Source organism: Gymnodraco acuticeps, unplaced genomic scaffold, assembly GCF_902827175.1.
Source record: "Gymnodraco acuticeps unplaced genomic scaffold, fGymAcu1.1, whole genome shotgun sequence".
Lineage (NCBI taxonomy): Eukaryota > Metazoa > Chordata > Actinopteri > Perciformes > Bathydraconidae > Gymnodraco > Gymnodraco acuticeps.
Window position 1 is genome coordinate 254,149 of NW_022990191.1, and position 116,696 is coordinate 370,844.

A 116,696-nucleotide genomic window follows, 5' to 3' on the forward strand; every position below is an offset into this window, starting at 1 on the left:
TTGATTGGCTACGGCTTGAGCTGTCAGATTTTCCGAAACGGGATTTGATTGGCTGGCGCTGGCTACTCTGGCGGAGACGGACCGCTATGCTACCCACAATTCAGTTCGGCGAAAAAAAGCGGCAACGTGACGTCACCCCATTCAAAGTGAATGAGCAGATTGAAGCTGTCGACGCTGTAGTGTGGACGGGCCGTTACGGCCCCTACACACGGCGGCGTGCGTTGCCACTTCAACGCTTCTGCCCATTCACTTTGAATGGGGTGACGTCACGATTCGCCGAACTGCATTGTGGGAGCAAAGCGTAGCTTCTCTCGCGGTGCTCGCTGCAAAAGTAGAGCAATGTTCTACTTTTGCCGCCTCGACGGAGGCGTCAGCCAATCAAATCCCGCGTATACAAATCTGACAGTACAAGCGCTAGCCAATCAAACCGTGTGTATGTTGGGAGAGCCAGACCGCAGTTATTTCCCATATGTCAAAAAATGGAGGAGAAAATTATCGTGGCGATAGGGAATCACCCGGTACTATATGACCAGTCCCTCTTTACATACAGCAGGGGTGGGGAACCTTTTTCCTCTCAAGGGCCATTTCAATTTGTTCAACATCCTCCGAAGGCCGTACAAAATATTGACCTCTGCTTAAAAATCACAGCACATTCATTTGGCCTTTCTTTCATGCTGTGCAAAGAAAAAGCAACCTCTTAATCCAGATATCTTGCCATGACTCGCGCATGCATGCACGTGCACGGTTGTGGCATGACCACCAAAACAGAAAGATATGGACACAAGATGTGTGCAAATGTATTTAGTTTCCTATCCATGAAAATGATTTAAGTGGGGTGGACCTAACCTCCTCTAGGGGGGTCCGGGGGCTTGCTCCCCCGGGAAGATTTTTTTTAAATATTGAAGTTGAAAGCATCAATCTGGTGCACTTTGGGAGCAAAATGAAGAGATCTATGGAAACATCTCTCAACACCCATATGAAACAGAACTGTAAGCAGATTACTCTTTTTCTTTATGGATATTTTACAAATCACTCTCCTTTTAAACTGTATTCTTGTTATTTTAAAAAACGTTTTTGTTATTGTCAAAGTATTTTATACCTGTATACCAAAACTACAACTCTTCGCTTCTCCACGAATTACACAAGTCACCCAAATCAGCGTCAAGGTTAGCCTGTTTTTAACGCAAAAAACAATGCTGTGTTTTGAATATCGGGGCCTTAACACCAGGTACCTCCTACTCAAAATTCCCAGCATCCGTTGAGCAAAAATGGCTGCAGAACCCAGGGTGAGGATGCTCAGAGTACATAGCCCGAATGACACCTCTTTTCCCATGTCCTACGTATCCTGCACAACACAAAAGTGAAAAATCTGATCTACAGAAGGCTGTAAATGTAATAATACATTTGATTTCGATCATTTGTATGTATAATGTTATGAATGATCTGCTATCTTCAATACTATGGTTAAGTGATATTTAAATTAAACTTAAAAAAATCTATATACAGGCTGTCACCATATTTTGGAATTGTGAAAAGACTGGCAAGCCACTTCCCTTATAAGCTTTACAGTTACCATCCATCCATCCATCCATCTTCTTCCGCTTATCCGTGGTCGGGTCGCGGGGGTAGCAGTTCCAGCAGAGAGCCCCAAACTTTCTTTTCCCTGGCGACATCAACCAGCTCTGACTGGGGGATCCCAAGGCGCTCCCAGGCCAGCGAAGAGATATAATCCCTCCACCTGGTCCTAGGTCTACCCCTTGGTCTCTTCCCAGCTGGACGTGCCTGGAACACCTCCCTAGGGAGGCGCCCAGGTGGCATCCTAACTAGGTGCCCGAACCACCTCAACTGGCTCCTTTCGACGCGAAGGAGGAGCGGCTCAACTCAGAGTCCCTCCCTGATGACCGAACTTCTCACCTTATCCCTAAGGGAGACACCAGCCACCCTGCGGAGAAAACCCATCTCGGCCGCTTGTATCCGCTTTACAGTTACCTGGATTTTATTCCACCAGCCCTGCAGATATTACACTAGCCTACAAACCTCAATAGGCATGACTCCTAAAATCCCTAAATCTGTTGATTTTTTTTCACACATCTTAGTCCTTCTTCTTAAAGTCCTTAAAGTTTTAGTTTAAAATAGAGATACTTTTTAAATATTGTTCTATAATGATTAAATGTCAGTGAATAACAAAATGTTTAATTATATAACTTTTACATCTCATTTAAAAAAGGTGGTTGCTAACTTGATCAGTGGCATACTGTGACAATAACTGGGACTTCAGCTCAGCCACACTTAGCAGACAGACCAAAAAAGTGTCAACACGGCAAAATATTTAGCTATGGATAAACGGCATACTGTGACAACAGCAGCTGGCTATGGAGTGCAACTGTTGCATGAAATGACGGCAACCACCACACAATTACATTACAATTATAAATATATTAATTTAGAGTTTGTCTTTAACTGTGTGAGACTACTACTGATACTCTCATGGAGCACTAGATAATTGTCTGTTTGGAAGCTGCTTTAATATATTAATGTGAGTCAAAAGTACATTTTACACATATATTCCTGCTTACATGATGTAGTGGGACATCCTGATATTTTTAAGTTGAAAGTGCAATATCCAAATTGCAAGAAGCTGCAATTATTATTTTTCAGCTAAATTTGAGAATACAAAATTATTTCCTTTTTCTTCAGTAAAATCTGGACTTTCACTCACTCTAGATCTAATCAATTACAGGTGGCAGCCATCTGTAATTTAGGTTACTTTGAAAAAAACAAATGGTGACAGCACTTAATTGTCTAAAGCTAACTGTGAGTGACGTGCACTGATACATTTTTGAGGAAATATAATCTATCTAACAATCTATGTAAGCACTGAAAGCACCTGAAGCAGAAATACAGAACTTATTTATCTATGTCATTGTATGCCAACCTGAACAATCTTTGAATTGCATTCTGCAAAACTGACAAGACGAAATGCAAAACATGGTGGACATTTCCTCGCGATAGGACTCGGAATGGTGAAACCAATTTGTGTCCACACCTGTAATAAGAAAGTATAAAACAATAAGCCTAAGGTTTAATTTAGCAAGCTTATTGAAATTGAATTTGTAAAATACAATATTTCTTACTCAATATCCACAAAAAGTGTGCCTTTTTCCGGAAAGCGTCCTGGCTGACGGTATTTCTTACTTTCCAACAAACCAGAGAAAGCGTCAAATATGCCATGTCTCCAGCGTCAAGAACTACCTCCAAAAGAATGCTCTGCAGCAATTCTTGCGGTAGCTATGGACATATTTTTTCAAGAACCAGGTTAACAACAGAACTGAATTTCAAAACAAATATTTGTGTATATTTATATATTGATATGCTCCTTCTTCATAACCAACCAAGAGAAGTGGTTACCTTAAGAATCCAGCAACATGTCTTTCTTGTGTCCACCATATTTTTTGGGCGCTCAGCTCTTTTATTGAATCCAACCACTTAAAAACACAAAAACAACCAGAAGATGATGCAGGGCTGGCTAAACTTTACTCTAGTTATGGTTGGGCTGATGGACAATGACATCGTGCATCAGCCATGTATGACAGCCATCGCCGTTGGATACCTGACCATCATCACATCATGAGTTAATAAGGCGCCCTCCCCTCCCTGCCCCACAAGAACGGGTAGAGTTTCCGTTTCGGAACAGTTAACTGCGGTACTCACATTACTTTAAACAGCCATAAAGTGGGAGGATAAGCTCAGGTTGATGTATAATAGTTAAACAGCTGACTCCATTATTGTAACACGTATTACAGCAGAAATAAACAAAAAAGCATTGGTAAATGAAGCGCAGAGTTTAGTTTGAGCCGTGGTCCCGGAGCTGATCAAGCACCGCCGCAGAGGACATCGTCTATGTCCAGTTGGGTACACATCGCCCAATTGTAACTTGAACATTTGTTGAAATTAAAGACTTAATGCATACTAAAAGTATTTATTGAGCTGTAAAATACATTGTACGACTGTACTTCAACACCAGACTGCATTCGTTCCCTTAATGATCCCCTTGATGATAACACGCTAAGGCATGTAGCGACACTCCCTCACTAATTAAGTTTAATGTACTTTAAGTGCATGAGCAAATCCGTTTGAGTTTAGTGTTTTCAGTATGAACACAAACAGTCTGACAGCACCTGCTAATGCAGGTTAGCCCTGTTCACTAGCTGTTCCTTCTCTACACTGAGCAATGGTCAATCTGTCACATAATTCACTGTAATCCTACCTCCTTACTTGCAAAGTCAGACACTGTGTAGGTGGCCAACGTACCTCTCTTTGCAGTCTTTCCTTTTGTCTTCTTCGCTTTTTTTCCTCTTTTTTTCTTGCCGTATTTGTTTTTCTTGTACTTCTTCTTCTTACTCTTCCTCTTCTTCCCTCTGTCTGACGAAGAGGAGGAGGAGGAGGAGGAACTGGAGGAATTGGAGGAGGTGGAGGATGAAGAGGAGTTGCCTGCCCCTATTTGGTCACCTTCAGAAGTAACTGGCGCCTTAACTGATGCCATTTTTAGAAGGGCCAAAGCTGAAACAAACAAGAGGATTAGAACATAACTATTGTTACCACTAAGGGTCAGAACATTTACAATAATCTTTAAACCTTATATTGTGTGTTCAGAGTTTCACGCAGATCGGTGAAAATTCATATAGTGTTTTTCACTACATTTGAAATAGTGAAAAATATCGTGACCTGAAATGTTAGGTAAGTGAAACAATTTGTTCTTTAGGATTTATGGAATATGTGAGATCATTTTCATGACTCTAGTTCAAACGGAGCATGTGATATGCCTGTTCCAAGTTTCCCCCGAACAAACGGACTCAACATATTTTAACAAGTGACTGTTCTTTCCCTCTCAATCCAACCCTCCACTGTCGGTTGATAAGTGAGAGAAGTGAGCTGGAGCCTGATCTGTCAAGCTCCACCCCACCATTTGGTGCTGTCCGTCCTATATGCTTGTCATGATATGTTTGCAGTGAAATGACTGAATTGCTGATGCAACTAGTCATCTGCAAGCATGTATGGCCTCATGGACTGTGATGAGAAATGTTGTAGGGCTTGGTGTATGTGCCTGTTTTTTTTGTTTTTTTTCTCAAAAGCTATCAGATGCCAATAAGTAATTATTTAATCATTATTGATTTGCTTACCCTCAGCCAGCTGTATCCTCAGATAGTCCCTTTCGCTTTCAACAGTTAATAATTTGTCCTTTGAAGCATCTAGCCTTATTTTCAAGGCATTATTATCTCTGTTTCTGTGCTTCAGAGCTGCTATGGCTGTGGGAGCTGCAGAAACATCTGTAATGACAAAAACGGCAAAAAAAACAACATTATCTTTTCTGTAGTTATTACACAAACAGTATGTATAGGCAGATTGTGGTTCCATGCCTTTGTTTAGCGTTTTCAAAAAATGTACAATAAAATGTCAAAATTATAGATCTAGGACCGCCTGTATTGTCGTGAAGTTGCAGACATGTCATTGATCACATTTAATAGAGACTGTTGAATTCTATATTGGGACTTGCAACTGCATTTAAACACTGCAAAACCTATGATAATACATTACAAAACATTACTATATTCACTTCAAGGCAACTGTAAGATCATTGATTCTGACAGGGGCTTCACAAGTAATTGCAAAAAATAACTTCAACTTTTAATATGCACTCAACCACACAGAAGTAAAATGGGCTCTAGTACATTTGCACAAGCGTTTACATTTTCGTTATGTAATATTTTCTTGTTCTAGTGTATTGTGCGATATTATATATATATATATATATAAAGATAACACAATCAAAAAACAGTAACCGTAGATAAAATGTAAATGTAATGCAGTTTCAATCATGAGAGACGTGATGTATGAAATACATGTTTAATACCGGACACGTGGTATAGAAAATTATGATTGACAGATTACAACAATGAATCAACTGATGTTTGGAGATTAGGCCCCAGTTTGTAGGATATCATTCAGGAGGGGAAAACCGCTCCGATGAACCCCCCGGGGTCTAGACACTGGTGGTGGTGATAATGGTTCGGTCTGGTCTGGAGGAAGAAGGATTAGCTTGGCCCTGAATTAGGAGACAGGAGGCGAAGGGGTGGAGGCGGGTTGTGCGTTGACACCTGAAATGACAACTGACAGAGAGGGAAGAGCAGATTTAAAGGGTTTAGCAGGTGCAATGATTGCTAGCTGGGGAGTACCGCCCCTGATTACTTAATGGGAGAAGAGCTTGCAGTGAAGTGTAACACCAGGGGGTATGGTCTTCCTTCTTGAACTTGCGCTAAGCTTCATTTCAATCATGAGAGACGTGATGTATGAAATACATGTTTAATACCGGACACGTGGTATCGAAAATTATGATTGACAGATTACAACAATGAATCAACTGATGTTTGGAGATTAGGCCCCAGTTTGTAGGATATCATTCAGGAGGGGAAAACCGCTCCGATGAACCCCCAAGAAGAGAAGTAAGAAGTGCTGAGATGTGAAGCATTTCTTACCTTGCTGGCTGATTGAGGAGATCTGTGGATGAAATGAGATAACACAGGGACATGATGAGATTGTCGGAATAACTGTAGGGTTAATGTGAACGCCAACCATGCTTAGCGCCTGCATGTTGGATTAGACGATGCTGACCCACTGGCCGCAACCTGCACGCGCAGGGTTAAACATGACGCTGACCCACCGGCCGCAACCTGCACGCGCAGGGTTAAACATGACGCTGACCCGCTGGCCGCAACCTGTACACACAGGGTTAAACAAAAGCTGACCCATAGGCCGCAACCTGTACACACAGGGTTAAACAAAATGCTGACCCATAGGCCGCAACCTGTACACACAGGGTTAAACAAATGCTGACCCATAGGCCGCAACCTGCACACGCAGGGTTAAACAAATGCTGACCCATAGGCCGCAACCTGTACACACAGGGTTAAACAAATGCTGACCCATAGGCCGCAACCTGCACACACAGGGTTAAACAAATGCTGACCCATAGGCCGCAACCTGTACACACAGGGTTAAACATGACACTGACCTACTCGCCCTGCACGTGCAGGGTTTAAACATAATGCGGACCCACTGGCCGCAACCTGCGCGGCAGGATTCAATACGAGCGAACCTGAAGGTCACGACGATATGAAGTGTTTAAACATGAACACGGTGACACGTACATGTGCTGACTTGCTAAGACCACCACCAGTTGTATGTATAAATACCGTTTAGTGTTCGGACCTTGGATGGCCAGCACGCACGGATGTCCGGGCGAATGTGGGATATGAAGGCGGAGGAGGACCACCGTCCGAGTTGGCAGGGAGGAGGGAGATATGCCTTGAATGGCTGCACCTGTCTGAACGAAAGCCCTGATATGCTATTAGACGCCACCACCAGTTATATGCATATTTACCATAGGTAAACTGAAGAGATCTTGATTGGCGGCACGAGCCGATGTCCGGTGAAGAGGGAGATGTAGACGATATAATGCCCGAGAGCTGTTAGCTTGAGTACGGTGATGCATGAATATCGTAACCTGGTTTACCACGAGCCAAGTGAGCATGAACCCGAGAATATGAATGAAGTGCCGGATGCACGCAGAAAAGACGTACACTTAGTTAAATACTGAGACATGACCCATGATATAGTATATCTTAATTAGCGTTAAGTGTGCCGGGATGAGTCATAGATGCTGATGAGCTGATTGAGTGATTAAGACTGTCTTCTATCATCTGAAGTGAGGATGATGGAGGGACGCTAGTGTTAGATCCAGCAAGTGTGATAATAAATGTGTAGAAATAGTGGAAATCTGAATGATCTCATGCAGATATCCCCCCCAAAACGGAGGATGTGCAGTGCACGTCCTTAAGTCGGGGAAAACACGGTCGTCGTGAGGCCGGCGGATGCCACGTCCAGGAAACGGGAGATGATGCGTGCCGAAGAATCCGCATGCAAAGTACGGTTGCCCGGTGAGGAAGAGCAACTGTCGTTGAAGACGTTTATGTGGATGCACGCAGTTGGTTAGAGGAACGATAATACCATGAGCTTGATGTGATGGCTAGGAACTCCGGTGTGAGACTGGGCCTGTAGTTCCTCATGATTAGGAACGCTGTGCTCCTGGAGGAGTCTCTTCTGTTTCTTCTTCTCTTTCCCAGTTGAGCGGAGTTGTAGTTTAGTAATGTTGTATTTGAACGCTAGATGCGTGAAGGCAACGCATTAGGAGATCTCCCTGAGCAGTGGGTGATTTGAACTGGGGAGAGACGCTATTAATATTATTACCCGAATAGCCGGTGCACGCATAGTTTCTCCTACTTGACTTAAGGCTGAAAGAGTTCCGCTGAACGATGATGGGAACATTAAAGCGCGTCGTAATATCTGCTTTGAAGAGCCAGCCTTGGCCTGCACGCTATTAGATTACATTATCTCCGTGCGTAGAAAGGGGGGAACATTGACCTTGTCATCGAGATTGCCCTGAGCATTTACCGAATTGTATTAAGTAATCTGTCGACAGGCTGTAAACAGAAAAGCTGAAATTGAAACTAATAAATACTCAGTTACCTCTAATCATTAACCGAGTTTGTATAATGTAGTTACTCTGTGTGTTGCTGCTAGCATACGTAACATCTGACGTGGGAACGTTACTCGTGAATGGAGCTACGGAGCTGCTAGAAAGACAGTGGAACCCGGTGCATTCCTCCGTCTGGATGTGGAGCACTTTTGCTAAATGTTTAGACAAAGTGCTCGTGTTACGCCCTTACATGATAAACTCTTATTGCACTTTGGCAACGAGCATTCTCCACGTCGAAGCGGGTGAAGTTAACCACGCCTCGGAGCGCGTTCTCTCCGCCACCTCCGCAGTGTGCTCCGCTGCATGTAGCAGCTGTGTGTGTAAACTGCCCCGTCCCCTCGCGATGGGGGAGAGAGATCTCATCTGATCGAAAATACATCATAGGCGCATTTGTTTGTCCTTTGCATATTAGAACGAGTTGTGACACTAGACTGCGATATAATGTTTTTTTTTTAGCAATAAACATGACATATATTTATAAATGTCTCCGGTACTGATAAAAAGACCAATAACGTTGGAGCTTACGCACGTAAACACACTGCTGACGTCACAATGAATCGACGACTGAATTAGTTGCAACTAATTTGGTAATCGATTTGATCGATTAGTCGATTAGTTGTTGCACCCTTAGTCGCTGCAACTCTGACTACTTTTACATCCAGGCTGAAGACTTTTCTTTTGTCGCTGCTTTTAATTGAACTATTCATATCTTAGACTGCACTGTACTTTGATCCATGTACTTTTTCTTTTAATGTTTATTTTATTAGCTTCCTTTTAAATGACTGATTTTAAATGCCATTTCTTAATGTCTTTCATTTTTTAAAGCAATTTGAATTGCCTTGTATTGAAAGTGCTATATAAATAAACTTGCCTTGCTGCCAAGGAGATGTTGTTGTCGCAGATCTAGCCGTTGGTGCACCAAGAAACGGAATATTCTTAGTGGAGAAGAAAAAGAGAAAACCGATCATTTAGTCAATAATCATTAAATTAATATTGGGAGTGAATTCCTAATTTATTTAGTATCTGGTCATAAACAGGATAATGTGCAGCGACTTGTTCATTGAGGAAAAGAAGCCCTACGAAACGCCATTCATTTCAGGAAACGCTGTGTAGAAGCTTGAACCTGCGTTTAGTTACTGAGCATTGTAATGAGTAATTACCCGACTGCATTAGTAATGCAAGTAATACGTTACTGAAACTCCATACTGTAGCACGTTACCCCCAACACTGCCTGAAGCTCACCTTAACCCTGACTAGAGGTAGCAATGCATAGTGTTGAACTTCCTGTCGGCTCCCAGACCGTAGTCGAGGAAACGGGGGGGGGGAGGGGGTGACTCTCTGTCCTCTCCCAGGGCAGAAGCAACACGCTTCTGGTTCAATAACTCATTTTATCGGAAAGACTGGAGAGAGGCGAGCTCTTCTTGGGAGGTCGTTGCATTATTTAGCTCTCCTGTTTCGCAAGATAGATTTCGCAAGATCACAGACCTTCCTTTTTTCTGCTGCCTCGTTTATTTCTAGAAAACATGTATCCCGCTCGCTCATACCATGCCCATGCACGCATGCACACGCCACACCCCTCTCTTAAGGGTAGCGATCTCACTCTGCATGACCCAAATGTCGTAACAATATACGAAACATCTCGTGAATTTGTTGCAACTGCCTTTGCCAACGTTACCCTGACGCCTGTTGAAGTGAGCGCGGGAGGAATAGCTTCAATGGGATAGCTTAAGCCCTGCCTGCCTGCAGGAGGGGTTGTAGTTGAAGCCAGAATGGGTAAAACTCCGCATGTGATGAGGACCCGTTCCGCGTGAAGCCGGAAGCGCCGCATTAGGCGGCCCTGATGCCAGTGATGCCTTCTCAAGAGACGGCATCACTGGCGTCAGTTGTTTGCGTGAAGTAGCCATTCCCATTAGGCCGGAGGAACTTCCATGGAGCCCGATTTCCTTGTCTTTTCCTCCCGCGTCCGGGCTTGCGGGACGGCCGGCTGACCCGCTACCCGACTGGGGAACGCCGCCTGTAGCTTAATCCGCGATACTGCGGAGCTGATGAATAAATGCCTGGAGCTGGAACGAAGCCCTCAGCTGGGCCAAAGCCCTGCTGCTGCTTGGCTTAACCATGAACACCGTGACGCGTACACTTGTGCGTTGACACCTGAAATGACAACTGACAGAGAGGGAAGAGCAGATTTAAAGGGTTTAGCAGGTGCAATGATTGCTAGCTGGGGAGTACCGCCCCTGATTACTTAATGGGAGAAGAGCTTGCAGTGACGTGTAACACCAGGGGGTATGGTCTTCCTTCTTGAACTTGCGCTAAGCTTCATGTCACAACACAACCTAACCTTTAGTTGATGCTTTAATAGTAGACTGCTGTCCTGTGAATGCATCCGAGTCAGACCCATCACTGCAGTGCACTACAGCTTTAAGAGGGGAGACAGAAAGTTCATAAATTAGAAATAGTGTTGACAAAATGGTACATATAGCGATAGGGAATATTTGAAATTGTGTAAAGGTCCAAAATGCCAAATTAGACCAAAAAAACATGGATGTCGTCCAAACCACTATCTGCCCACCCTGACCTCTACCACCAACAAAGGTATGGCAAAGCACAGTGGAAGAATCTCCTCAACACAGGAGATAACAAGGGGCTTCACTTTGTGCATGTGACATCTTTAATCCACTATACGTTTACATATTGTTTTTTTTACTGCTATCTGCTAAGCAACTACTTATTAGTACACCATCTGAGACTGAGTGGATCCTTAAAGTATGCTTAACATTTGAAAGCAAACACTTACCCATTTCCTTTGCCACAGTGTGGGAGCTGCATGGCTCTTCCTCAGACTGACCAGCCAAATATTTATCCGCTGTAAGATTATGGAGCACAGAAAGAGTTGTTGATGTAGAGAGCATTACTATATGGAAGTATGTTTTGTTTTTTCCAGCTATATTATAACTTCATTGGAACTATTTCAAAATTGGATATCTGAAAAGCCACTCTTGAATGAATGTATGAATGTACTGTTTTTAATTATATTTTCATTACATATCGCCCAATGCTGTGTTAAAATCAAAATACTCTCTTTTCTAGCGCCCTAATGTCATTTACTTATTTAAGAGTTAAGATAAAACGTTAAACCTTCGTAATTGAGATATTTCAGTTTATTTGACGATTTAACTCATTTAACCCATAACAACCCAGACCCATTTCTACTTTTGGGGAAATTAAGGGGAACATAATTTAGACTAAATAGACCACATTTCTGACAATGTGACATTGAACTTTAATGGTAAAGTAACTCTTATTTATAACTTAATTAATGAGGAGGATTTTTTGATTTAAATTTGTTTTAACATTCTTTGAATTGAAGAATAAAGAATATATTAACTAAATATAATTGGATCACCTAAATTAACTGAGCAGATCATACTCATATTTCTAATTGTGACATATGTGTTACTCCAGATTTACTGTGAAAGTTTAAGGTTAATGTCCCGATGTGACATCAGTGTCACAGCGATATTTATCTAATTTGTTTCATATCAATTTGATCAATAAATGTTAACAGGTTCAATGTAACAAAGTACATGTTATGTAAGCATTTTAATTCTTAAATGGCTTGATTTGTACCTTTAGCAACCAAAAACAAGCCTCTGAAATGTACCTAGTTCTGTCACATGTCTTAGCCCAACACATGACCCACCAGACTTTTCAGGGTGTGTCACTTAAGGACTTTATGAGATAAAAACAAGTCTAAAGCTGTATAAGGAACTTTACAAAACATTTAAATGTCATGTAAGCGCTTTGAGCTCCAGCAAGGGGCTTTATAAATGTAATGTATTATTATTATTATTATTATTATGTAACACGTGGGTCCTCGTGGTTTAGCTAGCAACCTCAAATCAGATAGCACAGAACAAAAAGTGTAATAACATGTGTCAATTGAGATGATTTCGCGATGCAGTGTTACTGATTTCTGAAATGACAAAAATAAATGTCAATTCATACTTACATTCTGACACTAAACGCTTAGGGGGCCCCATCCTCTTTCGCTTGCTTCTCCTCGAGTCCATTTTCAGTTCTAAGCGTGTAGACTAGAGCATAGACTGTAGTGTACATATAAGATGGAAAGGTTGAGTTTTATCCATATGTATATATAAAGGTTTTATCACTAGCCGAGATGCACGTGACAGGCTCATGGCCAATCGTAGCACTTGAATGCTATGAAGGGGCGTGTCTTGCATAGTGCTCCAGCCGGATCCCGATTTGCAGCGTATTAACACTTTATTACGGTTTTAATATTTTAATTGTATATCAGTGAATATAAAGAAGCTGTGCTTTGTCAATTGAACAAGGAAGATGAAATACCTGATTCAAAATATAAAAACTATTGGTTTGAATCGTGTGAACAAGAAATGAGGATCAGGGTGCTAGGGCGCTAGTGCGCTCAGCGGAGTTCCACTTCCGGTCTGGCCCAGCGGCAGCACATCTTGAACTACGCTGGGTGTTAGGTTTTGTGGACGGGCCGGGGCCGCAGTAACGCAGTAGTAACGCCGCAGTCAGGTTATAGGTTATCATGATGACACTGCACACCAAAGTACTCAGTCTTATTGACGGAAGACAGACTTTTAAAAAAAAGAAAAAATTAATTGAATGGCTAATGAAAAAGGAATTGCTTCAAGGAAAAATGAAATGCAAACTCTGCAAAAAGAGGATGAAACTGGAGAAACACTCAAACGTCGACGGACTGCAGTGGTAGGCTAAGTCGTACATTTTTAGCATGGGTTTTAACGATGACTTCCTCTGTTTACTGATATGTAATGTTACAAAGACAAGTTCTTTATCAGGAAAAAAGGACTAGGAATTTACGATTTGTCTTTTGTAGGAAGTGCCGACGTAAAAAACACCGAGGGAAAACGACGAAGAAGTCAGTGAGGTCTTTGTCCCTGTTTCAGAGGAGCAAATTGTCCTTGTTCAGCTGGATGAAATACATTTACAGGTAATATTAATTCATCAATAATATCAGTCATTTCCTCAAAGCACAGCAAATGAATGCCTGTAAGTATTACGTTTATTTTAAGCATGTTGACTGTTGTTTAACATTACCGATATCTAAATGCTAATTTCAGTTAGCGCGTCAATGACGTTATCCATTATATGTTAGCATTGAGCTAGCGGACCAAGCGCTAGTTATTTGGCAATTCACAACGCAGGCTGCTTGGAGGTGTGGCGGGGCACAATGGCGCCGCTTTCACACCAAGCCCCCAGGAAGTGCGCCGGACTCCGAGGAGAACATTCGAGTGTTATTTCCCTCGGCATTATGAACGCGCATCCAACCCACGGGACCGCGCCGCCCGGCACCTTCATGTTACGTGTTCTGTACTACATGCGTTTTACCCTTAACCATAGACTGTATATATAAAGGTTTTACCTTTACAGGGTTCGAGTTACGTGGGAGCCAATGGGAGCTGAGCTCCCATAAGGAGGGGCCTGAGCTCCCACGGACCCAGTGAAATCAAACATCTGTGGGGGTCCTAATATACATTACCAACAACCATTATTTTGATCACAAATAATGCATTTTTCAATGTAATGAGTATTATTTACGTTAACGAGGTAAATAGGCAAACAAAACAATGTTTTCCAAAAGAACTACGCATCGTATTCTCTCTTGAATGACAATATGCCTGCACTTCACCTCTAAGGTGCGCAATAAAATATTGCGCAATCTATGCCTGTGAGGCTGTGGGACGCGCGCCCGAAGAATGAACCGTTATATCAACACACATTCAAATATATTGACAAGATACACACATACTACGAGTACCGTAGGCTAGCAGACGATTACCATGCCGCCCAAAAAAAGGCCACTGCCGCCGACGGGGTCTACAAGCCTGGCTAGTTTTGGTTTTATCACAAAGAAACAGCTTTTGACAACCAAAATGCACCTGCTAGCGTGGCAGCTAGCACTAACCTTGCTGCTACGGAGGATTCTGTCTTTGCTAGCGGACCTGATGCTGTTGAATGTGGGACCACCTGCACACACATAGAAAGTTCCGAAGCGGAGTGGCATGAGGAGGCAGGAGGTACTGTTACAGAAGGACCACCACTTAACTGGGGACACAATCAGTGGAGATCCTGGAAAGAAAGAAACCCCTGGCTGTTTTCAAAGGAGGGTGGTCTTGGATGCCTCGTCTGTAAGGAAGCCAAGACTCTCTTACTTTCGGAGAAAAAATATGGAACGCATTTGGTGGATGCCTGGCAGGGGCGGTTCTAGGGGGGGGCCAGTGCCCCACTAACACTGACCTCTGACCTCTGTGGCACCCCTAACAATGAAACGTTTTTTTTTTTTTTTTTAAATGTATATTTTCTGGTACTCGGTTTGCCAAAAACCGCAGGATTTTGTTGCTGTAATGTGAAATTGTGCAGACACCCTTATGTAAAGTAGAGATGTAACTGTTCATTGCCTTTATTTTTATATAAATATGGTGTTAGTGCAAACATTGCACTATAACCTAAGCTGAAGCTAACAGTAATAACTATAAGATCTATCTGAAATAAATAAGTGTACTGAAACAAATACCAATAACTATTGCATTGTTTTCTTATGCGCAATTACTTCATACTGTCTAGTTCTCTTTTTCGTCCTGCATTTATTGTGCCCCCCTCAGAAAATAACTGGCCCCCCAGTGGCCCCCCCAGTCAAATTGGTCTAGAACCGCCACTGATGCCTGGACCAATGGTACTGTGTGAGTAGCCCTGTGCAGAAGCATTTGCGGACATCTTTTTACATACACCGCGATTTTTTACATATTGCTCATAAACGAGCTGTTGAAAAAGCGGAGCTCAAACTAAAAGAAGTGCTTCCGAAGAAAGTTGCAGAACTGAGCTCCAGCATGTTTAATGAGACTTGGAGTCTGCACCTCCAAGGTGTGCAATACTGTGACTGTGTGCGCGCCTGCGCGTGCGTGCACCCGCGCATAAGGTGCATGCGTTAGTTTTAAAGACCCCCATAGAGCTCAGTTTATAACTCGAACCCTGCCTTTACCCATGGATGCACAATAAGAACGGACCCGTATCGCCTTGCCGTTCGGGTGTTCAGAGCAGAGCTCCCTGTTGGAGCGGCAGAGCGTGATGTGAACAGAAAAATGTTTCTGTCGCAATATTATTTAAAGAATCGTTGAGCTAGCTGACTAGCATACATTGTCACTATCTGCTAACATTAGCTTTAGCTTTCGTTTTCTAATAGTTTTTCTCATAGGCTATAAACAGAATAGATCTTGTACTTGAGTAAAAGTAGAAATACTCAGATATTGTACTTGAGTAAAACAGAAGTACTCAGATATTGCACTTGACTATAAGTACTCAGATCTTGTATTAGAGTAAAAGTAGAAGTACCAGAGTGTACGAATACTCTGTTACAGTAAAATTCCTGCATTCAAAATGTTCCTCAACCAAAAAATGGGTTCAGAACGTTACAATGTGTGATTATTCTAATAGCTTAAAAATACATGTGTAGATGCTCTGATACAGGGAAACTTGATAGATAAAATTAATTAGCAACATTAAAATATTCTGTTTCATCTTGAGTAATAACAAATGTCTAATGTGAATTATAATTATACATTAGCCACTGGTGCTGAATGCGTTCTTCTTCATATGCTTTTGTTCATATTTAGTAATTCTATATTGATCTTTAACAGATTTTCCCAGGGACTGCAGCTAAGGCAAATTGACTTGCTGCAGGATGGCGTGGCAGGAAGCAGTCGCACGCTGTCAAAAATTAGCCTGAAGTTGAGGAAGGTCTGCAAGAGTGCAATCAAGAGGAGAGAAAGGAGGGGAAAGCAGAGACTTGGAGGACCAAACGAATTTGTCATGCTGGACGAAAGCAACTTCTACCACAAAAGGAAGGTGTGTATAAACTACAGAGCCTTAGCCTTTGGCCTCACTAAAACTAAAACCTTTGTTTTTCAAGGTGAAATAACAACATATATTTTAAGGTCAGAGATTAACAAATGAATGAGCAAAGTAATGTAATTTTATAATTGTGTCATTCACACCCTTGTGACTGGCGAGACAAAGTATACATTAGAGAGAGCCAGCTCCACAGTGTATACACAGTCAAATAACAGAAAAAAAGGATTTAGAAGCTAAGAATTATCTCATCCAATCAGATCATTAAAGATGGGGTGGGTAAGTTTCAGAAACCGGCTCGAGATACACTTTTTGTTATATTCCATGGAATGCTCTTAACATCCCGATAGCAATGAATATCTTAAGTGCTTTGACAATAAATAAATAAAAAATGTCCTCTGTAGAAGCCGTAATACTGTAAAAAGTACAACCACAAACTTATCTCGTGCCCTCATTGGTCATGTGTGCGTTCGTGTGTGTTGGAGGAGGGGCTCTGTAAGGAAGTGGCAGATTTTCTCCGGTTGTGTATTTTCAAATTCTAGCGATCTCGAGCCGGTTTCTCAAACTTACCTACCCCACCTTTAAGGAAATAAATCCTTATTCTTACTTTTTATTACTAACATTTTAAAAGTGCATAATCTTATTTATATATCATCTAATTACAATATCTATCTTACATTTTCATGTTTCTTGCAGCAAAATAAGCAAACTTTAACTTAATAAAATTAAACAGCCTTTTCTGTTTGTACCACTACATTTAAAAAAATGTCTCTTCTTTTTTGAGAAAGGAAGTGAATATTTTTAAATTGTAAAATAAAGCAAATAAACACATTTCACTTTGTTTATCAATTGAAATTCCTGATGTTTATTTTTATATAACTGTGTTGTCCTTTTTCACTGCTTTATTACAGTATGGTAGGGGAAGATTCGGTCCTACGTGGAGGAGGAGAAAATGGGTCTTTGGAATGCTGGGCATCAGAGGAAAAAGGAGAAGACCTATCCTGAGGCTGGTGAAACAAAGATCACGGCGCCACTTAATTCCTCTGGTCACAAAATACGTTCGCCAAGGGACCACGGTGATAACGGACATGTGGAGGGCATACACCACTGCAATCGCAGAAAGTGGCTTTGTCCATTTCTCTGTGAACCACAGCCGGCCCACACCCAAAACATTGAGAGGGCTTGGTCAACGTACAAGTCACAGGTCTGGAGACTGCGAGGAAACCGCACATTGAAGACTCTGAAGAGTCATCTTGCTTTCATCGAGTGGACACATTGGCTGGCAAATGAACACAAAGATGGTCCCTTAGGCAGATTGCTGCATGACATACGCCACTTTTGCAAGTTCTGATGCAACCTTGTTTTCATTATTAGTGTCCTTTGGATTGTTGTTTAAATAAAAATGTAAACTTGAGTGCACAGGGTTTGTTTATTTGTTTACTGCTTAACGAATGGTAAAGTAATCATTAGGTAATGGGTAACTACTGTTTTTGATGCATTACTTTACTTGAGGGGACACACACTGCTTAACGAATGGTTAAGTAGGCATTAGGTAATGGGTAACTACTGTTTTTGATGCATTACTTTACTTGAGGGGACACACAATGCTTAACGAATGGTTAAGTAAGCATTACTTAATGGGTAACTACTGTTTTAGTAACGGTAAGGTAATCATTAGGTAATGGGTAACTACTGTTTTTGATGCATTACTTTACTTGAGGGGACACACACTGCTTAATGAATGGTAAGGTAAGCATTACTCAATGGGTAACTACTGTTTTAGTAACGGTAAGGTAATCATTAGGTAATGGGTAACTACTGTTTTTGTTTGCGTTCCTTGAGTTTACCATACCCAAACGGCCTAAGTAATGGTAAGGTAAATCGGATCCACCTCCACCAGTTGATCCAGGGTGGGACCCAAGCCAGCCGAAGATGGCAGGTTTAAATGTGCCCTGCTGCAGCGGACCATTGCTTCAATCAAAGTCTCCCAGGAACTCCTCATAAAGTAACCATTAACGAATGATTCATTAATACAGTACCCCCCAGTCTGTTTACCAGTAACTAACCATAAGTTCACTGAGGAAATACTCATTAACTAACCATTAACGAATGATTCGTTAATACAGTACCCCCAGTCTGTTTACCAGTAACTAACCATCAGTTCCTCAATCGCAGTCACTGAGGAACTACTCATTAACTAACCATTAACTATCTAGTAGTTCCTCAGTAACTAAACACATGTTGTGTACCTTATTGTAAAGTGTTACCAAAAAGTATGTTATGACTATACTGTGTCTTCACTTGTTCATGTGGTTTGTCAGTTGCAACATACCAGAAGCTTCATGTATGTCGATATATAATGTGCTGTCTTCTGTACAATTGTCCATTTGAAAACCTATTGAAATTATGAGTGGTTTATCAGCAGTGTTGCGACTAACGCGTTACTGTACCGCCATTATGTTTGGCAGTAACGAGTACTCTAACGCGTTACTTTCTCAATCAATTCAGTAACTCAGTTACCGTTACTACATGGTGCGTTACTCCGTTAGTTTTTTTAATATAGTCAACAGCCAGGCGAACAGAGATGAGAACTGTACTTAAGTACAGTACTTGAGTAAATGTACTTAGATACTTCCTGTGTCACATGCGGAGACGCGCTGTGGGCGTGTTTGTGTTGTTTACTAACAAGACTATCATGGCGGCGGCGGAGCTCAAGTCTAGTTTCTCCACCTGGAGATATTCTCACTATTTCACTTTTGTCGAGCACAAAGAAAATAAAGTTTCTGTTAAATGTAAGTTGTGTCTTGGCGGGTCAAAGATCCTATCTACTGCCCAAACCAGTCATTCAAATCTCTTAAAACATCTGCAAAAACAACATGCTGGGACGAAACTAGTAGCTAAGACCACAGAGACTCAGCCGACGCCACTCCACCTCCACCTAAGCAACAGCGGCTGGATTTTAACCAAGGGACTGCTAGCCAGGGAAAAGTCGATTGCATGGTATGTTGTAGAACACATGCAGGCTATTGCTACAGTGGAGTCACCCGCTTTCAGGGAGCTAGTTAGCATGATACCATGTCCGGGCGGCACACGGCATATGGGACGGAAAACGTTTTCCAACTACCTGGAGAAAGAATATACAAAAATGGAAAGCCAGCTAATATCGATGCAATCCAGATTGCATATAATGCATGTCAAGTTGATCAATAGATTGTATTATTCTCCAATGCAATAACAGTACTGAAATGAAGGCTATAAGGGCATTAATGGGAACAAATGGGTTAACTAACTAAAACGTTACTTTTCACAGTAACGCATTACTTTTTGTGTAAGTAACTAGTAAAGTAACTGAGTTACTTTTGAAATGCAGTAACTAGTAATGGTAACTATTACTGGTTTTCAGTAACTAGCACAACACTGTTTATCAGTAAAAACAGGGCTGAAGGAAAAAGGTTGTTAGCAATATCATAATATCAATTCAAGAAACATGTTTATAAGGAATGTTTTATTTTGAAATGGCTCATTTGGAATATTTGCTTTTTAAAGAAAATATGGGTAGCTCTTAAAAGCTACCCATATAGCCACGGTGACCCTACACCACATTCTGCTGCCATGGCACTGCACCCTCCTCATTGAAATAGGAGCAGAAGTTCTCCCGCAGTTGGAGCGATCTGCGTGTGGCATTGTTGGAGCCCATCCTTGGTACATCACACAGGGTTGGAGTATCTGGAGCTTCATCCGTGGAGTCCTCGACTGATTTGCGTGTTTTCCTTCCTATCGTCTTCCTGCGGAGGAAGTTGTGCAACACACAGGCGGCCTTCACACACAACTCTGTTACCTCCGGGCTGGTGGTAATGACACGCCTGAACATTCTCCACCGAGATGAGAGGATGCCAAACGCACATTCAACCACCAACCTAGCCCGGCTGAGGCGGTAGTTGTACATCCTCCTCTCGCGTGTGATCTGGCGTCCAGGGAATGGACGCAGCGGAAAAGCTTCATCTCCAACAAACACATGGGGAAGAAGGCCGAGCCGCTCTGCTCCTGGGATGACGGTGTCAGGTGGTAGCTGCAGACTGCCATCTCTGAGGCTCTCTCCAAAAGCGGAATTCCGCAGGCTCCCACTGTCGCTGCTCCTTCCAAAGCCTCCAACATCCACTACCCTGAAGAGGTACTGGGCATCCACGACAGCCAGTGACTGGACTTATAATTGAAGTAGAGGGACCCAGAATTTGCCGGAGCCTGGATCACCACGTGCTTCCCATCAATGGCACCAATGCAATTTGGAAAGTTCCAGCGCTCCTGGAACTCAGCAGCGATGGCTCTCCAGTCCTCCGTCTGTGGTACCGGCATGGTCTCCTCAACCAGGGCGGTCCAGATGGCACCCGCAACCTCCCTGACGATGACAGCCACTGTTATATAACCAACCCTATAGCTGAATGCTATTGTCCTGTACAAGTCACCGGTTGCCAGGTACCTGAGAAAAAAGTAATATACATGATTGAAAAAATAAAACAATTTCAGACCCCACACACACACACGCACACACAGACCCCACACACACACACAGACCCCACACGCACACACACACCACACACACACCCCACACACACAGACCACACATGCACACAAGACCCCACAAACACACACGCAGGACCCACACACACACACAGACCCCACACACGCACACACACACACAGACCCCACACACACACAGACCACACACGCACACAGACCCCACAAACACACACACAGACCCCACACACCCCACGCACACACACACACAGATCACACACACACACACACAGACCCCACACACACACACACAGACCACACAGACCCCGCACACACAGACCCCACATACACACACAGACCACACACACACACACACACACACACACACACACACACACACACACACACACACACACACAGGGGAGCAATACTGTGTTAGCTATCTTAATTAATGTTATCCATCTGAAATAAATCACAGACTTCATTCGTCAATGGCATGCACTCTCTCTTTCTATACAGAGTCAGATTAAAGAAGTAGAAATACACTAAACATACCGTAGGCAGATGGCGAGTCGCTCGGCGGGTCCGATTGACAAACGCATGTTGGTGTCCGCCTTTGTTATCAGTGGACCCACTTTGCCGAGCAACTCGTCAAAATGGCCTTTGCTCATTCTGAAGTACTGGTGAAACAGTTCGTCATCCAGACGGAGCTCTTGGACCAGAACGTGGTATTCTCCCCGTTGCAGACGTTTTCTGAGTATCGGATGTACCCAACAGCGACGCACACAGTGTCGCCTCCCGAGATACAATGCATATACCAATGCCACCCTTGCTACCAAACTGGCATCCATTTTGGCTAGAGTGGATAGAAGAACCGGGCTTGTTTGCTTTGTATGTCCGGGGCGGGACATTCATGTGATTGGTTGTTGGTTGCGTTGACTTCCCAAGCTCAAGACACGCCCACCGCCAAGCGGCAACGCACGCCGCCGTGTGTAGGGGCCGTTACAGCGGTGTGCGTTGACGCTTCACCATTCACTTTGAATGGGGTGACGTCACTTTTCGCCGAACTGCATTGTGGGAAGCGACACGGAGCATTGCTGGCGTTGCTCGCTGCAAAAGTTGAGCAATGTTCAACTTTTGAAGCCTCGGCAGAAGCGTCAGCCAATCGAATCATATGCCAGTACAAGCTCTAGCCAATCAAACCGCTGCTTGTGTGTCAGGGGCGGGAGATTCATGTGATTGGTTGTTGGTCGAGTTTCAGACACGGCCGCCGGCAAGCTTCAACGCACGTCGCTGTGTGGACGGGCCGAGATGCACGAGTGATGGACCCTACACTCTTCCATAAGTGGGTCTAAAAGGACCCGTATTAGAATAATATGTGTTTTTATGCCATTTTTGTCATTTTGGTTAAGAAAAATCACTTCTGGTTCACATTAGAAATATTTTATATTTAATTTTTCACAATTTAGAACAATGGAGCGTGAGATGGGCGAGCCGGAGAATCTGTGCATAATGACCGCGTCGCTGCACATTATCCCTTACATATGATTATATAGAGTCATTATTCATTTGTTTTAAAGCAGGAGGTGCAAACGCTTGCCTCAGGGAGGGAGAAAAAGAGCCACAGCGGAGAATAAACAGAAGGGCAACCATGACAAGCATGTGCGGGAAGTCTTCTTCGCTGCTTTTGTGGCAGACTACAGCGCCACTTACAGGCCTGGCATATGCCAGGCCTGAAACACAGAAACACCGACACACTGAAACACTGAAACACAGAAACACCGACACACTGAAACACTGAAACACCGACACACTGAAACACTGAAACACTGAAACACCGACACACTGAAACACTGAAACACAGAAACACAGACACACTGAAACACTGACACACCGACACACTGAAACACAGACACACTGAAACACAGAAACACTGAAACACTGAAACACTGAAACACAGACACACTGAAACACAGAAACACAGAAACACAGAAACACAGAAAACACTGAAAACACAAAAAAAAGAGGCTTGTGTGCTAGTATGGTTTTTTAATAAACACATCAGTATTTTAAAAAGTCGATGGGAGACTGATACAATTTGACTTTTTTAAATGAAACACAGATACAGGGGGGCAAAGTACAAACACTCTGTTTCTGACTAAATTAATCCTGGCAGGTTTATGTAAAGTATAAGTGTCTTGTTCAGATAAGAAATCTTTAACTGCAGACACAGTCATTTGTTTACCCTCTTCATTATACACCTCTCTATGTAGTCTACCAGGATGCGAGGGGGTATAATACGCACGTTTCAATACACATTTATCATAGATCTTCCCTGTTACCCTCCCCTTGTTATAATGAAGACAACAGTGCATGTGAAGGACTGTAATACACATGTATCAGACACGCTCCCCTTGCTATAAAGACAACAGTTTTTAAATGTAAAAAACACTTCTTTTTTTTAAATGTCCTATTTACATTTTTTTTTTCACACACAAAATCAATAGTTATACTGATTGTAACATCCCAGGACCATCTCCAGCTTAGAATTCCCCCGATTACGGGAAATATCATGATGGAGTTTTTTCACTTCAGTCAAAATATTCATGTGTATGCTGTTTTTGACACAAAGATGCATTACATCTACATCGTGTTTGTTTCATTTATTTGGTAATTTTACAGAATGTTTCGGAAAATGAAGATTCCAGGACCACTTTAAATGTTTCGTTTACAATCGTAAACCCGGAATAGTACTGCCAGCACGAACGATATCCAACATGTCTTCTAGTTTACAAACTTCAGCCATTCTGTTTACACGGGGATCACTACTCATTCTGTTTTCAATCGTCCTCATCACCACACTTATTAAAAGGGTATTGACTACATTCTGATCAATATATACAGAGCGTTTTGCATAGTAGTTCCACATTTTTATTTTACTTTAAAGAAAAGTCAAAGTATCGGAAACAATAAATCCCTGGCTTCAATCAACCGCTGGTTATTAGTCTTCTTCTTCTCCATCCAACTCGGCATGGATCTTTTCAAGTCTCTCCTTGAGGCGTCTGCAGTTTTTGAGATTGTGCAGAAAAGCCTCCATTCATCCGCGCAAATGTCTTTATCAATAAGACTCTGGTCAATCACAGTAATGAAGTCGGCGAGCCAAAGTCTCTTCATTAACTCGTTGTAATTGTTTCTGAAGAAATATTCTGGCATATCATCATACAGACACCCGTGTTGCCTCTGGTTGGGGTGACTGACTCGGCATCCGTTGCAGTTTTCTTCTCTGTACCGATGCAGCACCCTCTCCAGAATATCAACCAACTCCGATTTCACTGTGTCCAAAAACCGAGACGTCTTGGCCCCCGGAGTAAGATCAGCAGCAGTAGTACTGCAAGATTCGGGTGTCCAAAATGGTGGTGATGATGGTAGTCCAGGAGTTTGTTCCTGGCTGCAACTCACGGGGGGAGACTTTGGTTTTTCTCAGATCCATGGCTAGTTTTCAACGGTCGTCTTAGTGGGGTCCTTCGTTTTAGATGATTTGCTGAGTGGGGGTGGGACTTATTGCGTTGAGTGGGGGGAGTCATCTGTAGAATTGAGAGTTTTAAAAAAGTTCTTTAAGCTTTGTAGCTTTTTCATCTATCATTTCCAACCAAGCAGCAAGAGGTCAAATTTAAGAATAAGTAATAGTTTGTCACGATTTTACGGAAAAAGTCAAAGTATAGTTTGTCAGAAAAAAATATCGAAAAGTCATTGTGTACAATTGTGTATGTTCAAAATCAAAAAAAGAAACTAAATTCATTACAAATTAATAAATATTTTACCAAGTTATAAAGTTTTGCATCCATTAAAGAAAAACCCATTCCTTACAAAGTACTTCATATTATACCCTTTGTTAAGTGTTGCATACATCAAAGTGTATTTAAAAGTATCTTGGTAGCAGAAAATAACTAAAATATGTAAGGTTATCGAAAAAGAACAACCCCCATTGTTTAACTGAACAAGTGTTTAAAAAACAGCCATTAAAAGAAAGCGAATTCCTTACAAAGTACTTCATATTCTACCAGTTGTTAAGTGTTGCATACATCAAAGTGTGTCTAAAAGTATCTTAGTAAACAAGAAAAGAGAAAAAAGCATTGATGTTAACAAAACTGGATTGTTCCACTGAAATAGCGTTAAAATCAAAAGTGCCTTTAAAGAAAATGTATTCAGAAAATGAAAACCAGGGACATTTTTTGTTTTGCGGTCTCATTAAAATATCTAATGTTAGTAACTATTAAAGACAACATGGGTACAATTCTGTTCTAATGTAGTTTGACCATTGTAACTGTTGTGCAGTCCAGACATACTGATAAAAATAGGGCCTCTAACTAATTACCTTAAATAAACTCACTAATTAATGAAACCAGTTCAATACGCATTATTCTTATTCTTATCATTCTTTATGAGCGCAGTAACGGTAAGGTATCTAATTACTTATTTATTTAGTATTCCTTAACTTAATAACGGAGATGGTCAAACTAACGTGGTAGAGACATGGCAGAAATCCTACAATTAAGCGGGACATTGAACTGTTCACCCGTGAAAGGGCAATCAAGAAAAGAGGGCGAGCGGCCCCGTTGAGGGAGTTTACAGATGAAAAGACACAGAAAGACAGAAGCACAATAACAACAAGTAGGCTATATTTAGGTGTTTTTTTGTAAATAACCGCCGGTATCAAGAGGAAGTAAAGTCCCCTGGTTTGTCCCTTATACCCTAACTGCCATGAGCAGGGGCGGACTGGCCATTGGGAATACCGGGAGTTTTCCCGGTGGGCCGGTGCTGTGCGTGGGCCGGAGTGCCAAAAAAATAAAATAAAACAAATATATATATTTTTTTGCCTAAATCCTACCGGCCCACATTTGTAAGTGTTCCGGCCACTCCCTGGAGGGGTGTGGTCCACACCCCACTGGGCTGGGCCGTTTTGATAGGCTACCTATGTTCTATCTATCAGATAGTTTCACTTTCACACATCAGGCCCGTAGCAGCTGTCACTGCGCAGTGAACGATCAGGAGTGAGTGACTGAGAGACCTAGCTGACAGTTGCTTACAGATGGATAAACAAGCTCCAAAGGGTAAAAGCGTTTTTGTATAGAGTGGCAAAGTCACGCCCATCTACTTCCGGTCCATGGGACCCCGGAAGTGGAAAATTATACATTGAAGTCAATGGAGAGAGAAAAGTTATCTTTTGATCCCGTTTGAATTGTGCCACGAATGACACATATGATGTTTGTCAATCTTAAACAATTATTTCCATGTATAAAAAGTCACAGTTTGTCGTAAAACTGTTGAGATATAAGACTATGAAAAATACGCAACTAGAAAGACTAAAGACTACAAATCCCAAATCCCATTCTGGGTCGCGTAAGTGATGTCATAGGCGATAATGCTCCAAGACTGGTTGCGAAGAAGAAGAAGAAGATCTCATAACTGATTTATTCCCTCCAATAAATTCACTTTTATAAGATGCCTGTGTGCTTTGTACCAGGTTGTAATCACAAAAGTGATCATACCACTTGCTCGTTCTATCGCTTCCCGTCTGATGACCTTTCATCAGACGGGAAGTCGTTGGACCAAACATATCAGGTAATATATACATGTTTTGCATGGAACATAGTCAAGTTAGCTACCTAGCTAGTAGCAAGCACGTTAGTTAGCATCACATTACTTAGCCTTAACATGAAGTAAACCAAAATGTTAAACAGTAAGAATAGTCATGATGGTAAGTATTTTGTGAAACATTTGAAGAGTAGCCTATCGCCCCCTCCACCAGGTGCTAAGGGGGCGGGAGGTAGGCTAACGGCACATTAGCATCGGCGATCTTTTCTACTTAATGCTATCTGCACAAATGGTTAACATCGGACATTAAAAGATCAGGCAGTTCAGAGAGAGTCGAAGGAAGGCAGGCAGGCAGCTTTGCATGACATTCTTCTGGACGTGTTTCATTGTGATGACAGTGAGGGTGAGTCAATCTGTTTGTTGGAAAGACAGTAGTTGAGTGATTACTGAGAGAAAATTATTAAAAGAGATAATTATTCAAAGTGTTGTTACTTTAAAGTGTTGTTACTGACCTTTTTCTCTTTTATTTTCTTTACCTCACCTGTAACTGCTGAGACCCTGAGGAACATGCACACTGACCTGCTCTGGCAACCTGATTTCCACTGTACGTAATAGTATTTGGTCATGGTATATTATTTATATACATCAAAGGCACAATGCACCCCCCAGAGACACACATGTATTGAGTGTGATATTTTGTATAGGTCATGTGAAATAATCTTTACACACTAGAAAACTGTAGGAGCGGCAACTTGTTTTGAAATTGAATTTTTAATATCCGATAATAAAGTTGATCTGTTTTCTTTATTCTTCTCTCTTCCCAGCTCCATCCATCACCATTCTCTGTTCCTGCAGGTCCTGCTTGCTAATCAATGCTCATATGTTTTTACACAATTACAAATAAAGTCAATGTATTGTATGACATGAAGTTGTGCTTCATTCTGAGTCAATAATAAATTCATTCTGCCTTCAACTGCACAATGATTGTGGACTGCACCGACATCCATTTAGCTGCCCCCCAGTAAGATGAACCCAGCAAAGAGGGTCACCATCATGCCCAAGGACATCCAGCTGGCCCGCCGCATCCGCGGAGAGAGGGCTTAGACTGACCTGAGACCAGCACACCCAAACACAACAGCTCTTTTAAGAGCCACCTACATTTTCAAAGAGTTGCAATCCTACGTTATTATAATGATTAAACTGTTTCATGTATCACTTAGTTTACTGAACCGTGATGAATGAAAGAAATTAGTGAGGTAGTGGTTTACTGAAGTTACAAAGACATTAATATATGAGTAACAGGTCAGTGTAAACACAAGCTTCTGTCAATTATGGATCATTCAAACTATTTATATAAAAATATGTAATAAAGTTCTAAAACAAGTATTCAGTATATTCCTTGATAGCTTTTGGAGAAGGTTGTTTTTAAGTTTACTAAAATCTATCGTTTCAACTGTTTCACTTGATAAAAAGGGAACAGGTGAGTAGAGCATCATTGAGTTTCTTATTCTGTCAGTAAATTATCCAAATGAAATGTTTTTTATTATTTTAGTCAACCCTAAACAAATTGATTGTACCTTTTAATAATGACCTTACATGGTCGGCAAAGTTAAATTAACTTCAGAAAATCAAATCTGTTCTGAGAAAAAACTAATAAATGTTTAAAGATAGGAACTTGCCATCCCACTGAAAACAGTCCGTAGAGATTTAAAGGCGTAGTTGTAGTTCAGTCCAACGTTTAATTTGGATTCATTTGACAACAGTCAACTATTTTCATAAAGAATATATATATTTTTCAAAGTCAACTTTATTGTCAATCTTACTCAGTTTGTGTTTATAGACAGAGAGATCAAAAGACGTTTAAATAAAATTATACAATTTACAGATATGTATACAAATATATATATCCTATATACACCATCATGTATAATGATGGTGTATGATGTAGAAGGAAGTGTGGTAGATAACAAGTAAATATAGAGTTACATACAGATCCATGTTACAGCAAAAGATGGAATAACTAAGAAGCACGCAGTATAATAATAATTACATGCAACAAAGAAATAACTGCTCAGCATCTCCACCACAATCCCAATCTGCTGTGTCCTGTTTTCCTCCCCTTTGCATAACACCCCATCACACATACGAAACACAACGCAGAGTCCGAGGGTGTTAAGAGTATGTTTATTTAAACGTCCTCCTCTCTACTGGCCAACACAGGGAGCATATGCTGGGTGTAGAATTGTTCCAGGAGAAGGAGATTTCCATGCCATGCAGGGTCTTTGGGGATGGGGATGATGATCGCCTGCTTCGTGGTCCACACAACAAAGTAGCAGAGACTCCGGTCTGTGATGTGTAGCTGCCCTTGGACCTGGTGCCAGTATGGGTGATTCTCCTTGAGAATGTAAGACCCACCCTCCTCACGGAGACAGAAGGATGGTAACTGGACTGCCTCCGCGATGGTCATGTTCCTCTGGCTGTGTGGACACTTCACCTCCAGCAGGGCAGATGGCTGCACAAGTCCATCGGGTGATGCTCCCAAAACACCCGACTCACTCACAAAGAGACCAGACTCGAACACTGTCCCTTGATAGGCCTCCACAAAAGCCTTCACCCCTTCGGCCTCGTTTACAACCCCCCAGTTGACAGCCATGACTCTGTCCAAGTTGTACCCCCCAAGCACCCTCTTCATGAGGGACGCGCATGGAGTGATGAAAGTCCCGACCGCAGCACAGACACCCCCGCCACACATTTACTGACACAAACATTTGTATCATCTGTTGTAGACCCAAATAAATAAAATAAAATAAGAACTCATTCTCAAAAAAGATAAACGCCATTCTTAAAATGTATAAACGAACAATAGTTAGATTAATATTGATTAGAGTGCACAATAGAAATAAAATAATTGAGAAGAAAAGAGATATGTCAAAACCCAGTTAGATTAACATTCATTGGATTGCACACTTTGTTTGTTTGTGTGGATATGTAGCACATTAACATTGTAATAGCACTTAATGACTGACTGAATGGAAATGACAATAAATGAAAATGTAAAACCAAAAAAGCGATCATAAAAATGTTTCCAACAAATGAATAAAATGATTTTTGACCACTTTGTTGTTCAGATATATCACATGTTTGTAACTAAATGAAACATGAATTGAAACAAAACACAGTATAGACTGAGGAGTGACTCTCGTGAGGTTCATGTGTTTTCTTCACTCCGCTGGGAAACTGCTCTAATGTCAAGAAGCATCAGATCAGTGCATGCACTGCCTCGTCCAATCAGTGAGCGATACACAGTAAGGGGGCGGGGCGAGTGTCTGAGGATTTCACCGGAGTTTCACTGGTAGTTCCTCGATTATCGCTCCTCCGTCATCACTCCTCGCTCCTCGATCCTCCGGCACCAATAAGGCCACTGGGACGAAATAAAAAAGAACCGAAGTGAGACGCAGCCACAGGGTGTTTCTCAATGTCGAGGACGCTTGCTTGGTAACACATGTCTTCCGAGTCACTTGCTTCAGAAGCGAGGCAAGAATCCTTCCTAGCCTCTGAAAACAAAGAATTGTGGAACAGGCTAACCCATCGATTCCACCAGGTCCGTCTGCGTCGTGTTACGGCTGTGCCGTGGTTTTGGTCTGGCTTCCTCCGGCGTCATACCCTACCGGAGGCATTTCAGGAACGTTTCAGAAGCATTTCAGAAGCGGAGCGTCTTGCCTGCCGGCTCGCAGTTTTTGTTGATTTGGGCATATTTTCTGGACAGGCTACTTTGTACAGACAAAGTTAATGATAATTGTAATATCCCAGTTATAAACGACATGAATCAAAGTTGTGTTGCTGTATTTTAGTGGTAAAAAAATGCATTCATCATCATAATTATTCTATATATATAATTTACACAGTGCCTGTAAACCGGAGGAGAACGCTGGCGTTTCTCCTCCTACTTGAAGGACTATGGAGGGATAGGGTCTGCAAAATTTGTTTATTTGGGGGATGGGCTGGATGCTCCGACCGGTCCACTTCCTGCCCGGCGCCTCTGCAACGCCTTGCTTCGCGTAAAAAAATAGACTTGAATCCTATTTAGAGCGGAGCACATGGATGTATAATAAGAACTGGATACAGCGTGGGAGGCGGGGCCTCATTAATTCCTATGAGAGTTGCTCATTTGCGCATGATGATAAAATGGCCCAACTTTTGAGAGAGTGAAACGTCACAAATGACCCGGCATGCCTGAGAAGTAGCCGTATGTGCGCTCATAGAGCATGCGCAACTTTAACCAAAATGCTCGTTCACATCAAGCACGTCAATTTGCGTACACGTAACAGCACCGCACGTTCATGACAGCATGGTAATGATTTGTTATTATGATGGATTTGATATTAACGAGGCGGCAGTTAGCAGCTAGCGGCTAGCTAGTAATTATGCTAATGTACACATAAATTGTTATGTACTTATATTACGCTGTAACAGGATCTAGTGATATCCAAGCAACAGAGCTTCATTTAGCATGAAATAATGATTGCACTGTATATATATATATATATATATATATATATATATATATATATATATATATATAATATATATATACTTATAATAATAAGTAATATTAACTTTATTTAATACAACATTTACGGTACAAGATTTAATCATACAGCCCATGTAGTATGCAGCGAGGTGACAATATTGGGTTATCCAGTTATCCTTGGGCTAATCTCGGTTTTCACAAAGCCAAATCCTTTCTTATTGGGGTAGATGGTATTACCATGGTAACATGTAAACATTAACACCTGTCAGCAGGCACACCACTGACCATTAACCCACTGGAAAAATACATTCCTACAGGACCCTTCTATGGCTTTCAAGTCTACAAGAAGGGAAGGCAAGAAAGATTTCCTTTAGGTTTATATCATCTCTTAGCTGTTCAGAGTTTTTCAATCTGGGTTTAACACAGGGATGGTTTCACACACACACACACACACACACACACACACACACACACACACACACACACACACACACACACACACACACACACACACACACACACACACACACACACACACACTTTGTATTGTATTATTGTATGAGAGAGGTTCCAGGTTGAATTGAGGCGAATATTTGTAATGTTCAGAGGTTGTTGTGTTTAATATTCATGAGAATATTTGTCATTGTTCAAATGATAATAAACATTTGCATAAAGCATATTTGTCCACTCATATGTTGATAAGGTACATTTAGAACAGATCAAAAATGTGCGATTAATTTTCGATTAATCGCGATTAACTATGGACAATCATGCGATTAATCGCGATTAAATATTTGAATCGACTGACAGCCCTAGTTTAATTATCTTATATCCAGCGCTGCTGACCCGTATTCATCACATCAGCAACTGCAGATCGCCGAGGTCAAGCTGTAAGCATGAGCAAGAGGAAGGGTGGCAGTGACATTAGACAGTTTTTTGGGCAGCCTCAGAAAGAAAAAAAAGTAAGTTAAGAGCAGTGAGAAAGTGAGTATTGTTACCAGTCAGATAGCTTGTTTACTGATAATATTTTTCTTCCATGTTCACTCTGGTGTGTTTAGAGTAAAGAGAGAGAGGGAGAGAGAGAATGTGAACATGGCGACCAGACAGGGAGAGTGTGCGCTGGTGACATGTAGGTAAGTCAGAAAGGAGCTATATTGATGGTTAAGACAGAATAATGACAACATAGCAGTCATGTTAATGTTAATTTAAGATGAGATCATCCTCATATGTATTTCAGATAATACCATCAAGCAGGGAGAGTGAGTTTGACAATGAGAGAGAGAGCAGCCAGGCAGGCGAAAATGAAGGTAGAGGAAAGGAAGGGGAGGAGCTTGGACTTTGCCCAAATCATCCAAATGTGAAAGTCATTTACAGTCAAACCCTATCAAATAGAATACTCTACTTTCAGGAGAAGTGGTTTGAAGATCATACATGGCTCCATTACAGCCCCTCTGTAAAAGGGGTCCTCTGTTTCTATTGTGCTAAATACTTTGCAGCACAAAAGTCTAAGCTTGCGTCAAAAGCAGATTCAGCGTTTGTCAAGACTGGTTTTAACAATTGGAAGAAGGCACTGGAGAAATATAGTGTGCATAAACACAACCAGTGTCACAAATTAGCTGTGATGACTAGGATTCAGGAGCCAGAGCCTGTTAATGTGCAACTTTCACATGAGCTTGAAAGAGCAGCTTCTAAAGTACAAGGCAACGGGCGATGCAGAGCTGACCTCCTGGCTAAAAGGTCCCCTCGATTTCACCAGTCCGGAATTGCAGAACGAACTGTTGAAGGTGATGGCCAATACAATCATCAAAGAAATGGTGTCGGAAATAACATAAATGCCAGTGGTCCAGTTCGCAATTATCATTGATGGCACCCAAGATATATCAGAAGTTGAGCAGGAGTCAATATGTGTGCTCTCTGTAGATGCAGATCTACAACCAAAGGAATAATTCCTGGCCAAGTGTCATCAACAACAGGGCAAAATATAGCCAAGATGGCATGTGATGTGATGACGCGCCTACAGCTTCCTCTGTCTCAACTCCGAGGACAAACTTATGATGGTGCCGCAAACATGGCTGGACGATTGCAGGGAGTACAAGCCATTTTAAGGAAAGAACAACCGCTGGCTGTGTATTCTCACCGTGGTCCCCACTGCGTGAACTTAATTACGCAGGCTGCCTGTGGAGCCTCTCCACTAGTAAGAGATGCAATGGGTCTGGTCCATGAATTGGGGGGGCTTCTTTAATCAATCTGGCAAGTTCAAGTTGATTTTCCAGAATATCGCAAAATCAGAGCATGGTTCAACTTTCACCTCATTGAAGCCTCTCTGTCCCACCAGGTGGACTGTACGTACCCCTGCCATCCGCTCAGTTCTCAAGCAGTATGAGTCAGTGCTGATGGCCCTTGAAGAAATGGCATCATGCAGCTCACCTGAAACTTCAGCCAAGGCCAATGGTCTTCATGGAACATTTCTTAAAGGGAACACTGTGCTCGGCCTTTTAATGGCTGAAGACCTGATGGGGGATTTGGAGTGCTTGAACAACTCCCTGCAGCTTAGGAAACAGACCGTTTCAGGCATGTTGGAGGCTGTAGACCATGTCAAAACAAGCATGCAGGTCAAACGAACGGAGGAGCATTTTGATGTATTGTTCTCGAAAGCAACTGCTGTGGCAACAAAGTTGGACCTACAACCAATTCAGATCCCTCATGTCCGCAAACCTACAAAGCGTTACACCGGTCAGGCTGCAACCCATATCCATCCCGATGCCCAGTCCTTGTACAGAGTCCAATTCTACAATGCCTTGGACACAGTGAATACTCAATTCATAGAGAGGTTTGAACAAGCTGGATTCCACAAGCTGCAGCAGCTAGAAAATGTGCTGCTACACGGAGACATGGACAAGGTGGTAGAAGAGTATCCTGAATTTGAATTCAAGACTACTGCAGGTGCAGCTGGCCATGTTTGGGGCTAATTACACCTATGAAACAAGCTCAGATGTTGCTAGCATTATTCGGGAAATGGTGCCAGAGGTGAGAGGTCTCTTCGGTCAGGTGGAAACTTTAGTAAGGCTTCTGTTGGTCGTCCCTGCCTCTTCTGCAGAGGCTGAGAGGAGTTTTAGTGCCCTGAGGAGGCTTAACCTGTTAAGCCCGAAGGTCCCTGCCGGCGGGGACCCTGTTTTTTTTTTCTCACGACACTGTGTCTCAGGGCATCTTAATATTTAAAAACCTATTAATGTGTTATACCAGATTAACGAGAAGAATCTCAGCTAACTGACGATACGAACCATTTTTACCGAAACAAAACACAAGTCTCACAAGAAGCGTTAGCATCAGCCCTTAGCTAAAACGGGCAGATGCTACTTCCGGTGCTAACTAGCAAAAACGATCTTTAAAACTTAATATTTTCTGCACAAACTACATATAATCTGAAAACTGATACTCCACAGATTATTTTGTTATAAGTATCATCACTGTAGGACACAAACTCACTGAGCTAGCAGCCAGAACAGAGAAGAAGAAAAAAAACAGTTTTCAAAACCATAACAATAATTATGTCTTACCGTTGCTGTTTTGTGATCAAAGCTCTTGTTCAAGGGAATAAAAACGCTGCTTAAAGTGAATCCAATGTCTCTTAGTCACTTTAGAATTGTTCCTGATAATCTATCATTACATTCATGGCAGCAGAGTAGGTATAAAGTTTCGCAGTCCCGAGCTAATGCTGTCTCACGTGCTGTTTACGCAAACCTCTCTCTACTTGACGTAAGTGTTTAGCGGGACTTACTGTCACTCGATTCTATTGGCTCTAACGGTTCAGAAAAGGTGTCAATCACCCAAATCGACCAATGGGTTCCAAAGATATGATCCTGCGTAGTATAAACTACGCCCGCTCCGGCTCCATTATGCATTACGCAGCCAGAAGGGAGAGCTTCACCACCGAGCAGGTGCTAGAGATGCTAGCTGACGATAGCGGGGCTATGATCATACCAGATGACTCTTCGTCGGATGATGAAGATCTCCTTCAGCCAGACCTGGATCCGGACAGTAGTGACTCGGATGTTGAACTTCCACCACGGGAAAGGTATATAATCTCTCTGTTTTTATATATTACTTATGTGTTTGGTGGAACTGCGTCACAGTGCTAGCTTAGCCAAGAAGCTACAGGAATGATTAGGCAAAATGCTAAATAGTGTTACTTGTCTTTTTGGAGTTACATGTTCTAAATGAATGGCCAGTGAATGAATACATGTGTTTACTTATTTATTTGGTGTAATATTATTCATTTATAGTCCAATATTATCCTTTTTATATATTACTTTGTGTTTGGTGGAACTGCATCACAGTGTTAGATTAGCCAACAGGAATGATTAGCCAAAATTCTAATAGTGTTACTTGTCTTTTTGGAGTTACATTTTCTAATGAATGGCCAGTGAATGAATATACATGTGTTACTTATTTATTTGGTGTAATATTATTCATTTATAGTCCAATATTATCCTATAAGTATAAGCCAGTGAATTCATCTAATCTCTTTGTTTTTCCACATTTGTTAGATGAGGAGTGACCCCAGCAGGACAAAGCCACACACCAGAAGACTTTCAGGGAGCAGCTTGCTGCAGAATTGTTGGAGTTTGCTGAAGGCCCTGCTGAAGGCCCTGCCACCTCCACCACCCCCTCCTCCACCACTCGCATGCATGCCCGAGTATTATGGGGAAGATGCCACCCAAGGTCAGGAAGAACTGCAGGAGGTGCTAGATGCTGGACTCAAAGGGTGAAGACACCTGTGTACTGCAGGAAGTGCCTGGTCCCTCTGTGCTTCACTGTCAAAAGAACTGTTTCAGGGAGTGGCACGACATAAAATACTGCAACATTCAGGTAGGTATAAAGTTCAGGTAGTGTATAACGTATAAGTGTTTATTAAAAAAAACATACTTGTTGTTTTTATATACCTAGTGTGATTTTATTGTATAGTGTGTTGGTAAAATATTTGTTGTTTTTACAAACCTACAGTGTGGTTTTATTGTATAGTACGTTGGTAAATGTTGTTTTTACATGCCTATAGTGTGTTGGTAAAATGTTTGAAATAAATCTGCCCCAGTTGGAGTCAAATGTTACCTATGTTTCTGTTTTTTTTTTTATTGTGCAAGTACACCTACACACAATGACCTACAGTGTAGTTTTATGTATAGTGCGTTGGTACAGTTACATACACACTAGTGCTGGGGGGAAACGATTATTTTGAAAACGATTAATCGGGCGATTATTTGATCGATTAGTCGACCTAATCGAACGATTATTTTTCTGTTGTTCATTTAATAAAAAACGTAATGTAAAAAAACGTAATGTAAAAAAAAATTGTTCACGATACTGTTGTCTCAGGGGATCTTAATATTTAAGAACCTATTAATGTGTTATACCAGATATAACGGAAATAATCTCAGTTAATTGACGATACAAAACCATGTTTACCAAAACAAACACACAAGTTCTCATAAGAAGCATCTAAATGACCCCTGAGCGAAAAATGCTAACGGACATTGGCACAGAACTCAAGATAAAGTACCCTTATTACTATCGTAGCTGCACTTACAATATATCCGATTAAGCTAGAGACTCCACAGATTATGTAGGTATATAGTATCATCACTGAGTGATCCGGACTCCTCGCGACAGGGGAAGCAAATACGTCATCACAACACGTACCTTCACAGAGCTTCTAGGGAGATCGTCTTACCACCGTAGCTGTCAATCTGATCAAAAGACGTGTTCAATGCCATTAAAATGAGATAACACGCGCTGAAATCGGTTAATCCATAGGTTTTTAACGTCTATGTATAAAAAAAATGATTGAATTTATAATCCATAATTCCATTTATGTAAAAAAAATAGAGAGCAAATGCTAGCTGCTAATGGTAGCCACCACAGCTAGCTGTCGCTTCTGCTAGGCCATGCAGCAGTCTCAGTGAGATATAAATATATAATATCTTTGCGTTTTGGACTAATTTTTAAAATATTCCCATGCTTTTGAAGACCTAGGGCGAGATATTTTCGTTTGGGGGCTTCGTGCGCAATCCTGTGAGGAGTGAGGTGGTAGCCGTTTCAGTCTCCATGTGTTTTGAAGTGCGATTGCGAACTGCTTGTTGCTTTGGGTGACCCACGTGTGTGTAGCGACGCGTCGACGCGGAAATATGTCGTCGACGATATTTTGAAGTCGACGCGTCGCTACAGCACTAATACACACACAGCTACACTTACACATACATACCTACACATACCCACACAGCTACACACACACACACACACAAACACACCTACACTTACACACACCTACACTTACACACACCTACACACACACACACACACACACACACACACACACACACCACACACACACACACACACACACACACCACACACACACCCACACACACACAAATATTAATAAAAAATAAATAAAAATATTTTTGTTTTGTTTTTTTGTTGTTGTTGTTGGTTGGAATGAATACCTATAGTGATGATTCAATGTAATACAATGATTTGTATAGTCTAGTACCTGAAAAAGGTCAAATGGCACGGATGGAACCAAATGTGCCCAAATGTGCCCAAAGCTTATTCTGCCTGGACTTTATTTTCATAAACCTCTCTAAAAAGGTCAAATGTCACTTGTTTTGCCTCAATCTTGATACAGGGTACTTATTATATGTTATACTTTGGATTCCTACAGCTTTTAGGCTACTAACCCATCATTCAAGGTTGGTCTTCACTATAAGTAATGGGTTTTCTTTAGGCGGAGACAGGAATTTACATTTTTTTGCTATGTTCCATCTGAATTTACTCTAACACAGAAAAATCTATATTGATTCTGACACTTCTACATCCAACTCACAGATGTAACCTTGCTTTGATAACAACAATTATTCATATAAACCTTTTAGAAGTGAAGTTATAGTAATTTATTCTGGGAATGTCATTTTCGAGCCTGAAACCTGAAAAACAGGCTCGGGGTTTTAACAGGTTAAGGACATGGCTTAGATCATCGATGAGTCAAACGAGGCTGAATAATGTGGCCATATGTCATGTGCACCAGAAGAAACTGGACAGACTGGACCTTGAAGGAATATGCCAGTCTTTTATCAGTGCCAACGATAAGCGCAAAAAGGCTTTTGGGTCCTTTACTTGAGGGTTGGGCTTTTTGGGCGGGTGTCTGGGAGGAAGTTGGGGGTCTTTTTGATTTTGAATGAGCGGCAAGCAGCTAGTGCGAGTCGTGGCTGTAAAACAAAAGGGCAATAAAGTGTTCTGTTTCTACTGAAATTGCGTGGCACAGACCTTTCTATGGATTGAAATGCTTAATGTGATCATGGTTATAGTTGTACTTTATTCATCCCTAATCTCTGCCATTACAAACAACAAAACAAGAAAAGCTAAACTAGATAAAATAGGGCGATGTAATGCAATGCACAATTAGACATTATGGTAAAACATTTTAACCAGTTAAGCCCCAAGCCTGTTTTCAGGGTCTCAGGTTTGAAATGACATTCCCAGAACAATTGACTAAATCTTCACTTTCTAAAAATGATTAAATTAATAATCTTTTTTCTCAAAGCAATGATAAACCTGTGAGTTGGATGGTAGAAAAAGTCAGAATCAATATAGATGTTTTTAAAGGAATGGTATGCTCATGACACTCATTTTTAAATAATTATCATCCGATAAACAGACCAGTCTCTGCCAGTCTTTTTTTTTTTTTTTTAATCCGATGACATTATCAGTGATTTAAACTGATTAATTACCGAAATAACATCAACACTGTGGGCGGCGCCATTTTACCGGACGTGACGTAAACCATGCGTTTGGTTTCGAGGACACGTTGATGTTCATGTTTATTTACTGTAGTTACTCCTCTTCAAATATGCCTCATTGTATCGCAAAACATTGCCACAATTCTGATAGGAACAATCCACGGAATGCTCGGTTCTATCTGTTTGCCAAAAGGTAAGCGTATGAAGTACGTTCGGAGGCAGTGGCTAGCGAAATGTGGGCCAGCCCGAACCGAAAGATCCACAGGCGTATGTATGCAGCGAACATTTCAAGTTTCCGGACGACTACTCTGAGAGTATGATAAAACATAACATGGGATTTATTGAACAACCATTACTTAATGAAGATGCAGTACCATCGGTCTTTCTGGTGTCATCACCGACCAGGACACCAGTTCGGCCAGTTGAGAAATCGCCCTCTGCAAGTGTGAAGCGACGGAGGACCAGAAGTAGTGCTCGGAGTAAGAATAAGGTATGTTATAGCGCATTTCCATTGCAGCGGGTAGCCCCGTTTAAACGTCCTTTATCGTCCAGGCCAGGCCAGTTTTTGGTGGCCTTTCCATATAGCGTAGTACCGGCTAGTGGGTATTTTCCCCCAGTTTTTCCGGCCCCATAAAATCGTGGTTCTACGGCCAGGGACAACGAGGCTGAGTATGCTAAACTAGAGAGGGAATCGCTAGCAAGGGTGGTACTACATGCATACATATCTAGTAATCAAAATCATTGTATCTACTAAGTAGTACTAAGTAGGGCTCGAACCTGTATGGCTGAATTCCCCCATCCAATCTCTTGATATTGCTCAAAACTCTCTTCCTCGGCTGACGAGTCCGACTCAAATATTCCATGTTTTCGTGTGTTTACAAAGTGAACGCATGGATGACGTCACGACCATCACGTGACTACTGAAAATGGGCAAAAATGGCAAGCGGCCTGACGGAATATACAGGTTTTGATAAAAAAGAGCTATAAAATCATTATTTACCGGGGAATATCGCTGATTTCTTCAGGGTATGGTTTAAACATAATGTTTCACTAAATACTGAAGTTTTTGATTAATTATCTAATGAGTGGAGCATTCCTTTAAAGTAAATTCAGATTGAACATAGTAAAAAAATGTAAATGATAGTGTCCGTGCAAAAAATAAACCATTACTTATTGTGAAAATCAGCCTTGAATGATGGGATAGTAGACTAAAAAGCTTTAGGAATCCAAAGTATAACATATAATAAGTACCCTGTATCAACATTGATGCAAAACAGTATTTCCAAGGCACACCTTTATATGATCATAATAGTATATAAAATAGAGAAATAACAGAATAACAGGTATGAAATCATTCCAACTCATACTACAGTTTAAAAAGGGAGTGATTTGTAAAATATGCATAAAGAAAAAGTAAATCTGTTCAGTTCTGTTTCACCCTGGGTGTTGTTGAGATGTATCCATAGATCTCTTCATGTTGCTCTCAAAGTGCACCAGATTGATGCTTTTAACTTCAACATTTAAAAAAAATCTTCCCGGCGGAGCATGCCCTCGGACCCCCCTAGAGGAGGTGAGGTCCCCCCCCCGCCCCCACCCCCCGTCAAATTGTCCCACCCACATTGAGGATGCTTCCTACACCAATGCCTGAGACACAGTTTCGTGACTATTGTTGTGTTTTGCCCCCACGGGCAGGGGCATGGGGTTTAACAGGTTTTCAAGTATCCAATGTGTTAGTGATTTTTTATGTATCTTCCTTTAGAATGGCAGGAAATTAGTATTCAAATTTGTATTGAATTTTTGGTCCCCCCCAATGTTGACTCCCTGGTGTAGTGTCTTCGGAAACTCTGTAGTGTCTAAATTCCGAAAAAACTATTTGTTTCTCCAAATCGAAGGTTACATTTATTTATTTGGAAATGTTATTTTAAATACAATTAAATCAAGTTATTTTGGTAAAACTAATACAAATATAGTTAAAAAAATATTTAAAAGATATATATTAAATATATATTTTCTTTAATGTTTTTAAATATTATTTTGTAGAATATCTTAGGCCTTCAGAGAGGGCCTAGAAGACCCTGACGGCTCGCCACTGATCACTCAGTATAACAGGCCTACATTACTCTCTTTATTTGTATGCTTTAGTTTAGTAGATATCTACAAACAAAGATTCGATATTTTGTGTGTTGTACAGTGTGTAGGTGCGGCGGACAGACAGGTCTAAGTTGATTTGGTGTCCTATGCTTACTTTTAATAGCCTACTAAGTCTTGTAAATAAAACTTTTGGCCCGTAATTTCAATTCCCCATTTCAGCGACCAGAGAGGGGGGGGATCATACTTGTTTGATTCTGTAATTGTATATATGTGTGTGTATTGTCCGCATCTGTAGCCTGTTATTGTCTCATTATACCGCACTGTGAATGAATCAAAGTAAATATATAAGTCGTCATGAACACATCTGTCCATCAGACAGAGTGCTGCTCGGTGCTGCTGTGCCTCCTGTCATCATTAATGGACGTCTCTTTCAAATGACCGCTCAGAGGTGAGGAGTTCTCATTTCTCTAACCGCCTGCTGCCCCTCCTCTCTCCAAGGTTCCCCTCCTCGGTCCTCGGCTCCTCCGCTCACATCTCCTGTGGGCGGGACTAAGACACGAGGATAGGAGTCGAGGAGGGGAAACTAGAGAATTGAGAAGCCTTCCCAGTGTCTCGTGAATGCATATGCTTACCTCGGCAGGTGCATTGAATAATCAAATGTGATTGGTTCTTGGAGCGCCTCTGTCGTTATCGACAGCCAACCAATCTAGCCGCCGTCTGCTGACGTCAGTGTTGCGTCGAACCCCATCTTAACTCAGTTCAAACTTTTCCTCAGATTTGTTTCCATAATGAACAGAAGTACACTGCCACGCAGCGCCTGTGACCAGCCTTAGCAGACGTTGAATTTCGCATGTCGCTGTTAGTGTAGCTCAGCAGCTCGTGTCGGTCCTTTCGGAGCTCTTTCACCGAGCGTCCGGCCCGAAGCAGCGGCAGCAGCCCTGCGGCGGGCAGAGACACCTGACAGCCACCATGTCAGGTCTAACACTACAGGTACATTGACATGACACTGCTTGTTTAAATTGTCAAATGAAGTGGAGTTTTCATGGAGACATTCGGTGCCAACATTACACGAATTATTATTAACCAAGGACGGCTGACAGTTAAATTACCATAGCTATTTTGGCAGATTTGCCGCTCTTGATTTTCCTGTTTGTCTGGTTTGCCTCTCCTCATAGTTCCTCTGTCTTTGTATGATGTTGATGATGTCAGAAAACACTTCTAACTAATGATTAACTGTAGCTTACTATTTGAAAATCTCAGTTTTATTAAAAGAAAACATGGTAAGCATTAGCAGCCCCTCGACATGTCTTCCCCTCCCTCCAGAGGTTTGATATCTGACACCTAACCTGCTTATCTCCAGGCTGGTACACTCTCTGCTTTCACAAGCCTTTTCTGCTTTGTTTATGTTGAAAAAATATGAATTGCTGAATAGGATTTTAACTTATAATTTGACACATTATTAAAATAAGTAGCCTATTATCGGTGATTTTGTATTGGCCTATTTAAAAATAATAATACATAAAGTGTTATGTCCCATAGGGACAGTTACATACAAATAAATACACTTTGAACCATCCATTGGTCACTGTGATGTAAACATGGTTTATTGGTTTTTATTGGGTTATTGACACCACTTCCTAGGACAGAAAAAGGTGAAGTGACTTTGATTGACAGGAGGCGTGTCCTCAGAACATAATAGCTAAAGGTATGAACAGATGATACTAATACCAACAAAGAGCCAGCCTACCTCAACACCTGACTCTTAGCTTGACCAGTCAGTAACACATGAGTGTTGATCTTATACTTAGTGTTAGTTAATTGTTTGTAAAAGTAATTGAGCTTTGTATCAAGTGATATCACTACTGAACTCTCTGCACCATAGTTTCAGTTTCTCCCTCTATAACCATGAACAATTTGCACAACAGCTACCTTGCACATCTGTAATTGATATACTGTCCTGTGTATATATGTTTCTGCTCCAGTAGTACAAGTCTATATTTCTTCTATATTTTAGATATATGTTTATATACTGTTTATTGTTTTTGTTGTATTATGTTTAACCCTTTATTCCACCTTTTTAAAATATTTTAATCCCTCAACACTGCTGCTGTAAAAAAAGAAAATCTCAATTTGAGATCAATAAAGTGTCCGTCTAGCCCCTTTGATGTAACCTTATTCTGGTACTATGATGTTGCAAGTCTTATGAATTCAATTTGTACCAGTTAGATCATTTATTGTTCATTTGATTATTTTCTTGAAAAATTCATATCAAAACATAAACCACTAAAACAAAAGAGCGAAACCTGATTAATAAACGGTCTATTGTAAATATACCTTATTAAGGCGTTTGGGTTAAAAGTGTTTTTTTTTACATAATCATGTTCTACTGTATCATTTATTTGAGAGGAACATACAGAGTAAGTGCTCATGTATTCTTATTTTAACTTTAGCCATCTAAATATGAGGTTCCAGAATCAATCCAAACTTGATCTGTGAATATCTTTAATCGCACATCTCATCAAACTCAATGGCAAGACTTCAGTCACTATCTATTTACACTAGCTCTATCTAGAGTGAAGATAAGTTCAAATAGGTTCAGTTTAAATATTGTTTGAGGAGCTGAAGACCCCATGTCCAATGCATATTGGGATATTTTGGCAACTCAACAAAAACAAGTAGTTCTCATTTAATATTTACAAAGCTGTGCAAATCGGCATTCTATGATTCTGATGGTTAGGCTTTATCCACAACGCAATGCAGCTGAATGGAGTTCTGTTTGGAGGGCTACATGATTGAAAGATTACATTATTGAAAGATGGCGTGTGTCACTCCAGGTCTCTTGTGTCTGACAGTGATTTAACACAAGATTAATGAAATCAAAGTTTGTATTCTGACTAAATATGAAGAAAAATGCAATCTGCAACATTTGTTGTGATCAGTTCACCATTTTAGTTTCAGAATTAAGCTTCAATGACAAATATGCTCTGGTTTGAGCTTTTTAAATAAGAAGATGCATTGCTTTGTGTGTTTTACATGATTTTACATGACATCTCTGTGGGTTTGCATTGTTGGTCGAGCTAATCAAAACATTTGAATATGTTTCTTTGGACTCAGAGCTGGTGATATTTCATGTTAAGCTACATGACAATAGACTTCATGATTTATCAAAACCAGATTTTCAGGTTAATGAATTATGAGAATGATATTAGTTTCAATCCTAATCTTTTCTAGCAGCTGATTTCACAATGCTAGCTTGTTGTTGTAAGTTACAAAGATATGATCCACAAGGGGGGGGGGCATTGTGCCATTTATTGTTGCTGATCCATTGACAGCACTACTTAGAGGACTTTCCACTTAATAATGAATTGTCTCTAGTTTTTTGGTTGCATCAACCAGGGGACACAGCCTGTGTTTAGTTCACACTTTAAACACTTTCTTTATTAGAATCAATGTTCTGTTCACCTGAGACGTGTGTGATAGATGTCCTCTGTACATTTTCATATTTAACATGTTTGACCAAAGCTATTAAATACATGTAGTGGTGTAAAAGTACACCATTGACCTCTTGTGGAGTAGAAGTCAAAGTAGCAAAACATGGAAATACTCAAATGAAGTACAATTATCTCCAAATTTTACTAGAGTAAATAATAATAATAAAGCATTATTTTTACAGCAGTTTTCATACAGCACATGCAGCTCAAAGTGCTTTACAAAATGGCACACATCACAATAAACAACAACATATCATATTTTAACAGGTTAAGAGACGCAAGGAGGTCAAATGTAAAAGGATTAAATTATTAAAAGACCAACGTAAAAGGAAATGAGTTGTTCTCTGATATTTCCTGGTAGGGTGTTCCACAGCTTGAGAGCGTAGTGGATAAAAGCTGCCTCACCCATTTTATTTTGGGGGACTTTAGGGATATTTCAAAAGCTGAAGAGGACCTCAGGGCTCGTCCAGGGAGACTGTGAGATACGTGGGAGCCAAACCATTAAGAGCTTTAAAAACCAGTAAAATAATTTAAAAAAATCAATTCTAAGAGACCCTGGCAGCCAATGTAGTTCAGATAAAACAGGAATCATTTGCTCTATTTTTCCGTTTTTTGTTAAAAGCCTGGCGGCGGAGCTCTGGATAAGTTGCAGCTTTTCTATTGGAATTGTTTGGAAGTCCAGCGAAGAGTGCATTACAGTAGTCCAACCTACTTGATATGAATGCATGTATAAGCTTTTCAGCGTCTGGCAATATGTACTTAGTAACTACACACCCCTGTGAATTACACATCTGTAAGGTTTGTGACAGTATCTTGCACAGTTGTCAATGTATGTATCCGTTTTGCTTATTATAAGCAAAGCAGATACATAATGATACACACAATAAAAACAATATCATGGCCACAGCGGGCAGACATTGTGAAGCAGTTGTGCTGTGTGTTTCAGAGTGGCACCCTGCAGAGCCTGGAGGAGGCGGACATTCTGGACCCAGAGTTCCAGCAGCGCTTGGAAGACGCTCGTACCTTGCTCAGGCAGGAGATCCAGCGGGAGTTGAAGATCAAGGAGGCTGCTGAGAGACTGCGGCGGGCCATCACCAACCGCAAGAGCGCCGCCGATGTGGAGGGCCAACTGAAGGCCTCCAACCGCAAGCTGGAGAGGCTACACCTGGAGCTGCAGGAGCTCAACGCCAGGTGCATGGCCACAGAGAAGGACAGCCCCACAGGTAAGTAAACACATCATGGTGGAGAGTGTAGATGTCACATGATATCCTTGCTTATTTTAGTTTTCTAAGTGTTAAGCAATGTTTACTCAATGTGTGTCTCACTCCCTAAGAATAGTGTGGACATTAGGACAAATAGATAGATAGAAGATAGAAATATACTTTATTGGGAAATTATTTTGTTACAGCAGCAATGTGTTATCAAAATTAAATATATTAAAGCCTTTCACCTAAGTATTGAAATGTGTTGATTCTTTGTACCTCTACTCCACTACCATTCAAAGTTATATTGTGTACTTTTCCTCCACTTCATGTATTGAATACCTTTAGTTACTTCACAGATCTGGATGAATGATGTGAAATATAATCAAGTGTTAAATCAGACTTTAGTTCCACCTGGAGTAAATCCACAAGCTACCCTGCAGTATACAAAGTCATTCAAACTAGCTGCACCTTTACCAGCTTTGAGAACACTTTCATGATCAATCATTATAAAACATATCATATATATTATTCTGAAATGGACCAATCTGCATACTGAGTACTTCGGTTTTTTAAAGGGATAGTGGAAATGGAACCTCAAATAGTTTCGTTTTAACTTATATACAAGCATAATTACGTACCAAAACAATCACACCTGATTAAAAAAATATAATAATTGCCTTACGCATGTTAGAAGCACTTTATTGCAGCTTCCCCGAAGTTTTTTAGAAACGAAATGTTTCTCAGCCAAACCGGAAGTGACGAAAACTCAGGAAGACGATACGATAACAAACTATGGCGTCTATGCAGAATGAACGTGGAAGGGCAAATATACCAGACAAAGAAGAAGGATTGTACGAGGTATCCAGTGATGATAGCGAGTCAGAAACATCCTCTCGGCTTTCCTACGAAAATGTCGTTTTAGGAACTGAATCTGAATCCGGTTCAGTAAGCGACGATGGTGACAATATTGAGCCAGACGATGGACCATTACGTCCTTATTTGTTCGAGCCCGAGCCCGAGGTGATGGTTCACGGCATGGGCAATGGCGAGGATGACCAGGAGCAGGCGCCAGATGATGCACCCCTACGCACAAATAATCTTGACTGGTAGGTCCCTAAGCATAGCTCACGCATCTTAAGATCACCTGTAGCCTTTACAAATATTAATCATTGTTAACCAGTTAAGGCCGAAGGTCCCCCCAGTGGACCCCTCCCACAGTTTTTTTCTCTCACATGTCTCAGGGCTTCTTAACATTTATGAAACTATTAATGTTTCATACTCTTTTAAAGGTAAGAAACTCCGCTAACTGACAATAAGAACAATTGTTAGCTAGAAAAAACACAAGAGTAATACCAAGCCTTTGAATTAGCATTGAGCGAAACAATGCTAACTAATGCTAACGCTTTTTTACACACAACACACGGTAGAAATGCCCTTATTACTATCTTAACTGCACAAACAAGATATACGATTTAAAGCTGAGACTCCACAGATGTAATGTCATCACTGTAAGACCTCGAATTCCTGGAGCTATCAGCCAGAAAAGAGAAAGTAAACAACATCCGGTTCCAAAAATATTACAATAATTACGTCTTACCTTTTTTGATTTGTGATCAAAAGTTGTGTTCAACGGAATAAAAACGCATCTCAAGGTTAATCCAATGTCTTTGTGTCACGTAGAATTTTTTACTGATAATCAATCATCATATTTATGGCAATATACTCGGTATAAAGTATTGCCGTCTTATAGTATTACCTATAGTGAACATTTCTGAACAAATTTCACCCACTGACGACGAATGGCTGGGTTTCTTGGAAACGCATGAGTCGATACGCCATTCTCTGCATTTGCTGTCGCACTACAGCCATACAAACACATCTATTCACCATAATAAAGGTCGGCTATTCACATGCAAATGCTATTGAATGTCCGCCATTGTTTGTGCCCGTCTTCCTTTGCTCTCGTCACCCGAAGATTCCCGACGATTCCCGAAGTATTTCGTTTCATTGAGAGGGCGCAGTAAAATTGAAAATAAAATGAAACTAGGCGCATGAAATTAAAAAAAATTGTTTATTATGCTTATTTTGAATACAAATACATAAGTTAAACCCAAAATTCGCGGATTTCCAATATCCCTTTAAGTATATTATTATGCCAATAATTGTGTACTTTTACTTGAGTAGAATTTGCAATGCAGAACTTTTACTTGTAACAGAGTATTCCTACTCTGGTACTTCTACTTACTTTTTCACCCCTGCCTATTCCTCACCTTGCACTGTATTTGATCCAGGATGGATACATGTGTAATTAAAGGTTTGGTTAGTTTAGGGCACTAGACTAGGTCGATTGGCAGGTGGTAGCTGTGCTGACAGAAAAGCCCCGTGCCATGTCAGTAATGTGTGAGTGTACCATTACTGCACCCTCTGAGTAACTTAAAGATGGTACAATCACAAAAAGTCATTTAACCTTCGCCTAAGATTAGTATTATTATTTTCATGCAGGTTGTTTGGAGGAGGAATACAACCCATCAGCAGACTCCTGTCAGTGGGAGGACGTCAGCTCCCCTGCGGCCAGTCGAGTCAGAACCCTGAAGAAACAGCTCACCATGGAGACCAAAGTCAAACAGGGCGCTGAGAACATGATCCACACTTACACCAACAGCTCTGTCAAGGTAGAGGACAATATTTGTCCAATTTGTTATGGTTTTATGGTGGGGCAGGTCCGACTCGCTGGTGCTCTGAAGATGTCGGGCGGGGCTAAAGTCCTCCCAAAGTCTGCTGCGCCTAATCCAATCACCACCTCCCCTTCTACCATGTTAACGTGAATCTCTGTCATATGCCTTACAGTAAAAAGAAACAGACTGAAAGAGACATAAGGCAGGTTTATTTATATAGCGCCTTTTAACACAAGTCAATTCAAAGTGCTTCACAAAAATGAAAAACATTAAGAGCATTAAGAAATAGTGCAGCGGAAACATATTATAAAATGGCATTTAAAAATAATACATAATAATAATAAACATAAAACAAGCTAATATATAAAATACAAGTGACAGTGTAGTGAGCATATTAACTGAACTTCTCCATGTTTAGTTCTGACTCTGGGGACAAAAGCTGACCAGTCCCTGAAGACCTGAGAGATCTGGATGGTTCATAATTTAGCAGGAGGTCAGAAATGTATTTTGGGCCTAAACCATTCAGTGCTTTATAAACCAGCAGCAGTATTTTGAAATCTATTCTTTGACACACAGGAAGCCAGTGTAAAGACTTCAGAACAGGAGTGATGTGATCCACTTTCTTAGTGTTAGTGAGGACTCGAGCAAGCAGCGTTCTGAATCAGCTGCAGCTTCCTAATAGATTTTTTAGTAGAGACCTGTGAGAGACACCATTACAGTAGTCCAGTCTACTGAAGATAAAAGCATGGACAAGTTTTTTCCAAATCCTGCTGTGACATTAGTCTTTAATCCTAGATATGTTCTTTAGGTGATAGTAGGCTGATTTAGTAACTGTTTTAATGTGACTGTTGAAACTCAGGTCAGAGTCCATGACTACACCTAAGATTTCTAGAGAGGACTATCACTAAATATAGCCAAGTTTATGGAGCTACCAGCCACTGCATCCCATGCCATCTCCGTCATGTACTGGCCTTCAAGCATGGCTGCTACTATACTTCAAGTACTTTGCTAATTTGTACAATGTGTGACCAACTGCAAAAAATGGCTAATCCACAATTCAAAACATTTTAAATTGTCCCACCTCCCTCTGGTCTCTCTCACTGTGTCACGATGTCTCTGTGTTGGACAACATGCATTACGCTGCTGTTATTCTCCAGGACAGGAAGATGGTGAGTACAGCGCAGCAGATGTTACAGGACAAGCCCGCACTAAGATCGAGCTGCTGCGCATGCAGATTGTCAAAGTCAAGCCAAGCCAGAGACGGGGTGGACGGCGCCATCGGTAATCTGACCACACACACTACACTTCCTGTTATTGGCCTCTACCAGCACTCAAGGAAACATACCCGATACTAAAGTTAACAAAAAATACTCATCATTGGTGTACATTGAATGTACTGAAAGATACCACTGTAGGCCTATTACCCTAATTAGACCCTCCAGAAAAAACGCGATTCTGCGATCGCAGAATTTACTGCATAATCAGCAAAATGCGCCAGATTTTTAAAAGGCCGCATATTTATCAAAAAGGGCAAATAATCCCCGCATTTTTTCCACAACAAAGTTGAGCAAAAAAAAAGTTAACTCGTCTTGACGTGAAGTGATGATGATGATGATGATGATAACGCGATGTCATCAGCTTGCGCATCACAGAAGGTAAACAACACCGTAGAGGTGAACGTGTGGAGCTCACACGAGAGAGAAAAACACCAAGATGAACAAATCTAATCCATCTCATTTACCGACGAACATTTCTGCTAAAGACCGGGCAAAGCAGTACCCCGATGTCTTGCACGAAAGTGGGGGGAAACTATTCTGACCCCGTGCAACTGTGTGTTGGAGCATAAGAGAACATCACGGTGACGACCCACTTGATTCATTCAAAGATTCAAAAATGCTTTCTGCTGCTGTGGACAAGAAAGCCAAACAACTCACGTTCACCGAGGCATCGACCTCCAAAAACCCTTTCGAGGGCTACAAGGAAAACGAGGTGAGAAGCCTACAAGATTGAAGCTGGTCAGATAACGAACGAGTAAATGAAAACAGAATGAGGCGGAGAAGTTGTGGTGTGTGTGTTGTGTGTGTGTGTGTTGTGTGTGTGTGTGAATTGTGATGTCAGTGTGTGTGTGTGTGTGTGTGTGTGTGTGTGTGTGTGTGTGTGGTGTGTGTGTGTGTGTGTGTGTGTGTGTGTGTGTGTGTGTGTGTGTGTGTGTGTGGTGTGTGTGTGTGTGTGTGGTGTGTTGTGTGTGTGTGTTGTGTGTGTGTGTGGTTGTGTGTGTGTGTGTGTGTTGTGTGTGTGTTGTGTGTGTGTGTGTGTGTGTGGTGTGTGTGTGTGTGTGTGTGGGTGTGTGTGTGTGTGTGTGTGTGTGTGTGTGTGTGTGTGTGGTGTGTGTGTGTGTGTGTGTGTGTGTGTGTGTGTGTGTGTGTGTGGTGTTGTGGTGTGTAAAATAGCCCAATTGCTTTTACAATAGATAAACATTGAATGTGTTCAATTAAATAGGAAAGGGGTTTAACGTTAGTGGCAGGTTGTGTGTGAGAGAGAATAAATAATATATATAATAATATTTTAAAAAAAATCTATTATTTTTCCCAACTTTCCGCATATTTCGCAACTTCCCGCAATTTCACCGCATAAAATCACATAAAAACCCTGCATGTTTAATCGCATAATCAAGGATTTTGCTCGAGTTTTTCTGGAGGGTCTACCTAATACTGACGCATTGAGTCACCATCAGTATGTTTTAACTGGTATAACAAGACAGTTTTGAACTATATGTTATGTTGATGCTCCGCCCCTCCCCAGGTCAGCCTGAGGAGATGGTTGGTGCTCTGGAGCTGCGGCTGGCTGAACTCCTGCACCACATGAAGATTGAATCGGCCGTAGCAGAAGGAGCCAAGAACGTGGTGAAGCAGCTAAGCGGGCGTAAGGTCCAGGACCGCCGTGTGCTGGCAGAGGTCCGTGACAGCTGGATCCTTCATGTTCTGCTTGTTGCTTAAACCTTTTTTTTGACACACTATGATACAAAGGATAATAATGAAAATGTTACTAGAGTATGTGGTGTTTAATACTGCTAACCTTTTGATTTCAGGGCCAAGTTTAGCAGCAAGATTACGATTTAGATTAAACTTTATGGTCATTAGCACAGAGTACAAGTACTAAGACAACAACATGTCATTTACCATCCAACCAGAAGTGCAAAACAGTAGTAAAGTTGTAGTAGCAACTTAAAGTCAGCTCCTGTCTAGAGAAAATGATGAGTTAGGCAAATGTGCAAAGAAACACATATACGATATGAAGTCTTTTAAGAACTTTGTTTAAGGCTTGCAAGCATGACGACTCCTTCTGAGTGCATCCTGCTCTGTGTGTGACAGACTCTCTTATAGGGAAACATGAAAGATAATTTACATGAAAACACAAACAACATTTGGGCCCAGGTGGTCGCCCTATCACAAGAAGCTCAACTCAAACCCTACAAAGAACAATTGGGTGTCACCGATTTTTGTCCTAGGGCAAATGTCTTCCATTCCCCCTGTCTTTCCTGTATTGTCATAAAACCCTTCATCTTACTCTCGTGAACACAGACCAAATGTTCTTCTAAGACATAAGGATTTAAAACACTTGAAAGGATACCACTTTGTTACAAGTTACATTTCATTAGGATTACATTTTATTAAGCTTTAATACCACAATTGCCATGACAAAGTGCATAGTGATCTTAAGTATAGTATAAATATTTACATCTGACAATTTTTTTACATTATTTGCAGTATAAACATTACAAACAGCAGTTTAGAAAATTAATCCAATATTTCCTCTGAGTTGAGCCAGATGATAGCTGAGGGGAAGAAGCTCTGACTTGAGCCAGGTGATAGCTGAGGGGAAGAAGCTCTGAGTTCAGCTAGGTGATAGCTGAGAGGAAGAAGCTCTGAGTTCAGCTAGGTGATAGCTGAGAGGAAGAAGCTCTGAGTTGAGCTAGGTGATAGCTGAGGGGAAGAAGCTCTGAGTTCAGCTAGGTGATAGCTGAGAGGAAGAAGCTCTGAGTTGAGCTAGGTGATAGCTGAGGGGAAGAAGCTCTGAGTTGAGCTAGGTGATAGCTGAGGGGAAGAAGCTCTGAGTTCAGCTAGGTGATAGCTGAGAGGAAGAAGCTCTGAGTTGAGCTAGGTGATAGCTGTAGGGGGAAGAAGCTCTGAGTTCAGCTAGTGATAGCTGAGAGGAAGAAGCTCTGAGTTGAGCTAGGTGATAGCTGAGGGGAAGAAGCTCTGAGTTGAGCTAGGTGATAGCTGAGGGGAAAAAGCTCTGAGTTCAGCCAGGTGATAGTCTGAGGGGAAGAAGCTCTGACTTGAGCCAGGTGATAGCTGAGGGGAAGAAGCTCTGAGTTCAGCTAGGTGATAGCTGAGGGAACAGAAGCTCTGGTTGAGCTAGGTGATAGCTGAGGGGAAGAAGCTCTGAGTTGAGCTCGGTGATAGCTGAGAGGAAGAAGCTCTGAGTTCAGCTAGGTGATAGCTGAGGGGAAGAAGCTCTGAGTTTAGCTAGGTGATAGCTGAGGGGGGAGAAGCTCTGAGTTGAGCTAGGTGATAGCTGAGGGGAAGAAGCTCTGAGTTCAGCTAGGTGATAGCTGAGGGGAAGAAGCTCTGAGTTCAGCTAGGTGATAGCTGAGGGGAAGAAGCTCTGAGTTCAGCTAGGTGATAGCTGAGGGGAAGAAGCTCTGAGTTCAGCTAGGTGATAGCTGAGGGGAGAAGCTCTGATTTCAGCTAGGTGATAGCTGAGGGGAAGAAGCTCTGAGTTCAGCTAGGTGATAGCTGAGGGGAAGAAGCTCTGAGTTCAGCTAAGGTGATAGCTGAGGTGGAAAGAAGCTCTGAGTTGAGCCAGATGATAGCTGAGGGGAAGAAGCTCTGAGTTCAGCTAGGTGATAGCTGAGGGGAAGAAGCTCTGAGTTGAGCTAGGTGATAGCTGAGGGGAAGAAGCTCTGAGTTCAGCTAGGTGATAGCTGAGGGGGAAGAAGCTCTGAGTTGAGCTAGGTGATAGCTGAGGGGAAGAAGCTCTGAGTTGAGCCAGGTGATAGCTGAGGGGAAGAAGCTCTGAGTTCAGCCAGATGATAGCTGAGGGGAAGAAGCTCTGAGTTCAGCCAGGTGATAGCTGAGGGGAAGAAGCTCTGAGTTCAGCTAGGTGATAGCTGAGGGGAAGAAGCTCTGAGTTCAGCTAGGTGATAGCTGAGGGGAAGAAGCTCTGAGTTCAGCCAGGTGATAGCTAAGGGGAAGAAGCTCTGAGTTCAGCCAGGTGATAGCTGAGGGGAAGAAGCTCTGAGTTCAGCTAGGTGATAGCTGAGGGGGAAGAAGCTCTGAGTTCAGCCAGATGATAGCTGAGGGGAAGAAGCTCTGAGTTCAGCCAGGTGATAGCTGAGTGGAAGAAGCTCTGAGTTCAGCTAGGTGATAGCTGAGGGGAAGAAGCTATGAGTTGAGCTAGGTGATAGCTGAGGGGAAGAAGCTCTGAGTTCAGCCAGGTGATATGATAGCTGAGGGGAAGAAGCTCTGAGTTCAGCTAGGTGATAGCTGAGGGGAAGAAGCTCTGAGTTGAGCTAGGTGATAGCTGAGGGGAAAGAAACTCTGAGTTGTGCTAGGGTGATAGCTGAGGGGAAGAAGCTCTGAGTTGAGCTAGGTGATAGCAGAGGGGAAGAAGCTCTGAGTTGAGCTAGGTGATAGCTGAGGGGAAAAAGCTCTTCCTGAACCTGGTTCCTGTAGCGCCTCCCAGAGGGCAGCAGAGCACACTAAACTTAAAAAGCTCAAAGGCAGAGAAAAGAACTGAGTAAAATGGCATTCTGAGGGGGGTTTCATCAACGTTACTCAGAAACGCAAGGTTTGTTTTTGAAAAGTGTTAAATGAGCCTAACATTGAAACACATAGGCCTATACTGCATCATGTACAAAATTGAAAAGACAAAACTGTGATGTTAGTTACTAAAGAGCAGCACATAATAAATATATGGCTGGAAACAAAGCATAAGAGAGTTTTGGCAGCATGTAGTGAAGCAGCACTGTGCTCAGGGTTTGACACGGTATTATGAGTGATGCTGCTGAACTCTCTATTGCGCAGTTTGTAATCAATGATCATCTCTTTGGTCATTGTGAGTCATTTAAATTCTCTTTATATCATGACTGCATAAAATGTATGCACAAGATGTTACATAGCAATAAGAAAGTGTTGTGTGTCCCTCAGGCCTCGGCACGGATGCAGGAGTCCTCTCAGAAGGTGGATCTGTTGACTCTGTCTCTGGAGAGGCGTCTGAGTGAGCTTCCTGAGGATCATCCCAGGCGTACAGCCATCAGAGAGGAACTGCAGTCCAGAACCTCGCCTTCCTACGAGACACCCAAGAAACTCTCCAAAGCTCCGTCCTCCTCCTCTTCATCCTTCTTCAAACCAGCCAGTCTTACAGGTGGCTACTAATATATTCCAATGTATATTAGTAATAGTGTACTTTTACTCCACTTCATTTATTTAAGAAGTTATGTTTCACATAGATTTTACATAAAAACATAATAAGCTTATGAAATACAATCCATTGTTTATGATTAAAGCAGTAGTCCCTATCAGTTTGGCCTGAGGTCCGAACACAAAGGCTGGGGCTGGGTTCGGCCCCAGCCTCACAGAGACTAAACTAAAATGATTTAAATTCAATAATTGTTTGAAGCCAAAAAGGGTGAGATTAGCCAGAATTTTACCCAACAAATCGGTGAGGAGGAGACAACTGTTGGTGCCATTATTCAGGAATGGAAGAAAGACAAAATGAGCATCAGCCGCCCTCGGTCTGGGGCTCCACACAAGATCTGGCCCAGTGGGGTATTGATGATCAGGAGAAAGGTGAGGGGTCAGCCAGAACTACACAGGAGGAACTTGTGAATGATCTCAAGGCAGCTGGGAGCACAGGCACCAAGAAAACTGTTGGTATCACACTACACCATAATGGATCAAACCCTGCAGCGGCTAAAGCTGATATTCTCTTTCTCATTAGTAAAATAAACCTACCATTAAAATTAAAGACTGTTCATTTATTTTTAAGTGGGCAAACTTTCAAAATCTCCAAGGGGATATATATATATATATAGTATATGTGTATTTGTTTTTCTTCTTTCCCAGCCATCATCTTACTTATTTCAACCAACACAGCAACACCTATGCATTGATGGATAATGGTACTTTTACTTTGATAAGAGTACCACTGAAGAAATTCCCAGAAATTATTTTTAAATGATTTGATAATTGTGACTCTTTCCCACAGGGCGTTTGGAGGTGTGTTTGATGGGCTGCCAGGACCTGTTGGAGTGTGTTCCGGGCCGGGACCGTGGGACCAGCGCCTCCTCCTCCTCCTCCTCCTCTGGGAGTCTCTCGGAGGGGAAGACTGTGAAGGTGAAGGCCGGCCTGTCCGGACGAAGCGCCAACGGCAAGACAACCAAGACTGAGGAGCTGTCCTGTAAGTCAAACTGCAACCAACACTTTTAAGGTCATTTGACCTCCCTTTATGAAAGTCAAGCAGCTTCATGTCATTTGGTCTCCTAGTATTTATGGTTTGTATGAGTTCCTGTAGGTTGAATCTAGACACACACACACACACACACACACACACACCCACACACACACACACACACACACACACACACACACACACACACACATACACCATACACATACACACACACATTATACATATATATATATGTGTATAACAAATATGTATAAAATAAACGGTATTTGCATACATTTATAATAACCTAGAAAATCCATTATAATAATAATACATTTGATTTATGAAGCACTTTATCAGGTGCTCAAAGACGCTTTACAGAGGTAAAAATTAAGATTAAAAGTCAAATGAATATCGATCAATAAAACGATAGTTACGGCTGTAACTACGGTTCTATGAGTCCCGGATGACCGCCAGAGGCTGATTGATTGATTGATTGAAAAGTTTATTACAGCTTGTATATTGGCGGTGCTTTAAGCACTGGATATGTCCATCGCGCGCATGCGCAGCTCGAGTACCAATAACAACAAAGTCACCTGTGACCCACGTGACACCGGCTATATCAGCCGGTGTCGTCAGAGGATCTGTTCCCAGAATCTTCTCGCGAGCACACAAGAATTCTGAGTGACAAGGGAACTCTGGCGTTCATCCGGGACTCATAGAACCGTAGTTACAGCCGTAACTATCGTTCTATTTCGTCCCTACTGACCGCCAGAGGCGGTGCTTTAAGCACTGGATGACTTATACCAAACAATGTCATGAAGAATCCAAGCCCTTGCTCACCACTGGAAACAGCGGAGCTCGGCAAAAGGACCACGCCCAAAGAATGGGGAGTGGCGACATTGACCTGATGACAACTGGAGAATGTGCCAGAAGACGTCCACGAAGCCGCGGCGCAGATGGTCTCTAGGGGCACCACCCTCAGGGCAGCCCAAGATGTTGAGATGCTCCTTGTAGAGTGGCATCTCAGCCTGATGGCAGGGGGCGGCCACTGGCCCCGTAAGCCTGTGAGATGGTATCGACAACCCAGTGGGGCAGCCACTGGTTAGAGGGCATAACCTCCTTTAGTGCCGCCAGGGGCAAAATCAAGAGTTGCTCCTACTGCCGTATACAGGCGGTAGCCTTGATATACGCCCTTTGGGCACCCCCAGGGCACAGCAACTTCGACGTGCCGTACTCCTGAATGTCAAAGCGTGCCAGCTGGGCAGGCTGATTGAAGTGGGTTTTGTGGAAGGACCCCGGGCAGGAATGCCACATTTGCCCAAAGGGCAACGCCTGAGAGTCCCACCTCGGGCATGTATTGTTTATGGAGAGGACATGCAACTCCCCGACTCGCTTCCCTGAGGCTATGGCAAGCAGAAATGCTGCCTTCGTGGGCAGCCACCTAAGCCAGGGGCTCGAAGGGAGGAGATGATCGGGCATCCGGCAGCAGGGGCAGGTCCCAAGCCGGAGCCCTCTGGGTGCTAGGGGGACGCTGCCGTAAAGCCCCTCTCATAAAGAGGGACACCGACCTGTGGCACCCCGCCTTGGCGCCGTCGACCCGAACATGTCGGGCAGAAATCGCAGCCACATAAATTCAGAGTGGAGTGAGAACGTCCACTTTCTAGAAGGGACTGTTGTCTAAGCAACAACGTACATGCTGTCCCCAAGGAACACGCACATTCTTGCCCCCCAGCTGGGGTAGAAAGTGCGTGAGTGCAAGCTGCACAGCCCGAAGCTCTAGCACGTTGACCTGGCGCGCACTCTCCTGGGCAGACCGCTGACCCTGAACGGTCCTGCCCTGCTGCACTGCACCCCACCCTGAGAGAAATGCACGCATGGTGATGGTCTCCTGGCGGGATGGGATGGCGCCCATGGGCACGCCCACTAGGAGATAGGCCCTGCCCCTCCAGTGTGACAGAGAGTGGAGGCAATGCTGCGACACCCTGACTTCCCTGTGCCTGTGCCACTTGGCGTCCAAGTGAAGGCTGTTCAGCCACATCTGCATGGGGCGCAACGACAGCGGGCCTAAGGGCCCAGCGGCCGAGGCAGCTGCCAGTCTGCCCAAGGGCCGGAGGAACTGAATATAAGGCACCATCTTGCCCGGCCCACGTGGAAATAGGCATCCCTCAAGTCCACGGTTGAGAACCACTCCACCTGTGCATATGCAGTGGTCAGCATATAGAATGGCAGCACCTTCGGGAATCTGTTGATTCCTCTGAGGTCCAAGATCGGGCGAAATCCGCCGACTTTCTTGCTCACGAGAAAGTACGCCGAGTAGAACCCCCTGGGCTAAGCAGAGGGTCTTACTGGCTTGATTGCGTCCTTGGACAGAAGGACGGCCAACTCTTGGGCCAGAGCTAGGGCCCCTGCCGGATCGCTGACGACTGTCAATTAGACCCAGCCGAAGGCTAGGGGCCGGAGCTGCGGTCCGTACCCCTGGGTTAAGGTGAAAATCACGCTAGCAGCCCGCTAGCAGCCCCTACACCGGGCCCAGGCTGAAGGGCCAAGAGGCGACTTCATCATGCCCCTATCGGCAGCTAGCCGATCCACTTTAGAGGACAGCCTGTTTCTAGTCCTTCTATTGGGGGGGAGCACACATAGCCATCGCTCCCTCAAGTCGCCGGGAACGGCCGAATTGATCTGGAGGAGGATGTGACAAGGAGAGGTGTCTGTTGGCTGCTGCCAGATGTTCCACCTCAGTGATTCTAGCCACTCTGAGCGCCCGAGGCATGCAGCTACAGCTCATGCAGGCGTTTTACCGTGAGAACCTCCCTCAGATGCTCACATTTCGTCCCTACTGACCGCCAGAGGCGGCCGAGGCAGCGGTTTTGGCCGTCCTCGGGCTCAAAAGAAGCCATACAGGCGCTACATGAATGAGCCATTCTGTAGGTAGCCAGATGCAGCGTAGCCGGGAGCGGGTGCGGGAACAAAGCCTTCACCAGCTACCTGCTTAATCAATCAATCAATCAATCAATGTTTATTTATATAGCCCAATATCACAAATGTTACATTTGTCTCAGTGGACTTTACAGTTTGTACAAAATATCAGTATGACAATATGACACCCTCTGTCCTTAGACCCTCACATCGTACAAGGAAAAACTTCCAAAGAAAACCCACAGTTTAAAGGGAAAAATGGGAGAAACCTCAGGGAGAGCAACAGAGGAGGGATCCCTCTCCCAGGACGGACAGACGTGCAATAGATGCCGTGTGTAAATTGAAAAGATAATACATTTGCAACATAGGTAGTCCAAATGTTTGGAAATGCATGTGTGTATAATAGGAAAATGAATCCACGAGGATATCCATCCAGGACCTATGATCCACAACCACAGCCACGACTCAAGATCCAGGGCTCGCGATCCAGGACAGAGGAGCGCAGGATCATCCATGACTCCGGATCCCGGCGTATATAGACACCAAAAAGAAAGACATTTGGGGAAGCTGGGTTAATCGGAACATGAGAGTACACAGGTATAGACAGAGAGAAGGAAGAAGTAAGATGTCCCCCGACAAACTAAGCCTATATCAGCAAAACTAGGGGCTGAATCTAATCAGCCCTAACTATAAGCTTTATCAAAAAGGAAGGTCTTAAGCGCACTCTTAAAAACGGATAGGGTGTCTGCCGCCCGAACACAAACTGGAAGCTGATTCCACAAATGTGGAGCTTGATAAGAAAAGGCTCTGGCTCCCATTGTACTTTTAGAGACTCTAGGAACAACCAACAACCCTGCATTCTTGGAACGCAATGCCCTAGTAGGACAGTAGGGTATAATGAGTTCTTTGAGGTAAGATGGCGCCTGCCCATTAAGGGCTTTGTAGGCGAGAAGAATAATTTTAAATTCTATCCTGTGTTCTATAGGGAGCCAGTGTAAGGCAGCCAGAACAGGAGTAATGTGGTCCCTTTTCCTAACTCTGGTTAGTACACGAGCTGCAGCATTTTTAATCAGCTGAAGCGACTTGACTGACTTCTTAGTACACCCTGATAATAAGGAGTTACAATAATCCAGCCTTGAAGTAACAAATGCATGGACTAGTTTCTCTGCATCGTTTTGAGGCAAGATATGCCTGATTTTTGCAATGTTACGTAGATGGAAGTAGGCGGTCCTTGAAATTGATTTTATAGTGGGCGTTAAAGGATAAATCCTGATCAAATATAACACCAAGATTCCTTACAGTCTCACTGGAGGCCAAATTAATGCCATCCATAGTTAGTATATCCTTAGATAATTTGTTTCGTAGATTCTTCGGGCCAAGTACAATAACTTCAGTTTTGGTCGTGTTTAACATCAAAAAGTTTAAGGTCATCCACGTTTTTAAGTCCTTAAGGCAGTCTTGAATTTTATTTAGATGATTAATTTCATCAGGCTTGATTGATAAATATAGTTGAGTATCATCCGCATAACAATGAAAGTTTATAGAATGATTCCTTATAATATTGCCTAACGGAAGCATATATAATGTGAACAAAATAGGTCCGAGCACTGAGCCCTGTGGCACTCCATGGCTAACTTTGGTTTGCGTGGAAGATTCATCATTGACACGTACAAACAGAGCGTTCAGATAGATAGGACCTAAACCAGCCTAAAGCAGTTCCCTGTATGCCAACTAAGTGCTCTAGTCTTTGCAATAAGATATCATGGTCGATAGTATCAAATGCAGCACTGAGATCGAGCAAAACAAGAATAGAGACACGTCCCTTGTCAGAGGCTATTAGAATGTCATTTGTGACTTTAACCAGAGCTGTCTCTGTGCTATGATGTGTTCTAAAGCCAGACTGAAAATCTTCAAATAAATCATTGTTTTTTAAGTAATCACACAACTGTTTTGCGACCGCTTTCTCAAGAATTTTTGAGAGGAACGGAAGATTGGAAATAGGTCTATAATTGGCTAAAACCTCTGGATCGAGGTTGTGCTTTTTAAGAAGCGGTTTTATCACTGCTACTTTGAATGATTGTGGAACATAGCCTGATAATAAAGACATATTCATAATATTTAATAAATAAGTGCTAATTAATGGAAAAACTTCCTTCAACAGCTTAGTTTGAATTGGGTCTAAGATACACGTTGATGGTTCAGAAGAGAGAATCATTGAATTTAATTGTTCAAGGTTTATGGCTGAAAAGCATTCTAGTTTACTATCTAGTGTAATATTAGAACTTACGTTTCCGGGAGCTGTTGATAACACTATACTGGTCAAAGGCAAGAGGTCATTAATTTTGTTTCTAAGAGTAACAATTTTATCGTTAAAAAAGCACATAAAATCATTACTACTGAGTGCTATGGGAATAGAAGGCTCAATCGAGCTATGGCTCTCTGTCAGCCTGGCTACAGTGCTGAAAATAAATCTTGCATTATTCTTATTCTCATCTATTAATGAAGAGTAGTAGGCTGCTCTCGCTTTACGCAGTGCTTTCTTATATTCATTGAGAGTAATATGCCAAATTAAACGAGATTCTTCAAGTTTAGTGGAACGCCATATCCTTTCAAGTTGTCTCGACTTTTGCTTTATTTTTGCGGGTTTCGGCATTATGCCATGGAGCTAATCTATGTTGTTTTATTTTCTTCTTTTTCAAAGGAGCAACAGAGTCTAATTTTATTCGCAGCGCATCTGTAGCACTATCAACAACATGATCAATTTGGGGTGGTGTACATTTTGTATAAGTTTCCTCCCTTACATGCAGACATGCTATCGAGTTAAGTATTGGTGGAATCTCTTCCTTAAATTTGGCTATAGCACTAACAGATAGGTTTCTGCTGCAGGAGCTTTTGACTAATGCTTTGTAGTCTCTTAACAGTACTTCAAAAGTTACTAAGAAATGGTCGGATAAAGCAGGATTATGCGGTTCGACTAATAGTTGCTCAATTTCAATTCCATAAGTCAGAACAAGGTCGAGAGTGTGATTATAGCAGTGGGTTGGTTTATTTACACTCTGACAAAAACCAACAGAATCTAATATAGAGTTAAATGCAACAGTAAGGCTATTTTTATCATCGTCAACATGAATATTAAAGTCACCTACGATAATTACTTTATCTGTTTTAAGAACCAAAGTTGATAAAAACTCAGAGAATTCAGATAAGAATTCTGAATAAGGACCTGGTGCACGGTACACTGTAACAAATAAGATTGGCTGCAAAGTTTTCCAGGTCGGATGCGTAAGACTAAAAACGAGACTTTCAAAGGAGGTATAATTTAATTTTGGTTTAGTATTGATAAGTAAACTTGAGTCAAAGATTGCTGCAACTCCACCTCCTCGGCCCGTGCCTCGGGCAATATGAGTATTGATATGGCTGGGTGGAGTGGCCTCATTTATGCTGACATATTCTTCATGTCTCAACCAAGTTTCAGTGAGACAGCATATATCAATATTATAATCTGATATTAAATCATTTACCAATATTGCTTTAGATGCTAGAGATCTTATGTTTAAGAGACCACATTAATATTCCTGTTTTGTTGCACTGTAGTAGTTGTTACATTTACTTTTATTAGGTTATTATGTATGACACCTCTATTAGGTTTTACCTTAACTTGTCCTTGGGCAGACACACACACCGCTAATATTGGGTATTTTATTGGGTTCGGGATTCCTATGGATGACTGCCTAGGAGAGAGCGCAGAGAAGCGTGTAAGACTGCGACTCCGCCTCCTGGTCTCAACTCCAGTTTGTCATGGATTAAGTCCACAAAGCCCTGAAATGTTTGCCGAAATGAGATGTGCACCTTCCAAAGTAATGGAAACAGTAGAGCGTTGCTGCTACTCGCCGAACAGAAAGAGGGATGTAATTACACCCACGTTACCGGCAGAGGGAGCGGGAGCGAGAGCACTGCCTTCACCTGGCTGGATTAATAAACATGGCAGTTCAGCGTCTACCAGGAGCGGGGGCGAGAACACTGCCGGCTGAGTTAGAGACGAATGCCAGATGCAGCATAACCGGGAGCGGGTGCGGGAACACAGCCTTCACCAGCTACCTGCTTAACTGAAAAACAGGGCAGTTCCGCGTCTACCAGGAGCGGTGGCGAGAACACTACCTTCACTGGTTGAGTTAGAGACGAATGCCAGATGCAGCGTAACCGGGAGCGGGTGCGGGAACACAGTCTTCACCAGCTACCTGCTTAACGGAAAGACAAGGCAGTTCAGCGCCTACCAGGAGCGGGGGCGAGAACACTGCCTTCACTGGTTGAGTCAGAGACGAATGCCAGATGCAGCGTAACCGGGAGCGGGTGCGGGAACACAGCCTTCACCAGCTACCTGCTTAACAGAAAAACAAGGCAGTTCAGCATCTACCAGGAGCGGGGGCGAGAACACTACCTTCACTGGTTGAGTTAGAGACGAATGCCAGATGCAGCGTAACCGGGAGCGGGTGCGGGAACACAGCCTTCACCAGCTACCTGCTTAACGGAGAAACAAGGCAGTTCCGCGTCTACCAGGAGCGGTGGCTACTACTCACCAAACAGAAAAATGGATGTACTGTAGCTACATCCGCATTACCGGTAGAGGGAGCGGGAGCGAGAGCACTGCCTTCACCTAGCTGGGTAAAATAAAGAAGCTTAACAGTACACGCAAGACGTTAGCCGAGCAGCTACTGATAACGATCAAGCGAGATCAAGTCAAATAACACACATGTTTAAGACCAGATAACTAGCTTCTAAAGAAGAGAACAGCACAGAGCCGTAGTTACAGCAGTAACCATGGCCAGTGCTCACACGGCATATAACCGTAGTTACAGTAGTAACTATGACCAGTACTTACACAGCATAGAGCCGTTTACGGTATTGACTATGGCCAGTACTTGCACGGCTTGGAACCGTAGTTACAGTAGTAACTATGGCCAGTACTTACGGCTTAAAACCGTAGTTACAGTAGTAACTATGGCCAGTACTTACACAGCATAGAGCCGTAGTTACGGTATTGATTATGGCCAGTACTTACACGGCTTGGAACCGTAGTTACAGTAGTAATTATGGCCAGTACTTACGGCTTAGAACCTTAGTTACAGTAGTAACTGTGGCCGGTGCCTAAAAGTGTCAGCCAAACGGCTGCCCACTAGATAATATAATATTGGGAGGATGAAATCCTCCTTAATGGCCACACATGCAGAGCACACAGCACACAGTGAAGATTGTTCTCTGCATATCGTCCTAGTGCTAGGAGTCTAGTACTAGGAGCAGTAAATACAACGATATAGCGCTACTGCAACCATACCATGCGTTTACCGGGAGCGGGAGCGAGAGCACTGCCCTCACCGGCTGAGTTAAATAATGAAGCTTAACAGTACATGCAAAGTGTTAGCCAAGCGGCTGCTGCTAACAATCAAGCAACCAAGTCAGAACACAATGTTAAGACCAGATAATTAGCTTCTAAGAAAGAGAACAGCCCGCATAGAACCGTAGGCCATGGTTACAGTAGTAACCGCACATGCGGAGCACACAGCACCCGCAGTGAAGATGTTCTCTGCATATCATCCTAGTGCTAGGAATCTAGTACTAGGAGCAGTAATACAACAATCTAGCGCTACTGCAATCAAACCCTATGTTACCGGGAGCGGGAGCACTGCCCTCACCGGCTGAGTTAATAGTTAAGCTTAACAGCAACGTGTTAGCCAAGCGGCTGCTGCTAACAATCAAGCGACCAAGTCAGAACACAAATGTTAAGACCAGATAATAGCTTCTAAGAAATAGAAAGTACTTACCTTACTCTCTGCATCTAAACGAAAAACGGGTTAAATTGAATGAGGGACACAGCCAAAGCTGGGACTCAAATGCTAATGATAGCTCGGGCACAACGCAACAAGCAGAACTTTCAAAAGAGCATAAGGGCAACTTTATGGGAGAGGAAGCGGGAACACTGTCGTCACCAGAAAGTCTAAGCCAAACAAAAAATAAGACAGCAATCAGGACAACTTGGCTGGGAGAGGGTGCGGGGACACAGCCATCACCAGCAACAAGCTGACACCAACCTGTCTGTCGAGGCTCTGCACAGCGCACAGCCGGCCACAGCTCCTGGAGGACGCGTTAACGACCCGTAGCTCTGACTGTCAGTCACGAAGCTGCACGCGGCCAGCTGCTTGCAGAGAAATCCCTCAGATCAAACGTTCAAACCTGAACGCTGTAGGCTACAAAAATGTAGCCACGGTACCCTCGCGCAGCGAGAAGATGAAAGGAACAGATCCTCTGACGACACCGGCTGATATAGCCGGTGTCACGTGGGTCACAGGTGACTTTGTTGTTATTGGTACTCGAGCTGCGCATGCGCACGATGGACATATTCAGTGCTTAAAGCACCGCCTCTGGCGGTCAGTAGGGACGAAATAGAACCACATTTGTCACAATGACACGGCATCAATCACACATTAAAAGCTTGTCTGAAAAGGTGAGTTTTAAACTATCCATTTCATTCAAATGAAATGGATCTTAGTGCCTATAACAAGTCTTACGAATATTTTGACATGTGGCCTAAACTACTCAATGCAGTAAAACTGAAATGATATAAATGTAACTGATAGAGATATACCTAACTACAAACGACAGATATAGATATTGAGGGTCGGGGGCTTTAAAAGCAAAAAATGATACTGCTCACCAAGCTTAATTATGGAAGAATATGGCTGTCACCATGACAACAAACAATGCTGCTCTCTTTCTTATCATACAATATATTTGTTCTGTGTCTGTCAGCGGAGATCAGTGCTGTGCTGAAGGTGGACAACAGGATCGTGGGGCGTTCCCAGTGGAGGCCTCTGGGTAAAGAGGCGTGGGGCCAGAGCTTCAACATCGAACTGGAGCGGGTCAGTGGCTGCACTGCAACAGACCCACAAACTAACTCATACACAACTGCTCTTGTCTAATGCTTACTCCACAATCCTGCTTGAAACCTGAGAACTAACTAAGTTGCTGCTCCTTGACTGTAATACTGCAGTTTTACAAAAAATATATTTATAGTAAAACTGCTGTCTTAGAAAGAGCAGTATTTGAATGTAAAGAAAGTGTGGTTCACATGTTACAGATAGAGGGTAATGATGGTGTTGTCTAGGAAGTACTAAATAACTAAAGGTTAATTTAATAATGTGCTGCTAGCTCAATATATTGTTTAGAAAATCAACTTATGATCCGCCTCCCATGCTTTAAAGAAAAACATACAAATGATAATCATAAAACACATATGAGGCATCAAGTAACATTTTCTGTGAGAAAACAATTACAGTTCTCCAAAAAGAGAAGTCACCTGTACACATGTTTATAAGGCACAGCATGCTTCACTATCCATGCTAACTATAAAGGAACCAGCCGATTCGAATCATCTGCATTATTGGGCCTAATGTGACCTACAACAGTTAACCATGATCAGCCCGCTGTCAAATAGTTCCAGAGACTCTCTTCTTGCTGTCTCCTCCTCATGATAGCTGCTGCAGTTTGTGTTCAACTAACACTCGTTTATTGCAAAATGTCATCTGAATGTTCCCTAATGGTGAACATCTGTCAACAGCAGAACAATAACACAGAGCTGTCAGTGAGTCTCTGCTAATCCTCGGACATTTGATCTAATCTGGCTTTACCCTTACACCCCATCCCTAAGACTCATGTTTAGATATTGCAGTGAACATTCCAGCTCTCATTCTCTGTCTATCACTCAGCCTTCACATTTAAAAGGACAAGTCATGGGGAGTAGGGAGGCGTGTGGCTCAGTGGATAGAGCGTTGGTGTTGGGATCAGGGGAGCACAGGTTCAAACCCCACTGCAGTCAGCATGTCGTTGTGTCCCTGAGACACTTCACCCCAAAGTGCTCCTGTGGGGATTGCCCACAGTATTGAGTATGCAACTCGCTTTGGATAAAAGCGTCTAACAAGTAACATGTAATGTAATGAGTACAAAACAATAATGCTGCTCCACCAAATGTATTCATTCAGTATTTGGCAGGCAACGATGTGATAAAATCCCATTTATAAATGTGTGTGTGTGTGGCCTAGCATTACTATACTTGTGGGGACCTAAATCTGTTTACACAGTCACGTGTGGGGACTCGCCTCCCTTATGGGGACAAATTGGAGGTCCCCATAAGGGGAATCATTAATTTTAGGGTGAAGACTTGGTTAGGGTTAAGGGTAAGGGTTAGGCATGTGTTGGTTATGGTTAGGATAAGTCTCAAGGAAACGTGGTGTGTGTGTGTGTGTGTGTGTGTGTGTGTGTGTGGTGTGTGTGTGTGTGTGTGTGTGTGTGTGTGGTGTGTGTGTGTGGTGTGTGTGTGTGTGTGTGTGGTGGTGTGTGTGGTGTGTGTGTGTGTGTGTGTGTGTGTGTGATGTGTGTGTGTGTGTGTGTGTGTGTGTGTGTGTGTGTGTGTGTGTGTGTGTGTGTGTGTGTGTGTGTGTGTTGTGTGTGTGTGTGTGTGTGTGTGTGTGTGTGTGTGTGTTGTGTGTGTGTGTGTGTGTGTGTAGTCCAGGGAGCTGGAGATCGCTGTGTACAGGAAGGACTGGCGGGCGCTGAGCGGGGTGAAGTTCCTGCGGCTGGAGGACTTCCTGGATAATCAGAGGCATGGCATGTGTCTGCAGCTGGAGCCCCAGGGCCTGCTCTTTATTGAGGTTCATATTGTCATATGTCGCCTTTATCTCCTCCTGCATCTCTATATTCAAACTACACTTAGGCACTGACTCATCACTGGACACTGTGCTTCTCACATATGAATGCGATCAATCTCATTCCAGATAAAAGTTTGGCTTCTAATACACATGACACATTTCACTGTACAGTATTTCATTCTTGTTTATCTTCTTCTATTCATGTATATAGACTCCTGCATTTACTTGGTCACTAAAATCATTCTCTGCATCATTTTGCTTATTGTATTATTTTAGTTTTTTACATGTATATAGTTTAATTCATCTTCATTACTTGCACATTGGTCTTGCAACATAATATTGCACCATTTTATTCCACTCTATTTTACTGTTTCTTTTTGCACTATTTTTATTGTTTTTTTTGTGTTATTGTTTTATGTCTTATATACATTTATGTTGCATTTTTGGAGGGCCTTTCAACTAAAGATTTGTATTGCCTGTACACTGTAGCTACTGTGCATGTGACGATGAAACGCCTTTGAATCTTGAATATTTAAAAATGAAAAGTTTGACTCATATATGTATATTATCATTTGTTTTCTATTATTGAGCAATCAGCTGGGGATTAATAGGTGCGATTAAAATAAATATCACACAGCCACACAAATATCCATGTTACATCCGTCCCAAATAAAAATCACAATTGTGCTCATTTCCAGGTGACGTTTATCAGTCCTGTCATTGAGCGGCGCTCCAAACTCCAGAGGCAGAGGAGAATCTTCCCAAAAGAGAAAGGTAGCAACATGTTCTCATATTGCATCATGTCTTCAAATATTCATTTATTACTTTAGCTTGTTGAAGTCGTGTTTCAGGCTCTCTTTAGTTATAGTTTACTGTTAACAAAATGATAAGACATAAAAATAAATCTGACATCCTTTTGTTAAACATTTGTTATTATGATATATTTTAGATTTCCTTTGAGTATACAGTTCTGATCCATCTCGTTATTGTCTTCAGGGAAGGACTTCCTGCGTGCGGCCCAGATGAACATGAACTTTGCTACGTGGGGCCGTTTGATGATGAGCATCCTGCCCCCCTGCAGCTCCCTGGAGCCCATGAGCCCTCCCTTAGCTGGCCACACTTCCCCGCCACGGTAAGACTCTGTGGGCCAGAAACTTCTCTCTGACACAGCTGTGACAACGCTGTCATAAAAGTGGCCAATTGTTGTCTTTGCTCAGCTTTCCACTTTGGAGGGCTGAGAGTAACTCACTGACCTGCATTCAGAGTTAGGAGAGCAAGACACGCTGGTTTGTCACAAAAAGTGTAGTCGAGCGACATACACAGACTGATTTGGAGGAAAGGGATGACGATTTTTATGAGAAAGGGTTTGTATCCACCAAGCCAGAAACCCAGGGGACTGACTCGTGTCCAAAAGAGACACAGGAGGCTGGAACTGAGACAGATGACACAAACACTCAGACAGGAAAGGAAGCAGAAGGTCAAAATAGAAGCTATCCCCAAAGAGAAAGGAAGAGACCTCAGTATTTAGAGGACTACGAATGTAAAGTAGAGTGTAGTAAACTCTGGACTGATGCTATGCAGGAGGAAATGAATTCTCTTAAGGAAAATGACACATTCACATTGACCACACTACCAGAGGGCAACAATGCAGTTTGATTGATTGATTGAAAAGTGTATTAACAGCTTGTATATTGGGTACAGTACAGTACAGCTCAAAACATACAATTGTTAAGGGGATGCAGACCAGAGAAAGACTTTCGTCTTGTTTACATCAGGGTCCCCCATTTCCAATTCATCATGTCATTTAAGACATATAAGACATATTTGACATACAGATGGCTTATTTACAATTTACATACAGGTGGTTTTTTTACATACAGATTGCTTATTTACAATTTTCATTTTAGATTTCGTTCTAATACATCCTAACCGGACATTTAAGACATACCAAGTCTACAGATATACAGTTAGTAACAGAGTCTAAAATGCGAGTATATACATAGATGGGGGGGGGGGGAAGCTGTCCATTGAACGACAGGTTGAGATTTGTACCATTACCGGGGCCAGTTTTGCAATGCTCTCCCCCGAAGGTGCTCTTTGAGAGAGGTTTTGAAGGTAAGTATAGTTTTACTTTCCTTTACAGTTGTGGGAAGAGCGTTCCACCTTGATGTGGCATAATTGCGAAACGTGTATTCCCCCTTTTTTGTGCCAAATCTGGGTTTCACATGATTTGTGGAGCTCCCTCTGGTGTTATGATCATGGTATTCCTTGACCTTTGGGAAGAATTTTGACATGTACATGGGTACCATAGAGGTGTAGTGGATCTTGTAGACCAGGCCCATTGCAAGTAGCTGTACTCTGTCAGTGGGGGGTAGATGGGTCTATATATACAATCAAAGAAAACACAGAAAAGACTGAGATATATAAAGCCAGATATGTTGCAAAGGGATATAGTCAAGTGGCAGGAATAGACTATCAGGAGACATTTTCCCCGACTGCAAACATGACATCAGTACGAAGCTTGATGCAACTGGCAGCTCAACATGACTTACAGCTACATCAGATAGATGTTCAAACTGCGTATTTACACGCTCCAATTGATTGTGAGCTCTATGTACAGCAACCTGAAGGTTTTGAGGTCAAGTCAGACACAGATGAAAAGCTAGTCTGCGAGCTGAATAAATCACTGTATGGGTTAAAACTATCTGGAAGAAACTGGAATGAAATGTTGCATGATCATCTCTGTGAGAACGGCTGATTACTGTGTCTACAGTAAAGGAATAGAACATGAGAGGACCATTCTGATTATTTGGGTGGATGACTTAGTTATCGCAGCTAATGATATTCACATAATTAATACTGTGAAAGAAATGTTGAGCACAAAATTGAAAATGAAGGATCTTGGGAAACTTAATCTTTTCCTTGACTTTACTCAGGAAAAAGGAGAAATAAAGATGGGTCAAAAGAAGTTCATTACAAAAATACTGGAAAGGTTTGGTATGAATGACTGTAAGCCAAGGTCCAGCCCATCTGAACAGAAACAACACTTTGATGGTGATGGTGAAGCTGTTGATGCAACACAATATCGTGAAGTGGTAGGCAGCTTTAATGACATCTACACGGCCTGATCTCAGTTGGATAGTCAGTCAACTGTCACAGTATTTTTCAGAGCCAAAAGAACAACACTGGTTAACTGCTAAACATGTATTGAGGTACTTAAAGGGCACAATGAATCAGGAGCTATGTTTGAAACAACAAGATGAAAAACTGAAACTTGTTGCATACTGTGATGCGGATTGGGCAACAGACCAAAATGACAGACGGTACTGTTTTAGTCTAACTAGCAATGGGCCTGTTATTTCTTGGAGATCAAAGAAACAGCAAACAGTAGCTTTGTGGACCTGTGAGGCAGAGTACATGGCACTGGCTGCCACAGCACAAGAGCCTTTGTATCTTGTGCAGCTAATAGAGAGCATGGACAGTGAGGGTCGATATACTCCTGTGAACATCTTTGAAGATAACCAGGGTGCAATTGCTCTATCCAAGAACCCAGTATGTCGTCAACGATGTAAACATGTGGATATCAAGTATCATTTTGTGATAACATGATAACCATTGACTATTGCCCTACAGGTTGCTGATATTTTCACTAAGCCTGCAACAAAGGTCAAAAGGGAGACATTTGTAAAGTATTTGTTTGGAATGTAAATAACCCCAGAAGTTTCAAACAGTGTTATTGTGCAAGTGTACAAGGTGTTTACATTTTAATTCATGTTGAGAATGTGTGCAGTATAAGAGTAAGTGGGGGTGTTGAATTGTAAGATATGAATTTGTTTATTTAATACTCTTATACTAATCACTTCCTGTATTCCCGGGACAAAAGGGACATGCACAATAAAACGTGTCTCTTCCGGTTGAAGCAAAGCCGACGGTGTATGTGTGTATTTATTCCTCTGTCACGTTAAACTATGTTCACGGTATTCCTGCCCTAAGATCATGGCATCGTCAACAATAACAATATGTCAACTTTATTCATCATTTCCATGCAATATTCTGTATATTTCATTTATCTTTTTACTTTGTATTATCATTTTTCACAGTGCAAACCAAACATATGTACAAACAAAAAGTATTTATAACCAACCTAAGTACACATAATGAAGAAGAATGAAGATAAATAATGACAATAAAGAAAAGAATACATAACAAAAGTAAAGAAAGGAGTAGGAAAAGGAAAGACAAAAGGAGGATGTTAGATAGGGTATTGTGATATTTGATCAGCTCAAGTTGTTCTGATGTAGTGAGGAGACCCAGCTCTGTGTAGTGAAGGGAGACCCAGCTTCTGGGTGTAGTGAGGAAGGACCGCAGCTCTGGGTGTAAGTGAGGAGGAACCCAGCTCTGGGTGTAGGTTGAGGAGGACCCAGCTCTGGTGTAGTGAGGAGGACCCCAGCTTATGGGTGGTAGTTAAGGAGGACCGGCCCAGCGTCTGGGTGTAGTGAGGAGGACCCAGCCTCTGCGGTGTAGTGGGGAGGACGCAGCTCTGGGTGTAGTGGGTGAGGACCCAAGCTCTGTCTGGGTGTAGTTGAGGAGGACCCAGCTCTGGGTTGTAGTGAGGAGGAACCCAGCTCTTGGGTGTAGTGAGGAGGACCCAGCTCTGGGTGTGAGTGAGGAGGACCCAGCTGCTGGGTGGAGTGTAGGAGGACCCAGCTCTGGTGTAGTGAGGAGGACCCGCTCTGGGTGTAGTGAGGAGGACCCAGCATCGGGTGTAGTGTGGAGGACACAGCATCTGGTGTAAGTGGGAGGACCCAGCTCTGGGTTGTGAGGAGGACCCAGCTCTGGGTGTAGTGAGGAGGACTCTCTGGGTGTAGTGAGGAGGACCCAGCTCTGGGTGTAGTGAGGAGGACCCAGCTCTGGGTGTAGTGAGGAGGACCCAGCTCTGGGTGTAGTGAGGAGGACCCAGCTCTGGGTGTAGTGAGGAGGACCCAGCTCTGGGTGTAGTGAGGAGGACCCAGCTCTGGGTGTAGTGAGGAGGACCCAGTCTGGGTGTAGTGAGGAGGACCCAGCTCTGGGTGTAGTGAGGAGGACCCATCTCTGGGTGTAGTGGGGAGGACCCAGCTCTGGGTGTAGTGAGGAGGACCCAGCTCTGGGTGTAGTGAGGAGGACCCAGCTCTGGGTGTAGTGAGAGGACCCAGCTCTGGGTGTAGTGAGGAGGACCCAGCTCTGGGTGTAGTGAGGAGGACCCAGCTCTGGGTGTAGTGAGGAGGACCCAGCTCTGGGTGTAGTGAGGAGGACCCAGCTCTGGGTGTAGTGAGGAGGACCCAGCTCTGGGTGTAGTGGGGAGGACCCATCTCTGGGTGTAGTGAGGAGGACCCAGCTCTGGGTGTAGTGAGGAGGACCCAGCTCTGGGTGTAGTGAGGAGGACCCAGCTCTGGGTGTAGTGGGAGGACCCAGCTCTGGGTGTAGTGAGGAGGACCCAGCTCTGGGTGTAGTGAGGAGGACCCAGCTCTGGGTGTAGTGAGGAGGACCCAGCTCTGGGTGGGTGTAGTGAGGAGGACCCAGCTCTGGGTGTAGTGAGGAGGACCCAGCTCTGGGTGTAGTGAGGAGGACCCAGCTCTGGGTGTAGTGAGGAGGACCCAGCTCTGGGTGTAGTGAGGAGAGGACAGCAGCTTTGATTGAAGTTGTTTGGATTGTCATCGTTTATTTAGACTCAATCCAATGATGATCAATCCGTTGCTAAAACAACGTCCCCTACAAATGCACCATTCCTGTTGTTTGCTTAAAAATGACTCTTGTTTGTTTCACTGCACTTTATCTGACCCACTCCACTCACCGTCACCCAAAATAGACTTAGACTATACATAACAAATATACATCTGTATATCTATGAAAAAAAGATAAGAGAACATGATTAATGAGTCAAAAGAAGTAAAGAACATGACATTATTTTCAAACTGTAGATCCAAAGTGGATATAGTGGGCACTGTTAGGAGTGCAGTCCCTCATGAGAACAGGAGGTTCTTATATCTTGTGCTTTGAGACTGTAACTTTAGTGTGAGTGCACACTCTGCTCTCAGTGTTGGTTACTTTCACTTGATACATGTCAATGTTTGTTAATATAGTTCATGGTGTTTGATGATAAACAGCATGATAAAGACATACGTTACGCTCTGTGGTTTTTTGTGTGGACGTTTGACAGGCCACATACTGGACTGTAAAAAGATTTGGTTGTTCATTTTTTAACATCACTAATGTTTAAAGAAATGAATCTAAGATAGTCAACTAAACTAAGAGCAGCCACAAGGCAGCACTGAAGTAACCTCTTCCTCTCGTTTCAGAGACCCTGCTTTGCTGGGGCTACATTACCCTGAAGAGCAGAGCAGCCCATCTCCACATCGCACAAGAAAGCACACTAAAGAATCTCCAGTGGTGAACACTCCTACATTATTATGTTATAATTGCCAGTAAAATAAGGGATTAATGGCAGATCATATTTACTTTGTTTAATATAGTGGTGTGTCCTGTTTCTCTCTTGAAATCAATTCCTTTGTTTTTTATTTAGTTTTCATGTGTTTCTTTAATTCTATTCCCTGACAGTGTCCTAGTGAGAACAAGAGCCCGAAGCCCAGGAGAAATCCCTCAATTCACCCACAGTAAGTCCTACTGAGAGGGTATATCAGCTGTAAAGGTCCCCTATTACACTCTTTTTCATCAATATATTCCAGGTCTCAGATATATACAGAACCTGTCTCTGATTGGCTGAAACACCAAACAGATCATTGCAGCATCCCATAATCTACTCCAGGGGTGCCCAACCAGTCGATCGCGATCGACCGGTCGATCGCGGGGAGATTCCCAGTCGATCGCGAGATGTGTCTAAAAATAGAACAACAACATTCTGTTTTATCGTTAATGTCCTATAACATAATCTTCCCGTGCCAGAATAATGCACTTGAACGCATCAAAGCTTTGTGATTGGCCGGCGTGACCCCATGTGTTGGGGCGTGGCTGGTGAGCAGTGGGCACTATTTCGCTGACGTTGTCCGTGTCAACAGGAGTGACAGTCCGCACACACAAGACCGCAATTATGGCAGAAGCAAAAAAGCCCAAAATATATAATATTCACTCCAAGTGGGAGGATGATTATTTGTGTATCTATTCCACTTCAAAGTCCATCTGTCTCATCTGCAATGCGAGCGTGGCTTTATTGAAGAAGGGTAATTTAGGAGCGGCATTTCAAAACAGTGCACAAACGCTACGAGACGGAATTCCCTCCTAATTCTGCCCAACGCTCCCAAAAGGGGAGGGGCCTGAAAGGACAGCTAAATGCACAGCAGTCCATTTCCACTGGTTAAGGATCTGCAGTATTTTATGAAGTATTCATCGTACAAAGGTCAGTTTTATACAAGTAGAAGTGTGTATTTACCTGGTAGTAGGCTGTCGGTAACTACGCCTCTCTATTTGGACTGGTAGATCTCGGCAGACTGGCAACTTTAAAAGTAGCTCTCGGTTAGAAAAAGGTTGGGCACCCCTGATCTACTCTGTTTCAGCCCTGTTTCAAAAGTTCTGACTCTGTGTCTTTAGCTTTAAATGCTAATGAGCTGCTGCTGCTGGCCACGCCCCTCTGTGAAGTGATTGGTTTAAAAAAAAAAAAACATTGGTGCTCTAGGAGGAGATTCAGGTGAAAAGGGGGGTGGGGGGGGGGGGGGTTACCTTGGTTGGTGATTGGCTAATGGTTGCACTACCCAAACAACATTGTGACGTCATAGAGTGGCCAAAATCTGATCAGCTCATTTTCAGACAGGTTTTTATAGAAATGGATTGTGGTGGAAATGAATGTATTTCCTGGTGAGAAATGAAAAGCATTCAGACTTCTCTCAAATCTTGAACATTTATTACAAAAGGAACAAGAGCAATGATTGAACACAAACAGAGCAGTGGTATACTGCTCAGCTGTACAGGGACAGAGTGCCTCTGCCGCGTAGGCCTGGGGAAGTCTGACCCCATCTCCTTCTGTCCAGCTGGCTTTTATGCACCCGAGTTCCATAGGCAGCCACTGCTGTTGAAGGACACATAGCCATAGGCTGGACCCCTATCCTTGGAGTCCCACGTTAGAACAGCTTTACCCCCACCCTTAAGTCTCACGTTAGAACAAACAAACCAAAGGTCGCTGTCCATCTGTACATTACTGGAACACTACACTTACATAATCATGAGTGGTCACGTGCATAGACCTAAAGAAAATGAAGATTAAGGCTCACCAAATGAATTTCCCTTTACATGGATCAGAACAAAAAGAGGGGGTTGTTGTTCCTGAGACTTTCACAGACTATTAACACAGAGGGGACACATATTATTTATGTATGAAAGACATGACAAAGGGACGTTTGCACAACAGGTGACCCTTAATATATTTTCTGTATATTAAGTTTAAACTATAAAATTATACATAATACATTTACCCTAACTTTGGCCTTTCTTCTTTGTTATGCATGATGCCATTAAAGACCCTTTTTTATTTATGATATGATCGCAGAGGACACAGAACTATTAGAAAATGATCAAAATGGGTGAGGAGTTCTTCAATCCGGGCTCTTTTGCACTTTCTTGCAGCATGGACCAAGGACTTCACATGAGAGACTTCAACTGCATTTCAGTCCTGGGGAGAGGTCACTTTGGTAAGGTACGCATCTACTCTCGTTGTTCTACCTGTAGAAGTGTCCAGAGCAGAACCAAAGATCTGAGTCAGGGAGAAATGAAGGTAAAAGGTGTCAATCTCATCTTCCCCAGTCCAAGTCCCTCCAGAAACCCCTCCCTCCCTTCCTCAGCCCCCATCTACTCTGTAATGTTAGAAATGTTTAAGATATGAAGGTTGAGTTGCATTCATATTGCCTCTGTATCTTGTGGCTGATGAAAGGTGCTGCTGGCAGAGTATAAGAAGTCCAGCAAGCTGTGCGCCATCAAAGCCCTGAAGAAAGGAGACATCGTGACACGTGACGAAGTGGACAGGTGAGCATTTCTTCAACATGAAACGTTAAATGTAATTCTAGTGTCAATGCCGCTGGTAACCTTCGTGTTTCTAAAGAACTGTGAGAGGCTGCTTGTGAACTGGCTCTGTTCACTATGCTGTGAGCTATTCATGGGACAGAGACAGGATGGAAATGAGAAGTACTTCATATGATATTAAAGCAACCATCAAAGGATTGTTTATTATAATAATAATAATAATACATTACATTTATAAAGCGCTTTTCCTGGTGCTCAAAGCGCTTACAAGCAAGTAAAACAAAATAACAACAAAAGTAGAAAGTGCTAAGCTAGGAGGAATAAGGGCAAGGGATTGATTAGGAGTTGAAGGCAAGAGTGAAAAGGTGAGTTTTGAGGGATTGTTTGAATGATGTGAGAGTGTTGGCGGATCTGACGTGGCTGGGGAGGGGGTTCCAGAGTGGAGGAGGCTGCTGCGAAGGCCCTGTCACCCCAGGTCCGGAGCTTTGTCCTGATGGACTACAGTAGGTTAGCTTCAGCAGACCTGAGGCGACGGGTGGGGTTGTGTCGTTGGATGAGGTCACAGAGGTAGGGGGGGCAAGGTTGTTGAGGGCTTTGAAAGTGAAAAGTAATATTTTAAAGTCAATGCGGTGTTTTGTTTTTTTTTTAAACTTTTTTTTTAAATTTTTTTATCAACCAACAGCCAGACAGACAACACAATAGCAGTTGGCAAACAAGTTAGGATGACAACAGTGTGATTTGTGTCCGACAGGATAAAAAACAGAGACAAAACAAAAAATAAATGAATAAAACGAAACAAAAAATGGACTGCGACAGGACAAAAACAAAAAACAAACAAAAACAAAGTCAGGATCTAAAGGCTCTGAGTCTAAGTCCATTATTAATACCATAATGCAATTTAGAGATCAAATAGTGTGTATAAATGGAACAAAAACACCAAGTATATCAAATAAAATAAAAACACAGCACTTGTTGGTCAGTCAGCCGCCTGCTAATCACAGTTTAACACAGCAGGTCCATCACCCTATTGTACAGAGACATCCGGCATGTCCAGCTCCCGTATATACTTGTAGAAGGGGTTCCACATCTTGTGGAATTTCCCCAAGGAGCCCCTCACTATGCACCTTATTTTCTCGAGTTTGGCTGAATTTAGGACTTCTTTTAACCACGAGGTGTGTGAAGGGGATGTTGGAGACTTCCACATGAGCAATATCAGGCGTCTGGCTAGTAAGGTAACAAAGGCTATGTAGGCTGTCTCCAGAGAAGAGAGTGGGCATGTGGGTGGGGTTACACCAAACAGTGCAGTCATGGCATTAGGAGTGACCGGTTTTCCAGTAATTTCTGACAGTGATCTAAAGATGTCAGTCCAATAAGAGTGTAAGACCGGACAAGACCAGAACATGTGTGCGTGACTCGCCGGTGCTTGTCTACATCTGTCACAAGTTGGGTCCACTTCCTTATATATTTTAGAGAGCCTAAGCTTAGTGAAGTGTGTGCGATGTACTACTTTGCACTGAATCAGTCCATGTCTAGCACAAATAGAAGATTTGTGTACATTAGCAAGGGCTTTTTCCCAAAGTTCTTCTGAAATGTCCTCCCCAAGATCTGTTTCCCAAAGAGATTTCATGGAGTTCAGGGTAACCAAACGAAGAGAGTAAATCTGAGCGTAAATACACGTCATCATTCCCTTCAGAGTAGGTAACGGCCTAAGGAGTGCGTCTAGCGGCGAATCAACTGGGTGATTAGGAAACTGAGGAAATCTATTATTAACAAAACTGCGAATCTGTAGATACCTGAAGAAATGTTGCCTAGGTAGTGCAAATGTGTCAGATAGCTGTTGGAAAGAGGCAAATGTGTTGTGAATATAAAGGTCTTTGAATGTTTTAACGCCTTGGTTAAACCAAATAGTAAATGCGCCATCTACTAAGGATGGAGGAAACACATGGTTTGCAGTTACAGGGGCTAGTGTAGAGTATGTTTGGAGATCAAAGAAACGTCTGAACTGATTCCAAATGTTCAAGGTTGCTTTGACAATTACATTTTTAGTGTAAGCAGAGGAGGGGGTCTTAATGGGAGAGTGAGCCAATGCTGAAAGAGATACTGGACTACAGGAAGCAGCCTCCATTTCAAGCCAAACAGGCGGAGAATGCTGTGAGTCAGACTGCAGCCAGGACTGTATTATTCTCAGGTTTGTAGCCCAATAATAGAACCTCAAATTCGGCAGAGCAAGTCCACCCCGCGCCTTTGGTCTCTGTAAAAATTGCTTGCGTATCCTTGGGGTTTTCTTGTTCCAAATAAAGTTAGAAATAATAGTGTCAGTTTTACGAAAAAAAGTTTGAGGTAGGAAAATGGGCACACATTGAAATAAATATAGAAATTTGGGGAGTATATTCATCTTTATAGAGTTAATTCGGGCAACCAGAGACAGATTTAACACTGACCAACGGTCGAAGTCTTCCTGTACGCGGGACAAAAGGGGGGGCAAAATTAGCTTTATAAAGATCTTTAAATGTATCGGTCACCTGGATCCCGAGGTAAGTGAAGCTGTGTAGTGCAATTTTAAATGGTAGACTATGTAGAGGGAAATCACGTGCCGCTCTATTTAAAGGGAACAATTCGCTTTTACTTAAATTGAGTTTATAACCGGATACAGCACCAAATGAGCTAAGGATAGAGAGAGCTGCAGGGACAGACACAGATAAATTAGAGACATAAAGAAGAAGGTCATCCGCGTAAAGAGAAGCTCTCTGTTCTACCCCATTTCTGAAAATACCTCTAATGCGGGAGTCACAGCAAAGAGCGATGGAGAGAGGCTCAATAGCTAAGGCAAATAAGAGAGGGCTCAAGGGACAACCCTGCCTGGTGGAGCGGTGGAGAGGGAAATATTCAGAGTGCGTATTATTTGTTCTCACTGAAGCTAGGGGAGAGGAGTACAATAGCTTCACCCATGAGGTAAAGTTCTTTCCAAAGCCAAATTTCTCCAAGGTGTGAAAAAGATACCTCCACTCCACACGATCAAATGCCTTTTCTGCATCTAAAGATATCACAGCTTCAGGTACAGAATTTGCGGAAGGTTGGTAGATTGTGTTAAAAAGTCGTCTTAAGTTAAAAAATGAGTGCCTATTTTTGATGAAGCCGGTTTGATCGGGAGAGATAATGGTTGGTAAGACGGTTTCCAATCGTAAAGCGAGCATTTTAGACAGTAATTTAAAATCCACATTTAACAAGCTAATTGGTCGGTAGGAGGAGCATGCAAGGGGATCCTTATTCCTTTTTAAAATGAGGGAGATCGAGGCCTGATTAAGCGTTGGGGGTAAACTAGTATAATTAAATGATTCACTAAACATATCTATCAAAACAGGGGATAATTTCTGTTGAAACTTCTTGTAAAATTCCAGTGGATAACCGTCCGGCCCCGGAGATTTTCCGCCTTGCATCGATGCAATAGCAACGGAGAGTTCGACAGCAGTTACTGGCTTCTCCAAATCCTCAGTCATATCAGGATGTATCAAAGGGACTTCGAGGGTGGTAAAAAAATTGTCCAAATCCTGCGTGTCTGAGCTGGTTTCAGATGTGTATAACGAAGTATAATAGTCTCTAAACTCATCGTTAATTCTTTGGGGATCGATCGTAATGTCCGAGGATGTTTGGATTCTGGGAATCTGGTAAGAGGCAACATTCTGTCGTAATTGATGCGCCAGTAATCTGCCAGCTTTGTCACCCTGTTCGTAATAATTACTTCTAGCCTTAAGAAGAAGTGCAGCAGCCTGGTCTGCGGTCAGCGTATTAAATTCCGATTGAAGAATGAGGCGTTCCTTATACACATCTGGAGTTGGTGAAACGGAATAGAGGTCATCCAGTTGAGCAATACGCCTCGGAGTCAATGCGGTGTTTGATGGGGAGCCAGTGGAGGTCATGGAGGATAGGGGTGATGTGGTCGGAGCGTCGGGTGGAGGTGAGCAAGCGGGCAGCTGAGTTTTGGACATATTGAAGTTTTTTTAGTGTGAATGCAGGTAATCCAAAAAGTATGCTGTTGCAGTAATCCAGTCGGGATGTTATAAAGGCATGGATCAGAGTTTCAGCAGCGGTCGATGAGAGGGAGGGTCTAATGCGGGCGATGTTCTTTAATAAATGGAAGAATGCGTTTTTTGTGACCTGGTTGACATGAGGGAGGAAAGTGAGGGTGGGGTCGAGGATGATGCCAAGGTTACGGATGTGAGTGGAGGGGTTGACAATGGAGCCATCGATGGTAAGAGAAAAATCTTGGGTTGAGCGGGTAAGTGAGTTTGGGCCAATGATTATAAGTTCCGATTTGTCACAGTTAAGTTTTAGAAAATTGTTTTGCATCCAAATGTTAATGTCAGTGAGGCAGGTGCTGAGCTGGGAGTGTATGGTTGGAGAAATTGATTTTGTTGAGAGGTAGAGCTGCGTGTCATCAGCATAATAGTGGAACTGGAGTTGGTGTTGACGGAGGATTTGTCCAATTGGGAGGATGTAGATGATGAACAGAAGGGGACCAAGTACAGAACCCTGAGGGACGCCATGATTGACGGGGGCTGTGGGGGATTTGGAGTTGTTAATGGAGATGAATTGATGTCTGTCAGAGAGATAGGATTTAAACCAGGAGAGGGCAGTACCGGTAATGCCAATGGAAGACTGGAGGCGGTTGATGAGGATGGAATGGTTGATCGTGTCAAATGCGGCTGTTAGGTCAAGGAGAATGAGAATTGAGAGGGAACCAGAGTCAGCAGAGAGGAGAATGTCGTTGGTCACCTTGAGTAGGGCAGATTCTGTGCTGTGGCGAGTACGGAAACCAGATTGAAAAGGTTCATGAAGGTTATTATGGAGTCAGATTTGGGTCAATATTCTAGCGCGCAAAACAACCTACTCACGAGTGAAAAATATGCTTTTACACGCGCATGAAATGACCCTCGTGTGCAGATTAAACCCCCGCGAGAGAGACAGCCCTCTTGCTCGCTCACTCGCGGGAGTGTCAGCCTCACTCGCTCACGGAGTCTGTCTGGCCGAAAAGTTTCTGACACAAAAATGACATGACAGAATGACAATTCTAGGAGTGTAATACTTTTACAAACACTATAGTAATAATATGCATTCATTATGACAATATCATACTATTACTATCGGAGTGTTCTATAGTGTGTTCAAAAAACAACTACAGAAACACTATATATTATACTATAGTTATACTATTTAAAATATAGGAATACTACAAAGATCTAGATACATAGTATTACTATTGAAATATTATAGGGCTACTATAGCTAATAAAATGGCACTACAGAAAAAACTATAGTAATAAGTAAGGGCGGTGGTGGCGAAGTTCAAGTCCCGGCAAGACCAAGTGCTACCGAGGTGTCCCTGAGCAAGGCACCGTTCACTACACTGCTCCCCGGGCGCCGTTCAAAATGGCAGCACACTGCTCCTCACACTAGGATGGGTCAAATGCAGAGAAACAATTTCCCCACGAGGGATTAATAAAAGTCCATCTTAGAATCTTAATACGATAGCTGGTGAAAAATACTACAGAACACTACAAACTTACTAAAGGACACTATACAACTCTTATAGTATACTATAGTAATACTATAGTTCATTTATAGTTCATTTCGTAAGGGAGGTGCATACAGCAGACAGTAGCTAGCAGTTTTCGACAGATACAACCCACTCAAAAATATATTGTTTTATATAAAAATTACACTTTATGAATATAATGTACACTTTATGAATATAATGTTTTTTTATGGACAACTTTACCATTAAATCTCGTCCACCTGATCTTGCTGCTGTCACTCCTCGGCACTTGGTGTGAAGTAAAAACTTCTTTGCAGCAATGTTGAGCGCATCATCAAATGAGGGAAACTGGATTCGCCTGTCAATACACTGATATTTATTGAGAGACAGACAATTACATACGGCCGGGAAATCATCCTAGTTTCACACTGTCCTTGTGCTCCACCAAGGTAATCTCTGAACCAAAAGACACAAAACATCTAACCAACACGAGGAGAGGCGGGCTCCCAGAAAGCCCGCGTATAATCAATAGCCGATGCGAGACAATGGTCTGCTTGTCTCAAAGAGATCCAGACAAGCCTCAACCTACACAGGAGTCTTTGACTGACTACAAGCAGATGTTTGCAGTATCACAGATTCTATAAAACAATAAGAAACTCTATAAACAGATCAGATGAAAATATTCTCTTACACTTGGTAGTTCAGGCATTTATCAAACCTGGCAACTCCAGGTTTCCTGGCAGCTGTCAAAGTCCAGTGGCTCCGCCCCAAAGTGTCAGAAACTTTTCGCGCGCAGACAGACTCCGCGAGCGAGGCTGAAACTCCCGCGAGCGAGCAAGAGGGCTGTCTCGCGAGCGAGCGAGCGCATAGCCTCTCGCTCGCGTGTAAAAAACATTTTCCGCTCGTGAGTAGCTTGTTTTGCGCGCTAGAATATTGACCCAAATCTGACTCCATAGTTATTGCAGTCCAGATGGGATTTTAGTTGGGAGGCAACAGTTCGCTCCAGAATTTTTGACAGGAATGGGAGGTTAGAGATGGGCCGGTAGTTATTGAGGGAATCGGGGTTTTTGAGTATGGGAGTGACAGCAGCGAGTTTCAGATCAGGGGGGACGAGTCCAGTGGACAGAGAGGAGTTAATGACTGTGGTGATAAGATGAGGGAGTTGGGGGAGGCAGGCCTTGACAAGGGTGGAGGGCATGGGGTCCAGAATGGAAGTTGAGGTATTCATGACTTGGGCAACTATGTCCAGTGAGGTAATTTGTCTGAAGGCTGTAAAAGGGTGCCTGGAAGGAGGAGGGTAGGCAGGTTCCGGAAAAGGATGGGTGGTGGACGAGACAGAGGAGTTGGCTATGTTGCTGTGTATTATTTCAATTTTGCTGTGGAGGAATGAGGGGAAGGATTCACACTTTGAGGTGGTGAAGGAGTTGGAGATATTATCCATGGGGTTGAGGAGCTTGTTAATAGTTGAAAAAAGGGACTTTGGGTTATTGCTGCCAGATTGTATTACAGAGGAGTAGTGGAAGGAGCGTGCACTGTTGAGGGCATCTTTGTACTGCTGTTGGTGCAGTCTATAAATGTCTTTGTGGATAGTGAGACCAGCTCGTTTAGCATGTCTTTCGAGCTGGCGACCTTTAGTTTTGAGGCAACGGAGATGATCGGTGTACCAGGGGGCCGAGTGAGTGAAAGAGACATACTTGGTTTTTATTGGAGCGAGTTGGTTGAGACAGGAGGAGAGAGCATTGTTGTAGGTGTTGACCAGGTCAGTAGGGGAAACATTCTGGGTGACGGTGGATTCAGGGATGGTGTCAGCTAGTAGGGAGGAGAGGGAGGAGGGGTGTATGGACTTGATATTCCAGAATTGAATGGTGCGCTTCTGCTTGATGAGGGGGGTTGGGGTTAGGATGTCCATGATGAGGGCCAGGTGATCGGAGATGGTGAGGTCATAAGTGGTCAGGTTGCTGATGGCGATTTATATATAGATGTCTTTTCTAGTATTTCCAACATTGTCATTATTAGTTTTATTTTCTTTTTGAAATTTTAAAAGTTTAAACGCAATGTTATACTATGCAATACTATTACAAAAGCAAGCCTGTTGAGGTCTATCTGAAGTGTTGCATTTACAATAATGAGCTGTGTGTGTGTGTGTGTGTGTGTGTGTGTGTGTGTGTGTGTGTGTGTGTGTGTGTGTGTGTGTGTGTGTGTGTGTGTGTGTGTGTGTGTGTGTGTGTGTGTGTGTGTGTGTGTGTGTGTGTGTGTGTGTGTGTGTGTGTGTGTGAAACCATCCCTGTGTTAAACCCAGATTGAAAAACTCTGAACAGCTAAGAGATGATATAAACCTAAAGGAAATCTTTCTTGCCTTCCCTTCTTGTAGACTTGAAAGCCATAGAAGGGTCCTGTAGGAATGTATTTTTCCAGTGGGTTGATGGTCAGTGGTGTGCCTGCTGACAGGTGTTAATGTTTACATGTTACCATGGTGATCTACCCCAATAAGAAAGGATTTGGCTTTGTGAAAACCGAGATTAGCCCAAGGATAACTGGATAACCCAATATTGTCACCTCGCTGCAGAGCGTTGTCTGAGAACGTCAACAATCATTCATAATCCTTTCTTGCATTAAAAACGTTGTTTAACCTGCATCTTTATCAATAGTAGAATAAAGACAATAAGTCTGCATTAAAGCATGCATATCGTCTTAAAAGCTGTGAAAATATGTGAGGTTACCTTCTCGAATATAACTGGGTATTGATATTGGTAACTGAGGTCAACGTTAAAAACACCTGGGGAAAGATTTGACACACACCTCACCAACATGAACTATATCACAGTGACTCAGCATGTATTACATCTTCAGTGTGTTCCCCAGCTTGAACCACTGGCTACTGCATAACCACACCATGATAAAGCTGTTTTTAAATGTTCACTGTCATCATTACAAGCATGTTCTCTCTGCAATTTTACAAATTAACATAAAACTGAACTACTCTCCTGCTGATGTTCAGGTGTATATCAGTATGTAGTGTCTCTACTTTAAAGAGTCCTCTCCTGCTGATGTTCAGGTGTATATCAGTATGTAGTGTCTCTACTTTAAAGAGTCCTCTCCTGCTGATGTTCAGGTGTATATCAGTATGTAGTGTCTCTACTTTAAAGAGTCCTCTCCTGCTGATGTTCAGGTGTATATCAGTATGTAGTGTCTCTACTTTAAAGAGTCCTCTCCTGCTGATGTTCAGCTGTATATCAGTATGTAGTGTATCTACTTTAAAGAGTCCTCTCCTGCTGATGTTCAGGTGTATATCAGTATGTAGTGTATCTACTTTAAAGAGTCCTCTCCTGCTGATGTTCAGCTGTATATCAGTATGTAGTGTCTCTACTTTAAAGAGTCCTCTCCTGCTGATGTTCAGGTGTATATCAGTATGTAGTGTCTCTACTTTAAAGGGTCCTCTCCTGCTGATGTTCAGCTGTATATCAGTATGTAGTGTCTCTACTTTAAAGAGTCCTCTCCTGCTGATGTTCAGGTGTATATCAGTATGTAGTGTCTCTACTTTAAAGAGTCCTCTCCCTGCTGATGTTCAGCTGTATATCAGTATGTAGTGTCTCTACTTTAAAGAGTCCTCTCCTGCTGATGTTCAGGTGTATATCAGTATGTAGTGTCTCTACTTTAAAGAGTCCTCTCCTGCTGATGTTCAGGTGTTATATCAGTATGTAGTGTCTCTACTTTAAAGAGTCCTCTCCTGCTGATGTTCAGGTGTATATCAGTATGTAGTGTCTCTACTTTAAAGAGTCCTCTCCTGCTGATGTTCAGGTGTATATCAGTATGTAGTGTCTCTACTTTAAAGAGTCCTCTCCTGCTGATGTTCAGGTGTATATCAGTATGTAGTGTCTCTACTTTAAAGAGTCCTCTCCTGCTGATGTTCAGGTGTATATCAGTATGTAGTGTCTCTACTTTAAAGAGTCCCTCTCCTGCTGATGTTCAGGTGTATATCAGTATGTAGTGTCTCTACTTTAAAGAGTCCTCTCCTGCTGATGTTCAGGTGTATAACAGTATGTAGTGTCTCTACTTTAAAGAGTCCTCTCCTGCTGATGTTCAGGTGTATATCAGTATGTAGTGTCTCTACTTTAAAGAGTCCTCTCCTGCTGATGTTCAGGTGTATATCAGTATGTAGTGTCTCTACTTTAAAGAGTCCTCTCCTGCTGATGTTCAGGTGTATATCAGTATGTAGTGTCTCTACTTTAAAGAGTCCTCTCCTGCTGATGTTCAGCTGTATATCAGTATGTAGTGTCTCTACTTTAAAGAGTCCTCTCCTGCTGATGTTCAGGTGTATATCAGTATGTAGTGTCTCTACTTTAAAGAGTCCTCTCCTGCTGATGTTCAGGTGTATATCAGTATGTAGTGTCTCTACTTTAAAGAGTCCTCTCCTGCTGATGTTCAGGTGTATATCAGTATGTAGTGTCTCTACTTTAAAGAGTCCTCTCCTGCTGATGTTCAGGTGTATATCAGTATGTAGTGTCTCTACATGTCTCCATGCTTTAATGTTCAAAAAGCTCTTTATTGTTCTCATACTGTCTGTGCTGCAGCACCTCTTTTCACCCTCTGTCTGAAACCAGAGCCCAGTCTGCTCTCATTGATTAGCTGGCCGGCTCTGTTGTGATTGGTCAACCGCTTCCAGATGTCCCGCCCCTTAGACTATCACGTACAATGAGCGTGTGGCTCAGTGGATAGAGCCTTGGTGTTGGGGTCAGGGGGTCACAGGTTCAAACCCCACTGCAGTCAGCATGTCGTTGTGTCCCTGAGACACTTCACCCCAAATTGCTCCTGTGGGGATTTTCCACAGTATTGAGTATGCAACTCATAAAAGGGCCCCTTTTTAAATGATAATAAATAACTGAGTGATACAAAGACCCAGCATTTTCATTAATAACCAACTCTTAATAAGTGAAGGTGTATAGTCATAATGAAAGTCAGGTGTATAATAGAGCATTCAGGAATGTTTGACCCTCCACTTGTGTGTGTTCAGCCTGATGTGTGAGAAGAGGATCTTCGAGGTGATCAACACCTCGCAGCATCCGTTCCTGGTGAACCTGTTCGGCTGCTTCCAGACTGCAGAGCATGTGTGCTTCGTCATGGCCTACTGCCCCGGAGGAGACCTGATGACACACATCCACGCCAGCATCTTCACAGAGAAGCAGGCGCGGTGAGCACACACACTCCTATCAGGGACCAAGGCCCAAATACAGGACGGAGCGTCTATTAATAACTGTCTCTTTTAGGTTTTATTCTTCCTGTGTGCTGCTCGGCCTGGAGTTTCTACACCAAAACCAGATAGTTTACAGGTAAGTCCTTCTCTGGCTGCTTCAGGAAACTTCTACGTTGTTCCTAGCTGCACTTCAGAAGCGTGTGTGTGTGTGTGTGTGTGTGTGTGTCCTTCAGGGATCTAAAGCTGGATAACCTGCTGATGGATGCAGATGGTTTTGTCAGGATAGCAGACTATGGCTTGTGCAAAGAAGGTGAGAACATTATTATGCTCCAGTAAAAGTCAAACTCATTCTCTTATGTCATGTAAACGTGTTTCCTACAGCACAAGGCAATAAGTCCGCAGTGTATCCGTATCAGAGTTGGAACAGAAGTGTAGAGGACAGGATTGTGTGTGGAGGCTTGAAGTGTGAACACATTGTTTTGTTTGTCTCCTTCTTTAATAACTGGTGTGTGTGTGTGTGTGTGTGTGGGGGGGGTGTGTGTGTGTAGGTATGGGCCACGGGGATCGCACCACAACATTCTGCGGCACACCAGAGTTTCTTGCCCCAGAGGTGCTGACAGACAACAACTACACCCGCAGTGTGGACTGGTGGGGGCTGGGGGTCCTCGTCTATGAGATGCTGGTGGGGGAGGTTAGTACAGACCTCCAATAATCAGCAAACTGAAGGATGCGATGCAAAGCAGGAAACTGTTCAGGGCTCAGGCGATCACACAGAGAACAGAAATCCTCTTCAGGTCTGACCTCTTTGCCCACATGCAGCATAACAACTACTGTAACAATTCAAGGGACACGAGAAGGTGAAATGGGTATGATAATAAAAGAAATAATGATCCCTCTCGGTAAAATAAAGGAAGACATAGGACAAAATGAATAAATCAAATGAAATAATAAAGCTTATTTAAAACAGAAAAAGGCAAGCTGCAGGTAGAACCACAACTACATGTTGAAAATGGATTCAGAAATCACGAGTTCTGGACTGTGGACACTGGAATGAAGGAAGGAGGGATCTCTTTGCTGACAGAACAAGAACAGCGATCATGAACTATTTCAATGTGTTTATGCACTTGTGATTATTGTTTTAAGACGGACTGGTCAAAGTGACCCTCTCCTTTTAATATACAGGAAGTGCAGCAACGTTTGCCAAGATCTGTAGACTGCGTTTAAATGTGTGTCCTGTGTTTAGCTCCGGCAGACTCACAGTAACTCAGGTGATCCACCACTTCATCTGCTCTCTGTTCCCCAGTCTCCTTTCCCCGGTGACGATGAGGAGGAGGTGTTCGACAGCATCGTCAACGATGACGTGTGCTTCCCCCGCTTCCTCTCCCCTGACGCCGTGTCCCTCATGCAGAAGGTTGGCTTCCTATCACATGTTTCCTCCTGATGTGAGCGCTGTGTGTGCTGACGGCTCTCTCTGCTCTCTCTGACTTCCAGCTGCTGCAGAAAGCTCCTGAGATGAGACTTGGAGGGGGAGAAGGAGACGCCTCGGAGATCAAAAGACACAAGTTCTTTCAGGTGAGGATCCAGGAGCTGCTGACCTCCTCACTCTGAAACTCCTTCTCCCCTTCCTTTACACAACATGTCTCTGGGCAGCTGTTCTTTAGCACTCCAACTGCAGGCCAACAGCTGTCTCCAGCTCCAAGCAGGAACAGTTGATTCACTTGGTGGGGGGGGGAACTTAGGACCTTTTTATGAGAAAACTATTGGACTTGTGGACAAAGAGTTGGTTAGTTTGTCATCAGATCACATGGGTTATGTTTCCATTAGCAAGAAACCTGCATGGAACCCTACAACAACAGCACTCCTGATGGAACTAAAACCTCTGAGGGAAGTTGGAACAGCAGTTTAATGAGAGCTGAAGTCAAATGAAAGAAATCCATTAGGATGACTTCACATGTGTTAACATGCAGATGTCAGCTAAAGCAAGCAGTAGAAGTGAAAACAGAGGAATTCTCAGTTAACAAAAAGCAAACAGATGAAAGCAGTCAGTGGATGTGTGAGTGCCAGAAGCACTGGAACTATCATTTGAAGAGATGGAGATCCTCATCAGCTTTGAAGTGCTGTCCTGAGTGTAGACCTGTCGTGAAACTGAAACTGTTCACTGCAGATAAACTAAGTTAAAGAATGACATATGGTAGATAGAATCACAGTCCAGATAACAGGAATGTAGATGTTGAATGGTTGCTGTCAGCTGACTGTGTGTTCTTGGACAGGGGATGGACTGGAGCGCTCTGCTGGCCAAGAAGCTGAAGCCCCCCTTCCTGCCGGTCATCAGAGCGCTGAAGGACGTCAGTAACTTTGACGAGGAGTTCACCCGTCTCAAGCCCGTCCTCACCCCCCCACACACCCCCTGCATCCTCACCGCCGAGCAGCAGGACATCTTTGCTGACTTTGACTTCTCTTCCATGAGTTGACCGAAGACACTGTGCTGCCACATGTTTACTTGTATTGGCCATAAAGTGCTTCTGATTCATTGGAAGCTGAGAAACTACATTAGTGCCGATTTCCTGTCCGCAGTTCCAGGTGCCATCACTCTGGCTGTCAGTGGCTCCATCCTGCACACACGCTGCAGAACTCACTCCTTTTCACGATACAGAAATGATTTTTTAACATGTTTTGTCTCTGCCAAATTCATTTTGAACTGATCATGCTTACTATTTCTATCATGAAGCGGTAGGATCAGAAGGCTGAGCGTTACCGGTTCACACTGCATGGAATCAGTGCACTTTTTACACATGAACACTTCTCCAGCCCTCTCAATCCAAAGCACTTAAGTGTTAATGTTTGATCTTAATGAAGAGACTTGTCCCTAAAGGCCAAAGCAGTTGACCTTGTGCTGTGTAATGGAAGCATTATACGTCCATCTGTTGTTAACCTCTAATGTGTTGGGATGTCACATAATGAAAATAGCGCATTTGTCAACTGAAGTTCTTTCGCAGATTTCTCCGTCAATACAACTGTCTTTGTTATTTTTAAAGAATACAATCATAATGAAATATAGAATAAACCAGCCTGTGTGAACAACTAGAAGGAAATATAAATGAATAAATGTAAGTCTGCTGGAAAACTCTTCATTAAACATTTATTTATCCATGTGTAGATAGTCATTTCAAAGCTATAAAAACATTGCATATCATTCAGAAGTACACAACATGGATTACATGTTAATTAATATAAACCAGAGCTGTCAGTCCATATGGAGGTAATGCATTTATCATTTTACAAGTATTGCTGTCTGACAGGTTTCTATTGCACGAGACATACCATCATGTACTGCTGCTCCACAGTCGCTCCATTCAAATAGCCATATACAAATGTCAATACATTTTCTCTTTCAAAATAGTTTCAAAAGGATGTACAATATAAAATAGCTTGAAATGCTGTCCATTGAAAGTCATTCTGTACATCGTGCATTCAATGCTAGGAACAATTCAGCAGTTTCACTTCAAACTGCTTTGCAAATAGAAAGATCAGGTTTGTCTTTAGAAGCAACTGGACCCTGTAAAACCTGCAGAATACACATGACTCAGCAATTCAAGCATTATCACAAAAACAGAAAGAAGATATCCACAATGAAAACAATAACCGTACAAAATGTATTCTCCAACGTGTTGATCAGGATGAGTGCACAGATAGGAATCTGGATAGTCTACACATGCACCTAAAACAAGTATATATATATTAATCATATGTTTATGCAATATTGGACATGTATTAAAAGTAAACTTACAAAATGATTAACAGTCCATTAGTCATGTTTCACAGTAAGAATACAAGTACTCCAGGAGATTTTCAGAGGAGTATGCAGGAGTGAGTGTGGGGGTGGGGGGGGGGGGGGAATGTGGGAAATAAACAGCAAGCATGAGTCAGCAGAATCACACAGTTAGGTACCTGTCTCTGTGGACATGGTACTGTATACTTGAATGGTTGTAAACAATTGTTAAATAAAGGCTGTAGTGCTGGTAACCGGTTGTCCACGCGAGACATCTATCTGTTGACAGCCACTTGGGGGAAACAGGAAAAGTGCAACACTGAGAGGAAACGACAACAGGGAATATAAAAGGTAAACTGCACACAGAGAATAGCTGCCAGCACTGTGAACCTAGACATGTTGAGTACCCACACGTGTTATGTTAGAAAATGTATAGTAGGGTCCCCAGCACATAGAAACTGTCAGATGCTAACTTGCATATGTTGGGCAATTTGCACAATTAGCATTAGCTCAAAATTAACAAATCGACTCACAGAGAGTACAAATATGGCCACTTTCTGGTTAAGATTGCCATGGTTGATCCTGGAAATGTCAGAAATGGACTCAGCATCCTCAATCAGCCCCAGAACCACTCCAAAATTGCCCAACATATGTAAGTTAGCATCTGGCAGTTTCTATGTGCTGTGGACCCCTACTATACATTTCTAACATAACACTTGGTGTACTCAACATTTCCGGGTCCATTATAGGACTCGAAGAGCTGGCAGACTGAGTAACAGGAAGAGTTCATTCCACAAAGTTGTGGTCACTGTCGGATCCCCAAACCCAAAAGTTGTTCTGTCAGTGTTCATGCTCGCCATGTATTCCTACACCTGGTCGCTGCCCTCCCTGAAGTACACCTGCTCCCACACCACGGTCCCCCACACGCAGTAGAAACCCCACAGATTGTGGAAGGTTCCGCGGTCGAAGGGGTTCTCGTCGGCGCCGCAGTGCTTCAGGTAGGAGATGCGGTGGCGCGCCATGAACTCCCAGGTGGTGGTGTTGAGAGACACCAGGTAGAGGTGGGAGCCGAGCAGCAGCAGCACCACGAGAGAGAGCAGAGCCAGCAGCGCGGCCACCGCCAGCAGAACCCCGTCAGACCGCAGCCACTGCTGCCAGCTGGGGGCCGCGCTGAAGCCCGTCCTGAGGACACAACAGAGCTGTGTGACTCATCAGACTACACAACTAAAGGATACATTAGGAAAGCGTTTTTCAGCCTTTTTGCCCTGCAGTAAATACAAACAAAAGATAACTTTTGCTGTATGGCCTCGAGCTCAATGTGTTCTTTCTTTTGACCACAACTTCTCTAGGCCTACTAGGCTCTTCATCTTGGTTAAAAGTTGGTTCCAGGACCCGGTTCAGTCTGCATTTTTCCTTTTCAAATATTCATCCATCGCTGTTACATGTCATTTAGCTGACGCTTTTATCCAAGACGTACAATAAGTGCAAAAACCAGAAAGACTCAAACTCCGAACAACAAGGGAAGTGCAGATATATTCACAGTTTTTTTCTCAGCAATAACTGAATTGCCGAGGTAGTTCTCCTCTCCCACGCACCACTACACTCTACTGTACCAATCAGCAAGGTCCTTACTGTGCTACCTACTGGCCTGGGTGAGTATTTCATCTACTAGAGAGCCACTACGTTGCAGGCACTGACGCTCAACAATGGCAAATTATCTTCAGCAACTAAATAATATTAGGTGAAATTGGACAATTTCCCACGGCACACTTGACGATCTCTCAGGGCACACTGGTTGAAAATCACTGCATTAGGAGGGGTGGGAAAAAGAGACGGATTATTCAGCACAAAGGAAAACAACTTCCTCCTTAGCTTGGAGAACGTGGATCAAATATACTGTAACACAAGCACAGAAACACATCGAGATGAGAGGTTTTTAGATCATTTGAACAAAGAAAGGAGATCCCTTCCAGCTTATGGCCACTATTTTGATGGTAACATCATTCCTAACATTGGATTGGACACATTATACTTGGGGACAATGAACATGGGAAATGGTATGTAATGTAAAAGACGAGTACATGTTCAGGATATTGTTCACTGCATGTAAAAAAGGATCTTAATAGAAAGATACATTAGTACAAAAGCTTTAGGGCAGGGTTGATGTAATACAACATTTAATATATTCAACAGAACTTGGGATGATTGAATATATATAAATATATATATAAGATCAGACTTTATATGGAGGGTTCTCGGCTGCAGACACTGTAATGCATTGTTTGGTTTTCAGTCGAATGATATTCAAAGTTTGAGAAATAACGCGGTTTGTTTTTTTAAATCAATAAATGTGAATGGGTATTGTTTTGAAAAAATCATGATCTCAATAATGACTAGAATGTTTATTTGAAGGATTTGTGTCCTAATGCAGCAGGCCTAGCAGAATCCTCAGTGTGGAGGGTGTGTGCTCACCAGGCGATGTGCACCCCCCACAGCAGCACCAGCAGCTGCACAGCCAGGTAGAGCACGAACCAGCGGTGGTTCCTCTCTCCCACACAGTTCTCGATCCAGGGGCAGTGGTGGTCGTAGCGCCGCACACAGTGCTGACACGTCTGGCAGTGCTTCGACCGCATCGGCTGCTGCTTGGAGTAATTTAGAGGAAACATCATTATTTGAATAAAATGAACATTCATGGCACTTTGAGTGCAGGCGTTAAGTTTAGCTGTTCTTCTGTCGTTTTTCGATGCCACTGTTGTGATGAGTCCGGGGCTGAAGACAGTTAACATGATGTCTCTGTTTCACAGTCCTGCCATAGAAAGCTTCTCTAACAGAATACCCAGGGTGCTGCAGAGATCTGTTCCCAGGGTTCAGGGCTCCACACCCTCAGAAAACAAACGTCAGGAATAAAGGAGGATTATCTCAGTGTGAGGACAGGAAACACTGCATACGGCAAAGAAAACAGACATATATCTGACCTATTCAAAAAGCACCTGGATTATTTTTAGTTAATAAGGCTCAACATTTTCCTGCCCTTATATCTGAGGTGTATTTTCTGTTGCATTACATCAGCAACACTTTCCCCGTGGTTCTTCAACATCCATCCATGATGCAAGCTTGGGACTAAGATAAGATAAGGTAAGGTAAAATAAGGTATAAGATAAGGTAAGGTAAGATAAGGTAAGATAAGATAAGGTAAGGTATAAGGTAAGTTAAGATAAGGTAAGGTAAGGTATAAGGTAAGGTATAAGGTAAGGTAAGATAAGATAAGATAAGGTAAGATAAGGTAAGGTAAGGTAAGATAAGGTAAGGTAAGGTAAGATAAGGTAAGGTATAAGGTAAGATAAGGTAAGATAAGGTAAGGTAAAATAAGATAAGGTAAGATAAGATAAGGTAAGGTAAGATAAGGTAAGATAAGGTAAGATAAGGTAAGGTAAGGTAAGATAAGGTAAGGTAAGATAAGATAAGATAAGGTAAGATAAGGTAAGGTAAGGTAAGATAAGGTAAGGTAAGATAAGATAAGATAAGGTAAGATAAGATAAGGTAAGGTAAGATAAGGTAAGATAAGGTAAGGTAAGGTAAGATAAGATAAGTAGATAAGATAAGATAAGATAAGGTAAGATAAGATAGATAAGATAGGTAAGATAGGTAAGATAAGATAAGATAAGGTAAGATAAGATAAGGTAAGGTAAGATAAGTAAGGTAAGATAAGATAAGATAAGATAAGGTAAGATAAGATAAGGTAAGATAAGGTAAGATAAGGTAAGATAAGGTAAGATAAGATAAGATAAGATAAGGTAAGATAAGATAAGGTAAGATAAGGTAAGATAAGATAAGATAAGGTAAGATAAGATAAGGTAAGGTAAGATAAGGTAAGGTAAGGTAAGATAAGATAAGGTAAGATAAGATAAGATAAGATAAGGTAAGATAAGGTAAGATAAGATAAGATAAGGTAAGGTAAGGTAAGATAAGGTAAGGTAAGATAAGATAAGGTAAGGTAAGATAAGGTAAGGTAAGATAAGATAAGGTAAGGTAAGATAAGGTAAGGTAAGGTAAGATAAGATAAGATAAGGTAAGATAAGGTAAGGTAAAATAAGATAAGGTAAGGTAAGATAAGGTAAGGTAAGATAAGATAAGGTAAGGTAAGATAAGGTAAGGTAAAATAAGATAAGGTAAGATAAGATAAGGTAAGGTAAGATAAGGTAAGGTAAGATAAGATAAGGTAAGAGGAACCTTTATTAACCCCCGAGGGGACATTCAGTTGTACAAAGCAGCAGCAGGGTAAGCGTGAACAAAACAGTACAGCAAAGATTCCCACAGATCAATCAAATCTAAAATAAATAATAAATAACATAAAATCAGGGAAATAATGATAATAATGATAAAAGACTATGAAAATAGGAGATGAATAAAAATAAGAGTAAAATACCTGTCAGCATATATACATATTTGGTCATCATCTAAGTTATAAAGTGGAGCAGGATACACAGTACACGTGTTGCTGGTCCCATAGAGCCATAGCATTTGTATTCATTATATTTGAAACAGATTGTCTGTCTGCTGTTTAAAGCGTCTAAAAACTCAAAGTTAGTGCATTTTCTCAAATTTCTTTCAATTCTGTCAAAGTTTATGTGGCTCTAAATGTTATATGGTTAGTTTGGAACAATGACCTCTACATAGGAAGGCATTTCTCTACCGCTTATCATTTAAAAATAAATCTCAGTCAGATTAGATTGTTGCTTGTGTGTGTTGGTATTTAAAGACCTGTCAATCATTTGAGAATGATATCAGGTTCAAATATTTCAACTTCAGTTTGGATGATGGGTTGTGTTTTAAGTAGCTTGGATGTTACAGGTTAGAGACTTCGTACAGACATTTCTGACTATTTTATTTTATTCTTATAAAAATGTTTGTCTTGTTATTGCACTGTTGAGGAACATGTGACCTACGTTTTCATTGCATAACTACACCGTAGTTGTGTCTAAGACATGACAACAAACCTTTGAATCTTGAATCTCAAAGACATAGTGAATACCTGTGGCGCTGTGTCATGTGACGCTCTGAGTTCAGGAAGAAGTACAACTGTGTAACTGTACTGCCTAGCAACACCTCTGTCATTCGATAGCACTCATGTTAAAGTACTGTAGAACCTCAGGTGTCACCCGAAGAGCTCCACTGGATGCACAGCACATGACAAATAACTGCCACGTACAGGCCATCAGTCCCACAGGCTCACAAACAGCTTTTAGATTCAAATTCCTCTACTTCACAAGATGCTCTTCCCCAGATCTCCCTCTGTCTGCCCTTGCTTCACTTCGCACACATCGTCCAGTTCCATACATTAACAACGGAGCAATGATAGCTAACGTCTGTGAGATGTGGTTGAAAGCCCCAGAAAAGGTTAGTAAGTGGCCCTTCAGTTGAATGTTTTAGTTGTCAAACCACTTTTCCCCCAAGTCCAGACCTCACCTTCACACTCAAATTGAGGATTAAAATATATATATTATAAGAATATTATATTATATATTTCTTTTGAAAGTTGCAGTTCAAATAAGAATACTTAAAGGTGGGGTAGTTAAGTTTGAGAAACCGGCTCGAGATACACTTTTTGTTATATTCCATGGAATGCTCTTAACGTCCCGATAGCAATGAATATCTGAAGTGCTTTGACAATAAACACATAAAAACATCATCTCTGGAAGCCGTGGCGCTGTAAAAAGCACGACCAATCATCTGAGCCGGCCCGGCTAAAATAACTGGATGGCCTACCTGCCTGTCAGCCTTCCATCTGTGCACAAACTGATCTCGTGCCCTCATTGGTCATGTGCGCGTTCATGTGTGTTGGAGGAGGCAGATTTTTTCCGGTTGTGTATTTTCAAATTCTAGCGCACTCGAGCTGGTTTCTCCAAAATGACCTACCCCACCTTTAAGTCCCCAAAATGATCAATTGTAAATCAATGACTCACTCCATGTTACTTAGAATGTTCCACGCACGACTCCAAAGTGAACAAATAATTAAAAACAGTGAACATTCTTGCTCAAGGGGGACTTGCTCGAGGGGGACTTGTTCGAGGGGGACTTGCTCGAGGGGGACTTGTTCGAGGGGGACTTGCTCGAGGGGGACTTGTTCGAGGGGGACTTGCTCGAGGGGACTTGTTCGAGGGGGACTTGCTCGAGGGGGACTTGTTAGAGGGGGACTTGCTCGAGGGGGACTTGCTCGAGGGGGACTTGTTCGAGGGGGACTTGTTCGAGGGGGACTTGTTCGAGGGGGACTTGCTCGAGGGGGACTTGTTCGAGGGGGACTTGCTCGAGGGGGACTTGCTCGAGGGGGACTTGTTCGAGGGGGACTTGTTCGAGGGGGACTTGTTCGAGGGGGACTTGCTCGAGGGGGACTTGCTCGAGGGGGACTTGTTCGAGGGGGACTTGCTCGAGGGGGACTTGTTCGAGGGGGACTTGTTCGAGGGGGACTTGTTCGAGGGGGACTTGCTCGAGGGGGACTTGCTCGAGGGGGACTTGTTCGAGGGGGGACTTGTTCGAGGGGGACTTGCTCGAGGGGGAATTGCTCGAGGGGGACTTGTTCGAGGGGGACTTGTTCGAGGGGGTCTTGCTCGAGGGGGAATTGTTCGAGGGGGACTTGTTCGAGGGGGACTTGTTCGAGGGGGACTTGCTCGAGGGGGACTTGTTCGAGGGGGACTTGCTCGAGGGGGACTTGTTCGAGGGGGACTTGTTCGAGGGGGACTTGTTCGAGGAGGTCTTGCTCGAGGGGGACTTGTTCGAGGGGGACTTGTTCGAGGGGGACTTGTTCGAGGGGGACTTGTTCGAGGTGAGTAATTGATATACAAATCGTTTATTTCTGATCAAAACCTGTGTGAATGCATATAGAAGTGTTCTGATTCTGATCAGCCTCATGTCAGGGAGGGCGTACCTGCAGCAGGCAGTGTCCACAGCGCCGCTGTCTCAGGGACTTGGTGGTGGGGGGGATCATGTCCTGCTGCTCCTCAGTCACTCCCAGCGTGAACTGAAATACGAGAAAACATTTCAGTTCAAGCATGACCTATCAGAAAAAGCACCCTTTAATAGAATTGAGACTCATAAAGGTGATGAAATCCTTCATTCAGATATTTTCAAATATTTTGCCTTTACCAAATATTGTGCTTACTGCTATTTGGACTAGTCCATATTACAATTATGTTCATATTTTTGTTTAAATGTTCAGCCCTTGGTTGCAAATTATGATTAAGATAATTTACAATTACAACCCCTAAACATGTACTGGCTGCCTTTCCCTGTCACAGCAGCTGCTTCTTTCACTGCTGATACTGAGACTGTGTGGGTAGAGAATGGAGATACATGTGAGGGTCATAAAGCACCTGCAGGTCTCTGTCCTCAGACAGGATGAAGCCGGGGTCCATGAGGGAAACAGCGAAGTAGAGCAGCACCGAGCCCAGAACCAGCAGCACGAACAGAACCGGCTGGACCAGCTGCCCCGTCTCCTCCTGCTGCCTCAGCTCTACACACATACACACAATTTACTCAAGACACACTGAAGTCCTGCTGACAGATACCAGGCAGGTGTATTGTATAAAGCATGGTTTATAAGTTAATCACAACATTAAGTAGCTTTCCTCCTCAGAGTAACGTTAAGTGTTATAAACAGGCTTACCTGTATCATGCAGGAAGAGTATGAGGGTGATGACCCATGTCAGAATCACATGAGCTGTCCTCACCAGGAACCCTGAGCCGAACACATTCTTGAACATGGTGCTAGCATGTTAGAGCCTCCATATCTCTGCAGAGGACCTGAGAGCCGTCAGTGTGTAGCGTCATTAGCCATGGCGTTAACATCAACAACTAGCTAACGGTGTTAACGTTCCTGAAACATCGAAGCGTCCTGTCAAAAAGCTAGCGTTAATGTCGCTAACAGCTAACGGCTGTACTGCGACCGCCGGGGGCGCTAACCCGTTTTGTTTCGTGTGACTGAGCCATGAACACTGCATTAAATAAATAAATCGAAAAACACTATTTTAGAATTCTCGCTCTGATGCATTTGTGTTTTGTTGTTATCCCTGTGCAGTCACAGCTGTGATTGGCCAGAGACGGTCACGAGACAGTCCAGGATAGGGTGGCCGAGAGGGACAAAAAGCCAGGACTGCGCATGATGATAGGATCCTGACTGTGCTGTGATTTCAAGCAGGAAGCACACTGGTAACTGCGAGTAGTGGGATTTAGTGGTTAATGGATAAAACACACAGATACACACATCAACAGATACCACTATTATTATCGGTCAGAATATTGGATGTATTGTTAGAATGCCAGAAGCTAAAGCTGCATTTAAACGTATTATCCTTCACTATCCTCTAAGGAGGCGACATATCTTTACTCACTTCAAAGCTGATATGGTGCACTATTTTGCATTACTTTCCTTTTATTTCAAAACGAAATAGTGGATTGTTTTGCTATTGTGACTCAGTATAACTGTTCTGAAGGAAATATTCTCCAACAACTCCATCATTACACAGTAACACTTCTCTCAAACATATCATAAACATTTTTCATTCTTATCCTGAAACAGTTTGAAAATTAACTTTTGGCCTTAAAGTCAAAATGGTATTTGGACAAATGAATGCACTGAAAAGACAGGGAAAGGATATAGGTTGTATTCTTTTGTATATATTTTTAGAAACATGTAAAAATAAAATAAACTCATTGCTCGTCCCTTAATTTTGTTCTATTGGTTTTAAATCCCATGATATGTAGATGTTCCTCAACAAAGAGAGAATGACATGACATGTATGACAGTTTGATTTGATTATCTTCAAATACAGTTAAAAAATGTATTTAAAACAACAATTTTAGGCTGAATCCATCCCAGTTATCTTCTCCATCCTTCGCTCCAGCTCACTGAATCTATGCTCCTCTCACACTACTTTATTTTTCACAGAGGTGCTGCTGAGCCCGCAGCTCTATGGCCTTTTCTTCATCCAGAATGAGCGGAGTTTGCAGCGTCCTCCCTTTCAGCATCTCCAGGCCCTGCAGGAGGAGATGGAGGGTGAACTACACCACTGTATTCAGACTTCACAATGGGGGTGATAGCACTATGTTCAAGCTACCACTTATTTCAAATTTAAAACAATTAAAAAAAGAAATCAACTTTTGTAACTGCAGTTCACCAGTTGAAATTTCTTCAACATGTTCCATATTTTACATGGATCTGTGGGCAGGTTCATGTCCTTACCTCTCCAAAGTAGGAGACCAGCGGTGAAATCTCCCACTGCGCTGGAGCAGTGTCCCCTGCTGATGCACTATGGGGAAAAGAACATGTTTAAATTTCATGGATGGATACAGATTTTCCCAGTCTATCTAATACTACATTCTCAAGCACATATGCATATAGAATCATTGGTCGCTGTGAGCATTTCTCCTCTCAAAAGCACTAAAAAGCTGAACATTTATTTAGTTTAGTTAAGAAATGTAGTCCTTTATTTCTTACAGGACGTGATCTCTTTAAAGCCAGATACAGCCTCCAATAACAGATCCTTTTCTGTCAAACCAAACAGCACACTGCATACATTCAGCTGCTTATTTTTAAACTATCTGAAGATTTGGGAATCCAACTAAATCCTTCACTTATGAAACTGTATCTCCACTATATAAGGATAGAGTGAAAGTCCTGACACAATGGGTGTTTTATGAACCTTGGAGCAGGGAGGGTGTTCCCGTGTTCATCACACAGAGTGGCTCCTGCAGCGGCCGCCCAGCGCAGGTGCTGAGTCAGCAGAGAGGCCCGGGCCGTGGTGGGGGTGTCTGTAGCAGCTCCGCCTGCGTTCTTCAGGGGGGAGAACTCATCCTCCCTCACAACCTCAAATGCAACGAAGTTCCTTCCAAAAGATAGATGGAATATATTAAAAATGAACTGTACAGATACTGTTTTATGATTTAATGCTACTTGATGTAGAGTAAAACAACAGATGATAACAGCTAAAGACCAAATATAATAGATTAAAACATGTACCTTGAGAATGGAAAGACATCAAACACAAATTTCTCCATCTTTATGCCATTAGGTTTGATGGGTTTGACTTGATTGCCACATGAGTCCACAAAGGGCACTTTCTTTAATGCGACATGCTGTTTCAGTTGGCCTTCAAACTTCCTGTAAGATGAAAAAAATCGTAGTAAATCAAGAGCATTTACTTTATAGGATGTCACAACAGGGTTTATCCTCTGAGGTCAGGAATTCACAAAGTTGTGTCATAAAAAACATAGATACATTTTTTGTTGTTTTTTGTAATTTATAAATAGGGGACAAAAGTGTTAATGAAGTGCAAACTTTGTTCTGGCGGGGTCAGAGATTCACTAAAACCTTCAGGAGTAGTCTGCTGGGGAAAATGAATAATCCACAAAATATGTTTTAGAGTGGCCAGTTTTTAAAGCGTAATTCCAGAGTTGAGTTGTGAAAATATTTGACTTTAGAAGAATCATTTGGACGGACAGACAGACTCTAATTTATTACAAACCTGTGTATAAAAAGGCTAAGTCACACCTCACTACACAGTGTTTAATTCTCCTTGTTAGAGAAATTTGTATGGAAGTAAAAAAACAACAAAATAAAAGTGAGAATTTTGGGTAATATACACAGCTGGTTGTGAGAGAAGCAAACAGTGTTTGACTCTCATCCTCAGTTACAACCCTTAGGGTGTGATGATTAATGAGAGGGAGGAAATAAAATGGCATCACTGTTATTCCCCAGGTCCTTTAGTGGTCATAACATGGGTGGGAGTTAGGGTTAGTTATGTCAGCTCATGGAGTCAGAAACTGGGGGTTACGTATTGTAACCCTAGTTATATAAGCACAGGCGGAGCCCTCTACTGGACTCTATGGGTACTACCTCTTAACCACCTACTGAGATATCTATAAACGTAGCCGGCCCCTCGGGGCGGGCCTACCTGAATGCGTGCACAAGCCCAACGTATATAAGGCGGCCACGCCTCCTGACTGTCATCCTACACCCTCTTCAGCGAGCGGCATAGGACAGACATGGCCCCAAGTAGAGGGCTCCGCCTGTGCTTATATAACTAGGGTTACAATATGTAACCCCCCGTTATATCTTACACAGGCTCCGCCCTCTACTGGACTCTATGGGTACAGTGGGTGGAGCCCTGATGCATAAACGCCCTGTCGTCCAACAACATCGACCCATCACACTGCCCCTGACCGGCTTTTGGTTAACAGCCACTGCACCGCAACTTTAAGATAGACAAACTAACATCTCTGTTAACCGCCTTTGCTTTCTCACTGTCTCCGTCCCCACCAACTCATAAAGCTGGCAATGTCCTTGATCTCATATTCTCAAGGAACTACACTACTTCTAACCTCTCTGTAAACCCGCTCCACACATCCGATCACTTCTTTATTTCATTCTCTCTACCCCTTTCCAAACATAACGAACTAATCTCTTCTCATCCTGCACCTGTCCGCCGTAACCTTCGTTCCCTCTCCCCCTCTACCTTTGCCTCATCGGTGCTCTCAGCCCTCCCTTCCTCTGACTCGTTCCAACTCCTACCTCCAAACTCTGCTGCAGAAACTCTCCTCTCTACTCTCTCATCCTCTCTGGACTCTCTCTGTCCTCTCACATCTCGGCAGGCTCGTCAGTCCCCTCCTGCTCCCTGGCTAAATGACGCTCTGCGTGCTAATAGAACCGTCCTTCGGGCAGCAGAGTGGAAATGGTGGAAATCCAAACACCATGACGACCTCCTAACCTATCAGGCTCTCCTCTCCTCTTTCTCTGCTTCGATCTCTCAGGCAAAAAGCACTTTCTTTCAAGATAAGATCCAATCTTCCTATTCCAATCCCAAAAAACTATTTTCCATCTTCTCCTCCCTCCTGGACCCCTCCAAAAGCTCCTTCCCCCTCCTCACCTTCTGTCAAGCGACTTTGTTAACCACTTTGAAAAAAAGGTTGATGATATTCGCTCTTCTTTTTCTGACTCACCTTTACTCACCACTGGGTCACCAGACCCTCCTTTCACCCACACACTAACCTCCTTTTCCCCTCTCTCTCCAAGTGAGGTTCTTACCCTCATTACCTCTGCCCGTCCTACCACCTGTCCTCTGGACCCTATCCCTTTAAACCTCCTTCAGACTATCGCTCCTGATATTCTACCGTTTCTCACCCATTTCATCAAAACTTCTCTAACTTCTGGTCACTTTCCAAACAGTCTCAAGGAGGCAAGAGTAAACCCTCTCCTAAAGAAACCCACTCTCAACCCGTCTGATGTTATAAACTACAGGCCTGTCTCTCTCCTCCCGTTCCTGTCTAAAACACTTGAACGCGCTGTCTTTAAACAACTCTCCTGTTATCTCCATCAGAACAACCTTCTGGATCCGCACCAGTCTGGTTTCAAGGCAGGTCACTCCACAGAAACTGCCCTCCTTGCTGTCACTGAAGAACTGCACACTGCTAAAGCAGCCTCCCTCTCCTCTGTCATCATCCTTTTGGACCTGTCTGCTGCATTCGACACGGTGAATCATCAGATCCTCCTTCGCACTCTCCAAGAACTTGGAGTTTCAGGCTCTGCACTTTCCCTCATCACCTCATACCTCAAATACTGCACCTACAGGGTTACTTGGAGAGGGTCCGAGTCCGACCCTTGTCAATTAACTACAGGGGTCCCTCAGGGCTCTGTTCTTGGTCCCCTCCTCTTCTCCTTGTACACAAACTCGCTCGGATCTGTCATTAGCCCGCATGGTTTTTCATACCACTGCTACGCTGACGACACCCAATTAATTCTGTCCTTCCCCCGCTCAGAGACCCAGGTCGTCGCACGCATCTCTGCTTGTCTAACTGACATCTCTCAGTGGATGTCTGCTCATCACCTCAAGCTCAACCTTGACAAGACTGAGCTGCTCTTCCTTCCGGGAAAAGATTGTCCCACTCTTGACCTAACAATCAACATCGGCACCTCTGTTGTTTCCCCGACTCAGACTGCAAGGAATCTGGGTGTGATCCTAGATAACAATCTGTCCTTCACTGCAAACATCGCTGCCACAACCCGTTGCTGCAGATACACGCTTTACAACATCAGGAGGATACGTCCCCAGCTGACCCAGAAAGCGACGCAGGTTCTGGTCCAGGCTCTCGTCATCTCACGCCTAGACTACTGCAACTCCCTCCTGGCTGGTCTACCTGCATGTGCCATCCGACCTCTGCAGCTCATCCAGAATGCAGCGGCTTATCTGGTTTTCAACCTTCCTAAATTCTCCCACACCACGCCGCTCCTCCGCTCCCTCCACTGGCTTCCGGTAACTGCTAGAATCCACTTCAAGACAATGGTACTTGCGTACCATGCTGTGAATGGATCTGGCCCACCCCAGCACGTGCACTCCGCTCTGCATCAACCAAACGACTCGTTGCGCCCTCGCTGCGAAGGGGACCCAAGTTCCCATCAGCAAAAACACGTGGGTTTGCTATCCTGGCTCCAAAATGGTGGAATGAGCTCCCCATTGACATCAGGACAGCAGATAGCTTGCACATCTTCCGGCGCAGACTGAAAACTCATCTCTTTCGACTCCACTTCGAGCGATAGAACTATTAACAAAGCACTTATATACTAATAAAGGACTGGCTTACCTAAAGCCAGTTGAGTAGCACTTGAAATGTTTTTGCTCTATGAAGCCTGATGTACTTATATGATTCTGTTTTCTTCAAGTTTGTATTTTGTTGGTCGAACGCACTTATTGTAAGTCGCTTTGGATAAAAGCGTCAGCTAAATGCAAATGCAATGTAATTTGCTGAACATGCGTGGGCATAGGGAGTAGCTAAACGGTAGTCTGTTGTACTCGTAGGCTACCCCCCTGGAAGACAAAAAGCAAATACTTTCTGTGCTTTGGAGCCATTTTCGACATGAAAGTAAACGTTCTTCAGGTCGATGGTTGTGAACCAATCGCCCGGCTGCCCTAGTTCCAGTAATTGGTTTACATATGGAACTTTTTGCAGGCAATGTGCTGATTCAGGCTGCGAAGATCCAGAATGGGTCTTCTTGGGAACCAGGAAGTACATGGAGTAAAGCCCCTTTTCTCTCTCCTGAAAGTGCACAACAAACAGAGGGTGTTTCTCAATGTCGAGTATGCTTGCTTGGTAGCACATGTCTTCAGAGTCACTTGCTTCAGAAGCGAGGCAAGAATACTTCCTGCCTTACATTTTCTACCACAGATTTGGGTAAATTGGTCCGTGCGCAAAGCATTGTGGGGATTTTAAGACCGCGGAGTCTACACATGTACAGCCTCGAAATTTCTCGCTACGAAGTACGCCGGGCTCGGTAGAATTCCAAGTATGCTGGACATTGGAACAGTCCTTCGGCGGCACGTAGTATGCTTGAAATAGTGGCTGTGGAGCAGCTTTACTCGACATTGAGAAACACCCACAGCCTATTTTTGCAACAGGGCCTGAATCTCTGTTGAAAGGAAACCTATCTGCTCCTGGGATGATAGATTTGCCTCTCTTAAGCCCCTGAATGGAGGAGGGACGCTCCAAAACTACCCCAGTTTCAGTGTCCTGTCCATCCATTCTGTCAGTACACAGCTAAGCTTCCATTCCCCATAAGACTGTGTTAGGGGACTTGCAAGCAGCTGTGGAGTCGCAGCTAAGCTGTAGCACTCTCTGGCGGCCCACTCCGCCGCCAAACCTTCCATAAAAGGAAGATTGGCTCATGGGGGGCTGACACAGAAAGGGACGATTTTCTACAGAGGTCCTTGAACGCACCGCGGCACACCCTCGGGGGTCCGCGCGCCCCGTCATAACTCCATCTTCACAGAGACGGTGAAATGCATCAATCGGAGCTATTACACTAGGCGAGGTGTGTTTTCTGCAACATGCCGGCCATAATGTCCCTGCACCCGCATAGCGCTTTGACAGCACTTCCTGCGGTTAATCACACTCACATGCGCGCGCCCACTGGCTGCCTCCTTTACTGGAGTTACAACTGGGGCGGCGAGTGGGGAATTTTGTCTCATAATGGGTGCCCAATTAACATCGTATGAAATGGATCTTGCCGATTTCAACGAGACATTGTGGGGAAATTTGGAATTGTGGAGAGAGATGACTTCACTCTGGGATGAATGCAATCGTTTTTATTGAATGCATTTTTCACACACACATCACTCTAGAACTAGGGTTACAATACGTAACCCACCGTTCTTGCAACAGGGCCTGCATTTCTGTTGCAAGGAAACCTATCTCCTCCTAGGAGGATAGATTTGCCTCTCTTATGCCCCTGAATGGAGGAGGGACGCTGCAAAACTGGAGTGAGTAACCCAGTCTCAGTGTCCAGTCCATCCACTGTCAGTACACAGCTGAGCTTCCATTCCTAGGCACAACGTGTCTACGTACATGCACTCCCTTAGGATAGGTTGAGAAGAAGTAAGGTACAGAGGTGGAGAGGCACAACGTATCTACGTACATGCACTCCCTTAGGATAGGTTGAGGGAAAAGGGTAGCAAGTAAGAAGTGAGAAACCGAGGTGGAGAGGCACACGCAGGGAGAGAGGTCCCCACTGGAACCTGAATTGGAATTGGTGAGAGGTAAGGAGTTACGCTGTGAATAAGGTCTAAACACTCCCCGGCCAGAATAGGCCTCTCTGCAACCTGTTACCCTCTAATAGAACCTCGAGAGGTCGGAGAGGGGAAAGGTTTGGATAAAGAGAAAATAGAATGAATAGATTACAGGAGTAGAGAGTATGAGAAGTAGAGAGAGAGAATAGATTTAGAAGAATGAGAAGTAGTAATAACCTTAGTTTTAAATATAAGATTAAGTTTTTAGGATTTAAGTGAAAGAGTAAGAACTAAAATGTATAGGTGAAGAGGCACAACATGTCAATGCACTCTTATTAGATTATTTGATCAACTATAAGCTTAAACTATAAATGCAATCGTTTATACTGAATGCATTTTTCACACACATCACTCTAGAACTAGGGTTACAATACGTAACCCACCGTTCTACTGCGGAGGTCCCTGAACGCACCGCAGCCACTCTCACGGGGGCCGCGCGCCTTCGTATTAACGCTGTGTTTCACATTCAACAGTGAAACGCATTAATCGGAGCTATTATACCAGGCAAGGTGTGTTTTCTGACAACAGCACGCCGGCAATAGCGTCTCTTGAACCCGTACAGTGCTTTGACAGCACTTTCTGCGGTTTATTCCACTCACGTGCGTACGCCTACCTGCTGGCTCCTTTCCTTTACGGCGAGTGTGGGACAGTGTTCTGTCCTCTGAGGATGAGCAAGAAGCAGCATACCAAGCTGTGACTACTCCTCATCCAAGTGACCAAGGAAATCGATCCAAAGAGCCCTTCAGTAAACACGGGGGCTCCCAGGAGATCATCACGGTCTTTTTGGCAGAGGCTCTCTGCCCAGCCTGCTGGGAGCAGATGGCCACGCTCCGCCGCCATGGTCATCAGCTAGGGTGAAGTACCGACCTGGCCGGTGGACTTCCATGGACACCGGACCCGGAAGTGCCCGACAACGAGAAGTTTTCGTCATCCTCCTCCCCGGCAAACGGAGCCATCCGCCCCGCTGGAATTGCGAACGTGAATGGCACCGCCTCGGCCTCTGGGATAGGCGCCCGCTATTAAGCCAGGGCACGAAGGACAAGCCCGGGTCTCTAGAAGTGGCGACTCCATGAAGGTATGATAACTCTTTCTTCTTCTTTCAAACGTTTTACTTTCTCTGCTTCAGTTGTAGCTCGCTCGCTGAAGAGAAAAGGATGACAGTCAGGAGGTGTGGCTGCCTTATATACGGTGGGCTTGCGCACGCATTCAGGTAGGCCCGCCCCAAGGGGCCGGCTACGTTTATAGATATCTCAGTAGGTGAATGCTCGCATAGTATGGTTAAGAGGTAGTGCCCATAGAGTCCAGTAGAGGGCGGAGCCTGTGTGAGATATAACCTTTTTACTGCCCACACTGAAACAATCGGTTTAACTAAAACAAAACTGTGAACTGAAGCTTTGCTACTTTACTAATTATTTTTAAACCTAAATATGTTCAGTAATTCACTTTCATAAACATCTCTCATTAAGATGTATAAATTCAGTCACATTTGAGCGTCACCACATCAATCAGGACACATCATGAGGTACAGACCAAGTGTTCTGCCTCTGGACAGAAACAGTCTGTGGCAGAGGAAGCTGGTGTGGTGAGGACATGGGACCTGAGGACATTACATTTAGATTCATAATGGCAGGCAGTGATCGCTGATGTAAACACAATATTTATTTTGGAAATAACTGCTGACATGGGCACTACCAGTTTATTTGTTTCCTTTACTTAGCTTGTTATTTTTGTATTATTCGCTAAGGTGAACCTCAAAGTGTATTTAGTGAGTATTTGTGGCAGTAGGGATTGAGTCTCAATAACTTCAGTGTGTGGTAATGAAGGAAAGTGTCAGCCAGTGCAGTGAGGCTTATTTATCTTCCAACAGCAGTGGAGCTCAGTGAGGACTTCCGTATTTCCGCTCCAGATAGAGCTGCAGATGCATTCACTGCTGGTTTGGGACGGCCATGGGCTTTGTTGAAAATATTATGAAAATACAGAATATCCCAAATGTTTGTTGAGTCAGCATGGCAGACAAATGTTCAGATTTAAAATCTAAAGCACTCTTCAGTGGTGGAATGTAACCAAGTATATTTACTCAAGTACTGTACCTAAGCACAGCCCCACCTAGTGTCAGCAGAAAGTATTAAAATAATAATAAAAAAAAAATGCAAAGAAAATACATCTTAAAATATATTTTACGATCATGTTTAATCATCTGACTCGTCTGTACATTGCTGTTTTAGTCTGTGTTCTTCTAATTAGTGTCTCCAGTGTGTGCCTATTGAGCCGTTTTGAGCAACGTGGGTCAATCATGCCCCTCTCTCTCACTGTCTAAGTGAATGGGTGCTGTAAAAACTACACTGCGCATGCTCAGAGTATTTTTCTATTCAATGTGTGCGGCAAAAAAATAATGACCATAGGGGCATAGTGCTGCCATCCCCACCATACGTCATCTCACATCATTCAGAGCTGATTGGCTGTAAGTACGTGTTCCGCGAAAAGTGTCGTGTGTGAAGATGAGACGAGAGACGCGTCCTAAAACCAGGAAGTAAGCTGCGCATGGGTTCCCTCCACAAAAAAGCAATGAGATTTCTCCATAGGATTTTAGAAAATAGCTCGAAATAAGATCTGTGGGAAACGTAGCTGTTAGATAAATGCACGTTTTGTTCAGCCGGATAATATCCACATGTCTACCCTACTTTTATAATTTTCGAAATCATAAATCTATCGATCATAAATCTATCTATCATAAATCTATCGATCATCTATGATAGACTTTTGAAACTACAAGAAGATAAGGAGGACTTTTACAAAAAAGTAATAGAGATTTTTGTCCAGAAGGATAGGCAAATGGACTTCATCTTCAAGCCAAGGTAAGACCACCATTTTATTGAAAATGGGATCTTACTAAGAGAGAACAATTCAATATTTAAATGATAAAATTACATTTTTTGGGTATCCTTTTGTTGAACTGTCTGTTTAAAATTAATTGAAGCATCAGACTAAAGAGGCTTTTGAAAATAATAGAATATTTTAATTTAGGTCAAAATATAATATTTGTAAACCTGAAGAGCCAGTGGCTCACCAGCAATGAACCTCACTGCAGAAGCTTATATATAGACATCTAAGTTGTTTGTGCCCCACCACTTTTGTACATATAAAAACGCCACTGGGTACATATTATGTATTATTATACGTTAAGCTATCCAGCAGTATAGCAAGTAATTTAAATAATCCCCACCTTTACCAAGTGAACATTGATATTAATGCATTAATAATAATTATAATTCACAAATGTAATATTTTTAAATCTGATATGGGCCATACTGGAAAAGGAGTAATTTTACTTTTTGTACTTAAAGTATATTTTGATACCAATATGTTTGCATTTTAACTTAAATACAATTTGCTGAATGCACGACTTTTACTTGTAACAGAGTTGGTTTAGTATTGCTACTTTTACTGAACAGATCTGAGTACTTCTTGGACCTCTGGCACTCTTCAGTAGAACTCTTCTGCCAAAAGTGGCCATAAGTTTAGCTTTGAATATATGTATTGAGGTATTCATCTGAACTTTGTATTTCTATGTGTCGTTGTTTTACATTTAAGTCAGTGGGATTTCTCTCACTGTGCCCCCCCCCACACTGTGTTCCTCTCCACATGTGACAGTAAACTTACTCTGCCACGTCCTGCAGGAAGGCCCTGGTGAAGAAGTGGTTGCAGATGTTTCCAGCGCTGTACACCAGCCCTCCCCCAGGTCCTCGCAGCTCCGCTGTCTCCGGCTGGATCTCACTGTACTCCACCACCTGGGAGACCCCCCGCACCCTGCAGACCACCCCCACCGGCTCCGCAGGGCATGCCTTCTCCACCACCTGACAGCAGAGAGGGACAGACTGGGATTAACATGTGCCTTTTTTTTTAAATCTGACTGCTGGTGAGTAGCTCTTATTACAAGTGTGAGTGGTGCAGGAATGAGTCCTTTAACTAGAAATTAGTTAGCATTGTACCCCTTCGTATCTGAAAGTGGGCCTGAAATAAGGGCTTTATTAACACAAACTGAAGAGTTATTAATGCTTTGTTTGAAATCATATAATACCTCAGTAATTACCCCACTGGAGAATGTCTGAAGCTTATTTAGTCACCCTAAAAAGTGTCTCAATGAGACTACTAACCGTCATCATGGTAAACATTTGCTACTTTAGCTAAGAAGTGGTGGAGTGAAGTCATGTGACTGTTATGTCGTCTGCTTACAGCCTAGCATTAGATTTTTTACTTCTAGTGATTGCATTTATGCTTAGAAATCCTAAACCCTCATGTATTTAACATCTCTTTGTTCAAACAAGTAAGTGGCTATATTTTCTAAATGTTCATGTTTTCTTCAACATAACATTACTTATTTTAGAAACGTATATTCTTATATATATTCTTTGCGAAATAAATTGATATCATGCTCATGTCTGTGTGTTAAGAACAGTGCTGGATTCAGGACATGGTTAGCTTAGCTTAGTTTAGCAGCAAACAGCGTCAAAAATAAATCTACCACAATCCATCAAAGCTATGTTTTAGTTTTGAACAAATTGTGTTTGATACATAGAGAAAAAATAACGCCTCCCTGCTTCAGTTTTATCTCAAAAGCACAGACACGACATAGGGAAAGCAGATAAGCATATTTCCTTAGAAATAGACTGTTATATCTAATGTTTGATACCTTGGCTCCGCAGTCGGCCCCTTTGCTCACACAGAACCCAATGAACACAGGGTCGGCCATTTTGACCAGGATGTTGTCCACACAGTACACGTGCAGGTACTCCACTCCCCTCTTCTTCATGTCCTCCAGCACCTTGTTGTCCACCAGCGCCTGGTACAGTCCTCCATTCCCATCTGACACAGAAACATGGCGCATTGCCTCAAACTGTGCTGAACACATGATGAGTGAAGCCAAAGTGATTCCCTGACATTAGAGTCTGGATCTTCTCCTACCTGGGGCCATGGCTAGCTTTCCTTTCCCCTGCAAGATGACCTTTCCATCGAAGGTCACTGCTGGGATCATCCTCTGCTCAAACATAACAATGTTTGAGGGCTCCATACCAAAGTAGTGGTTCTCCTTGAAGAACTTCTCAGTGGGAGCCAGAGTGAACTCACTGGTCATTATGTACCTGAAGAATTGCAACAGTATAGACAAGAGGTTTACCATTTTCAGTCTTATTCTTGGTCGCCTTCCCTGCCATATACATTTTGAAAAAGTATTTATAATTTCTCAAATGTAGACTTCGGGATATCAACAGGTAACATTTGAAATGGATATAGGAGCCTCTGCCATACAGTCATAGGTCAAGTCTCAATGCGGCTCACATAGTGTTGCCCATCCGTCCAGATCCTTACTGAGGTTTTGGATTATGCTCTTGTAGTTTGTGTCGTATACATTTTTTAACGATGAGGGAATTTGTATACCAAGATATTTGCTGCCAATTTTAGGCCATTTAAACCGACTCTGAAGTTTGACCGTTTGTGAAATCCCTCCCCCTAAATCAGTGGTTCTCAAAGTGGGGGGCGCGCCACCCCTGGGGGGCGCAGAGGCATGCCAGGGGGGGGCGCGAGAGACCAGGAGGAAAAATGGTTATTTTAAAAAAAAAAAAAAAAAAAAAAAAAAAAAATCATAAATTAAAAAATTATTTATTCGAAAATAATATGATGTAGTACTATCACGTCTGGGTCTCTGTGTTTCATTAAAGCTCGGCTCTGTGTGTGTGTGTGTGTGTGTGTGTGTGTGTGTGTGTGTGTGTGTGTGTGTGTGTGTGTGTGTGTGTGTGTGTGTGTGTGTGTGTGTGTGTGTGTGTGTGTGTGAAATGAGCCATTTTGTGTGCGCGAGCAAGAGAGAGCGCACCGGTACCGGAGATCGTTGTTGTTGTTAGCTTCTGGTGCTAGCGAGCTACGCTAACGGATATAAGGAGTTTTTTCAACAACAAGGTGGAGGAGAGTCCTCTCCTGTCAGACTGAGAGGCTCAGTGAGCTAAAGGACTCTCTCAGTGTTTAGATAGTTCACTTTAGTCTAAGTTATCTCAGTGGGTCTCAAACGTTTTGGTCACCATTAATGTAAACAATTATTTCCGAGGCACACGTTTATATGATCATTATAGTTTAAAAAAAAAACGTTACTGAGCCTGACTATTTGTGTTGGGGGGGCCCGATTTTTTTCTTTTCTCAAAAGGGGGGGCCTGACAGAAAAAGTTTGAGAACCACTGCCCTAAATCCATAGCCACTGTTTTATCTACATTTACCTTAAAGCCCGAGAAATATCCAAAGGTTAAGATGAGGTCCTTTAAGTATGGGATTGTTGTTGCCGGCTAAGATATAAGAACATGTCGTCCGCATATAAGGAAAGCTTATGTTCTTCTTCATTTATTGTCAGTCCCTTTATGTTAAAATCATCTCTGATTAACTGTGCCAATGGTTCAATGCTGATATTAAATAACAGAGGTGATAAAGAGCAGCCTTGTAGAACGTTCTAGGATCGCTCAGATACATACCCGTTCACTTTAACAGAAGCCTGTCGGTTAGAGGATTACCACTTTAATATATATATATATTTAGTCTACTCTGCAAAATGTTGGTGACTTTTCTTATCTTAAAACATCTTTAAGTTAATCAATCATAAAGCTAAAAACAGTCCTGTCTTTATCAGTGAACATTATGTGAAGCTTCTATAATCGATATTTCAGTATCAACAACAGATCACATGACTACTTGTTTGCGAAAGCTGTCGCTTGCAGCAGCAAACACACAAGTAATAATCACAGTCTTAACTTCTTGTTTGAGTTGCAAATATTCTGATCTGGTTCAGGCTCACTCTTTGGTACCAGCAGCAGCTGTCTCTAGCATGACTTCCTGCCCAGCACCAAACAGCAGGAAGCAGAGGTGGAAGAAGTACTCAGATCTTGTACTTAAGTAAAAGTAGAAGTACCAGAGTGTAGGAATACTCTGTCACAGTAAAAGTCCTGCATTCAAAATGTTCCTCAAGTGAAAGTAGAAAAGTATTCTCATCAAAATATAGTGAAAGTAGCGACAGTAAAAGTAGTCGTTGTGCAGATTGGTCCATTTCAGAATAATATATATGATATGTTTTATAATGATTGATCATGAAAGTGTTCTCAAAGCTGGTGAAGGTGCAGCTAGTTTGAATGACTTTGTATACTGCAGGGTAGCTTGAGGATTTACTCCAGGTGGAACTAAAGTCTTTAACAAGATGTAACACTTGATTAGATTTCACATCATTCATCCACATCTGTGAAGTAACTAAAGGTATTAAATACATGTAGTGGAGTAAAAGTACAAAGTAGCCAAGGTAGAAATACTCAAGTAAAGTACTAGTATCTCGAAATTGTACTTAAGTACAGCACTTGAGTACATGTACTACTGGCAGTAAGGCACTTAGCACAAAGCTAACATACAGTAGAGCTAACATCTTACCAGGGCACGGTGGATTTGGAGCCATACTTCCTGTCAGCCAGCTGCTGGATCTTGTGAATGCGCTCTGCCTGGATCTGATACAAGGTTTTGCTGCTTGGTAGCCCAACGTTATACATCCCTTTGGGGTACTGAACACCCAGACGGGTCCCCTGACCCCCGGCCAGCAGCAGGACTCCAACTCGATTCTGTGAGATTTGCAACAGCCCTGTGGAAATAAAGTGTCACATGAGCAGGCCTTTATACTTTACAACTGCACCCATAGCACACTTCTGTCATATGGTATCATAAAGAGGAAGACAATCTATCACAGTGAACATTATGTCTGCGATCATTTCAACTTAAAACATACATTATTAGAATATGCTGCACTAAACATGCTGCTTATTGAGAGCACAATGTTCAGAACAAAAGTGCAGATATAATGCAAAAGTTAAAATACAGAAGTTTAGCTACTGTAAATGTAAAAGTACTTGAAAAGTATATTATTGTTTATCACATCAGATTAATAATACTGAAGCAACAATGTGTAAGCACATCGGTGGAAAGCTACTAAGTACATTTACTCGATTATTGTACTCAAGTATTTTTTGACATATGTAGGCCTACTTTACTTGAGTATTTCCTTTTATTGCTACTTTATACTTTTACTCCACTACATTTCAAAGGCGAATATCATACTTTTCAATAAACTACATGCTATTTGAACAGAACTTATGTATGAACCATTACATTACATGTTACTTGTTAGACGCTTTTATCCAAAGCGATTTACATACTCAATACTGTGGGCAATCCCCACATTATTGAGTATGACCATAGACTGTATAAGGTATGAACAGGTAATTTGGTCAGGTCCAGTTCCTGCTGGATCCAGTGACTGATGACAGGTTATTATTAATAACCTGCTTTATGGGGATACTGCTGCTGGATGTGAATTAGTGATCAGAACATCTCTGACATTAACACAGACAAACACAGTAACCTGCCACCGTCTTCCTCTTCTTACTTCCCACACTTTACAAAGTATACATTTGCCTACAGTCTCTGACATTAACAGGTTTCAGTCACCTTCATGTTCCCACTCGGTCAGAGCCTTTGAGCCGCTCCTCCTCACGCTGCCGATGCTCTCCGGGGGGACAGGCTCTATGTGCCGGTCCAGGCTGCCGGGCGGGGCGGCTGCAGCCCGGGCGGCCCCCTCACAGTGCTCCCGGAGCCGCTGCAGGTCCAACTGGGACAGATCCTGGAGGAAAGCGTCCCTCTCCAGACCACTCAGCTCTGGCCAGAACTGCAGGACGTGAGCCTGCCCCGCTCTCTCCAAACTCTGCTTCACTTGCTCCAGAGAAAGCATCGTGTCTCTCGGTACAGAAGCAAACTGTGGAGTATGAAATAAAAAACACTCGGATCAACTTCCCTGTCAGCAGGATGCAGTTTGTAGGAAGTGACCGGACTCCCGAACAGCTCGTGACTGCTAACCTGAAGGCTCTTTGTGCGGTAGGTTACCGCGGTGAAGTTAGTTTTAGGTTGGATATTCGACAGACATTCGCGGACCAGCCAGCAGCGTCAGTTTCCCCTGCTGCTGGCTGGATTACGACGGGGAGATCTTCTCCGCGAGACGAGGCTTTCATTTAGGGACCATCAACAAATGACTTTTCAATTACACAAGAACAATGTTCTTTTTAACCTGTTGAACCCCATCCCCCCCGCCCCCGGGCGGAAAAACGCATCATCTGCAAGCAACAGTGTCTGAGGGCTTCTTAATATTTAATAAACCATGAATGTTTTATATATGTAACGGGAAGAAACTGAGCTAACTGATCAATTTATTATTTTTTTTTTGCAAAAAAAAACACAAAGCTAACGCTGAGCCTCTGAATTAGCCACGAGCGAAAAAATGCTAACTGCAGTTGCAGAGAAACTCACTCATAACACCATTATTACTTATCGTAGCTGCACATCCAACATATCGACAAGCATCGTGAGAATCGATCGGTACCTAGATTACATGGCGCTAGGTAGCAACAACGGCAATATGTGAGAAGGATTTCAAGATGGCGCCTGTGTCGGCATGCCGCTCCCTCAGCTCTCTGCCTTTAGCTATCCTGTTTTTGTTTTATGTTTGTCAGAATGTCCCTGCTCTGCTTGTCTATGATCGCCAAGCTCTCCTCCACCTAAGACCCTCACTGGAGTTTATACTGCTGCCCAAACCTATATCTGGCAACCTCTGGTTAGGGATTTTTTAAACCTCCTCGACTCTTTCGGTCTCATTCAGTCCGTGGCTGGCCCAACACATGATAAAGGACACACCTTAGACTTAGTATTATCGTTTGGATTGTCTATCTCTGTGGATGAAATCTGTGCAGCAACGCGTATTTCAGACCATTTACCGGTTCTGTTTACAACCTCGATCCCTTCTGTAGGAGTCGAATTACGTGCTCCTGCGCGTTGTCTGCGTTCAATTAACCCCTTGACTGCCTCACAGTTTTCAGATGCTTTTAATACTTATCCGATTTGTAAATTAGAGGTGAACTGTGCTTTTAGTGCGGATGAGCTTATCTCTTTGTTTGATTCGACATGCACACTAATACTGGATTCCGTTGCTCCTTTTACGCTTAGACGCACCAAAGTTCTCTCAGAGCCAGTAGCGTGGCGTGGGAACAAAATTAGGGGAAGC

At 42.8% G+C, this 116,696-nt stretch overlaps 4 protein-coding genes and 1 long non-coding RNA gene across 7 annotated transcripts; 2 read left to right on the top strand and 3 right to left on the bottom strand.

Moving 5' to 3' along the window:
• Positions 1-1,105: 1,105 nt before the first annotated feature.
• LOC117547295 lies at positions 1,106-4,354 on the bottom strand. 2 transcript variants are annotated; one of them, XR_004569155.1, is made up of 4 exons: positions 4,312-4,354; positions 3,135-3,485; positions 2,936-3,046; positions 1,106-1,345 (listed from the first exon to the last, which is right to left on the bottom strand). It is a non-coding gene; the product is annotated as an uncharacterized LOC117547295 (long non-coding RNA). The 2 variants fall into 2 exon arrangements; XR_004569154.1 differs by lacking the exon at positions 4,312-4,354 and having other exon boundaries at positions 3,135-3,288; positions 3,409-3,623.
• Positions 4,355-13,047: 8,693 nt separating this feature from the next.
• LOC117547293 lies at positions 13,048-17,923 on the top strand. Its single transcript, XM_034217914.1, has 4 exons — positions 13,048-13,345; positions 13,476-13,589; positions 16,294-16,501; positions 17,416-17,923. Exons 1-4 carry the CDS (start codon positions 13,167-13,169, stop codon positions 17,737-17,739), a joined length of 825 nt encoding a protein of 274 aa, XP_034073805.1. The 5' UTR covers positions 13,048-13,166; the 3' UTR covers positions 17,740-17,923.
• A 23,825-nt stretch (positions 17,924-41,748) lies between these two features.
• pkn3 (protein kinase N3) lies at positions 41,749-90,347 on the top strand. The gene is given in 24 exon segments (XM_034217912.1): positions 41,749-42,019; positions 45,467-45,743; positions 48,228-48,397; positions 49,558-49,599; positions 49,602-49,646; positions 49,648-49,681; positions 51,203-51,354; positions 54,613-54,829; positions 55,673-55,864; positions 65,579-65,688; positions 67,333-67,476; positions 68,172-68,247; positions 68,470-68,605; positions 73,809-73,899; positions 74,068-74,123; positions 76,084-76,153; positions 76,388-76,479; positions 87,020-87,196; positions 87,273-87,335; positions 87,433-87,509; positions 87,748-87,890; positions 88,503-88,610; positions 88,691-88,771; positions 89,470-90,347. Coding segments are annotated over 24 exon segments (2,775 nt in total). The 5' UTR covers positions 41,749-41,998; the 3' UTR covers positions 89,671-90,347.
• zdhhc12b (zinc finger DHHC-type palmitoyltransferase 12b) lies at positions 90,325-99,231 on the bottom strand. Of its 2 annotated transcripts, none has more exons than XM_034217917.1 (5): positions 98,629-99,231; positions 98,336-98,475; positions 97,891-97,983; positions 93,441-93,607; positions 90,325-92,150 (listed from the first exon to the last, which is right to left on the bottom strand). In XM_034217917.1, the coding sequence occupies exons 1-5, from the start codon at positions 98,723-98,725 to the stop codon at positions 91,835-91,837; spliced, it is 813 nt and encodes a 270-aa protein (XP_034073808.1). In that variant the 5' UTR covers positions 98,726-99,231; the 3' UTR covers positions 90,325-91,834. The 2 variants fall into 2 exon arrangements, with proteins under 2 accessions (XP_034073808.1, XP_034073807.1); XM_034217916.1 differs by having other exon boundaries at positions 93,441-93,610.
• A 373-nt stretch (positions 99,232-99,604) lies between these two features.
• On the bottom strand, positions 99,605-115,531 carry uap1l1 (UDP-N-acetylglucosamine pyrophosphorylase 1, like 1). Its single transcript, XM_034217913.1, has 9 exons — positions 115,094-115,531; positions 114,026-114,230; positions 111,539-111,714; positions 111,267-111,439; positions 110,237-110,430; positions 100,981-101,121; positions 100,664-100,846; positions 100,204-100,270; positions 99,605-99,998 (listed from the first exon to the last, which is right to left on the bottom strand). The coding sequence occupies exons 1-9, from the start codon at positions 115,371-115,373 to the stop codon at positions 99,897-99,899; spliced, it is 1,521 nt and encodes a 506-aa protein (XP_034073804.1). The 5' UTR covers positions 115,374-115,531; the 3' UTR covers positions 99,605-99,896.
• Positions 115,532-116,696: the final 1,165 nt, after the last annotated feature.

Excerpts from the sequence above, each read along its gene's own strand:
- uap1l1 (XM_034217913.1), bottom strand. The coding sequence starts at position 115,373 with ATGCTTTCTCTGGAGCAAGTGAAGCAGAGTTTGGAGAGAGCGGGGCAG. Across the intron at positions 111,715-114,025 it reads TCCAAATCCACCGTGCCCTG|GTACATAATGACCAGTGAGT; the intron begins GTAAGATGTTAG and ends GCAATTCTTCAG. Across the intron at positions 99,999-100,203 it reads TGGTCTCCTACTTTGGAGAG|GGCCTGGAGATGCTGAAAGG; the intron begins GTAAGGACATGA and ends CTCCTCCTGCAG.
- LOC117547293 (XM_034217914.1), top strand. The coding sequence starts at position 13,167 with ATGATGACACTGCACACCAAAGTACTCAGTCTTATTGACGGAAGACAG. Across the intron at positions 13,346-13,475 it reads AACGTCGACGGACTGCAGTG|GAAGTGCCGACGTAAAAAAC; the intron begins GTAGGCTAAGTC and ends TGTCTTTTGTAG. Across the intron at positions 13,590-16,293 it reads TGGATGAAATACATTTACAG|ATTTTCCCAGGGACTGCAGC; the intron begins GTAATATTAATT and ends GATCTTTAACAG.
- zdhhc12b (XM_034217916.1), bottom strand. The coding sequence starts at position 98,725 with ATGTTCAAGAATGTGTTCGGCTCAGGGTTCCTGGTGAGGACAGCTCAT. Across the intron at positions 97,984-98,335 it reads CTGAGGACAGAGACCTGCAG|TTCACGCTGGGAGTGACTGA; the intron begins GTGCTTTATGAC and ends CTCGTATTTCAG. Across the intron at positions 93,611-97,890 it reads GTGGACACTGCCTGCTGCAG|CAGCAGCCGATGCGGTCGAA; the intron begins GTACGCCCTCCC and ends AATTACTCCAAG.